Raw genomic sequence first — 143,486 nt, forward strand, 5'->3', positions numbered from 1 at the left:
TTTTAGTCTAGAAAAGATAAAGACCTTGCAATGGCAAAATGCAAAACTGTACCATGCATTCTTGGCGTGAAATCATGTTGAATGACATCAAAATGTATGTTCACATGCGGAGGGTTTTTAATATATCTGTTTTTCCATTGTTTAAAATACTGAGGCGTGGCATGAAAAACATTAGACACGTAAGCCATATGTTGATAAAACACGCGAAAATATTTGTAGTTTATAATTATGAGAAATTCGTTATTATAGAGCTTGTGGAATGTACTGGATTGACTGTCCTAGTAGTATGTAAACCCAGTGAACAGTTTTCCCTTACTATTCCCAGGTGTACACTTCAACCCTGCCTGAAGCGAAGGGACTATCTCGTGATGAACATAAGCAGGTTTCCATGGTGCATTTTGTCACATGAAATACTAAAAGTATTGCCAATGCCCTCTGTGTCAACAGCTCTGTGGTGAATGCATACAGCATGGGGAACTACATTTCATACAGGTGCTTAAATTATAAGAACACATCATCACTTCTTATCTGAGCAGGATTTAAACCAGCAGCCCAGAGATGAAGTTATTTTATTCCAACAGCAGTAACTTTTAGTATGGTTTCTACTACGTCACACAGAAGGATAGCCTCTGTCCGGAGGAATGTACGCTCAAAGTATAAGAAGAAAACCCAATAGATGGATACAATAGCGTGACCAAATTAGCCAATGTAAAAAGCACTGGGTACAATATATCAGCCTCCAAATAACGGTCACCTGCTACCTGTCCCCTAGGTCATTCAGGCTCCTCCCTAACACGTAAGCATATCTTTCAGTGATTTTCTCATGAAACAGATAAGCCATTTCCAGTTTTGAAATCTGTCTGAAGTATTTGGAGGGATCCTGTGTTACTTGTTAATGGTAAAGGTAGGGAAAGGGGATACTTCACATCATGATGGCAGATGAAGTTGTTGCTTTTAAGAAATTAACCACTTTGCATCCAGGCATCTCAGAGCCCCTTGATTCTACTACTCATGCTGAGCTGCAACTCTTTATCTCTAGCATCTCCTTTGTAAGCTCTGGGACACTGAAAATCAAAAAGCAAAGAAAAATACTAAGTCTTTTGACATGCCTTGATTTGCTGTCTAAAAGACTAAGTAGAACACTTAAGCATTTAGTTTGCTTAATTGGAATTTATATCTTAAGCCCACCAGTGCTCTCATTAAATTTTAGCCTGTCAAAATTGTAAAATCCAATGAAAGTTAATGGCAACATTCTTTTAACTGGGGATTATCAAAGTGGTTGTGGAATAAAATCTTATCAATAGACAGGAACAGGGAAAATACAGATTAATACCAACAACACGTTCCAAATAACAATGCAGTAATGGATTGGTGTTACATGGAATTTTAAATATACTTTTGTTAAGGTTGGCTTTACAGTAAAGATAAGATAAAGTGCTTTCCCCTTGATTGGATTCTAAAATAGTCTAACAGAGGTACAAGACACCTTTGTAATACAGAAATATTATTCAGAAATTGTTACCTCTGTATTCAAAGCAGGAAGGGGGTCCCACAGCCCTTCACCCTGTGTTGTTCACTGTTACAGGTGAACTATGTTTCTGTTATAAAGCTACCTCTTACTGAAAATATAACTTACCTCAAACTTAACAATTGTGGATTCAGAAAGGCAGGTGCAGTGTAAACACAGCACACAACCAGATGCCCAAGCCACTCAAACAAGGAGCACCTGAAAAGCAGATAGCATTATGTCTTAGTGTCACGATATAGTTCAGGTCTAGTACAGTCTTATCTACAACACCCCAAAGAGGTGCAGCAAATGCCAAGATTTGAATCCTAATTACATTCAGCGGCTCAAAAGACGACACCAGTCAGAATGGTCACTTCCAGTTTAACATACACAGCTCTGAAGAGAAGCATTTCATAGGGGTCGTACTCACTAGAGATAGAAATAATGAACAAGAAGCTCAAGAACTCAGGTGATCTTTACCCAGAAAACTCCTCCCTTTGGCATATCTACAGAGGGAACAGGTCACCCGCATGAGGGAGCTGGGCTGACAGCACCGCTCAGGTGCTTCTGGGAAGGTCTGCTCTAATTCCAGCAAGGGCATCATAGCAATTTAGTCCCCCTTACTCCTATTTTAGCACCTCAACATCCCTCTCTCTTCTTCAACAGCTTGTGTCTCGCTGGTGTCACTGGAAGCAACAATATTTGCTGTCTGATAGGGATAAGTTCTCAACGTTGGCTTGACTATGTATAAACTCTCACTCGTAAAACGTACATTAACAAACTTGCAAGCATAAATTGCCCAGAATAAACTGCAATTTGGAGAAGTAAAATGTTGAACCACTGAAGCATAGGTACTACTAGGCTTTAATTCCAAATAGGATGGGAACAGCAGGAAAAACTGTTCAAGGGGTCCTACAGTCTGGATAAAGACACTAATCCACCCCAGTGCTACCTCCTTTCCCACTGACAGCTCTGCAAACAAGGTTCTGCTGCAGATAAAGGCTGTGATCTAAAGGTCCAGAGATGGAGGGCCCTGCCTTAAATTTAGGCAAAGAATACGGGAAAGGAGAGGGAAAAGCTCACTGTTTCAGACTACATTTTACACAAGCTAGTGCTTAGCATAGTGTAATGCTACTAGTGGCATATAGCTGCTAATGCCATCTGACAACGTTATCTCTTGCTGTGGGTAAATCCAACAACATCCTTGCTGTTTGTCGGGATGGTCATGGTCAGGCATGTGATTTGAGGCATGAGTTAAAAAGTCGATTAGAAAATTCACTGTAACCCACCTTCAAAATACAGGTCTGATCCTGGTGGGTGTTGCAAGACTGCACACCCCACTGGTGTGTGTGTCCTTGCCCTCTAAGTAGGAGGAGGGAGGAGTGACTCTACTCACCACTTGGAGCTGGGGTTTGCACCGCCTGGGTAGTGCTTGCACTGTTTTGTGTCTCTGGGGTGCTTGTCCTCGCTCCGTCCAGCGCCAGGTGAAGGCTCTGGAGCTGCGAAGCATTCAGATGCTCACGCTGCAATCTGGTAACCATGGCGGCATTTTCAGGGCCCAGGTTTGCTATTTGTTCTGGGGACAATGTCTGGGAGGAATAAAAGCCAGAAAAATTGGTTTAGGCTGTCAATTATATAAGGCAAGTAAGGAATCAGAAGTCAGTACTGTCTTGCATTTGGAATGAGGGGAAGTAGCCTTTAACATTGTGTTGCTATAAAAGAGCTCAATAGAGCTTAAAAAAAAAATCCTCTGCATTCATTTACTTCGCTGACCGCTCATCTATCTTTCACCTTTCTCTTTGCTGCTAGGGTGTGACAGCTTGAGAACCTTTCTATGCTAACACTGTATTGGACACTTCTTCAGTATATTGCTGGAGTTTAATTTTCCAGCCGCTTCTTTTCTGATTTGTTCAAAGACTGATGACATTGTGCATCCTCTTGTGTTTTCATTTATTTCTTCTTACATCTGCTCCCAAGAAACCTCACTTGAACCTACATATGACCTTTGATTAGAGTTGGCAGTAGAGCAATGAGATGAAAAAACCCCATGCTTTAAACTCATTATTCATTTTTCTCTTTTAGCTTGAAAATCTTCCAAGTTTGGTCATATTAAAACTTGTGTTTAAAAATGAAACATGGTAATCATAATCTTACAGTAATTATCTTATATCACATAGCAATTAACTAGTTTGTAAAGCCTGCATGTATTGGGCATGCTGGATTGCTTTGATTCTAGTTAACATTCTGCAGTCACAAGAATTTTAGCCCTCCTACACAACAAGCCTTCTTTGCTGCAACAATCCTGCATCCAGGTTCTACTTTAGAAAGACTAATTCCCCTTCCAAGTAAGTCAGACAATGGAGCAAACCCTTCCTGATTTTTCTTTGTCTACCAAATGGCGTGCTCTTTTAAACCGAGTAAACTCATGTAAATACCTACAGGTTCAGAAATTTTGAATTGAGCCTCTTCTTAACTCAATTAAGTTCATAATACAATGTAATTTTTCATAAATCAAAATCTGAATAATGTATACAGCCATAAAATGAAGATATAAAAAACCTGTGTAAAAACAAAATCTGCTTTGAATCTTTCAAATACAGAAAACTCTTCCAAGAAGGTGCCTGTTATTTGTTAAGCACATTTTGTAGTATCATTACTATTATTGCTAACAAAAATGTATGCTATTTGAAAGAAATTCTACAAGATGCCATAGATCTTCCGTTTTGCCTGTTTTTCAAAGAAATAGTTTCACTAAGGACCTTTCAGGCTTATCTAAACTGTCAATGGTACTGTGCAGAACAGTTAGTGTTCAAGGAGTTTTTCTCTTTTATGGAAGCTGACACAGTTAACTATCTGTTTAGCTCATCTGTCCATAAGTACATTGCTTGCCTGAGCATCTGAAAGAGACCAGCCTAGGCAGAATATTAATCTTGTCACTAAGTCAAATAAAGTCCGGGGCAATGAGCTCAAGATCCATGTTCTAATTTCTGGTCCACGTTCAGAGCTGCTGTAATTAGATATAATTCCTTTCTGATCCATATTTGCCTGTACAATCTGTTTTTCAGAGCTAACTCAGGAGAATGCTGCCAGATTTTAGGATAATAAATAAGCCCTTACATAGTCAGCAGAGAAATTTTAGCTGTGATAGCATCCTTGCAAATGTTAATAAACAGAGAAGAAAACTCAGATCTGAATACAGTGTTGGAAGAAAGAGAGTCCATTCCCTGCTTTCTGACACTAGATCTTTGCTTTGTTCTTGGGACACATTCTGAAGAATAAATAAAGCTTGTCTAGTATATTTTATGGGCATCACAAATACAGATGATATAGCTGAAAGTTAATGTTTCAGACTCGTGAATGCCTCTCACTTAACACACCATAGAAAAATTCTTTCTGAAATGCAAAACTGAACTATAAATCAGTGCTGCAGTTTATTTATACTAGAGTAAAAACGATAGAAATTTGGTTACTTCTTCAGTAATTGAACTCTTACTTGGAAAATTTCAGGAGGCATATGTCTTATTGCTATTGGCTGGAAATATGGCATCAAGTTTTTATCAAAAGCTTTTAATTCATCCTCATTCAAACCACCTAAAAAAAAACAACAATAGGAACAGAACTCAGTTAATATTCTTTTTACTAGATTTGTTTTTAGGCTAATACAAATTTTAAGCATTTATACAAAATATCCAATAAATTATTTACTTAGTGCGTTATGGAGAGAGATACTGGTTCTTTTTTTGGTTTGTTTCTTTCATTATGTTCCAACATTACAAATCATCTGACCTTAACCATTGGTATGGAATGTACTCTACCTGAGTTACTTTAGCTTGGAAAAGAGACAAAAGAGACAATGATAGAAATCAATAAAATCAAAAGCAGCATTATTAGGGAATGCTTGTTCGCAGCCTCTTCTGATGCAAGATTAGGGAGCATAAGCATGCAATGGGAGTTACTTAGTTACTTCTTCACCCATTAGGTACTTACAGTGTGGAATCATTGCCGCAGGCATTGGGGATACTAAAATTTATGAGAGTTCAACGTGCAGTTAAACGATCACAGGGAAAAAAATCCATGAACAAGTTTGTGTGTGACCTCTGGCTCAGGAAGTCTCCGAGGCTGTGAGAGCACTCTGGAGAAGTACCACTCCAGGCTAACCCTGCTCTTTCGCTCTTTCCTGGGCAGCCCATTCTTTCCACTGTTGGAGGCAGGATGCTCAGTCAGCTAGAGCACTGCTCTGACCCAATACAGCCACTCTTGTAGCAGCACGGTTCACAAATAGCGACTGGGTCTGAAATCCTGGTTGGTTTTGCCCTCCTTGACTTACTCTTTCCAACTTACAGGACCCGAATGACTTCAGGCGGTGCTCCCCAAAGTTGGTTTGAGCAGATTCAGAGAAACTTATGGAGAATACCATGACTTTTCCTTAGTGCTAATGAAATTGCTGGATGTCCATTCCTGCAGGTGACTCCCCTCTGGAAGAAATGTCTTTTGCCAGTCTAGAAAAATGCACTGCTACATGAATCTGTCTCTTACTGCTTAATAACAATGCTTCAGAACCATCACCATCTGAAGTCTGAATTTTGTTACCTGCTATAGTACCAATCTCCTGTAAAATAGAGCCGTTCCAGCTGGTAGCAGTACTAAATACAGATTCTGTCATCTTCTTAAATTGTCTCAGAACAGGGGTGCTACAGAACAACAGCCCAATCCTTGCAACAGCAGCACTGCAAAAGACAATAAGGTTAACGTTACATGCTGCAATTACATGCAATACTAAAGATGCCTGGAATATACTTAGTCTGCTGTAAGAAGACTGTAAACCCATTTTCAAGTTAAAATCTATGCACACAAATTGCATACAAATGTTTAATGCTTTGAGCAAAAAACTGAGTTTCTCAATGCAATACCTAAATGGTGGAATATAAATGGCAGAGGAAATCTAAAGTAGAATATATTTTAAACAACTAGTGTATGCCTTCCATAACAGTTATTGCCTTTCTAAAAGCATTTAAAATGTAAAAAAGTGTCCTTTTGGCTCTGGAAATCTTGAAGGAAAACAAATTACACAATAAATTTTATCAATAGAGATACTAAGAAATATTTCATTAAGTATCAAATGCAGTACCTGAATTCAGCAGTCCTTATGGACATGATCTCTGTGGAGTTCAGAGCACAGAGAATAGCTCCTAATCCAACTAAATCAAAGCTTTTCAGTGTACTGATCGTCTGGCCAGAGTCTTCTAGAAAACCTTGCAAAATAGATCTTGCCTACAAAAGCAGTAAGATATCATGCATGAACAGAGTAAACATAACTGAAGGTTTTATTACTAGAAGCTCAAAATCTTACCAGAAGCTATGGACCATATATAATCCTGAGCCTCCCCAGTGTAATTAATTGGAGTTTTGCCATGGCCTTCAGGAGGAGCACTGTCACCACCTACATGTGACACTTAAACAAGGGCACTGTTACACAACCACTTCCCAAGTGCAAGTGAGTTGAAAGCACTCTGTACCTCTTCTGCTGGGTCACAAGGAAACACTTCACCAGAAGAAACGGGCGTTGAAGCGCTTAGCAGAACTGCCCAATTCAATTACTCAAGGGATCAATATGAAATTTTTAGTTTTCTAATACTCAGGTTGTCTTGTCTTATTTAAGTGTCATATATAGGTGGCAACCTGTGTTTAGGATTAATTTTCAGACATGAATTGGTACCAAAATGCCTTTGCAAGCCTAAGTCATTTAGGATGGTGCTCATTCTAAACTAACCACTTAAAAATTGCGTGTCTAGCTTAAGCCTGTCACCAAGGCATCTTCCAAAGTCAGTGAAAGAAACAAGCATCTTCCAAGATTTCCTAATCCATCCACAATGCTGAGCCTCAAATGACTAGCTTAAATTAGCTGTCTAACTTTTAGACAACTGAAGTTAGGCAGGATGAATCTCTTTTAACTAGCTATTCTTACTGACAGCAGGAAACCTCAAAAGCCTAGTATTGTATAAAATCCTCCCAAGTGCTTCCTTCTGGTAGTGCTCTTCAGAACAAGGATCTATTAACCAGATTTGTGATATTCTGCCAAAGCTGGCTGCAACCATGCCAGCATCTGTGCAATCAAGGAGCCCTGATGGTGTGGGTCACACAGTCAGAAGTATGCTGCCAATTGCATATACAAATAAAGGCTTTTAACTCTTATTATGAAAGTCCCACTGGCATAACTAGAAGTTATTCAAGGAAAGGAAGATGAGAGGAGCATATCTGCTAATAACTTAGGCTTCTAAGGCAATGGCTGCTGGGGTTGGTCAGGGCACACTACCTCTTCAGTGATTACTCTTAGTTAGGAAGGGCTAATATCTCCTAGCAGCGGTGTCTATTATGGGGTCAGTGTGAGAGGAGGGGCTGACCTCTTTCTACTACTTAGTGGGCAAGTGCTAAAGAATACACTCGTCATGACCACAACTAATATTGATTGATGTCCTCTTGGCCATCTCACCAGGGAAGCCAGCAGCCAGGCAGACATCAGTGCTGACCTACCTGACCACTTTCACTGGGGTCAGAGCTGCAGAAAAGCAGCAGGGAGTAGCGTGGATTGCTGTATCTGTTTCCTAGGCAATTCCAGGACTTCAGTCCCAAAGGGCATGAATCCAGAGCCTTTCACCAGGAGTACATTCAATAACATACCTACCTGGGTAAGAGTCCATTCTGTTTGCTGACTAAGTACAGAAATGGTGTCGATAGAATGCAAATCCAGCTCTTCAATTTCATGTTCGGTGAGTGCCAGAGCAATGCGGCCCAGGGAAACAATATGATAACTCTTCCAGTCTGGCAGCGATCCCCAAACCTTTAGAAGAGATTCATTAACATCTGTTAGATCATTATGAATCTTCCTCTGTATACACCATTCTCAAACCCCTTGGTTTTAGAAGTCCCAGTACCCAAAGTATGCCTCTTTGCACACAAAAGGCAGAGCTTAGGTATTGTGAAGGATTTCGAGGTTCTACACTCATAATGGTTAGTTTATCTAAAAATGCTGCAATTTGTACAGCTTGAGCTTGTTGATAAGTCAGTGCAGGGACTGCTGGAAGTGTTGCTGAAGGAGCAAGTACCACTAAAACCAATAAAAATGCAAGTCTGTGCTGAGATCCACACTGTTGCACCGCTACCGTGAAAGCAGCACCTGGACTACCCAGGGTTCTACACCAACTGCAATCGCTCCAGTGGAGTGACTTTAAATTGCTTTTGTGACCAGTCATTCTGGCTCAGTCATTGGCAAGGAAAGCAGAAATCAAAGTAGAGAATCGGGTAATACAGACAAATAGCCAATTCCTAAAGTTCTGATTTCTAGTTTGTGTGCATACGATATTAAAAAAAACCATTTAAATGTGTTTGTACAGGTACAGTTAAATCTGCAAAGCTCTGTAAAAACAAAGAAATAAGCAGGAGCTCTTCTAAACCAGTACCAATGTATTTAAACTGACAAATTCCACTGCTTTTAGCTTTACCTGTGATATAGTTACAGTGATTCAAAAGCTGTCACAGATCAGCCCTAAGAAAATTTTGATTTCAGGAAAAGGTCTGCCTGAATAAGGAATAATGAAAGTCTATCAAGAGCTGAATTTGCAGAGGCTAGAACTGTCAATTACAGTTACTTGGAAATGATAGAAGACAGTAGTCAGTCGTCAGTATCTCTCAGGATGTGGCCAACTGTCTTTACAGAAAAAAGACACTGGGTTTTGGCTGCAGGAGGTGACTTGAACAGGACAGGCATACATTAAAAAAAAAAAAAAAAGGTCCCTTTAAAGGTCTCATGTACTCCAGCAACTTTGCTTTATGTCAGCCAATACACGACAGTTTTCTAGGACATTCTAGTACGCTGTGCTGCTAACTCCACACAGAAAAATAAAACTAAAAGCCCAGTCCTGGGCTAAGTTGATCGTTCGTGCTGTCCTATTCATGGAAATATTCATTCCATTTTCAGGATAGCTACAATTTAACTTTTGTTCAAAAAATTAGAAAGGTCAAAACTAGTAAGGACTTGCTGAAGGAATATCTCTGCAGTTGCCTACTAAATAGTGTTTGCACCTTCAGATACACATGAAGCTGTACAACCTGCATAAAATAAAGAAAAAGGGCCAGATCTCTGGAATAAGATACTCCTTACACAGAGTTGCAGACTATCTGCTGTTCATACCAACGTGCATATCCAACACAGAACAGCCTCAGGACTGCCGAGGTGCTTTTCTCAACTATGACCCTCGGGTTAAGGATTTGTTTAAGAGATGCTTTGCTGGACCTGTACCTCCTGACTGAGTTTCCACCAGATCTTTTATGTTGGTTTTACGATGTCATAAAGAAACAGAAAAAGGGTCTAAGCCTGGGAAATTTTAATCTTTTCCAAAGTAAATAGATAGTAAAAAGCATTAGCCCAATTTTAAAGCTCTTAATTGTCTAGCTTAAGAGATACAGGAAACATATGCAGCTAAAAATGTCATGTGTCTATTTCCTGATCTAGGTCATGAACTACAGAATTTGAAGTACTTCATAAACAGTATTATCTGACAGTGCTGGATGAAATCTCAGACATAATGATATAAATAACACAACACGTGAAACTGAAACACTCCTTTGTCCTCATTCACCTAGAGACTACAGATCCATACATCTGTTACTATCGCAGAGCTTGGAGACCTTCCACTCACAAGTGAGCTAAGCTTCTTACTTTCATTAAGACACAATCTGATAACCAGACTTTCTGAATTAGTTTGGGACCATGAGTAGTATGCAGTTTCTTTTAGGGGAAATCAATCAATTTAGGAGAAATTAAAGCCGGCTTAATCAAACCTTTAATCAAAGATGCCCTTTAGTTAACAACATAACAGCATCTTATGCACATAATTTCAAAGAGCTTTGCCTGTACTGTCTGATTTCTCATGCTTCACGTTCAGTGCAACACCACGTTGCATTTTGCAAATTAATATATAGGAAGTCTGTCTTTGTCTAGCAGCAACCTGTCTTACAAACACTCACACAGACAGAATATACTTTCATTCAGTGCACTACAGATCTGTGTATCTTTGAATTGAATATAGCTGGGATATGAGTGTATTAACCTTGTTGGCAATTTCTCCACAACAGATATCACTCTGTAAGTATACCATTATGTTGCACTGCTGTAAAATATTTTAGTTCTCGCTATCTCAGATGAGCACTGTTTTTATTTTCTTCTAGGATTATATTTTTTTTTCCCTTTTCCTACCCACATGTCTCCGTGCTGACACAGGGAAGCTGTCTTGGGAAGAATGCATTTGATACAGTGGGCTGTTGTCCTACTGCAACAAGGCAGCAGAGACAGAATTGCAGAGTCACCATCTGCTTTCGGAAATCTGGTTAGTGCCACTTCTCTTCGAGTACCTGCAGTTCAGGAGTTTTAAAAGCTGAGCTTCACTGCTAAAAACTGCACTGTTGGCCTTATCTACCCAAAAGTCATGGTCAGCTCCACTACTCTGGCTGCAGCTGCTGGTTTAAGGAGATGCTGCCCAGGCCCACCTTGTCCCCTGCTCCTGCTTTCCTCCAGAGGTCACAGCCCTCTCATCTCCAAGCATCTGCACGCGTATTACTTGCAGCCAACTGCACTTGTAGCTGCTTCCTAACCTCATTCTGTCAGAATGATCTGATGGAGCCTAAAAAGGACTTTTAAAACGTTGGATCATTTTGACAGAAAGGGATTACAGAGTAGCTAGCCATGCAGAGATGGAAGCAGAGAGCAGATAACCTCCAGCAGATGCTGGTGCCGGGAAGCTGAAGATAGGCTGGGGATGGTAACCTCTTCACCTCTGAGTTTTCTGCAACCAAAACAACTTGTCTTACTGCACCCTAAGGCTTTTTCTTGCTGAAACAGAAGTATGTTTGGGACACTACCTGTTCCCTGGCAGTGCAGGCAACCACAAAGCAGCAAGAGGAGGTCACCCCCAGGGAGGAGTGCAACACCGACAACAGGGATGGAGCAAGGTCTGACTTCTCTCCCAGCCCACAGCTGGCCAAGGCAGTGCTGCTCAGAGCCCAGACACCCTGCTGATGCTCTGCCCCAGACACAGCGTGCTGAACTGCACCCAGCACAGCACTCTGCCCTGAGTACTCTAGCACAGATCCTGCGCTGCAGTGCTAGACGGGCAGAAGTTTTAGTCCTGGCCTCCCGTACTGCTGCTGCAGCATGGCATCACATATGGGCTGAGCCCAGGGCAGAGACCTCTCTGAGGAGCTGCATTGCTGCACTCTGAAAGCAAGAGGTGCCAGTGGTGCTGCAGGAGCGGTGATGAGAGCTGAGGTTAACAGCCCTGTTCCTCTCCATGAATCTACAGCCTAGCAAAGATAGAGGTCTTCTCTCTTCTGTGTTTCCGTAACTTGCACTCACCAGTAACATCCTAGTAAAGACAGACTAAATGCATGTGGGTTTTTTTCCTCCCTAAAATTTCCCACTGATGGGTTTTTCCCTGCCTGTGACAAGAAGGTGGGAGAACAAGCTTTGTTCAGCTAATAACAGTCTCTTCCAGCCAGTCTGGTTTTACACCACTGTAAACTATATTTAACATTGATGTAGACAGTTTAACACTCTGAGCTTAATTCTCAGCAGGCCAATCAACAGCCTGTAGTACTGTTTGCTGATTTTTCATTTATGAAAGAAAAGTGAGAAGGAAGCAACTGAAAAGCAATTCAAAAGTAAAAGCAATTAAGTTTTTCAGCTGCCAATAGCTCAGAACTACTTGCCTGTTGACTCTAAAGCAAGGGCAATAGTCTTCTATCACCATCTTACATTATTTTTCCAATAAACAATAGATATTCTTGCAGCAGTAGTGATATTGCCATAGCACAGTTATTTTAGAACTGCATAGGTCAATAAAAGCAAATCAAATTATGGATTTAATTTTCCTTCACAGACAGGATAGTTACCTGCTTGGCTTTTTCCTTCAAGGCAATAAGCTGGGAGTTGTTAAAACCTGAGACAGTCCCAAGAAGTTCCACATTTTTGTCAAAAGTCCCTGCATCCATGCATTTCAGTTCCTGAACTGACCAAAAGACATTTGCTTCTGCTAATTTAATAATTTCATCTGAAGAAGGAGCTCTGGTTCCCAGGCAGTCTGGAAAAAAAGTCAAATAGCAAGAGTTTTCTTCAAGGAGACTGAAAAAAAGAAATCAAAGCAATACAGAGATTTAAGAGGGTGACAGGCTATGAATTAACTGCAGCTTATGTGATATCAATAAATTAATTATCTTGCAATGAAATAATTTCTTTAAATATTTACATTGTTAACATCCTGGATATAAAACTAGAATTTGCCTAACTTGCAAGAAATGTTATATTCTTTGTCCTCCAATGGCAGTGCATGCTGGAAAAGAAAATAGGAGCAGACATATATTTCAGAACAGTTACAATATAGGATGCCACAATAAAACTAAAATCTGGATGTGTGCAATAAAAGTAACCAATATCTTGTAAGTTTCTTTCAAGACTAATTCCCTGAAGGCATCAAAACCCAGGCAAGGGCTTATTCTGAGGTAAAACCACCATTCGCTGGGAGCCTTGCTTGAGTAAGAATGAAACGCAAATCTTTGGGATGACCTCGGCGGAAGTCTCCATATAGCTATGTCATTGTTCACAAAAAAATGTTGCAGCTGAATAAACTTCTCCACGTTCAAACAGCACAGATGTGAATCCAGCTCAACAGGAAAGTAACAGACATGAGAGGTCCTTTTACTCTGAAATACCCTGACAAAGGCGTATGTCTTATAAGACTTGCCTGACATTTAAACAAGGTGAAGACAGAAGCTGGATGTGTCAGACAAGCACGGTGCTCGTTCTTTACATCAAGCATGTTGTTAAAATGTCAGGATCTAGAGAGGGCTGTTCACTTAGAACAGAACTGTTTGGACAGACAAACTCCATTTAAAAATGTGATTTACGGTGAGGCTCTGGCCCTATGCATGATCAAATGACACAGTTTCCATTGTGTGTTTTAACAAATCCTGGTCTTTGTTGGCATAATCTACCTCTAATATTGATGGAAAGCAAAAATTAGAATCCTAAGGTGGTTGCTTACTGTTCTCTCTCCTGTCACTAATTTAGGAAAACCTTATTAAATAATTACCTAAACCAAGTAATCCCTACATGTCTTCAGATACGGTCATTACCAGTAAAAAGCAAGAATTTCACAGATGCTGTGTCTGAGCTAAGCTCCCCCAGCTAAATAAATTAAAGCGAGGATGTACAAAGTAGATTTGTACTTTGAAAGGAGGCAGAGGAGGGATTTATTTGAATCAAAGGAAGCTGCAGTAGTGGGTAGAACACTGAAAAGATTGAATCTGTTGAGCAAACGAAAATGTTGTTCAGCTTCCACTGTACCAGCTGATGTTCTGCTCTCCCTTTACACCGCCCTCTTGTGAAGCTGCATTGTTTCACTTTCCCCTGCTGCAAAAGGTCAGCTTTTATCATGTAAATACTACCCATCCAGACACAATGCAGTTCCCTTCCCCAAGTCATGAAAACCTAATATTTTGTGTTCTTGGAAAAAAACATTGATTTTATTATTTGTAACACACCAGATACATTGGCACGATTACAGAGGGAAATCCTAATTAGACTCCTGGCTTTGCTTCCTGTATCTGATCCTACTTCACTCTTCCTTTTGCTATATAATCACATTTAGTTTGTTGAAGGACATATTATATATATAATACATTATAACATCTCAGTGCTTGAGGTAAGCAACTTGAATTCTTTTTCCAGCACTGCCACTGCTTGCTGGTAGCACCTCAGACACACGGTTCCTGAGTTTTGCCTCGTATGTTCCATCTTACCTTAAGCACCACCTTTGTTTTTATCTTGATGTAGACATAGATGCAAGAACTCTGTCCCTGGTAATTGTTACTGTTGTTAATATTAGCTCAGAACTGGACTGTGGGAAATGTAAAATAGCAGGTTGGTAGCATGAAGAGCATCAGTGTTATTCTAGAGCCATTTTCATAATACCCAATTTTCTAGTGATTTACAAATCAGTCATAAAACTTCATTCCTTATTGAAACCACCATGTGAGTTGTGTGCAGTTGATAAGATTATGTTTGGTAACAGAACTTCAATAGCACACTTGGACTGCAGAAGTATTTCTTAGACTAGCACAAACAATCCTTCAATTTTTCATCTCCCAGACTCCCCCCCAGGTGAACTCATGCACCCTGAGTGAAGAATGAAAAGCCTCCATAGCCTTAGAGCCAAGTGATCCTTTGACAAAGATCATTAGCTTCACTGGCAGGTTTATAATGGTCTTGCAATGAAGATGAGACAGCTCCGCAACTGCACTGGACATGAGTTAGTCTGATTAGAGAAGTCTTCGGGCTTCACGTTGTTGTGATCCAGAGGCCTAAAAAAGCACACATAAGGACACAAGCATACTGAAATACCTGATGCTGAACCTTTAGTCCTGTGGCCTGTGTCTAAAGAAATATGATTTATGATCTGATGGTTTACTTGTTCAAGGAAGAGTGAATTTCATGCATACAGATGGACTAATACTCTGCTATTCCACCAGCTCGATTCTGCTTTTTTAGAGCATGATAATTGTGTAATGACTCCTCTGATCAACAGAGGTCATGGTTTTTTTCAGGCTATGCAAAAATACAACTCTGTAGAACATCCTCTGTCTCTCTCTGTGTATGGATACAGCATTATCAGGAGCAAATTCATTCCCAGGGACACAGTCATCATTCAGAGTTGCTGTTATACAAGCAGACGGATTTCCATGGTGCCTCAGGGCTTGCTGAGAGCTTGGACCTGTATTCTGTTAGGCAGAGAACCAATGGGGAGGTTTTCAAAGACATAAAGGCAGACGGTACCAAACTCCTTGAAATTGTTGGGGTCTAAATTCCCATTAGTGCTTTTAAAAGCCTCCCCCACAGCAGGGTTGCTTTCCATGGCACAGGATGGCATAGCTTAAAAATTCTGCCTGGGTGAATTTCAAGTAAGAGAAAGGATACAGTTATTATAATAGTAGAATATAGTCAAAGTATGTACCTTATACAAAGAAAATGATCCATTTGTCACCAGAGATTCTAATAGATTAGTTTGGTTGCTAATTAAAATACCTCTTAGATTATTACAAACTTTGTCCGTTTGGACAGACAAAACACAGTGCCACCAATGTCAGATTTAAGAACAGCCGAGTCAACATATGCTCATGTCTGGCAAAGGATTAACTATGTGCAATCTTTTGGCACAACAGTAACTTGTCACCTTCACAGCTTTTTAATTCAAGGATTTTCACTTAGATTACAAAGGAAAGTAAAAGTAAAAATAAACAAAACCCTCTAATTAAAATAGTTCATCTTTTTTCTTTGCGCACTCAGGAACATTCCAGGAGATGTTTAATCATACAATCCTGTAATGAAATTAAGTGTTTCAGCAATTGGTCAATGCATGAGACAACTATGGGCAACAGAACGAAGACTCTCACTGTTTTTGCTAGAAGTCTGAACCTCTTCAAGTTACTCAATGCTTTACTTTTTATTTTCTGGCTTCTCAGAATGTATTTGATGACAAGGTGAAACAACAAGTCTGTTTGAACTGCACCATCACAGCCCAAAATGGTACCATTGTAAATCTGGCACTTCACACAGATACCAGGTGAAATACTGACCAGGTCTGCTGAGAGATGATTCAGTGTTGGCAGTGGCATTGGAGACAGATTCAAATACAGTTGATAGAAGCTCTTCAGCTGAAGAAATTGGTCCAATTGTCTTTGCTATTTGTAAAATGATATCGGGAAACTTCAAAGGGAAAGAAAGAATAAATAAGACTTCTTTCTCCCTTTTAAAACAAATCAATTTGCAGAGAAAGACTTGCGCAGACCTCAGCAAAGTAGGGGTTAGTAATAGCTCAGCCTCCTTCCTATTTGTGCAGATGTTTCAGAAGAGGAGAGTAAATTGGCTGCTACTGAAAGGTCAACAGAATATGTTCGAGGGGGAAAAAAAATTAGAAACAAAGCAAATTCTGAGTGATTCTCCCTCTTGTATGCCCTCTTAGCTTCTGGCAACACCTGAGCACTGCCTGATTGGAGTCTGTGTCCAGACCCTGCTGTAGCAATGAGTTCCACCATTTTAGTATGTGCAGTACGGAAAGTACTTTGTTTTGTTTGCCTTAAATTTGCCAGATAAGTGTAAGAATTGAGGATAGGGACCCAATTAAATTATGAGAAATAACTTTAACCTGTTCACCTTTTTTAGGCTTTTTTGACCTCTCTCCTCCACCTTGCTAGACACCTTCCTTTCAGTTGAAGAGTCCTATTCTATTTGGACAATTATAAGCATTATCTCCTGAGGAGAAGTTGCTGACTGTGCTCACATATTTCTGCTGAAGAATGAATTCCTCATTCCAGTATATTTTACTCCTACACATAAAAATTATAAGATTATAAGAACTAAAGAGGGCAAAGAAACTACAAAGTGCAATGCTGAGTCTATCAGTTATTGTTATGTGTGCTACACTGGCCCTAGGGCAAAGGGCCACATGAGTAAATGCTAATTTGATGTGTTCAGGCCCAGTCAGCATGGGTTTATGAAAGGCAGGTCCTGCTTGACTAACCTGGTCTCTTCCTATGACAAGGTGACCCACTTAGTGGATGAGGGAAAGGCTGTGGATGTCGTCTACCTAGACTTTAGTAAAGCCTTTGACACCGTTTCCCACAGCATTCTCCTGGAGAAACTGGCTGCTCATGGCTTGGATGGGCATACTCTTCACTGGGTAAAAAAACTGGCTGGATGGCCGGGCCCAAAGAGTTGTGGTGAATGGAGTTAAATCCAGTTGGCGGCTGGTCACAAGTGGTGTTTCCCAGGGCTCAGTATTGGGGCCAGTTCTGTTTAATATCTTTATCAATGATCTGGACGAGGGGATCGAGTGCACCCTCAGTAAGTTTGCAGACAACACCAAGTTGGGCGGGAGTGTTGATCTGCTCGAGGGTAGGAAGGCTCTGCAGAGGGACCTGGACAGGCTGGATCGATGGGCCGAGGCCAACTGTATGAGATTCAACAAGGCCAAGTGCCGGGTCCTGCACGTCGGCCACAACAACCCCATGCAGCGCTACAGGCTTGGGGAAGAGTGGCTGGAAAGCTGCCTGTTGGAAAAGGACCTGGGGGTGCTGGTCGACAGCCGGCTGAACATGAGCCGGCAGTGTGCCCAGGTGGCCAAGAAGGCCAATGGCATCCTGGCCTGTATCAGAAATAGTGTGGCCAGCAGCAGTAGGGAAGTGATCGTGCCCCTGTACTCGGCACTGGTGAGGCCGCACCTCGAATACTGTGTTCAGTTTTGGGCCCCTCACTACAAGAAGGACGTCGACATGCTGGAGCGTGTCCAGAGAAGGGCAACGAGGCTGGTGAGGGGTCTGGAGAACAAGTCTGCTGAGGAGCGGCTGAGGGAACTGGGGTTGTTTAGCCTGGAGAAAAGGAGGCTGAGGGGAGACCTCATCGCTCTCTACAACTACCTGAAAGGAGGTTGTAGCGAGGTGGGGGTCGGTCTCTTCTCCCAAGTAACAAGCAATAGGACAAGAGGAAATGGCCTCAAGTTGCGCCAGGGGAGGTTTAGTTTGGATATTAGGGAAACTTTCTTCACCTAAAGGGTTGTCAAGCATTGGAACAGGCTGCCCAGGGAAGTGGTTGAGTCACCGTCCCTGGAAGTATTTAAAAGACGTGAAGATGTGGTTGCTTAGGGACATGGTTTAGTGGTGGGCTTGGCAGCGCTAGGTTAACAGTTGGACTTGATGACCTTAAAGGTCTTTTCCAACTTAAATGATTCTATGATCCCATTATTAACAGGATAAGAAACATAACTTTTATGGTTGGAAGGCAGGGGAATGGAGGAAACAACACTGCAAGGTGTAAAGTACTAAAAATGTTTGAGTCTGCGTCACTATAAATGCACCATTTTTTTTCCCTACAGGACAATGTAGAATTATCATTGTATATGTGCAAATAATTGTTTATACTACCATTACTTTCAAGAATAGATCTCAGAAATTTTGATGGAGTCAAGAATGTGTGAAACATTAACACAGGGTTCCTTGCCAAGAGAATTATTTACCTAGTTTAGCATTCAGGTTACATAATTTAGACTTGATTATGATGACATTCACAAATCCAAATTCTAACATTATTTTTTACAAATTTAAAAATTATAATAAAAACATACCTTTTCAGCAAGAACGTTTAATTCCCCTTTTGACATCAGAGCTATGAATGGTCCAACATCTAATGTTGTTTCAGCTGTCCAGTTGTTTGGGGAGCTGAAGAAACATTTTGGAAAATTATATCAATGAAGAAAGTTTGCAATCAAAGTTATACTAAAACTTCAGAGTTTTTCTTATACTGTATCATATAAGAAACACAGACACTTCTATGCCAATGTGATGATTCATGCTTATTAACATCAGATTGCATTTTCTCATCTCTCTGTGATATATAGGGCATTAGTGGAATTCTCAATATATTTAGAGAAAGCCTTCAAATATTGTGGTAATGGAGCGCTCTCTCTCCCTCAATAGTCATAGTATTCTTAGCACTACAGTCTTCAAGCAAGGAGAAATAATTCTTTTTTTAAAAGAAAATTTACCATTTTCTATCAGGTTCATACTGCAATAGTAGTCTGCAAAATGGTATCAAAAGAGAAGCAGAAACCTCATAACCAAAATTGAAACCATCTTTTTTCCAAGAATCTTATCCTAAGGACCAATGTGGCTAATACTTCAAGCAAGCAACACTTGCCAGTACTTGCTTATAAATTAAAAAACCCCCTCCTCTATTCCAATATTTAACTGTTTGCAGGTGTACAGGGGCTGTTTTTCATTGGTGTTGGCCAACTGTAACATTCCCTGATGTCAGCAGGAGCTGCGGGTGCTCAACATTTCTGAAAAACAGGTCCATGCACACTTAGGAGAAGTGGACAGTTTCCCCCTCATTCTGAAAATATTGAGTTCACTAAACAACTCAGGAAAGTAACTCAGTGTGGCACCAGTCTGCTGCTAATGCTGCCTTTTTAAAACTAAGGGACAGAAACATGAAACATAGGTGATGGAACAGAAGATTTAAATCCATACCTTATTAGCTCTGTTTTTACTGTCTGCTATTTCATTCATCTGCAATATCAAGAGTTATGGAAGGCAGATCTAACACCTTGGAGAGCCACATCTAATGACACCTATGCCATTTCTGTATGAGAGATCAGTTCTGTGATAGGTACCATATCCCTTGACATAACATGCTAAATTATTTGTAGGAATTTCAGGTCTTAAACATTAAGTTCAGGTTCAGTTCTGAGTGGTGCTGTGTGTTTCAAAATGTATGTAGCTTAGCACTATGCAGGTTTGGCCTGTTTGTTTGACACAAATCTGACAAATGTTAACCAACCCAGTTGGTGGTTGACTTAAGAAAGCGCTTGGATAAATAATTTTCAGCCTGAAAAATCCTGAAGAAGATGGTAGTAACAAATCTGTTACTAGTGCATGTTCTCACAGAAAACATTATTTGGTTGGTTGCTCCACTATGAGGATGTTTGACTAGACAAATATTTTCTAAATAAAATAAAACAAAATAAATAAAATATTATTTAGCACAGTGTGTCATGATTCAATAAAATGGATCTGTATCAGGATTAATGCAGGGATGGGATCTGGTGGAAAATATAGCTATTCCATTACCAGAAAAATGCTGACGAGGAGGAAGCTGAATGAGCAACTAAAATGATTAGGTGGATAAAGTGACAGACTTTGGGGCTGAAGGGATGGTTAGAAACTATGCATTCAGTCTCCCTTTTCAAATGCAAGATACTTCTAAGAGACAATGCAAGAGAGAAACAGTATATTCTTGCCAGATAGAGGATGGCTTTGTTTTTTGCATGACTGATGCAGCAGTGTGGTTCCAATCAGCCTCCTAATCTGAGTCATTAATGACATCTAACATGCTGTCCGCTTTGTTGCTTCAGTTGGTTGAACTTTACATCCCTCTGCTTCTTTTCTAGCTCTCTCCCATTGCCACAGGTGCTTGCAGTCTTCTTTATTTCTCTTCTCACACCAGCACACTGAGTATCCCACTTCCATTTTCCCATTCTTTGCATTCCTGCGCCATTCTTTGCCTGTAACGCCCTTTCTCTTGCCATGCCAGAGAGTCTGTTTGCCTGCCCCTCCTCAAACATTACACTTTCTCCCTTTTCCTCTGGGACTTAAGTCATGCAGGGTGTCCCTGGGGTTGTATTTTGTTCCACAGTTACCGTGTTACACACAAGAAGAGAAATGTCATTCTAGTGAACAGAGACCCCAAGGTCAGCCAGTGATAGAAGTTGCTTTGTGTTGTTTTCATTGCAGCTCTATCTGGGCAAAGCAAACGGTTGGTATTTGCATGGCTTAACCATCAGCATAAGCAAGGCGGTGTATCTAATACCTTACCCATATAACTCGAGGAGTTTGTATTTAATTTCAGTCTTCTGCTCGTGGCTGAGCTGTTGGCAGAGTTTGAATTGATGAAGGGCTGTTGCCATTGCCTTCAGGGACATTCTGCCACGTAGAAAGGCTGGAGGTAAGTGGCAGATTAGATTTCCAAGTAGATCAACATCATATTCATCAGCAATGGAGCCGTTCTGAAACAAGAAGCATTTACCTTGTTGGCAGAGCTAATCTTGGCTCTTGCCCTGTATCACTCAACTGCATCACAACACATTTAAGCTCTGTGACCCTTTAAGGAACAAAGACACAACAGTTTGCACTGGTCACTTAATCTACAGTTTCTGCCGAGACTGCTATACTTTTTGCTTTTACCAATGCAACTGGTGATATTTAATAAGCACTTGTCAGAGCTTTCAGTGTATTCTTTATTCTATATTGAAGCACACACAAAAAAATAATTAAAACTAAATCTCCTGCCACAATCTCTATATCCAGGTGACCACCCAACACCTGCAGAGGTGGTGCAGTTCTGCCTGGCGGGAGGGCCCTCACGTGGCCCCTTGTGGCAAAGGGGCCACAAGCTCTTGCTGTCAGAAGGCTTAGCTCTGAGGGGTTTCTCAAGCAGCTGCCAAAACACGAGGGATTATAGGCCTAGTTAGTATGTACAAGGACATGAATATTCACAGCTACATCAAAGAACGTTTCCCCTAAAAACTGGTGACTGCTGCAGCTCTCAGACAGCAGAAGTCACATAATCCTCCTGGTACCACCACCTCTCCTGTGGAGCTACCTGTGCCACGCACAGCTCTACAGGACTAGCACTGCTTGGAGCAAGGGGGAACAGCTCCAGGTGCAAATGGGTCAGAACCCGGCCAGTTCACTGTGGTCAGCAATGACATCTCATGAGAATGCTTTGTAACATGCATGGAGTCAAGGAAAATTGTTAAGGAAGCTATAAAAAGGTTTCCTTAGGCAGGGAACAATAAAATTGAAACAGTACACGAAAAAACCATAAGAATACAGATGGGTAAGTCAAGAACTTACGTAGATGGTGACTGACATTACTGTATGAAATGCAGTACAGTAATATGTGCAAACAGAACCCCAGAATGGCTGAGTTTGGAAGGGACCTCTGGAGGTCACCAGGTGCAACTCCCCTGCTCAGATCAGGTCAGCTACAGCAGGTTGCTTGGGGCCTTGGCACTAAGAGCTTCTCTGAGCTAGGCGATAGTCTAAGCTGCTCTTGCTTGTGAGGATGAAGAAATTAGCATGCTGTGTTATTCCCTTTTGGGCGCTCAGAGCCCATCAGCTATGATTTCACCGCACAAACACAGAGCAGGAGAGCCTGTGCCTCAGGTTGCTGTCTGTATAGAAGAGACCATGGGTGTGCGCATGCGGACCGGAGAGTACAAGTAGGCAGGATAACTTTGTGATGCACCACATGACAATAAAGGGAGAGAAAACTAATCGACCACTCTCACTTAGCTTGGAATTATCAGTGGCTGATTACAGATTACTTTTTTTGCAGCTCCCCCTCCACTGCTGACCCCTCCTAGCCATACCTACCAAGCACTCCTGTACTTTTTGCAGGACAGCGTTCTTTTTGTGAAGGCTTGGATTCAAAAGGTCCATCTCAGTCTTCCCCAGGCTTTCAATGAAAGGAACACACAAAGGGCCTGAGACATACTCCAGGTATTCAATCCTGCAGAAAGAATTCAAATGGTCTCAGAATGTAAACCTGACCTTCATACACCCATAAGCACACCCATAAAATCTGTGATGACGTAAAAATTTAGAGACAAGGCTGGACTTGAAAAATTATAAACCAGCCAGGCCAGAAATGTTGCAATCACTCCACACCTTACTTTAACTTACATCTTGTCTTCCAGTTCATCAGCACGTCAACCTCACTTCAAAAAATGACTAAGGGTTATAAATAGCTGCAAGTGGATGAAAGTGCTCTGAGATGCTTTAACACCATATGAAACAAGACTGCCTACAGTTCAGAAACTTTTCCCCTTTCTCTTTTTTGTCAGGAATAATTCTCTGATGAATGAAGATGTGGTGGGTGGCTTAAGGACAGTAAGTAGTTTTAGAGTAGGCTTCCTTTTTATCAAAGTCTAAGAAGGCCTGCCAAATTAAACAAAATGATGCTGTTCTCCACCCAGAGTGGCAGACAGCCTTTGCAAATAAAGCCACATCCCAAAGCTGCTCAAGCCCAGCCTTACCAGGGTTTGTAGACAAGAGCACCAGCAACTTCTGATGGCCCTGAACAAGCAACATGCAATTGTTGGCCAAATAACTTGGTGCTGCAGTTTGTAGAAAGCCTTGTATTAAAGTCTTTCTATAATTATTCTTTTATTGTTTTTAAATAGTAATGCCTTTTCAAACAGAATCCTTTTCTTTTCTTACTTTTTTTTCAATTAAAAATATTCCAGGAAAAGAATAGTTCTCATTCCCTTTTATGCCTTTAAGCACGTAGGAAGAAAGAAATAAAGAAAAAGGGGGATTAACAAGTTGTACAATTCAGGAGGTTCCTATCCAGGTACAATTATTACTTTCTTTTCTAAGGAAAAAAGCTGTCACTGAATATTACTTGGCTATTTACATAATGCAACATTTTGCTAACTTACTTACAAAAATGTCTTTAAACACACTGAAATGTTTTTAACCATACAGAGCAATATGCTTGGGCAGTACCCAATGGCTTTGTCTTACATATCCACTCTCGGAAAAAAACCCTAAACAAATAAGCAAACCAAGTTTCACAACCTAGGGGAAAAAAAAAAAAAGAAAAAAAAATATCCAGCATAAACTACATTTAAGTTAGTTTTGTGACTCTAAACAATTATGCTCAAGAAAGCCCAACGAATTAATCCCTTTATTTTAGCAGACATCAGCAACAGTATAAGCAGCAACATTACAAGCTTTTTCATTGCTGTCACACCACTGCACGGTGATTCAGCCTGCGCACTGAGCGCTTCAAGGGGGACTGATTTCAAGGATGCAAAGGAATCCATAATTGTGACAAAAATGGGCTATACTAAAAGACATCGGGTATTATCAACTTTCACTTGACACAGAGTTTGGCTACAGTCAGTGACCACTTTTTATAAATTACCATTTGTTTGAATCATCAGTTTTCTTAGGAGTGAAGACGTTATTAAAAAAGTGCTTAGAAGGACTACTCTGAATGTACTGCTACGAATGCAGTAACTTAAGGTGTCATAAGATGTAACTTACGGAAGCACCGATAAGAGGAAGGGAGGAATAGATGCATTGGAGACTTTCCAAAACTTCCAAGCCAAACAATTAACCTAAAAGCAACAAAAATTTAAGATCTTAAACATTTGGAAATTTTGAGGAATAATGAAAATATGATTTGTTTATTACAGCTTATAAATTAGCATATATAAAACTGTGCATATTATCTTCAGGGAGCATTTTTCTTTGGATTTTTTAAAGTAGTTAAGAATTTTCTTTTTGTAGACATCAGAGATGAAATATCCTATATTCGGGTGCATGAGAGCATTTGTATGTTTTCGAAACGTATATATATTTCCAGATTACTCCTGAATTAGCAAGTTAGAAGAACTGTAGAAATTTCTTGCAATTTTTAAGTGACAAATGAAATTGTCAAAATGAAGTATGATAACAGACGAATTCACACATAAAAGATTTAAATGACATATGTTAACAGACAAGTTCACACACAAAAGATTCTGAAAAACACGAAAATAGAATTAACCAAATTCTAATTTACCTACAGTGTGGATATTGGGTAGTATGTTTATGCACACAAAGTCTTTTTTTTGTTTTACCTGATAGGGAGAAAGCAGATGAAGATTCTTTTCAAAGAATTTAAAAGTGTTTAAAAAAAAGTCCATTCCCATACTTTCAATGAGTTGACAAGTTACTCCTTTCACAAGCTGTCCTGTGCTGATAGGAAAAGCAAAGTTCAATCTGTTGAATATTTAAGCAGGATCTAGTCCTTACTCCCCACAACCATGTCCTAAGATACAGTTTCTTGACCACCTCTCTTTCCCCTTTCTTGTAATTGAAAGGCTATTGAAAGTAAAAATGTAATCAAATTGAAAAATATTGACTGAGCCTTAAAATACCAAAACCTCTGCAATGCTTCGATCCAGATTTTAGATTTGGAGACCCTTTTTAATGAGGAAGGTGAATTATCAAGGAATGAATAAACATAAGACAGTACAAAATAACCACACAGCGTTTACATTTACCTCAAAGTCGCTCTCATCACACAACTACACTATAACTCCATTTCAAGAGAGACTATCATCCATACCTTAGCAGGTCAACAGGATAGTTTTTCTTAGACAGTAATTCATACAGACACAAAGCCTGAAATAAAACCCACCATATTTAAAGTTAAACTTAGGTAATTCAGTTGTAAGAGGCAATACTTGCAACTACTGCAAGGTTCTTGTATGCTTAACTCTCTTACGTACTCTAAAGGCATTTCTATGGTCCAGTTTGGCCAACCAAAAGGTTTGGCAACCAGTGCTGAATTTCTTCTTCACAAGACAAGACATCACTGACCGGCACTATGGGATGATGTTAAACATGTTCATGGCACACAACCACAGAATAATTTAGGTTTGAAGGGACCTCTGGACATCGTCTGGTCCAACCTTGCATCTCTCTGGACAGAGCCAAAGGGCTGACTGTACATGCAAATGTCTAGTATACAGTACTGGAAAGAGAAAATTTATGTGGCAGAATCTTGAAGACTTTTAAACCCAACATATCAATGCTTCCCTTTCTGTAACATTGTCTCATAATGCTGCCTAGGCTCTAAGTGACCTCTGGTTGTTTATGTCAAGATATATTTGGGGCAGTTCCTTCCTTTTACCTATGTTCCTTGAACACATATGTATTACAACACTTTTCCTATTCTCCCATCATACTAAATTGCAGTGGAATGGGAACTGCACAATAGTTTTTACCTGGCTTCTTCTTAGTTCTTTTTCTTTCATCATTGAAGAATTATATCCAGTCTGCTTCCACAAATCAGAAAGAGATATTTCTTTAAAGAAAGCTCCTTGTATATCTTTGACTGATGAAGAAAAATCTCCAGATGCAGCTATCTAAAAAAAGGAACAGATAAATACATGGCATTTCAGAACCGACGCTTAGATTTACAGGATTTGCCCTTCTTTCTATTCTCTGTAATATTTCTCTTAAGAGGATAAAGGAAAAACATGTCAGTATTAAAAATGCCACAGCACTAAGCAAGAGACAGCCTTCAAAATATACTTGGTGTTCAGAAAAAAACACTGGAAATATTAACCATTGAGCTAAAACACGTATCTCGGTGACAACATTTTAAATCATGCTCTGCATATCTGGTTATTGTGCTCTTGTACAGAAAGAACCTGCTACACACGCAAGTTTATAATCACCTTCCTGAGGATCCCTTGCTGTTGTGCAGGCGATAAGTCAGATAAGTACTGGGGTGTTGTGCCTTGAATAATCTGAGAAAGGTCCTTTGGGTTCATGCTGTAGAATGACTGGGTGCTAATACCAGTTACCAGCGCGCCCATTTGACTAACAGTATAAAATGATAAAACCTGCAGAGGTAACAGCAGAAACAAACAGAAAGTTTTCTGGCTTGTGAACAGCAGATATATTTAAAAGCAAAAGTTAATAAATCAATCAAAAATATTATTGTTGAATGCTTAATAAATTTCTTGCCTGGGGATGCACTTTCATCAGATTTCATTCAGTTCAGACAAGACTGTTGAGGGAACAAATGCAACAATTTTCTCAGAGGCTCCTTTTTTTGAAACTTCAGAGAGGATCCTGATTCCTTCCATTACAGTATATTTGAATATATAGTCTGGGATCTCTGATCATGCAAATTCTGCCTAGGGCAGTGATACAGACAAAATAATATCTACAACTCCAAATGCAAATAGTCATTCTCTCTGTTACTAGAGAATTACTTTGGGAGGTACAGTCTTGGATGTTTTTATTTGATTTAAACAAAATTTTCAGACCACTAACAGTACTAAAAAGAAGTCTTGTACTAAACTTTTCAAAATCTACAGTTATCGTTGAGAAAAAGCCATTTCACTTTTAAAAATAGAAGGTAGGAAATCTGTTATAGAGGTACCTTTTCATAAGAGAGGTATTTACTGGATAAAATCATAACTTGGCTTTTTGCCCACCCAGAGACTTGGTTTAATGTTGCAATAGCATTATGCACCGCGTCAGGTGACAAAGATTCCAGCTGACTTGAAGTTAGCCCAACCACGGCATCTGACAGAGATCCAAGGATATCATTCAGTGTCTGGTTTTGCATGGCAATGTTCAGGAGTTGAGATTTCAGCTAATGTAAACAAAAAAAGCAGATGGGAAATAAAAATCTGCCAAGAACCAATTTTCATTATCACCCAAAACTTTAACTGGAGTTTCTGGAATAGGCATTGGCAACCATTTAGTGACCACACATTTCATAAAAGTTCAGAAATAGAACCACAGTTGTCAAAAGAGTATGGAATGGGAGGAAACAGAATGAGAAAAGAATGAGCGCTGTAAAAAAACAAAAATGGGCTTTTATTCTTTGCGTTGTATGATCGAGAACTATTTCCACTTATTTCTTAGATCCCAGTCATTTTTCACTCTTTCCTTTCCAAATTCAAGAAGAAAGTCACTTCTCTGCTGTTTCCAGGATTAGGTTAGGCAAGAATAACGAACATTGTACCCACCTTCTGAACCTCAGCCTGGAAACCTCTCAATTGACTGCATTTAATCATTTGATGAAGCAAAGCCCGGGCCACAGCAGCATCCATCTGTTCCATGTCATCATAAAAGCAAACCAATAAACCTAGCCTATATAGAAGAAAATACATTAGCTAACTTCTGACATAAAAGGTGTCATTTTTAGGAAACTGAAATATGGTATGGTATACCCTACTTGTGCTCAAAACTTGAGTTACTTCTGTCTGTCACCAGTGCCTTAAACTGCAATCTTTAAAACTCCACATGGCCTGAAATTTGGGTATGAGACATATGCACTGCTCTCTGTATTCAGCTGAACTCTACCCAGATTGCTTGTGCTGTCAAAAATTTAACTTTCCTGGTTCCATTTGTCCATGGCTGGATTTTCTCAGCTAACCTTGGATTTCACATGCAACGTAACTCATTCACGTGTCAGAGCAGCAGCTAGAGCATTACATAGCCTCTTTATCATTTCGGGTTTAAACAAAGCCTGCTGTATTTCGCATCAAACGTATGACTGGCCGATGGATGGAGACCTGACAATTCGACACTGGCTAGGAGAAAACGCGCTGAGGCTCACTGTCTTAGTTGTGCCAGCACAGCAGTTTGCAAGGCAGTGTTGTGAACCAGATGTGGAGCTCATTTGGCTCCACAGTACCCATGCTGTAATATTAAAGTCAGCGTTTCCATTAACCTCTGTAAAGCACAACCACAACCATAGTTGGTGGAGAGAAGTAGTCATACCACCAAGGGTAAGCACCTGCTGTAGGTGGCCTTCCGACTTAGGCCTTGTGCTTATTTACTGCCATTACCTGCAGCCCTGCAAAGGAGGTCTGAATTGTGCATCGCTTTCTCTGGACTTTAAACTTCATAGTGATGGTGATGAATTCGTTCGTAGGAAGCCTGAATCGATCCCCTGTCACTGTAAACAACTAGCCTTTGCTTTCATAATTTACACAGGACAAGAACCTACAAAGTCCAGCTTTCCTGCTACCATCTCTGTTTTTTGGCAATTCAATGATGCAGGCATAGGCAGAGCCTAGGCAATAATGTCCAGATGTGAACTAAATCAACAGCAGACAATGCTGCAGCACTATCACAAACTCAGTAAAATTCTGCAGTGCAGAAAGGCTTAGCTTTTAGTTCCTTTAGTTCCTCAACAACAACCTGCTTAGCGATATAACAAAATACTGCTTCAGCAGCTTGTCTGAATTCATGGGACATCATCAACCGAACATACAAACGAAAGAAACATCTATAACTGCATTTTTATAGCAAATAATTACCTTCTGATGCATTATTGCATAGCCACCAAGAGCTCTTCATCTCCTTTGGGATTAGCAGCAATGAATAGTACTACTTCTTAAAAGTGCATTTAAATCATCAGTATGGTTAAAATGAGTAATATAAAATATGTTGTAAAAATGGAATATATTAAGGATTATGGAGCATGACATTTCTCTCATCTGTGAGAATGTGGCACCTCTCATGAGTGGTAAAATAATTTTTAAGATTTCTGACATTGAAACTTAGAGTGTGGGCATAATTCTTCTCTCGCTTACATCTCCAACAATCAGCAATACTTCACGGAAGTCAGTGAGTTACATTGCAGTAATGACAGGAGCTCTGAAGCCATAATGCATATTCTCCGTTAGTTTAAAACTCCAAGGTATCCCCCAAGGAGACTACAAATAACTTCAGACAGTGGTGTCTTGGGACTAAATACATCCATTTATGCGACAGTGTAAATGTAAATGTGGAGTACAGTACTTTCTCGCAGGTAGCTCATGCTCACTGCATATTTATGAGTAAGAGCAGTTTATTTTGGTTTTTATTATTGTTAAAGTAAGTTCAGTGCTGATTTGACAGCCCTGAAAATGCAGTTTCCTGCTTACACACAACAGTCACATGCATTTAAACATGGCTCATCTCTACCCTGCAGGACGTAAAGAGGACAGCAGGACGGGCTTCACACCTCTTCACTGTGTGACCTTTCTGGTGACACCCATGCCAATTAACCACCTGCAGTCCCGGCTGGCATGAGCTAAGATTTCCTCCTTAAATCCTAACTGTAACATGATTTCCACAAACACCGCCATCTGTGATTCAAACAGCCAAGGCAACTCATGTCCCACCATCCCGATTTATTTTATTGCTGTACTGTACCATGTGATGGAGCTTTGATTGGGTCCCCCAGATACTGCTGTAGTCCTACTAATACTACAGACAACTCCTCACTGCATTAGCAAATTAGGCACACCTCCAAAAATTCATAAATTAGCAATTCTTCACTGTTGCTAGTCAGGGTTGGATTTCACCCTAGATTTTTCTGCTGGAAGGAAAAAGCTATGCCACATCAACAATTTCATCAGCTACTTATTGCTCCTCTCTTTTCTTCTTACTTATTCGTTCTCTCCATACACAGCCATAAAAGAAAAAGAAAAGGAGTCTTGCCTGTAGATTGTTGAAGTGTTTCTCATATCAAATCCTGATGAGTTGATTCTTTCCAGGAAAGCTTGCGCAAGCTCTGGTGTGATACCATACACTGTGTCCAACTGCTTTGTTGCATTGTCATAGCTAATGAATAGTCTTATCTGACCAGTACAAACAAAATCACGCATCAGGAGTATGAAACAATTACATCCAATAAAATATGTTTGACACTCTAAATTAATTGACTCCACTCATGTTACAGAGAAAGGAAGAAGATAGATTTGGATAATACCGTATTTTTTGAGGGCAAAGCCAAGTGAGCGATTCTCTGTCAAACTATCAAATAATTTGAGGGTCTTCTATCATTGGTCCCTATCTTTCTTACAGTACAAGCCACAGAAGTCTGATACAGATAATTAATTACATATTAATGATAGGCACTTTCAAATTCCAAAGAGAGAAGAATATTTGGTTGACAATGGATTTGGATTCACTTTATATTTAAGTAATTAAAATATATAAACTTCTTTTTCATGTTTAAATTTGCATTTGTGTTCATATTGTTTGTAGCTGACATCACTTGACAATGATATATTCAACCACATTTTGTTACTTACTTCACTGAGACTAATTTTCAGAATTTCTTCTAACGGGAGATGGACCATGTATCTTCCCAAAATCCATAAGTTTTCTGCACTGACCCAAGAAGTTGATTCATTGAACTCTGTTTTGTATAAATAAATACTCACTACAATGTTAAGAAAGTAGTTATTTTTCAAATATATTGTACCCAGTATATTGTTATTGGTAAATAAATCAAAAAAATACCTGCAAATCAGAAAAATCCTTAGCAGAGAGAGTCAGGTTCCCTCCATTAGCTAGATTTTAGCACCACATTTTTATGAGCCCATACATTTTTTAATGAAAATGAAATAGTAATTCAAATGTCTCAAATTTTCTCATATGAAAATGATTAATGTTTTATGTTGTTGAAATAGAAAATGGATAAAGTATGGGACAGAAAAAATTAAACCGATAGTATTAAATATGGAGCAGCACTTTTTAAATGCAGTTTTCCTAATCAAATATATTATTTAAGAACACCAGGAAGGCATGATACTTTGTAACACTTATACATCTTATATATTATTATTGATGATACCACTCATTTCAGCAATATGCAATAGCAATAATGGAGACAATGAAAAATCATTCATATACCTATATGGAAATAGGTTGGCAAAAAATACAAAATACTGCGTAACAGTTAAAAATGTCATTCATTTAGTAACATTATCCCAAGGATTGAAAATGAAATCAAGATCCAAATATCCCCGAGAAAAAAGTATTTATGGACTAGTTGGGTACTTTGAGCCACAAAGACAGTGTTTTCTCCAAAGTGTCATAATTTGGATGGCTCGACGTGCGATACCTCTGAACATATTCCTTAGCAGTGCTGATACTCACAACTCTGTTAAAATAAAATCATCAGTGCATTTTGCAGAGTTTTCAGTATCTGAAAAAAATAGCCTATAAATATCAGAAGCTGAAGAAGCCCATTTAGTAAGTGATTTTTTTGAAAACACAGATCTAAGCTCCTTAGCTGAGACAAGATGATGCTCCCAGCAGACCTGCCTGTCAAACCTCCGTTTTTTGAAATGATGTTACCTCCCGTTACCAGGAATATTAAGAGAGTTGAAAGATATGATAGAAGAGTTAAACAACAACTATCACAATTTAAGGATGTTGACTGTGGCCTTTACCAGAACAGACTTGCATTTACCAACCATGGTAGCCATGATCCCCCAAAGCGGTTTTGTTATTTTTAAATAATGTATAAAATTTGAAAGTTACAGCCTCCTGTTTTTGCAAGGGCTACCAGCATGCTTCATCTCTGAATACCCTGGCGTTTTTAATACGAAACATGCAAGAATTGGCTGAGTGGCAAAGAAATTTCTTGAAAGGTTTGACTCTTAAGACACAGAAGCTGCATGTCATCTCCTGCTCACCCAGTGATCCAGCTGCAGGGGCTGCCTGACACCACGGGGAGAAGCGGTATGATGGAAAAGCCCTCTGCATTTCTGCAGGCACAACAGAGACACGGCGATGAGCTCTCTGTCACCAAAACCAGCAGAAATTCTTGGGAGGTGGCCCCGTAAGCACCACAAATATAAGGCTTCTTTCAAGTTTCTTTTCTTCTGAGCTTCAGTGAGGAAAATACTGCTTCTACAAGAGGGCTGATCCCTTTCCCAGGTGGTCCCAGTGCTACCCACATATAAAGTTTAAGTGAATAAATCAGACTATTGCAAGACTCTTCTGTTGTCCCGCACACCGTGCTGTGACCCGTGGTGTGCAGATATACTTGAGTATATAAACTTTAGACTTGGATGTTGGTAGCAGTCCAACTGTGCCTGCTCAGGGCTGATGGGTTCTCCAGTTCATACTACCAGAACTAGCTGGTAATCAGTCCACACCCAATGCTTTCAGGAGTGGATTCACCCTATCTGCACTGCTTCGCATTTGAAGCAGCAACCAGGACGTAAGAGAGGCATGGTAATTTCTCAGCCCCTCCTGAGCTGGGTGATCTTTTACAAACTGAGGGTTCTCTAATGCTTCAGACAGAACCCATGATGTCTGATGCTGTGGGATTTTCCCAGGACTGCTGAGTATCATCAGGCAAGTTCTGCATCTTTGCTTCCCCAGCAATGCACTGGCAGTAATACCACCTCATAGCAGTGTCATGAACTTCCCCTCTACGACTTAATGAGTTACTCTGGTATTTGGAAATCGCAGAAGTCCCAGGAGCCAAATTTAGCTCCACCGAAGCAAGTGGGCATTTTGCCTTTGACTTCCATGGAAAGAGGAAGAACATACACATCTAATAGTCTAAAGTGCTCCCATGACAGCGCTGCTGGGATGTTCGGTGAAACCCAAGCACTGGCTCTGACGCGTCAGTGCCGCGGCCGCTTTACAGCCCCCTCGTGGAGCTGTCCTGCACTGTCCCAGCTGTGGCACATCTGTTTAAGACACATTAACAAGGCAAACAGATGTGGTAAAATGCATAAAATCAGAATGAATTAACTTTGTTTTTATCTTGTCCCTTTTCTGAACGAGTCAGTGCCATGTGCAGTAGAACTTTCACAACATCCTACATTTCTTTTGTATTTTTAAACAGTGCATTGGCTAACGTATTCTGAGACAGATCTATTTTTCTAGTCTGAATAGGAGGTCAGAAGCGAACAACACACCTGGGCAGAATACCTGACAATTGTATCCTATTTAAGTCTTAGAAAAAGGACTTGAGTACAGAGACTTTGCGAATAGCTCTGTGCAGAAGAGATGAAGAGCAAGCATCTTTGGAGAACCATTTGCTGTGAATAACAAACACATTATGTTTACTGTATTCTGGAGCAAAGGTATTCAAGACAGCTACTCTTGAACAGGCCTGTGTTAAATTTGGGAAACAACTCAATACAACAGAGAGGCCTTTTGCTGACTGTTTTTCTCTTATGATAAGCAAGAAGAAAATACTTTGTACATAACATACCACTCATGTTACAGGATTTTTGTAGAATCTGCTCCATCCAGCCATACAGAGCTCTCTGTGTTTTCGCTGAGGTTTTGTCATAGAGGTCCTTGAATACTGTTGATCTAAGTGATACAAGGGCATGTTAGCTCACTAATGAGTTAACTATTTGGTTTTTTTAAATGACACACATGGACAAATGTTTTTAGAAACAGCAACACATAAGCAGAAAGCTATATCTGGAAAATAGACTGAGACCATATAGTAACCTCTTTTTAAAAGTATATATAGTCAGCAAATGCTACACAGTATTAATCGTGTCTGGAAAATAAATGGCTTACAAGTTTCTGAAAGCATCCTCCTGCAGAACGTTTGGGAGGCTCCCAATGACATCAGGTTGGAGATAGTTCACTGCTGACACACGCAAAACTTGGCTTAGGATATCCACACAGTCCAAAGCACTCAGAGCCAGAAAGCACTTATCCAGTGTTACAAGGAACAAGGTCCTGTTTACTCCTGGGCTTTGAAAAATTCTCTCTCTAGTCTTGTCCCAATCAAGACTAATATTTCCCATTTCCTGCAAGCAACAAAGGGTTAAAAGAACGTCTCTCTGATTAATTCAATGTATTGTTCATTTTGAGGCCTGACAAGAAGCACTCTACAAAAAATATGGTGCTGTTCTTGTGAAAAATAGCTGCAAAATACTGTCTGGTTGCATTACTTCATATAATTCCTTTCTGGCATTGGCCAGAGACCAGCTTGAATCTTTTGACAAAATCAAAATGAAAAACAGAAAAATAATCCAAATGGCTGAAGTTATAGTGTGTGCTCTCATGAAAGAATTAGTTACTTTGAAAATGAAAGACTATTGGAATTGAATGGGTATTATTTAATACATAATTTAATATGTAGACATCTCTAGAATAGACCTTTCCCCATGCAGTATTTCTTGCAGCCGTTACTACAAACATGCTCTTCCAGAAGATAGGGCAACACCAAAGAACCAAGCCCAGGGAATAAAGTCACCCTGGTTGGGGACGGATTATTAGGTTGCTCTGTCTCACAAGTCGACGTGTCTAGGACAGCCTGTTCAGAGCTGATAGTCCCGGGCCTGGTGATTTGTTCATGCAATATTGTCAGTCCTGGAAGAACTGGGTATGCCGTTTGAGAAGACAAAATTTACAATTTATTGAAAGGGCTTATGCTCTACTGCTCTGACTCCCAGTGCATGCTGCACACCTATCCTGTGTGCTTTGGCAGCAGGAGCTGCACCACCATTGTTTGAATAGTGGATTATATAGTGTTTGTTCTGGGCAGTCACCTCATGCATCTCGGGCAACGCTCTCCCTTTCTCCCAGATTAATCTCCACCCCCTCAGCGATACGCTGGAAGCCCTTTGTCCCGGCAGGGAAGGTGCCAAGTGCTTTCATACATCAGGCTATGAGCCCACCCATGCACTGGAGATCCCCTCTGCAGGGGCGATCCTCCCTGGGTGGCACTCGCCGACTTTGAGCGAGACTTTTAAGATGGGTCACACAGGAAACACACCACAGAGGCAAGCAAATGATGTTATGCTGCCTCCCCTCCAAAGTGCCTAACAATTTGCTTGCCCACTCCCAGAACTAATTAACAAGGTAACTAATTTCACCTTCTTTAGTCATCTTGGCTCTCTTTCTAGCCACTAGAAGAGAAGCAGATATACCCTGAGAACAACTGGTCCTACCTACCTTAGGTACTTGCGTAGGAAGGTGAATCATTCTCTGGAGATGCGTTTCTCTCCAGTGATTACAGAGAAAATCCAGACGACTGACTTGGACTTGGCACCAAACTTTTAGACAACAAGAATTAAATGAAATAAGTCCAACCTAAGGAGAGGGGCTCCTGGAATCTAATATAAGCCAGCTAATAACTGCATGGCGTGCACTGCGAGACCCCCAGTCTGGCTCTTTCCCATTTATCTAAAACATAGACAGCAGCTTTTATTTTTCGCAAGTGCAAAGTGACTTACAAGACGGTGCTTTCTGCTGTTGAAAAGATGCTTCATTGCAGTTTGGAACTGCTGCTGATCAAGCTGTTGAAATTCGGATAGTAGTTGCCTAGGCTGATATAAAAGGTTCTTCAGGTAACTTTTTATGGACATCTGAAGTATAGAAAAGTATGGGTAATATACATAAAACTTGTACTATTGTACCAGGGGAGTCTTTTACTCCCTGAAAATCTCTGCTTAAGGAGAGAAAAGTGCTTAGCTCCTGTATTGTCTGTGTTGTCAATGACTAGAATAACTATACTCAACACAAACTGTAAACAAAAATAATCTAAATGCAATGCTGAAAGACAATAATTTTTAAATCCTATTCTTGGCTTCATGAGCGAGTCCTCTCCAATGAGCCATTTAACAAAAATGCCTCAGTTTCTCACTTCATAAAACAAAAGTAATAATGCTTTTCTGCTTCACACAGCAGAGCTGTGAAAATGAGCCTTTTAAAGAGCTCAGAAAAATCAGGTACCATGTGCATATTATTATTACTTAAAAAAAGGAAGGAAACATGCAATTAGATGGGAGGAAAAGCCTGTACCAGGTCATAAGGCAAAAATATTCCCTCTCACATCAAACTGTATTACCAGTTAACAATCTCGTGCCTGTTTTGAAAATCTAAGGGGAATTATAACATTGGAACAGAAAGCACTGTAAGGCTCATTAGCACTAGACTGGAGTGAAATCCCTCTAATTCCTGACAGAATTATTTCAGAATTGTTTTGGAATTTGAATTGAAACTGTTCTTTGTTGTCGTTGGTTAGCTTGCATTGCCACCAACAAATACTCGCATAGTTAGGTCCTTGTTGTCTAGGGGGTCCAGGCCTGCTTACAGCCTTAAACTGTTACTAAATCTAATCAAATGGGAAGAGGCAGTGTTAGTCTCCTGTAGATTTGGATGAGCTGTGACAGTGAAACGGAGCTTGGGAAAAGGTTTGAGCGCTGTGGAGCTGCATGGCTGTCAGCTCTTGGGAATGCCTGAGGCTCAGAGGCCGCACATTTGACATTTTCCTTTTTCAGAGTGTGTGTCTGCGTGTAGGGAGGAGGGAGGGGGTCAGGTTTTGATTAGCAGGCTACAGCTCCACTTAAACCAGCTCATAACTAATCATAATGACCAGGGATAAAGAATGACGACTTTTTCCTGTATCACTTCCACATTGACAATTTACAAAAACAGAGTTCAGAGGAGCCTTAAAAGGTAGATGCATTTTGTAGGATGCTCTGGAGCCTCTCATTCCATCAGAAGCAGTGCAAACTACAGCCACAGTCAAAATCTGGGAGAAACCTGCTATTTTGTGGAGAAACAGCATGTGTATACATGCGGTTCAGAAACAATTGCTGAGCCTGAAAACTCCTAATTTCTGCTTTCCATCAGAGGAAAAGCAAAAAGATCTTCTTACTATTTCTGCCTTGCATACTCCTGCAATCTTAGGGGAAAAAACCCAACCAAAAAACCCTATTCCTATTTCCTACTTATCTGCTACACTGTAGATCTGCTAGTTATCTCTATTATTGACAAGCTAGTTTTGGCTACAAAGATCGGTTGCTTTTTTAATTCCTTTTTAAATAAAAATTTTCATGCATTTTAAATGGCACAAACCTGTAGGCTGCTAAGAGTAAACGTAACTTCCTGGGCATGAAAATACGCCATGACTTTTGTAAGCATATCTGCTGTCCAGACATTAGAACTGTAACAGAAAACAGGACCAAAAATGCCAGTAAAATAATATAACATGTAAAATAGCAGATTACAAGACAAAACAAGAATAAGAAAAGCAAACACTGTTACTAACACCATAATGACATGAGTATTCAGCTTCCTGGCCTAACAAGACTAATTGCCGACCTATTTAATGCAATGAAAACACATGGTTCAATGAGGAACGGAATGAATTAGTTATGGGGTTTTTAATCTAACTCCACAACCACCCACAATAAACTCAATTTTCCAACGTGCTGCCATTAGTACCATCTCCAGGCATGAGACAAGCTGTGCTGTGGCTAGTCTGGAGCTATAGGTGTGCTTCCTGGCACCCCATTATGCCTGTTCTGATCTGCTTGTAGAAAGAAAGTATATTGACTAATGTCTGCTGCCTTTCCCTCAGCAGAGTCATTAATGCCAGTGTGTCTTCTTTACGCCATTGATTTTCTCAAAATATGTACGAGTGGAATTGCCTTTGAGGCTTATATCACTCTTTCAAATTTAGACAAAATTAGCAAATAATTCAAAAGTCGGCAGGAGCTGGAGGAAGTGGGATGGATGGGGGACGGAGCAGGACTGAAAGAGGAAGATGGACAGAAAGCTGGAACTGCACCTAGTTTCCTTAAGAAGCCATTCTGAAACATATGAACAAAGTTAATTATCAAAACTTTTGAAAACTGCAGCAGATATTTATTCTCAGACTCATTCTATGCATGTTTTTTGCTTTACCATGAAAAACAGCTTTTTCCTTGTTAAGAGGAAATGCTCTCACAGGAGATCTAAATCAAAGTAGTCGTATGTGCCAATTTCATTCTATCCATAATGTTCCAGTTTCTGTGGAAATGAAACAGATCATATCTGAAGTGCAAGATAGTACCAAAAAATCAAGATGGTGAGAGTAATACATTACCTCTGAAAATGAAGTATATCAAGGAGGGCTACATATGAAAAATGGAACAGAAAAAGTTATAGTGAGATACTGAGTTTCAATTCCTTTTAGAAGCATAAGTGGGAACAATTTTGTACGTTACCATTCAGATATTTCCCAGTTATTACTTCTTCCTAAGGAAAAAATGATAACTATATGTAATAAATGATTATTTTTAGATTATAATATAAAATGTTAGTAGAGAGATCAAATAAAAATACTAACCGCAGCTTTGTGTAATAATGGAGGCAAATCTGTAAAAGATTATCCTGTTATTAAAAGTTGATTTAATGTTTTACCATTCAACTGTCTTATACAAAAATACTTGTATTGTATGCAGTGATCAAAACTATATATACACATATAATTTATTTATAAGCATTTAATGCAGTTTTGATTAAATGTATTTACAGAAAAACAGTGAAAATAAAAGGCTATTAAATAATAAGCAATCGTGGTTAAATTCTTTGCTGGCATAGCTCCATGAAGTCAAGAGAGCACAGAGTATGGTCCTAGTTATGGAAGAGTACTGCATCTATTTTACTACACATAGCTTTTTCCATCCACACAAAATATATCCCTCATACAGGAGTTCTGGTCTTACCTTCAGAGGTCTGACTGTGTGTAATCTCAGCATGATTCATTGATATCAATAAGAAACATATCTTCAAAAGTCTGGACATTTCTTCTAGTGTTTATTAGAATGAGAAGATATTTCGATTGAAAAGGAAAACAAAAAGAACTGAGTCAAAAGGCAATCTTCACCCAAAACTTTCATAGCTATAAATCAGAGATAGCCTAAGCTATGGAGCACAGCTAGAGATCAGAATGATCTAAAAGTGCTTGCTCCCAAGCTTTTAATTTAGATTTTTTTCAAGGATAGAGATATATTTTATGCAAATACAAGTCCACCAAGTGTGTACATGCAGCTAGATTTATTCTCCTTTTAGCAAGTAGCTCTTTTAATTTTCTTCCTAGTAGCACCGTTTATTTACTAAGCCCCATTCCACCTAAATATGACTTAAATGCAGTTTAGTTAAAAAAAACCCAACCAACCAAACTCCTTTTAAACTCAGATAAAATAGAAAAGAAAGAGAGGGAGTGAAAACGGAAACAGTAAAGAAACTTCAAGCAAACCCTAGGCCTTTTCTAGCTTGTTAAGTTGCCTGCACTATTACTGCAGACCAGGTCTGGGACCCTCCATTTGCAGATCTCTGAACTCAAGCGGTGGGAGGGCCTGGCCCTCTCGCTTGCCCCATGTCAGTGCAGGGTGCTCCAGGCAGGGAGGGTGAAGGAGTGCTCCCCTCCCCTGCTGCCGTCACTCTGCAAAAAAGAGGGAAAATGTCCTTGTGCCCTTCTGTTTCAGAAGGAAAGAGACACATTTGGGAAACGGGGTTCAAGACCGTGCCACTTCATTCAGATGGATCAAAGCACTAGTCTTTGTACTCGTGAGAAGTACACCATCGATTTTTCACCATCAGCTAGGACACAGTTTCTATAGAAATACGTGTTTTACTGGCTTTTGCTATCCCTGCTGCCCTGTGCTATGCGGCATAAAGATCACTGAAAGATAAGTTAGCTGGAAGGGCAATAATGGGATACCCGGAGCTTTTCACCAGGGTGTCACTGATTCTTGTCAGAAAAGACTGACAGTCTCACAGTTGTCCTATATGAAATGAATTTGTTACTTTCGGTCTAGTTCCTGAAGGACAAGGGTACACATAGCAATAATGCCCAGCCTGAGAAGCAGCAGGGACGGAAAGGGAGCAGAGACTCAGCGGGTCTCACCCACACAGGTGTTTCTGCAGCCACGTCCCCTCCGCAGCGCCGGGGACCATTAGCTGCTTTAATCCACGTTGCACCAAGTTTACTGCAGAGAGGATTTTCTGCCTCTGCGCTCTCAGCCTGGCCCTCTGCCCAGCCGTGACAGTCACCATCCCCACAGGTAAAACAATTAATTAATCTGCGATATTAGATGATGCCCTGCTTTAAAGATTGCAGCTTCTTACATTGGGATTAGCCCATGATTTTAACAAATGACACAGAGGGCCCCGTTGGCCAACTTTGCTCTAACCCTGAGATGACTCTGTTAGGTTTTCTCTCCCTTTCCTTCATTTCAAGGGTTTATCTGCAGCAACACTTAATTTCTGCATTTCTTTTTGTTGCTGAATTTGCACACACACCCCCCTTTTTTTTTTTTTTTTTTTTTTTAAGTTCTCTGCCACGGCTTGAGTTACAGATCTGAACGTTTGATAAATATGAACACCTTTTTCAGGTTGTTTAATCTCACCTATCAGCAAGGTACTCTCTTATGAAAATGTCTTTCAACAGCCTCTAGCAACCTTCAGTCTATTGCAAATACTTAACTCCAGTCTTGTAACAGAAGTGACTCAAACTGACGGATGATGAAAAATTTAAACACTAGACTTTAAGAAGCTATCGCCTCTGTCCTGTTCTTGAAAACCCTTTTCAGCTATTCTTTTGGGAGCGCCACAGTACATGTCTCTCATTCAGACGTATCCGGTTTCCTAGACAATGAACTTTCTTGTGTTTGTTTCTGCCTTTGCCGTATTAATTTTGCAGTAAGGTTTGATTACTCTGCATAGCTTAAAACATGCTACCAATGTCAATCCTGATTTGTTTATTCCAACTCACTTCGATCGGGGAGTGTATTTAATTAAAGCATGCTAAATTAATATATAAGGAGATTAAATGCTAAGGAAAGCGCTGTTTTATCCTGACTAACTCCAACAGACAATTAGCAGGTGCAGAAAAAGTCTGTTGTGAAATAGCCCTGCTTGATAAGGCAATTTGCGGGACGAAATAGTTCCTTTTGTCAGTGAAACTAGTCCGTTTGCAGAAGTTCACTGCAGCTTTTGGACCACTCCAAATCACCCTGTGGGGATCTCTGCAGATCCCATCCAGCATTTCCCCAGAGATCGTTCCTTGCACCACGGCAGCATATGCTGTGATCAGATCTCTGAGATGTCACCTTTGCAGGACTCTCCGGCTACAAGGAGCTCCCAGATTGCCTTCTCCCCTTGCTCCCCAAACAGCCGCTCTTCCATGTAAAGAAATCCTAGACATTTTATCAGTCACTCCAATGCAGCTGCTGCCTTTCTGAAGCTTGATAACCAGAAAGCTAACTTCATAATCACAAGTCTTGCCTATAAGCCCATGCACCGCCAGCGCCCGTCCTCCCCCTTGCAGCCAGGCTCTCAGCACCTCTGCTAAAAAGCTCTGTATGCAGTGAGGGAACCCTCGAGGAGTTCAGGCTGGCAAGGGAGAGTGGGGAGTAAGGGGAGGGCAGAAGAGAAGAAAGAGATGTGGGCTTCTTGGGGCATCTATGGGGAAAGTCAGGACCCCACGGCACTTTACCTGTCTCTGCCGTGTGCGCCTCCTTCCCCGCACTCGCAGTGCAATGAGCTGGGCGGCTCCAGCCAGGGACCCCGAGAGCAGGGGGCAGGGACTGGGGCCAGCACCGCCTCGCAGCCTCAGGTGTCTGCCCAGCAGCACCCAGCCTTCAGCCAGAAGGGAGGGGAAAAGGCTCCTCTGCTGGGGAGCTCAGAGGGTGAGGGACTGCCATAGCAGGCAGAAGAGGATGCTTCCCCTCCCGAGATGAAGAGAGCTCAACAACTTGCGTGGGGACAACACACAGGGCCAGGCTGGTGCTGCCCAGCACCCTGCTCCCCCCACCTCCCCACCCCCAGCATGGGCAGGTGGCCCTGGGCTCCTCAGCGCAGCATACGAACCGACTGTACCTGGGATCACCCAGCAAAAGGGGGCTGTGGTTTCTGTGAGATGAAGTTGCTCCAACTTTGTGTTGAAAGTTTCCGACTAAATCATTCCCTTGCACAACATCTTTTTCCTGTGATGCAACACATCCAGTGCCACCTCGACAGAACAGATAGTTTAGTTACTCTCCAGGGCAAAACACTGCACATTAGTGAGACCACTGAGGTGCGACTTGCACACCGTCACCCGCAGCAGGATAGGGACAATGGAGGGACAAGGCAGGTTCCCCAAGTCCAGGAGTAATGAATTTGGACGTTGGACTTGCAACAAACACTTGTCATCCCCTTTGACGACATCTTAAAGTATTTCAGGCAATTTAATCAACTACTGGAGTCAAGAGTTTCTTTGCGCGGGATGCGTGAGAGACATTAACTACAACAAATGCACTCTCGAGGTCCGGAAAGGGAAAGAAGTCCTTCCCTGACACAATGAGCCACGCTGCACCCCTTCCTTCGCAAGGAACTCCCGATTTTAGAAGTACGGGTGTAGGTAGAGTCCCTCAGGGCTACTCTGTATGTTCAACAGGACTAAGCAGGTTTTTGACCCTGTTGAACATGGTCCCTTAGAATTTAAGCTTACTCTGTTCATAGCTTTTCCCTACTATTGCTCATGTTTTAATAAATGTTTTAATTCCCCATCTCAAGTGTAAGAATACTTGTTTAAATAGAAGGAACAAAATAGGAAATCATAAAACCCCCCCCCCAAACCTATGATCTATATTGCATCTTCGGTCTCAAAACCTCTCAAAGCTATTACAAACCAAAGTCCTAAGTGACAGGACTAAAAGATACAAGATATGAAACGCATAGTCTTTTGTGTGATTTTTAACCTGTGGGATTAAAACACTTAGTACCTTTGAAGAATTTTGTCTGAATACATATTTGCTACATGAAGCTAAATTCATTACACATTAAGAAACATATTTTCCCACTACTAGATGAGTACAAATAAAGGTAACAAAACAAAAATGAATGGATTCACTCCAAAGCATACATAGCTCATTTTTCCAACAGACAAATCTGATTGTACTCTGTGCCAAAATTCAACAGCACATGCTGAAACGAGAATAATACTGAGCCTGAACTACTGTTGAAAAAAACCCCCACCAGTCAAACCCCTTGCTCATACTACAGAATACTTACTATTTCACAAAGATGACTGAGAATAAAAGGCTATTAAATCAGCAAGAGAAATCACTAGCCATCAAAGGAAGTCCAAGGTAAATAAAAAGACATGCTGAAGCATCCTGCCTGGCATAAGATCACCAATGATTAAAAAAAAAAACCCAACAAAAACCACAATGCACAACTTTTTTATACTTCAAAAGCAAAAGATAAGTCAGTTCTTACTTTACTTACCAGCTGATACACAAGCTGAGGTTTCTCTGCTCTCTCACAACACTCACATCCCAAGCAACGTACAACATACGCCTGCCAGTTCTGTACCACTTATGATGCCGCTTGTTGTTTTAAAGGAAGGTTATATCCCAACTGCTAGAAACTACCCATTTTAAACAGAGTTTTTAAAACAAGACATGTTAAAATAAATAGCATTTATTTAGTGTTCCTGAAGAAAAGACAATGTCCCAAGCTAGCAAAACCTTCAAAATCAGGTCCCTATAGCTTGATCCTCAGAGGCAGTTTGACTCACAAAATTTGCAAGAAACTGCCTGCAAGTTTTTTTTAAGGTGAAAACTTTTCAGAACAACTTGCCTAGAAAGTTTGTTATTAAACCCATCAGTTTAAAGTGCAGGTTTGGCAAGTTCTACCATAACCCCTTTAGCTGGAAAATGGCATATGCAAAAGCAATGAGGATTTATGAGGCTTTGAGAGGAACATGAAGGAAACCCAACCAAAAGTGATACATTTTTTGTGGACTGTTATCCCTTTAAACAATACTTAATGCTGTTTAAATAAATGCAAGGTTGTGCTGCTACTGAGAGCTTGATTCTCAACACAAAGAGCAGTTGCTGCAGACAAGCGTGGCTATGGTTACAAAAATGAACACAAAAGTTAATGCAAAAAGTCATCTCAAAAAAAGTTTATTAGCATGATTAAAAACATGTGAAGAATGACAGTAAGAGAGAAAGTAACTTAGCATGGAAGAATATCCATTTCAACAGTTTATATTCAATACGGCTTGAACTGAATGGATAACTTTATTGCCAGGTTTCACTTGATTTCTTTAACAACAGTTCACATTGTATCAGCTTCACCATTATTAGGACTATTGCTTTTGTTTGGATCTGATCCCTGTTGCAGGTAAGTATAAAAAAATATCCCCCATTACTGCTGGACTGCAGAATGTATTGTTGGTTTAAGAGCTGGTAAAAAAGAAATTCGCAACTGAAGAGTCTGTTTAAAAAAACCACCTTTTTTTCCTAATCGCACTACAAAGAAATACATTAGTATTTTGGCCTTTAAATTTCTTACATGGTATTTATTTAGCATGGCAATCCCCGAATTCCCTCCCTTTAAGTAACCATAAATCAAACTCCTCTTTCAGAGGCTGCTTCTTGGGTTAGATTCTGGAGATTCACTTCATACACGCTTACACTGGCTTGAGGACGAAGACAGCATCATCTAGTACATAGTAGTCATTATACATATCACCTTCACATAGGTATGGCAGTCTGGTGAAAGCCTCTATGGCAAAACCAGCTTTACTGAAAACTTCTGGCAGGCTATTCACCTGTTCTTCCCAAGTGTGCCCTTTGATTTCCAACACTTCTGAGGGCTTTTCCCACTTGCCACCTACTGAGAAAACAAAACAGTTTGTTTAAATTATAAAGAAAACTTTATTGTGTTGTATTTTCTTACAGAAAGCATATTATACAGATTATATTCCATTCCGCTCCAAACAGGAGGTTGACAAGCCATTTGTAGAGCTGTTGCCAGATCAGTTCAAGTTTTTGCCTATTGTTCAGAAGCAGCTCCTTCTTAAGATTATCTTTTGTTACATTTTTAACTAGCAGTTCCAAGACTGGCTGAAAAGTTAACTTCCACTAGTGAGGCTGGTGTTCAGCAGACATGGACAGACAGACTATTTAATGAAGATCTTTTCCAGCATTATAAAATTCTTTCTTTATGCCCACTGTCTGGCCAAAGACGGCTTCAGGTAATTACAGTAAATAGAGCCAGCAAGTTGAAAATCATGATTTGCTGTGAAGCTTCCATCAGTAGACCACCACATTATAATGGATGGCTACAGAAGCTTTGAATCTCCGGTGGCCACCTGCTAGCTGATATGGTAAAGACTGCTTAGGGTCACATAAAATTAAGAAACTGAACACCTGTAGCGTGCTGGAAAACGTGTTGTCATTTGTTATATCCAATGAAATAATCTGAAGGATTATAGGTACAACTCTCAGAAGTTCAAAATTTAAAACTCTTCACTCATTTTCCAAGTAATGTCATCCACAAATAACAAACGGTTTCTGGTTTGGTCTGTACCTTTAACCAGTTTGCTAAATGCAGTAGTAAACACCCTTCTAACCAGGAAGTTCTAAATCTTGTGATTCAGAGAGTTCTTCAACTCCAAACATTTCCTAAGTTCCTCTTCCTTCAAGCAGAACCATTTGCAGAGAGACACAAGAAATGGCATCTATCCACAAATTAAAAGAAGTGCTAATGCTGGCATTTGACTGGATTCTGTACGGTGCTGGTAAGGCTTTTTTTTAAGCTTCTTATATTTTCCCATGTAATAGCTTCCCATGTAATAGCAGTTAAACAAGATTGAAAAGGTTGTGGTTATGATTTGCAGCATAGCTACAAAATTAGAGCAGTAAAAAGTTTTGCTGAGAATCAAGCTAGTTTCTGCTATCTTCATGCAACTTCCAAATTAAACAACTGTTAGCAAATGCTTTTTCTTCCGAAAGTCTGAAATGCTCCTGTAATCTACAATTTCTGGGTCAAATCCTACTGCACTTCTCTGCAAAGAATGCTCCAGCAGCAGCAGCATGGTTTCAGTGCAGCTGTGCTTGTTTGGGATGAGGGTTTGGGAAGTTTGGCAGACAGTATCTACATGAACTGAAGCCATGGAGTTCTGCTCTGCAAGGCCACCCAGAGCCCTAGAGTAAGGTAGAAAAGAGAAGTGGATCAACTGCAGAAGCACAAGCTACTGCCTTTCACCACACAGGGTGCGCAAGTACACCGACAACTTGTATTACTACAATCTTCAGACTGCTGTAGCTGCTATGGAACAGCTCTGATGTTGATCTGACACAGAAGTAGAGTTTCATTTTATTCCTGTAGAAGTCACAGACACTGAATCTGCTTGGATTTGGTCCATAAAATACTCAGCGAGAAAAATTATGAAGGGACAATGCTGATTGTCCACCGTGGACACGCTTATAAATTGTGTATCAGCAGTAGATTAAGAGACTTCAGTTTATTTTTCTTCTAATTTGTTATTTTCTAGGAAGTAGAAAAGGATGCTGTTAAGCTACTACCCTCATTTTCACTGCAATAATCCCAATTCCATTGTTCAAATAACTAAGCAGTTTATTTGAATATAATTAAATATATTAAAACAATATTTAAATTATGGATGTCAATAAGGCCTTAAAAAAAAATCTCCCACACCAGTCATATTAAACCATACATTTCAGTTCCTTAATTAGAATTCTCTTCTTTGATTAACCTTCCTGTTTTCTCTGCACACATTTTTAAATGTCAGAACTAACAAGCAGTATTATTATCCTTAGAAACCCAGAGTCAATATATGTGATGAAGTGGAAGAATGTCTAGGAACTACTACAAATTCTAATCAATGTTATGAAATTGCTAAACTACAAATGTCTCCATTTACAACATTTCCACTGCCTGCCATCAGGCTGCCTCACTTGACTCATCAGGAACAGTGGAGGAGAGAGAAACCCTTGCAGAACTACTCCACTGAGCATCTAGAGTTAAGTCACACGACACCCACCCCCCCACCGCCCCTTACCACCCCCCAAATCCCCAAAACACTCAGGACTAAATCCGAGGCAGGGGACTACATGAAGTATTCTTTTGGTCTTCTCCAGGACCAAAGGAGACATTCACATTATTTTAGACACATGAATCTTCTCCATACTTTTTCAGAAAAACAGAAAGCTAAGCACATCACCACATAGGTAAAACTGCTAAAGGAACACATGGGAAAGCTGTAGGAATTATCTAAAAGAAAAGGTTGCTTGAAACAACCTTAAAAATTTCAAGTTTGAAACATGGTTGGTTTTCCTCCTTTCCTCCCACCCTTTCTCAAATGAACCAGAAGTAGCTTATTTTCTTTTTAGATTGTGCCTTGCTTTTTAACTGTCCCTCACATTTCCAATTGTTTATTCTCAACAGGTGCTGCAGATACCTGCCAAGTCACTGTAACACAACCCAGATTTCAGGAAGCTGACTACTCCACGCACACTGTGTTCCTAACATGCACTTTCTCTGCCTCTGGATGCTCCTCCTCCTCACCTAACGTTCTATGGTTTCGCTTTTTAGCTAATGAACATGAGGATTTGTGTACTCCTGGATGCACAGATCATCAGAAGTACAAAGTACATTTATTATCAGAAAATAACATTTCACTTCAGATCAATGATCTGACTGTAGATGACAATGCTGTTTATATCTGTGGAATAGCATTTTCAAATTCACATTCACCCCGTTCTAAACAAACAGGAGATGGGACAGTACTAACGAAAACAGGTCAGTTGATCATTCCTTCTTAATGAAGCACCTTAAAAGAAATAAATTATCCTTCCTAAATACTCTCTTTATTTACACTTTCAAGAATGGCATTTAAGATAGAAATACCAACAAAACCGTTAGGAGTAGTATGACTATATTAAAATATTAATAGTAAAACCATGGAGGGATTCTACAAATAAGCATCTTAACCTCATTTGCTAATTAGACTGTTCTGTCATATGATGCAAATGACTCTAGAATTCTACAAAAGAAAGAAGTTTTGTACTCATGTTATCTAACCATACTCTACATCCTCTTACATAAAGACTTTAATGGCTATCAGAAAGGGAGTATCAACAGAAAAATGACAAGTAGAGAAACTGACATTTAGTGGAAGTACGTGCAGGAGAGTACAGGGTCTCAGAACTCGGGATTCACTGTGCCAACTTGAGAAAACAGTTTTGGTTCTGAACCTTTGTATCATTTGCCTTCTAGTTAAGAAAGTGATGAGACTTCATGAACTACATTTCAGTTTTACATGCCTAAAATAGAAAAAAACAACAGCTAGCTAGATTATTACTTTCCCTATACTCCTTCCTCTATCTAATTGCATTTCTGAACAAAAGCCTGTAAGGTTTATTCAGATATTCCTTTATGAAAGCAGAAAACTGGATGCTATTCTCTGTCTACCCCTAAAGGAAGGGTTCATAATAAAAAAACCCAAGTCTCCATTGCCCTTGCAAACATTCAGGGAAACAAAAGAAAAGTGATCTCACTAAGGAATTTAGACTGAAAATGAACCAGAAAATATTGATGGGTATAAGGTTTTTTAATTCCTCAGAGGAAGGGGGCTGAAATGCAAAATCTTAAGAAAATTATGTGAATCAGAAGAACCGTCCTTTATTCTAACACTCACTTTTAATAAAGGAGCAGAGAACCAGAACAGCAATGGAAAACTCATCTTCATGATCATCGCCTCATCCTTACTGTTTCTATACAGCACTACTGTATTCACATTCTTTGTAGTCTACAAGGTAGGCTCAAAGTGATTTTTCTGATTTTGTTCATTTTGTAAATCTAAGCAGTTTTAACATTTCCATAAGGAGAATAAAAAGACATTCCTAGATTCCATAACTTTTATGATTAAGTTTTAAAGAGGTGGTTGGTTGAAGTTCATATGCTGCACACATCTGCAAACTCTTGCGTGGCACATACCTGTACTCTCAATAGCAAACACATTTCCTTTTTTCAGTAAAGTTTCTAATAGAAAAAGTATCCTAAAGTTAAAATTATCCTGACAGTATTAATCAGCAAGTTGGAGATTATCTGTCAAGGCACACTCAAAAAGCAAAACTAGAAATTACCATCAGAAGTCATCAACTCTCTGGATTAGTTTCCAGTAAAAGTAAAATAATTTAAATTTAATGTCAAAGTATTTGTGAGCTGCAGTAAAGTTACTGCAGACTGACTTGACTTGTGTAATGAAATTCTATTCAGACATCATACATATACAGAAGAGAGGCCTTGGTAAACTTTAAAAGTGTCAGAGACTTGGAAGAAGTTTTATGCTTATAGGAAACAAACACATTAGAATGCACCTGGTTAAAAGTTACATAACTACTGGATTTTTTTTTTTTAAATCTAGAACAAAATTTGTGTTTAGTTAAAAACAAACGCCCAAAGCTGCAACTGGAATCTTTACATAATAATGAGACTTTGACATGAGAATGAGGACTTCACAGTCCTAAGTGGTATGATACGGTAAAATGGTTCCTTGCTGTAGTGATCACTGTCTAAGCATAAAGACAGGACAGTCTTTTTGATTTTTTTCTTTAAACTAGGTGAAGTAGTATAGTGGGAAAAATTAATCAAGCCTTCTTCAGGGGAAAAACTGATATCTGTGATGCCACTGGTTTATTTTTGAGAATTGGGTAGTGCTTCAGGCAGGTCCCACTGTACCCAAAGCAAAAATACTTGCAACATCTACTACCAGAAGCTGAAAAAGGCCTTATACGCTTGAAAACTTCCCTGATTTTTCCAATGGTATAAGCTGATCTAATGAAAGACTTTTATCTACAAATTGTTTGACGCTGTAAAAGGGCAACACTTTTAACTATTCTGTTACCTTAGCAGTTGGCTTCTCATCTTATGTTTTAATCGTTTTTTATTTTATTATCCCTCCCTCCAGTTAAAACCAAAGCTGCTAAAGAAAAGTGGGAATGAAGACCAAAGAACAGAGAACGGTGTATGTTACCACTTTGTTTGCTTTGTCTGTGATTCAGAGCTTTCTTTTTCTGTCTTTTTAAGTATATTGGGCATCAATGTTGTGATTAATTGATGATTCAGTTAAAGAGACATTCAGAGCTGTTAAGGCTTCACTTCAGATTTGTACAAAACTAGTTAATGATTTTACATTTAACTAATTTTAACTAATTAGTTAATTAATTTATTTTTAACGACTTGGATACAATCTATGTAAAAGCCATCTCTAATACACAGCTTCCTTTAGGTTTTAAGTAAATTTTGTTCAAACGTCTTCTGAAAATAACAGGTTTTGCTATTAATTTTTTGTTTGTTTAAATGATGCATTCAGGTAAGCCCTAATGTATTTAAAACAAGTCTATTAAGAATCTCTATCATTATGTATCCTTGAATAAAAATCAGAAGCCATACATTTAAATATCCATTAAAGAAGGTCTATATGTTAAAAGATGTAATATTAATGTAACTTAAAACCCTTCTGCCTGCCAAACTGTACATTCTTAAAGTATTTAGTAACATTCACAAAGACAAATACAGGGAAAAAAAATCAGAATTATAAAAGGTAGAAAAAGATGTTTCCCCCAACTTCAAATGTAGCACTGACCTAAAATATTTTAAATATTTTGCAGAAAATCAGTAGTGGACGAAGAATTTTTCAAGCAATTGCTCAAGAACTTCAAAAGCAGAGGTACGCTGATCACTGCCAACAGCCTGTAAGTATCTATCCACCAATACCTAAATTTATGGGGAAAAAGAGGAACTGACAATTTCTATTTCCTCTGGAAATAGACTTTTCTTTTTTAAAGTTGATAAAGGTCTAAAAAAAGTATTCTCACAACAGTCAAAGACGTTATAAAACGTTCTAAATGACCATACATATACAATTATATATATATGACAGTATATACCTTATAGAATGTATGTATATACATTTAAAAATGAAGCTTCCATAAATTTGTATTTTGCCAAGAAGAGGTCTCAACAAGTGGTTCTGGACTGTTTGGTAAAATGTATAGAGCTATTAAGAGTCCATTTTTGAAAAATATTTCTATTGTAGTTTCTCTTGCTCCCTTAGCCCAGGGCAGCTAGGGACAGAAATGTAACAAAACCGTTAGAAAAGCTCTACAACATTCTTACAGATATTTCCCCCTCCTTCAACTTACTAAGTATTTAAGTATAACTTAAACTAAGTATTCAACATCACTGGGTAAAGCCACACAACTTATTTCATCATTCCAAATTTATGCCAATAAGTCTTATATGACCATATGACAATAATTTTGCATATGCCATGTAAGTTACAAAAAAACCAACTTTAGAAGTTACATGTATTTGCAAGCAAAGAAAATGGCTTCAAAAATGTTGCTTCTCTTGAGAAACAGTGTAAATTCTTTCCTATTCTGAGCATGGACCGCACCACTTCAGAGATGCGAGGAGAAACCGAAAGAAACATAGAACAAAGTCAAACACTTCTCCTCTATACATTTTTACTTAATTTATTTCTATAGAGCCCCAATTGTTTTCCTCTGTAATTAACCCTTTAAAGACTTCAAGTCCTTGCTGACATGACCTGGTCCTTGGTTTGAGCATCAGATATGAACACAGTGAAAATAAGGGGTATGTTTTACTGCCTCTGTGCTCCCTGGAGATTAGGAAGAGTCAAGAGGAAAAGAAACATGTTTTGAATCCTGTAGATGCCACACGGTCAAAAGCAACTGGGTAAGTGGGGAGAAAGGAGTTTACTGAAACAGTAAAGGGAAGGAGTTTGCCTCAGAAAGGAAATTCTGCCTTTATAAACAAAAAGTTCACATCAGTAACAAAATATTTCTACATTTTTCCCCTAGGATGATTTGGAAGATGACACTGTTTATCAGAACAGATGAGCATGTGCGGCAGTTCAGATTTGTTCAATATTTCTCATGCAAGCAAAGGGGCAGATGAAGAAGCTAAAGCTTCTTCACAGACTTCCTTTGTTTTAAAGAGAGAGGAGGAAACCTTGCAGGGCAGTGTTCTTCAAGAGTATTTTCTAAACTGATCACCAAAACCACATGCATTGTACCTTACATCTGTGTTATATATTACTTCCATTTTCCATTCTGCAAGAATAAGAACCGTGGGAAAAGACTTCATCTTTCATAAGATAACTGCTAATGCTTCATAAAAGTTTCCTGTTTCAGTTTAGATTTAATTCTATGTCTTTTTTTTCTTTTTACCTGAATTTACATGTATTCCTTTTACATGAATTGAGCATTTGTGAAAGATGTATGATAATTGACAGCAACAGAAAATAAACTCGTTTCATAGGTGAAATTCTGGTTTTAGTCATGTTAACGTGATAGTTATTGATCTAACAGATATACAGATCAACAGTTACTGAGTCTTAACAACAGTGTAAACAGAGCAAAACCTATGTATTCTGTATACAGGCAAGCACAAAAACCAGACTATAAATGTATGTACTATCATGGTGAAGCTCAGCTGGGATGGGAGCCTCTTCCTAGCCTATTTAGGAAAGTAAAGTAGTGGTCACAGTGCGAAGGCTGCTCCTGCAATATTAAAATTCACTTGCTAGACAGACAACCCCCATCTTCCAGTCCTACCATCCAAAGTTAGGATTACCTGGAGCACCAAGTTTTGCCTTTACATGCCTGTTCAACATGGATTCAAGCATGAACACAGAAGTATACTACCTAGTCAAGGTAGTATACTTTTTATTTTTTAGAAGTACCTTTTTTTTTTTAGCAGTTACTACCTAATCAATTACAAAATCAGCACTTTTACAAGAGATCTGTTAGTATCAGGCATTCTCCCTACTAAAGAACAGCTGCATCTTTTATCATCATTTAAATAAAACAAGGCTTTGTTTAACAAATGAACTGGCATTTCTCACTTCAGTGAGATGAGAACTGACAACTGAGACAAAGCAAGGGCCCATCTAGCACAGTACTGTGTTTCCAGCTCAGTTTAGTACCAATTATTTCAGGAAGATGGAAAACACCTTTGTCTTCTTATCCCTGTCAATCAATCACAAGGACATTAACGTGTTCAACAAAAAAATTTCACAATCCCAGGCTACTAGTGTTTACTACTTCTGAAGTATGGTGTCTCTGACATTTTTATTTTAGAGAAACTTAAACCAGTCTAGTCATATATTATCTAATAATGCCTTTATATAAATATGATGTCTATATTAGGAAATACAAAGGATTTTTATATGACCCTATGGGATACCTATTAAAAATATAAAGTTATAATAATTGATGTTCTTATGTGACTAGTCTAATACCTTATGATTCTTCCGGCTTACTTGCCAAATTTAGACATGCGCAATAAGTGCATTACTTGTTGTTCTGTATGTTGAAAATAAAACTCTGAAAAGCCCCAGAAAGAATTTATGATTAAGCCACTTTGGACTCTAGGTGTCACTGTAATTCCAGAAACAGTAAGCACAGAAATGTATTTTACGTCCTCCTCCACCTTGCTTTGTTCTCTTAAAGCAAGCTTTATGTTATTCACATAGACAGTTTCCACAATTACCCTCCCATTACATTACATGTAATAACCCAAATATCTCATTTTGATTAAAATAATTTCTCCACTTCTGGAAACTGATCAAACACCTTACCTGCCTCATCGCTTCTCCAGTTGTTCCCCACTCTAAAATTCAAAAGTTTCTCTAGGTGGGTCCAAACTGGTTTTAATTAGCTGCTACAAGGAGTTACTTGAACCATGAAATGTTCTCCTCTTTGAACGTTCCAAGTATATTTTTTTTTGTTAAATGTAAAGCTTATGTACATATCTAACACTTTTTAAAATGCATCTTCTTGTAGAACAGCTGAATGAAAATACTGAAATTCTAAAGTCTTTTGTACATCATGAAGACAGCCTGGCAGTTCATTGTCTATTTCTTTAGACTACAGTTAAATAGATCTTAAGTGGGAAAGCTTCAGTGGAATGACAGTAACTTTTGTATGTGCTCACTTGCATTGTCTAAAGAAGTTTATATGGGCCCATATCCATGATAGTGGTAAACAGACAAACTGAAGATGTTTTTAAGTTTCAGAACATATTAAGGAAACAAAACTGCCTTAAGCAAAGTGACTAATCTGCTACAAGTCACCACAACAAACAAAAGTATGACTTTGGTTTACAAGACATCTTACAACAGATTTCAACTTTCAACAAGTAGGAATGACCAAGTTCAACAATCACAGAACAAGTTTCCAGTCCCTTGGGATTTATAAATTTAACACTCTCTTCTCCTCCCAGTATACTGTAGGAGATTAATGACGAAGGATATAAGTGGACTTAGAGTAGTTTCTTCCTTAATTTATCTACCTCCTGTTGAGCCAGGAAGTTGCATGTGGTCTGTCATGTGGTTACCCAACAACATGCAGAAACATAGACGCTGGGTGCAATAGCGATTGCAAAACACAATGGCACATAGTTTTGAAGGCACACAAACAAAAAAGGCACCCAAATAATTTCTCAATTTCTGCTTCTAATATGCCAACGAAAGACTAGAAAGACACTGCTGTTATTTGGAATTTTAAAGAATTTTTAAAAGAGGAAGCCATATTGTTCCACATTATAGGAACAATAAGTTGTAACCAAATATGCTTGAAATACTGTACAGATGCGTAAGTCAACCCCCCATCTCATTTAAGACACACTACTTCTCAGAATAGTTACAAAATTATATGCTCAAATACTGTATTTTAGCAATTCTTCATCTGATGGCTTTATTTTTTATACTTAAAACTTCCCCCTGCTCCCCCCCCTCCAGAAAAACACCACTAGCATATAAAAAGAGGAAAATAGATTCGATTAGATGCATTTGTGATTGCCAGAATGTTATGGTTATTAGTTCCGTATTTTCTGGGCATACGTGCCTTTCCACAGACAAGTCTTAATACTCAAGGAGAGCCAGTGTCCAAACGATGACTGATGAACACCAGTCTTCTGGAATTCAAACCACTTTTATGGGTGCTTCAACCTGAATCCACAATCATAGGCATGTAAAAAACACATTTCTAGTGTCTTTCGAAGTTTAGTCATAAGGACAGATTAATTTGAAAATCTCTCATGTATTTCTTTAAAATGCAACTAGGGGAAATAATGGAGTTTTGGCACTGAATTTTACTTTTTTATTCAAGTTACTAATACAATATAAATAGTGGTCGATACGTTGCATTAGTAGGGGTCTATATTTTACTTTGAGAGCTCATGCTGGAAAGTGAACGTTATCTCCCTATGAACTTTTAGGTGCGGTTCATCTGGAACACTTGAAACAGTTTGACCTGCACTGCTCTATTCAGCATTACAGACAGTTCTGATGGTTTTGCTCAATGGTCGCTAGAGACGACTGGGGTTACCTATATGACAGCAGCAGAGGGCCCTAATCAGAGATCAGTTTTCCCATGTTGCTCCAACACAGCTCAAATGTGGCAACCTGCAGAACAGGATATGTGATTTCAATATTTGAGCTTTTTGCTGGTGCCAACAACGTATGTTGGGGAATTAAGAAAACAGCTTACATCATGTGGCCTATTTACCTACGATTTCATACTTCTGAACATGTACCGTACAAGTTATTTGTAAAAATCAAATACATACACGCCAATTATTTATTAAACATTTAATTTGGGATACTATAACCTACAAACGTTTTCTTTACCTGCCTAAATAGCTATTAATCTGTGTACTTACCATTTTCCACATATGGGTGAAATGGCAGAACTAATGCTAGAATGACTCTGCCTCTAGTTGGCTCCAGTACACTTCTAATATCTTTTAATACAGTCAGTGGTTGATCACAGCGATCCAGCAAATTCAAACAGCTGATAACATCATACTGAAATCCTGTGTTTTGCCATTCATTTATACCAAGCACCCTACAAAGGGAAGGAGAAAGAGATACAGTCTGTTAAACAAACAGAAACCGAGTTCAGAGAGAACCACTGAAGACAAAAATTCCCTATAGATGTGTTGATAGTGCAGGTAAGGTCAGCCACCTAGGCAATGAGAAGAGACAGACATGATCCTTCTGGTCTTTTGGAAAAGAAAACTAAATCAACAATGGGCATGCTTATATACCCAGCCATACAAACCTTTATATTGCCTTATAATCATCAGGCAATAAAGGAGACAAAACCCAAACCCCTAGGTATTAAAAAAAATGTGTTGTCCTAGAATAAAACTGAAGATACTTCTCAAGGAACAACAAAGCTGAAATATGATTAATGGCCTGCTGCATTTTATCCACTCTGATTTACCAGTGTGCAAACCTGGATTGCAAAGTAGCTGTTACGTTTCCACTCAAAGACAGGTGAAGAAAAGAAATCCACAGTTCCTTCATTTTTTGGGTTGAAGTCTAGGGATATAGTGCCTGAAATACTAACCACTACTCAACAAGACTGGATCTGCTGCCTGCAAGAATCTCCAGGACCTGCAACAAGTGCATGAACAAAGTTCTGAAAGTGCTGAGGTTTTTGTTACTAAATATTATTCAATCTTAACAGCAGGAGCTAAGCATAGCAAGAGTAAAAGAATCTTTACACAGTCGTCTATACTGTGGGATTAGACAGACACAGATTATTGCAGTATCCCTATTACCAGGATTCAGTTTGCTTTCTCTGCAGTACCTGTGTCCTCCTCTTGCAATTTTGGACTGTTCATGTGAATTTCATCTTCCTGACTCTCTTGATTAAAGCAATCTATGCAAGCTATGAAGAAAGAGACTTCAAAATGGTTGTTGCCTATTTTGTCTTAACTGATAACAGGGAACATCTGCATAACAAAAGCACTAGTAACTGGGAACATCAGATGTGTTTGTTTTCCTGCTTTTGTACAGGTCAACCTTTTCCATAATGATCAAACAATAGAGGAATTGACTGAAAATACCGAACATTCATTAAGTATTACAAATAGATTACTTTTCTGTCTGATATAAAGGATGTAGGAAGTATTCAGTACAATACCTGTATTTCTTCTTCTGAAGCTGCCATATCATAGTTTCAGACAATTCAGTGGCATAGATTTCTTCAAAGTGAGGACTCATGACTTTAGTGACTTCTCCATCCCCAGCCCCTAAATCGAGAAGTCTGTGGGATTTCCATTCTGGATTTATTTTAAGCAGTCTTTGAAATTGTTCTGGGGAAAACACGAACATTGAGCCCCTTCCCAGCAGACTGAAATGTAAAAATGAGAAATGACCAATTTTGTACAAACTTTGACAGGAAGGACAATGAAGTAATTTAGAATGTGCTTTGGCAGCAACCAGTCACACATAATAGTAGACAAGGTCACTGCTTAGATAAATTTTAAATCCAGTTCAACTTCCCTTGCACTTGTCAGAGATCAAACACATAGCCACATGCAGTTACAGTGGTTAAGACTTCAGGAGGAATTTGATTAGGTAAGGAAGAGCTCATGGGGCGCAGCTCAAGAAAATGATCACATTAAAAAAAAAAAAAAAGGAGGGGGGAGAGAAAGAGAGGCAAAGATAAAGGCTGAACCTTATTTGTCACGTTTGCAGATTTGAATCTCTGCCACATACTTTAAAAAAAAGGATGAAATAGCAGAAGAAGTAAAATGGCTGCAGACACAGAAGTATGCACAATGAATGAGGAATAGGACGTGGAACTAGGAGGGAAGCCAGGGAACAGATTTAAAGAAAGGATGGGGGTAACACTGCTGGAGTGGCAAAAGAGATTTTTTTAACTGTATGTTACAATGGCTTGTGCTGCTATCTGCAGATCCTGCATTCAACATGAAGAACTGTGGAATAGAAAATAGGCAACTCATTAAGGAATTGGGTAGAGGTGACAGCTGGATTCCTTATGGATCAAGTCAATGCCATACCCGCCCGTAACTGTTTGAAGACTACATAGTGACAGATTTCAGCTGTCATAGCAGAATTCAGAAGATGAAAGAGTTTGGAAAACAAGCAGACGAAAAAGAACTGGTCAGTAATAGACTGAAGGTAGATAAATACTATTCTTTAAACTAATGTTGGATAGCAGGTTAAACTTAAAAGACAATGAACAGAAATCTTTTATGTTCAAGGGGGAAAAAAAGGTAAACAAAGATAAAAAGAATCAAAGAATAAAAAAAAGTGAAAAAGAGGTGGCCTAGGAAAGATTGACTGTACTAAAACCAACCAAACAAAAAGGATAGAGTATACAAAGTCATATAGAAGAAACTAAAGCAGGCTATTAAATGTATAAAAATAAACAGAATACAGCCAATTTAAGTATAGCCCCCTTGCAGCACACTTGTGTCAGTCCACACTGTATAATTGGCTCATAGCTATTATTCCCAACAGCACTATGAGGTGTTATTCAAAGCACTGGAGAGCCTTTGAAAAAAAATGGAAGTGAAAGGGAGAAGAGGAGACCAAAGGAACCTTTATATAAAGCTACAAGTAACTAAGAACACCACAGGGAAGCTCATAAAGTCATCTGGTTAGAAAATAAGGAAAAAGATTATTTTTCTAGCCTTAGTAGACAGCTACTATCCTCATACGAGACTGTGCAGAAGTATGTAGTAGGTGCAGAGGTGGGGTTGGTGGAAAAATCAGGTAAATGTAACAAAATGCACTCTTCATAAGGTCAAAACTGATAAGCTGTTGAACATATGTCTGAATGGGATGACATAAGCACAAAAAGGCACTGACTTTTTTTGAAAAAATACTAAAGCACCCATGAACAGCTAAATTCCCCTGCAGCCACAGAAGAGACTGATGCAATAAGATAAGGATAATACTGTTTTATAAACGTCTCTTTTCCTGCCTTCCTGATGTTTCATCAGTCAAACACACTACATCAGCAGTTACCTGTTGAAGTACAGCTTACACACAAATTGAGGTGAAATTAAGTTTTAAATAAGAGAAAGGACAGAATTTGTTTCTGTCAGAAACATTATTCAGGACAGAATAATGTTTGACATTAGCATTGCCAGACACAACACTCCACGAACTTCTGCACCGTTTAGAAATCAGCCTAGGTTTGCAGTGGGTATGCACACACCCTCTACTAGAAAAAGTTTTAGATGCAATACAGAACTGACTGGATACAGCTACCTGCAACAAGGACAATCACAACAGTAACTGATATAGATATAGCAGCAGGTAAAGTAACGGGCAAGGGGAGGGGGGGATGAAAGCAGAGGGAAGAGGGATACATTGTCTAACACAAAGAGAACACTCTCTTATTCAGAAGGCAATTAATACAAGTAATGGCTATAAAATACAATTAGAGTCCTCTGACTATCTCTTATTAATTGCTATTATCTCCCATGTCCCCCGCCCATACTGGAAATGGTGTTCTTCAATTAAGAGGGTTGGGTGTGAAGAGCGCAGTAGGGCATTTCAGATCTGTTAGACTGGCAAAAAGAAAACTAAAAATTTAAGAAAAGCTGACAGCTCAAGGGGTAGGACTGAACACTTGAAAACTCTAAATCCATACTGTGTTAGTTGACCTAAGATTGTTTTTTCACTTACCCATTGATAGATGTTCTAGACATAAAGAGGCTAAAAATTGAGGACACAAAAGAGTGATAGAGCTGGATAAACAGCCAGCCTGATTTCTCAATGCTGTTGTTTAAGAAGATCTGTGTTCCTTGGTCAAGGTAACTCTGGACAAAAATAGGCTGAAGGGATTCAGACAACTGTTCTGTGTTGCAGACATACCACTAGAGAAAGAGATAAAGGATCATTAAAAAGTTCAGCAATATAAAACCAGAAGTAGTTAAAAAAAATTGAATACACAGAAGGCTATTATCAATTTCTGTAAATATAAAAATTTAGTTTTTCCTACCGACTTTTCAACAAGCTTCAGGATTAATTTAACTTAGATTTGAATTGTAATCAAGTGAGGACCGATTACTTCCTAAGAAGTAATGCTTTTATTTTTTGTCTTAATCATTACCCTGTACTTTGAAGAATTTTACAAAGTAACTTCCCTAGAAAGCAAGTGTGTACCAGTACAAGCAGGTCCGCAAGTCTTTTGAAACAATTACATCCATGAAGCTGCCTCCCAACATCTTTACTAAACAAAGGAGCAGGTTCCCACATCTAGAAGTCATCACTATCAGCTGAAAGGCAGTTCTATACTTTTATATTACTAAAATAAAAAGCCCAAGCTAAAATGGGCCAATAATTCCTTTCGCCTTGTGTTACCTGGTAAAAGCCACTCCTGTACAAACTAAACTAACTCTGATATGCAAGCTATTGTTCAATTAATTGTGAAGAAAAAGGATGCTACTTTTTGATATCAAATCTAGCTGGAAAAGTAATAAACCATACAATATCCTAATATTTTACTATCCACGTGTAAGGCATATCTAAACTCCTTCTTTAACACCTGCTTTACATTATTTTAAATGCAAAACTTGTGCAAAACAAGGCAAACATATAGAAATTCTGAAATTTTAGGACCCTCATGGCCAGCTTCTGCACCTCCAGCAAATGCCTCTAATGCTGCAGCATTCTGGAATGTCAGCACTGATAATAAAATTCAAAAGGTTGTTCATTGCTAGGTTGCAACGCCAAGCTAAAAAGCCCCTCCACTCAATATGCAGAAGTTACAAAAAAAGTTTTAAATGGAGCATTAAGAACATCACTATTATTTTTCACTCTCCTACGCTTATGCAGTTATTGTCAGCCCTTCTCATAGAATCTCTAATGCCATTGTGTCTGTTTTCTAATATCAAGAATTATTCCCTACAGCTAACACTCTCTTATCTCCCCCTTAGATCTTGCAGTAATGTTCCATAATCTGGCTGCATGTGTTTATTGTGCAGATAGGGAGTTATAAGTATCTTAAAGAGAAACGGGGAGTTTTAACAGACTCTTGTAAAAATGCGTGTAGAAGGACAGCAAATGGTGAGCTGGGGTAACTCCCCAACGATTTAACACCTAAGATTGTGTCTACAGCCATACTATGCAAAATGTATGCTCATATCCTGATCCCTTCACATTGCTGTACCTTGTTGGGAGAGGAACAGTCACTTAACACTTGTTTACACAGTGTTCAGCACAATGGGACTTCCAGTCACTACTGTAATACAAATAATAACAGGACAGGATTCTTATTCCAGTGTCCTGCTGCTTCACAATAATAGTGCCAGCAAGCAGAGGGGAGTAGACAGCTGCACCAAGATCATTATGCCAGATTCATAAACAGGGGCTCCATCAAACACTGACCCAAAGTAGCAACGGATGTCAAGACCCTTCAGCCAAGGAGCGAACATATGCCTGCTCAGGTTTACTTTGAAAACCACTTCCATAATGGGGACATTTCTGGCAGAATCAGGCTCTCAACTGTACTTTCAAACACACTTGTAGGTAGCACAAATAAGTGATCCTTTCCTCTAAAAACCAGATTTTGAGCAAGTCTGTACCACATGATGGAGCCTGGCACAGGGATCCCCGAGACCGCTGATTTACCAGTTTAGGTCTTTTCTCACTGCAGCACAGTGCTACTTGAATGAATCAGCATAGACCAGTGATTCCCAAAAGGAATCCTTAGCAAGTTGTGAAAAACCACTAAAGCAGCAGCCTGTGTACTTTGTCCATCCATCTTCAGAAGCCAATTTCAAGAGCCTGGCAGAAGCAAACAATCCCCTGGAGCTGAGGAGCAGGCTGGGATATGCGTCAGGTACATTCACGAGGCTGCTGCCCAGCTACACTGGACAGGTTTGGAGTGGCTCAGGTGATCTGCCTTGTGTTGCCATTTTCAGTCCAGAAGAAAATGTATCCAACTATCAAAGCTTTGGGAAACACAGGTTTTGTTCCATAAGCGATATGACTACATATGTGCTGTACCTGAGCTCATAAACCTTGGTTCTGCACTGAACTCTGTCACTTGTAGTTCCAGGATCTGACCATGGAAACCAACAGACCCACAATTCTTGTCTTTAAGACTTCTAAATATTGATATATATTGACATCACCATTGGCAGGACGATGATGGTGACAACTGTGAAAAGAGAAGCTTGTTTCCAGAAATTAGGCGTTGTTTACAGATCTCCTCTAATTTCTTCTTCATGGTTAATCTTGCCAATAAGGTTATTGGCAACTACCTATATAACACTAGTGAATAATAGAAATGATAGCAAACTATAAGAAGAAAAAGAAGAAAAAGCAACACAGGAAAAAAACAATCCAAATTTCAAATAACAAAAGTGGTGAAAGACAGCTTAATTATGGAACTATTTCCTCAGAACAAACTGCTTTTGTTTTCCTCCTTGTACAATATATGAAGAGCCCTTTTCAGGCCACTAGTTTCATGACAGAAAGTGTATCAATCTCTTAGAGCACAGTAGTAGAAAAACTACAGCACAGAAATCTGAAAAGATATGTTAAGACCTTTGTTATAATAAAAATTATTATTATTGACAACTCTTGCCTAATATTAGTGAAAGGAAGAAAATGTTCTTTTAGCTAACTTATGTAAAACTAATGAAGTCAGTAAAACTGCAGAGAGTGAAAGCGCCCGGGGCCTCAACATGCAATCCTTACTTATGAGTAAACCCACAAACTCAGTAATCATAAATCTTACTAAACTTACTAAATAATCAATACTTTAGGTTTAAAATCTAGATCCAATAAATTAGAAATGGAGAGTATCCACTGCAGACCATCTACCTGTGAATGACAAAACACATTTCCTTGGTTGACTTGTCTTTCTAGTACAGTTTTTAACACCACAAAAGACTTTCAGATTTTCTTTGTTCACCAGAAGGAAATTATTTCTGTAAATCTAAATTCTGCTCCTCTTTGTCACCCTACTTATGTACTGAATGATCCAAACAGCAGACCATATTCATTAAACCCCAGTAATACATTCACTCAGTAGCAAGATTCTGGGCGTCAGCGCCCACCCAGAGCACTCCAGTAATGGATCAGTTTGAAGAATTATGATGCATAATTATGTTCTTCCTTTGTACAGCAGTCCTCAAGTATTTATGCCACGGCTTCTTCACTAGGTCAGCTCTGTATATTTTACTTAGAATAACTCAGTATCTTCCTTCAGCACTAAGAGTTTTTATTAGCCCTTCTGAACTCCTGTCAGATTTTCAGTAGCATTTTGGTGAAATGTAGTGCAGATCCAAACGTATTCCAAATGCAATCATATCACATAACCGCTGCATAGCAAGGGTATAGTCCCTAACTTCTCCACAAAGTACCGATCCACGTGCCTACACTGCCCAAATATAGCACTAACCTTTTATTGCAGTCATACCACATTGCAAACTCATTTCTAGTTTGCCATCTACTGCTGTTCCAAGGCCTCTGTGAGCTTCGCGGTTTCCCAGTTGCTCACTTTTTTTATTTTCCTCTAGATACACCAATATTAATTAAAACAACTCTGTGATTACACACCCACCCCATTCACCACCACCTGCAAACTTCATTCAAGCGGCGTTTACTCACAGCTCACCAGGAAAAACGCCAAGACGGAGGTTTAAATCTCTTAGGAGCGGCTCTGACACCCAGCCCGATGCATTATCGGTCTCGGGACATCGCGCTGGCTCCCTATCCCGGCGTTACCGCCGGACTCGCTCCGACGACTCTCCCGGGGCGAACACCCAAGCCCGCGGCACGCTTCGCCGGCACCCAGCCCCGACGACGTTCCCCCTGCGGCTCCTCAGCCCCAGTACCTCACCTTACGTCCCCAGCGGGCTCCCGGGCGCATTTCACACGGAGGGCACACGTCAACTTTCTCACCGGGAGGACCGAGATGCTCCCTCTCTTTGTCTGGCGGTGCCCGGCCCGGTGCCCCCCTCAGCCCGCACCAGGGTCCCCCGCTCCCCCCCCCCCCCCCGCGGCGGCCGGTACCTCAGGGTGCCCCGGCGGACGAGGATCCCCCCCCGTCCGCTGCCCCCGGCGGAGCTCCCCGGCTTCCCCGCGCGCCGGCTTCCCGGTGGGCGACGGGAGGCAGAGAAGGAGGCCCCTGTGCCTGCCGGCGCCGGGGAGCCCCCCGCCCAGCCCGGCCCCGCCGGGCACGGGGAGGGAAGGCGGGGTGGGGGAGGGGAGGGGCGGGAAGGGCGGCTGCCTCTGGGGCTGTACCTGGTGGTTCTCCCTGGCGCCCGGGGCTGGCTGGCTGTGGCTGCCCATCATGTTCACGTAGAGGGACCTGGATAAAGGGCTCCTCAGGTACCTGGCAGGGCCAGACCACATCCTCCTCCTCAGCACCCACAGAAACAGGGTGTAGCAGCCCAGCCAGCCCAGCCACAGTCTCATCGGGGGAAGGGGCGCGGAGTCACCCCCTCCCGCTGCCGCCGCCTCCCCTCTCCATGGCAGCGGCGGCGCCGGCAGCACGCAACTCGCCCGGCTCGGCTCGGCTCCCCTCCGGGGCCCGCACACACGCTCAGGGCGGAACGCGCGGCGCCGCGGCAGCGAGGGCCGGCCGGACGGCTTCGCTGTGACACGCCGGGGCCTGGCGCGCACCCGCTCCCTCCCTTTCTCTCGCCAATCACAGGGCGGGCGGGGCCGTGGCGCGGCACGGGCCGCCCCGCGGGGCGCTGCTTTCAAAGCGGAGCGGGGCAGGATGGCGGCGGCCCGTCCGTACCCCTCCTTCCTCCCCGCTCCGCTCCCCGGCGGCAGCAGCGGGCGGCCAGCTGCCCCCCCCCCCCCGGGGGGGCTCCCGCCGGCTCTCTCCTGCGCGCACGTGCTTGGCACCGCCTTGTCACCTGGGCTGCGCGTGCGCAGAGCGCCCTGGGCGGGAGGCGCGGCGGCGGGAGGCGACCGAGGGCGCGGGGCTGAGGAGAAGGGGCTCGGGTCTGCCCTCGCTGTCTTTGCCGCGCTCCTTGGCCCTTAATCCTCCCTGGCATCGCCCACACGCTGCCTTGGTAGCTCAGATTAACGTTGGTCCAGCGGACCTCCCTGGATAATTAGTACTTTTCTTTAATTAAGGTTCAAAACTTTGGGAGTAGTTCATCCATTTGAGAAATTCTTGGCTGCTACGTAGAGCTGTGTTTGGTTTCCATTATCTTCAGGTTTTTCCTGTACATAGGAATTTGAGGTCAATAGGCACGGAGGGGATGAGATTCCTAAAAAACCAAAACCACAAGCATTCAAAGATAAATTGGGTCGTTACACGGTTTGCTCTTCAAAAGGGTCTTCTGTCTGCAGATGAAAGACCTCAACTGTTTGAAATACAATACTTTGGCTTCGAGTCCTCAGACATTGCAACTTTTCTTGTAAATAACTATTTTGCAACGGCTCAGAGTAAACCTTACTACTCACGTGGAATTTCTGCAACCTTTTGTTTTATAAAGGCTTCTTTACAAAACTTAGAGCCTTGGCGCTGCAGCAGGAGCATGGGTCACTGCACGGGAGGATCTGAGGCCCTCGATCCAGGATTTTTTTTCCTGAAGCTGTGGGATGTGCACGTGGAGGAAGGAGAAGTCGTTGTCTAGGCAGGAAAACAAGAACTTCAGAGTCAGACTCCTGCATCCTATTTCTGTGCATGGGGATGCAGTGGGACGTAGTGGAGACTAGTGGATAAGAATGTACCCTTAATGCAAGTAATACCCTACAGAGGAAGGCTAGCCTGGAACAGACAATGCTTATCGGAACATTTTAATCTGGGACAGGTCAAGCCGGATAAAAATCTTTTGGCTTTTCATACAGCAGTGTTGTGGTTTAACCCGGCAGGCAGCTAAACACCACACAGCCGTTTGCTCACTCCCCCCCCGCCAGTGGGATCGGGGAGAGAATCAGGGAAAAAAAAGTAAAATTCGTGGGTTGAGATAAAGACAGTTTAATAGGACAGAAAAGGAAGGGAAAATAATAATAGTAATAATAATAATGATAAAAGAATATACAAAATAAGTGATGCACGATGCAATTGCTCACCACTCGCCAACTGATGCCCAGCCAGTCCCTGAGCAGCGGTCACCACCCCCTGGCCAACTCCCCCCAGTTTCTATACTGAGCATGACGTCCCATGGTATGGAATGTCCCTCTGGCCAGTTGGGGTCAGCTGTCCTGGCTGTGCCCCCTCCCGGCTTCTTGCGCACCTCCAGCCTTCTCAGTCGGTGGAGCATGGGAAGCTGAAAAGTCCTTGACTAGTGTAAGCACTGCTCAGCAATGACTAAAACATCGGTGTGTTACCAACATTATTCTTACACTAAATCCAAAACACAGCACTGTACCAGCTACCAGGAAGGAAATTAACTCTATCCCAGCCAAAACCAGGACAAGCAGTATGTGCCTTTGCTAGAACAAAAGCCATAGTTACTGTGGGTTTGGGTTAGGCACCACTGTTCTCACTTACGCTCTAATAAACACAGGTTATTTGTGGTAATGGCATCGGAAGTGAGGAATACTGTATCCAACTGAAACGGAAAGAAAATCTAGACAAAGCCTATCTCGTTAATCAAATTCCAGCTGAGTATGGCATCAGGGCTATCCTCTCTAATCTCAGAAAAATGTTTCTTAACAACCACAAGAAATGGGTATCTTTCCTTTTGATCAGATTTGAAAGGCTGGAGTCTAGCCCCTTAATTTCCTGGTAAGGATGACACTGGAAGTCAAACCGCTGTGGGATCCTGGCTTCTACCTGGAAGATCTTCTGATTAAGCACTAATCACATCCAACCTTGCTTATCCTGGGAAATCAGCAAAACCACAGCAACAACAAAATATTGCCAGAGGATTTTTCTGTTCAGTTCATTTTCACTGATGTTTAACCTCCTTGAGGAAAGTTTTTGACATGAGAGCTTTAGACAGTTTTCCACATGAAGATTTTTTTTTCTCTGATAGCTAGATGGGCTAAGATGCCTTTTTGGTCTATTTCTTTTTATTTGGTTTGGGATTAGGACTCTCCTTTCTATGTATGTTCTTGTTTGTAAAGACAGATTAGCTTATTTTTTCCCTCCAGGAATAAAACAAATTTATAATCAAAATCCAAAATGACAAAAGCTGAATTTGCTGCTTTTTAAACAGACATCTGCTCACAATGTGTAAACCAATAAATAAAATTGCTTCAGGTTAGTTACGTGTTGTTCACAGGGAAACATATCTTAATTTCATCACATGTAAAATACAGATAATGAATTGCATACCAAATAAATTAAGAAATAAGCTAGCTTTTGTCTTTGCATTGTTAGTATACAACCTGGGTATGTTTTAATGAGATTTTTCAAAGTTCCTAGCCAGGGTTACATTTGTCATTAATATTCTGCTGCAGTAGTTGTATACTAAGCATATTTTTCTCTTGACAGGCTATAAAGAACACACTATTCATGAATATTTAGGTAATAATTTTGATGTATTGTCATTTGCATATAGGCTGGTGGAATTGTAACCAATTGCTGGACAATCTCAGAAAACTATTTGTTGTATAAGTCTATGCATACATCATTCAAAGCAATTAGTGTGCTGGGAGAGGATTTCCAGAAAAAATTGAATCACTTTTTTTCTACTTTCTCCTCAACTATTTAGGTAGTGTTTCTTCTTTCTCTTAGCACAAAATTTCTATAATCAATTGAATCCCTAGGGTCCGAAAGGTCCAAAACATACCCAAAGGGTTTGAATAGCTACCTTGGAAGGAGTATTTTTAACACAGTCTGCATTTGCTTTGTGGTGATCACAAGGAGCCTGGTTTTGGAGCAGGACAGGGCTGGCTGCACAGCCTCACATATTCTAGGATGTAAATCTGCAATTTTCGCTATCAAGCACAGCGATAAAACAACTTTCCCTTCTGTTATTTAAAAAATAGTAAGAAAGTGATGACCAGACAGAGGTCTTTAAGATAAACGAACACAGATGTCTATCTAAAATCCTTTCTCCCGAAGGTAACCCAGGAAGCCCACTTGTGGGTTTGTCCAGCTCTCTAAGACAACTCCCCCCAGTCTCGGTTGTGTGTTCCTTTACAAAACCAGCTAGAATTCTTTTGACTGCGTGTGTTACTGAGCTTTTTCCCGAGCTGGCTTAATTCTGTAAGAAAGAGCTTGGAAGTATTTGTGGAGATGTGGCTTATCTTAACCGTTCCTTCCCCTTCCTGCTTGTCTTTCCTGACAGCGCCCATTAAGCTGCACAACCTATTCAAATGTAAACATCCTACTAGCCATGTCAACATAGTATATTCATGAATTACTGAGCAGTTCCAAAATCAGCACAGCAGGAGACTGGGAAGGTCATTTTGTACAAGATGAGAACAGAGGCAGGCCTGTAAGCGCCACAAAACATAAATCTAATTTTTTCCTACTTAAAATTAAATGTGCTTTGTTGTAATTTATTCAATGTTCTCACTCTATCACTAACCATATATTACTACTATATTAGGCTAACATTCTTTCACGTCTATTAGATAACATCCTTTTAAATCTAGTAGATGCTTTTACTTAGTGATTTTCAAGAAATAAAATTAATTCAGTGTATTAAGACCCAAATTCTCAGAATTTATAGAGAAACTCTAGTTCAAGCATCAAATTTCTCATTCCCTGAAGTTATCACAGCATTTCATATTTTATATTATACACACTTAAATCCTCTTTATCAGTTATGGGACTATTTTAGACACTCTTAAATTATCAAGATTAAATTGGGGCATTTTTCCAGCAGCAGGACTTCAAGCTCAGATACCATTAGCTAATAAGGAGAGAAAGCAGACAAACCAGCTGTTGCAAGACACTGAACTTTTGCCTTTGATCATCCTTTACTTGATTCATGGCCAAAAACAATCACGTAGGTTTAGCAGAGGGTAACAACGTTTAGTGGGTGACAGAGAAATGGAGAATAAGCGATGTCAATCATAACATACCGCCAACCTTCTATCAGTAATTCTTGTAATAAGACTACCACCTGAATTTAAAGCAGTTTTCCAGTCCTCTTTTGGATTGACTATTGGTGGGATGACAGATACTTTTTTCCTGCCCTTATAGCAAGAGAAACAGGGCAGACAAATGGGAGAATAAAAAATTCTTGTAATTTGCAAAATTATTAATATTTTACATATTAAATAATTTGTATTATATTTCTCAGATTTGTTTTCTAAACTAGTTTATTCTACAGAGTTAATCTCTCATATCTTAAGGCTGTCTTGCTTAGAAATCTTTGACTGTTTACTTTTCCTATCTTAATTCTAAAGATGCAGCAGTTTATAGAGGCTATTCAAACTGTGCCTTCAGTCATATCAGCCCTTACTCCTTTCTTATTTCAGCAAATAATATGGTATCTTTCCCAAACATTTTCCAGAAAAATTAGTTCTGATCATTTCGAATTCTTGGAATAATTTTGACTCTTAAACCCACTTATTAGTTTTCCTGTTGTATAGTGCAGTACTCTCCCAGTTGTACACTATGTTCTAATAACTTAATATTAGAACTAAGTAATAAACACAAGCATCTAAGAAACCCTATTTGTGGAACAGTAACATTTTCTCCTACCAAAATATATATTCTATGAGGATAGGATGAACATAGGAAATCTAGGAAATACAGAAACAGTAAAGAAAAATAGAACTATTTTAAGTTAGTTATTACCATTTTAAAGGAATTGTCAGGGAGAAAACAGTTTCATATAATGAATCAAAGATTACATTAACTTAAATTCCTTCAGATTTTTGTCCTTCGGCTTTTTCCCCCCCTCTGCCTTTCAGGCAGAAAATTCATACATACAATGCAGTAAATCTTTTAAAATTCAGAATCTAAACACACAGTCCATATCTGCTCTGGTATTTGTGTAAATATTCTTTGGATATGTAAATACAAGTGACACCAGTATGTGTACATAATGCTATTAGCATGTACAATGCAAATGAATAATGGTATCTCTGACAAGACAGAGATAAAAAACAGATAACGCAACTTAAAACTTCATCACACTTCTGGCTTCTTGCATTTTAACATAAATCTTCATATTCCTATCAAAAGGGTTCGTTTGGATTTCTAAATATTTAACAATGCTATCCCACTTTTTCACTCATCGCTTTGAAAGCACTTAGCACTTCAAAAAAGGCAAGGAAACGACATTGTTTCTACTCTGCAAATGTAAAAACTGAGGCACAAAAGACTTTTTTTTCAACACTGGTATTTCAAATCTCAAACCTCTTCATTGAATTATGCTAGTGTCCACCAAAATGCAGGGCAAATTCTTACACTCCTTTCTTTTCCAAGTTACCTATGACGATAAATGTAGAGCCTTAGAAATGAGCTGGCTCAGCACTTTAAAATCGGGATACATACAATGCATCTTCTTGTACTTTCAAGTGACTGGCACTCCGTAAGAAAGGTGCTTCTAAAATTATGTTTGCCCAGGCAAAACAAAGACCAAAAATGAAGTGATTATATTTAACTTAAGCTATCTATCATTACACAATTACACACTGGATATAATGGAGGAAAAAGAATATTTATTAAACAGGAGTATTGTAATCATGCTAATGTATCTTACCATTATAACGTGTAAAATAAAGACAGGATTCAATGTTTCTGAAATTTTGTCAAAAAAACTTTATTTTATAAAAATCACAGGATCCATTTAAAAGCTTAACTGAAAAGATTTGGTTAAGAATTAATCAGAAATTAACTAACTTCAGCTTGATTAATCAGAAATTACCTTCAACTGTCAGCACATCAAATGAGTTTGCCAATGTAACACTACTCAGCAGGGAGAGTTTGATTCAATATGCGTGTGCTTAGATTCGCCCAACTAACTGGACACTACTACATCCGTACGCTAATGTTTTTCTTACCACAATGACATTTTGTATGAAGTACTAACAATATGGTATCTTCAAAATAATTTTCCCATTTAGAGCCAGAAAACTGCATCTACCTACCACCAACTAGAGACATTCGGAAAGCCAGTGAGGAAGAATGGAGCTTTTTCCATATCCAGCAACACTTCATCGAACAGCATTTTAATCTTTTTCTTCTTTAGCCTTACACAGGCTTTTACAGGGTAGTTAACTACTCTTGGCTCTTCCTGTGGTAGCTGTCAGATTTGTCTTGATACTGGTCAGCTAGACACCATCTAAATTTTTCTCTTCATCTCCCTGCCATCCATGAGGGATGTCCAACAGGTCTTCCAGATTAACTTCAGTGATCTGCCATTTTATCAGTATGGCAGAATTAGTCCACCGTATTTCAGTAAGCGTAAGAAAATACAGTTCCCTTGAATTCCAGGTGCTGGGTTGGGATTCCTTTACCTGATCTGCCATATCCATTCTTCAAAGGAGTTCACAGTGACAAGTACATACCAGAAAGGACTTTATTTAGTAATTAAGGATAAAGCCCATTAAAGGCAAACAACCGAACTAGAAAAAACCCTGTGTAGGCTCAGGATTAAGGCTGAATGTGATCGGTGTTGTAGTCTATATAGACTGAAGAATGCGACTTTATTGAAATGGCTCAAACTGTATTTGGTCTAAGAGTCCATTTAATGCAATTTTGCTTTTTCACGTTTAAAACATACTAAGTCTTTTGTGGTACAGTTCAGCCGAAGATTTACTGACCAACTGTTATATATTTAGCGTACAGCTGTCATATGACTATTCTGGATTGAAAAGGGAGTCCACGTCAGGATCTGTATGACTGCAATGCAAAGTGGAACCAGACAGATCAAATAGAACATGGCATCATGAAGACCTAAAAACAAACTGGTGAAGAAGATGAAAACACAGCTTTTAAGATGGTGAAGATTAACTTTCATGGTCAACTCACAACAAATTATTTTAAAGCATTCACATTATATACGCATATACAGCATATACATGTTACTGTGTACAATCAATTCTAAATAAAAGAAATATAAATATCTCAGATATCAAATATACTTCAATTATATTTTCTAATTCTACATACAAATATGTATTTTATGTTTTTTGCTCCTTTCATAATAGCTGGGAGGAAATTAGATAATTAGCACACAAAGAGTTAATTTTAATACACTGTAGATAACCTAAGAAATCCTGTTCGCTACTTTAGTACACACCTGTATTAGGTAATATAGAACTCAATTTAAGCAATATAATCCAATTATAGAACAGAGCATCTGAAAAGGTTTAGTAAGACTGAAAAATCTGGAAGAGAAAGAAAAGCAGAAAATGGAAGCAAACATTTTAATATGAATTTATTTTATTTAAGTTAAAATCTGTGCTACTAGCTATCCACATAGTGTGTTGTTATAGTTGCTGAGTGTTAGATGGAAGTCACAATTAATGCACAACATTCAGTTATGGTGTAAAGGGCTGTTTGAAATATCAAGCCTTATTTAATTTTATTTTAAAATAAATGATTACAAGATAATATAAACCATAAAAAGAATACATGTGAAATTAACACTCATTCTCATTTATTCTAATGGATGCATGGTATTTCCTCATCTAAATCTTCTCTAAGGAATAAGAGATAAAAGCATCAGCAAATATGAATCAAAAAAGAAAATATAGGAGAATGAGTACCCTTTTATGAACAGTATGGTTTCTGACAGCTCAAAGCATACATTTAGGCATTCATCTAATAGCTAGAATCATTATCTACTGGCATTCTGTTAATTATTGGATTCTAATTACTTCAATATCAGGAAAGTCAACTCAAGCTGAGAAACAGCCCCTAAATGAACTTTCTCTCCATGAGGCAGTTTATGTTATTTTCTATTTTTTTTCCTTAGCATTCAGGGATGAGATAGGAGACTCACAGAACAGCTATGGACATGATCCAAAAACCCTGAAATCTGTGAAAAAACCTCTCATTAACTTGAGCAGGCTTTTGAATAAAACCTAAAAGTTTCTCTGAATCATAAAAGAATCAACTCATGTCTCACTGCATTTAACAGAAAAAATGCTTGTAACCTGCAACATAGCCCAGATTTATTCCTTAGCACATACACACACTCATACAATGATCATAATTTATCTCAAGTCATGTACATGCTAATGCTACATATGAAAACAAAACCCCACAGGCTTAAATAAAGTGAATTACTTAATCACTTGGGCAATTGCATTTAAGACTGGAAGCGCTCACTAGCAGGTCACTGGTCCATAGCCAATGTTTATTGGCAGTGACAATAATTTACCATTTGGACATTGTTTACTGGCCTGTATTCAATTGCATTTTCAGTCCACCTACAAGTAAACAAGGGCCCACATCATGCATACCACCGTCACAACTGCCAATAGTTAACTGTGTGAGCAGTGTCAGCAGGGAGGCCAGAGAGAAATTACTTACCTGTCTAAAGATGAAAACAGGACTAAGACACAGTTAACAGGATGCTGGGGCTCGGACTTTGCCTGTTCTGTACACTAAAGAGGATTGCAGTTTTCAGTACTAAAATTATTCTGTCTTTATACGTGGACTTCAGGAAGGACAGAAAAATAAAGAACATCTGCCAAATCACTCACACTGGTGCAATCCCAGTTTGGTTTCATTGGAACAATATTGGTTTAAGAAAATAGTATTACCTATTGCACTGTGAAACCTTAAGTTACTGCAGGAATTATGAAAAATATCTATAGTACACGAAACAAGGAATGGGAAAATATTTCATCAAGGGACTGGGATAAATCAAGAGCAGAACTCAGATTTCATCATAATAACAGCTGAACCAGTAACTTCAGAAATTTCCATGTCTACATTTTTTGCACACACAGGAATAAAACATACAATCTTTCACTAAACAGCCCTAATATCGCTCTGAATAGAATGTGATGTAGTCCAGTAATTCAATATGAAAGCATCAACAGTTTAAAGTGCCTCCAATAAATAATGAAGAGTTGCTGTCAAATAACTTCATTCCGAAGAACGAATTTGAAAAGCACACTTTCAAGAGAAGTTAGCTGTAGTTGCAGTGGCTCTCCAGAAGAGGGAGTTTTTAAACTAGGTATCTTTTCCATAGGAAAAAAAAAAAAAACCAAACAAAAAACCTAAAAAAACCCAGCCCAACCCAACGAAAACAAAAACCCCCAAGCCATATAAGGCAGGTAATGCTTTGCTGTGATGACAGACCAAAAGGGAAAAAAAAAAACCCAAACCAGGACCACTCCATTCTGCAAGCTATTGCTCAAATTTTAAGGATATTAAAAAATACTTCTTAAGCTAGCTTCCACCACAAAATGCTTAACTGATGTGTAGTGACCACACTGCCCAAGAATGCGGTATAATGTGTGTATTAATGTACACAGAATCATGTGTAACACATATGGAATTGCGTACAATATATAGGCCAACCTTGTGTTGGTTACACAAATAGGTTACACCAAAAAGCAATAACACTTCTGGAAGAGAGATCCACTATTCATAGCAGAAGTCACGCTTCAGAGTTATGATACCAGAGGCAAAACCAAGAGATACTGGATTGCTCCTAAGGAAGGAGACATAACTGTGACTAAGAAGATATTACCACTGAGGCAGAAGTAAATACTGGTACCGGTAAGTAAGAGGTTGGTGAAGTTAATGGTCAGTTCAAAGGCTTCAGTACAGAGGAAGACAGCCTAGGTCTTTGGAATGCCTGGTCTAATACAGTACTGGGATCACTGTTCAGTGATAAGCATTTTCTCATTTTTGATGAATCTTATGATACCTCACAGACGAAAGAAAAAGGGGACTGAATTTTCCTTCTTCTAGACTTTCACTCTCTGTATAAAACCTCTTCACTGTCTTACCGGCTTGGGTGCCCTGCAGAATACAACTGTAACAGAAGCCACCAAGACAATGATGAACTGTTGTCTCAAAAGGTCTCCTGGGATAAGAATTTCACTCATAACATGCCAGTTGTCCTAATAAGCTGCTTAGGAATGTGGTCTTTACTAAAGGCAGAGAACATACATGTGTGAATTGCTCAGCAGCACGATGGCAACAAAAGACAGGCAAAGCTTAAAACCCAGCAACTTATAGTTGATTGGTACTCTTAACAGAGTTTTGGTACTCTAATGAAGCAATAAAGAAATATCCTGATCATGAAGGATGTCAAGGAGTCATAATATCACAGAGCTGAAGAACCAAAATGTAATCACTGGGATGATGAGGAGGTGTAGGTGAGGTAGTGTCATCTTACAGACTTTTTGCTGGAGGCATAAGAATCAGAAGATACATGGTTTGTCCCAGCAGATAGCTTTTGGTGGATAGATTTTTTTGATACGGTGTAAGATGAGCACCAAAGACAGAATATTTACGAAGCCCACTTCTGAAGGCAGTATGCTATTAATAAAATGCTATCAAATGTATAAGTTAAATGAAGTAGGGGAGAAAAAGACACACCCTTCCCCTGTAAGCTATGACCTTTTTTTTTTTGTATGCAAGTTGAAGTCATCCAGGTGAGCTCCAGCATTCCATGTGGTCTTGAGTAAGCAATATATCAAGAAATGAGGAATGAGGAAATGAAATTACAATATTACACAAAAATCAGTATGAACAAGAAAAGCTTATTTCCATAATTTTCAGCTATAAACTCATTGCTGGAAAATGTGTTTTACTACAGCAAAAGCCTGGAAAGTTGCTGAGAATACAAAAAACAGTGTTCAAACTTTTGATGCTGGAGGAAGAGATAAGGGAGACACTGATGGTCTGCCAATACTTTTCTCCATTCACTCCACAGAACATTAACATCCAAAACATACAACCCCCCAAAAAAACTAAACACAGATAATAAGATACATCTTATTAAGATTCTTTTGCTTTGTTAGAGGATCTGTGAAATAACTGTGGAAGAAAACTAATGGGACGGTATCTGTATAAAAAAAGCAACTGCCTGTCTGTAACTGTAACATACCCATATTTTCACTATCATTAAATACTGGAACTTTGTTCACAGAATCAGAATCATGGAATGGTTGAGGCTGGAAGGGGCCTCTGGAGGTCATCTGCTCCAAACCCCTGCTCACGGAGGGCCACATAGAGCCAGCTGCCCAGGACTGCGGCTAGACAGCTTTCGAATATTTCTAAGGACGGAGGGTCCACAACCTCCCTGAGCAACCTGTTCCACTGCTGAGTCACCCTCACAGTAAAAAGGTGTTTCCTGATGTTCAGAGAGAACCTCCTGTGTTTCAGTTTATGCCCACTGCCTCTGGTCCGGTCACTGGGCACCACTGGAAGGAGCCTGAATCCATCCTCTTTGCACCCTTCCTTAAGGAATTTATATACCTTAAGAAGATCCCCCCGAGCCTTCTCTTCGCCAGGCTGAACAGTCCCAATTCTCTCAGCCTTTCCTCATAGGAGAGATGCTCCAGTCCCTTAATAACCTTTGTGGTCCTTTGTTGGGTTCTCTCCAGTATGTTCACGTTTCTCTTATACTGAGGAGCCCAGAACTGGACACAGTACTCCAGGTGTGGCCTCACCAGTGCTGAGCAGAGGGGATGGATCACCTCCTTTGCCCTGCTGGCAATACTTTGTCTAATGCAGCCCAAGATACCATTTGCCTTCTTTGCCACAAGAGCACATTGCTGGCTCATGTCCAGTTTGGTGTCCACCAGGACCCCCAGGTCCTTTTCTGCCAAGCTGCTTTCCAGCTGGGTGGCCTCCAGCATATACTGGTGCATGAGGCTGTTCCTCCCCAGGTGCAGGACTTTGCACTTTCCTTGTTGAACCATGAGGTTCCTGTCAGCTCTTTTTTCTAGTTTGTTGAGATCCCTCTGGATGGCAGCATGACCCTCTGATGCATCAGCCACACCTCCCAGTTTTGCATCATCACCAAACTTCCTGAGGGTACATCCTGCCCCATCATCCAGATCATTAATGAAGATGTTAAACAGGACTGGACCCAGTATAGACCCCTAGGGTACACTACTAGTTACTGGCCTCCAACTAGACTTCATGCCACTGATCACCACCCTCTGGGCCTGGTCATTCAGCCAGCTTTCAACCCATCTCACTGTCTACTTGTCCAGCCCATATATCAAAGGTTTGTCTATGAGGATCTTATGGGAGACATTGTCAAAGGCCTTACTGAAGTTGAGGTAGACGATACCCACTGCTCTTCCCTTGTCTATCAGGCTCGTCATTTCATTGTAGAAGTTTATCAAGTTGGTCAAGGATGACCCCCCCTTGGTGAAGCCATGCTGACTATGACTGATGATTTTATGTCCTTAATGTGCCTGGAAATGGTTTCCAGGATTAGCTGCTCCATCATTGTTGCTATGATTTAACTTTCAGTTCAAGAAAAAATAAATAATTCAGAATTCAGCAAATAGTTTATGGTTTTGGACTGCATCTTCTCTCTTCTCCCAGTAAACAACATTGCTGGAAACTCTTAAGACATATTTATTCAGGGCCCAAACATTTTGTTAATGCAGAGTAAGGGTCCTCTGTGCCATCTTCACAATTCACTACCACTACACCTAATGAAGCAAATGCGTTCCAGAACGCTTAATAGATATCGCCAGCTTTGGAGAAGGAGGAAGGACACAGCTGAGATTGTACTGGCATGGGTCATAACACTTCATTATATATAATTCACATGTGTGAAATTGTTGGGTTTTTTTCAAAACAGTTCGAGCATATTTTAAGCGATCTCCTGTATTGTTTCTGTTTGTCCCCAAACAACTTTGTCCTGAGGCAAGTGTATTTTAGCTGTCTGCCTATGGCTGAAATCTGAGATCAGCTGATAGGGTTTTAATATGTATAAGTAATTTTAGCTCAGTCAACGGTCTGAGTACATTGCCATGGGCAGACTGACTTCCTAGAAACAATCTTGAGTAGTCTGGTCTTTGTGGACTGTATGTCGACACTGTAGTCCATTTGCAAAGAGAAGGACATGCACATTCACACATACATATACAGAAAACACATGTAGACTGCTTCATATATAAGAAATCATTTCTGAAGGGATGGGTAAGAGAAATATAGAGTATATTTCAGGTGCTCTTTGATTAACTGATCTCAGCTTTGTACCTCTATGCTGTTCCTTGCCCTAGTTAAATAAATCAAATTTCAGCATGACTCAAGTGAAAATACAGGTTTTAGAGACTGAGCATTCAAAGTATTTCAACTCTATATACAATAAATTTATTGTTGCTATAGTCCAGAGGCTACTTACTGGGTGAAGAAAGATTTATAGCTACTGTGATTTAAAATCGATCCACAAAGGGATCATTTCTCTGATTGAAAGGGATCAGAACTGCAGTTTTTATGTTTCAAATCTGAATTTCTCTGAATCATCAAGATGAATATATTCAGCCCTCTCATATCCACACCCAGTTCAACCTACCACTCTCCTGCAAAAATCACTCATCTTATTTGACATTATAATGAGGTTCATGTCCTCTTCACATCACCTCAGTGGCTGGCTATCTACAGAATGCATTAAAATAAAATTAACTGTTCTCACACATAGCCTCAAACTGAAGCCTTCTTTGCTTGTGCCAGGATGCTTTTCTGAAGACCACCTGTTGCCCCTTTATGTCATGCTTTTCCTCGTGTATTTTTTTAGAAAACTCCTCAAATACGAAACATTCTCCAAGCCTTAGGTGACTCATAACCAGTCATTTCTCCTTCAAGACCTATCTCCACAAAAGTTCATATACAATTGTGTTCTACGTATTTTTTAAGGTTTCTACTCAAAATTTAGGAGAGCTATGTAGTTCCCAGGATATTCATGTTGTTCTTTCATGCAAACCCTAATAGGACTGATTTTTGCCTTTTAGTCTTGACTTCAGTTATTCCTTATGTTGCCACTTCCTCTTGTTGGTCATAAATAAACAGCTTATGACCCTTTCAGTGTACTGACTCCCTGTTAATTTGTTTTTATAAAAGCCCATGCATTTCCAATGTGCTAACTAGCAACCACAGCTTTATGCTGTGTATTAAGGTCTCCAGGGACTGCAATGAAATCATTAGCATTAGAATGGTAAGTAGTACTGAAGCCAAAATTATACTCCTACTTGAGGCAAATTCCCTCCCTCCAGTGATTATACTGCTTTCTCTCAAATAAAAATGTATCTTAAATGCAACCCTGTTAGATTATATATTTAAGGAAGTAGGTTTACGAGATAAACAAAACACAGAAGCCAGGACAATATGTATCGTAGTAAGAGGTATTAGGTGATCTCAAACATATTTTTTTTCTTTTTTGCAATAGAATGGGAGATGGTCAACTACTGAAATGTATCCTTTGTTTTTCAAAATTAGGTAGATATTCTCGTGTATTGCTTAATAAATGATTTATTCTTTAAAAAAATCTAGAAAACATTTCTATTTCTATACAGATAAAAAACAACTGGAAAATATTTTTAAAGCACCCATATTTTTGAAGTGCAGTTGATGCAAACTAATTGCAGATTAATTTGCTTTTTAGATGACAGGATTAACAAATTTCATGTTAATTTCTATGATTTAAAGTATCTCTTTTGAACTCACCTTGGATCAGGTTGAGCAACTTCATCATTCAGGTTCTCATATCCAAATTGATTTAGTATTGTAACCACAAGCATTGGAGCCAAAGATTGGGCAGGCTTCGTAAATAAAGCATTGGTACCAAAAACCATAGAGGAAAGTGGTGATCTAAAATATTTAAGGAAAAAAACAAACGAATGCACAACACAAACTTATTAGTATATTAATTACAATAGTGATTTTTAAAATCCTATTAATAGGCAAATGCTAAGTATCATCATACTTAGCTTTATAGTTTACACATTATAGCAAATAGATCAGCTATCATAATGAAATTTAATTTTCTTTGGAAATTAAAGGTAATAAACCTCTGGGATATATATACACCTTGGCCCCAATTCTGAAATGACTCGCACTCAAGTTCAACTTTGTGCACATTGAGTAATTATTGAAGTTAAGTTAGACTGAGCAGTGCATGGAGAATTAATTACAACTTAAGACTTTACATGCATGAGGCCAGAAAAGGAGGCTTTTTTTTTCTTCATGAAGGTAACAGCTTTCACATTTGAGGGGCAAGTCCTTTAATACAGTGACCAGGATATAAACATTGAGGGAACCAACTGGAAGTTATCTGCACTTTGATAAAAACCCAAAAGATCCATGAGTTGTAATATGCTACGTCACAGCAGGTTTTATCAATTTTATTTCAGAGAGATAACAGCAACCAGTTAGACTTTGAAATTTGCACTTTAAGTAGCACAGGCTAAACTTTCTAAATGCTTTTGCCATGTTAGAAAGACCTTATTCAGAAAATTCCTTAAGTGACAATAGATATATACGGTTACAAAATAATTGAACTGAAGCTAACAAAAATAAACACACAAAAAAACCAGAGGACTTGGCTTACACTATAGTATAATTAAAACTAGAAATGGCATAATAATCTGTTTAAATTGCTGAAGTAACTGCAGAAAACTTTATTCAAGTTCTTATCTTTACTTATGCTAAGTTGCTCTTACAAAAAGTACATCTGTGTCAGGGATCCAAGATCACTTACTGTCTTTACTTTGACATAATCTAACTTACGGAAGAGTAACATGGCAAATAGATAGCATATTTAAAGAGAAACAGTTACGACTGACATACCTCCGCTTGTGCTTTATTAGATCTGCATCAACAATATCTGCCAAAGGCAAATTGAACAAACTAAATGAAGCTTGTACAATTACCCTAAAGAAAGACAAAATATTTAAGATGTTCATAGTTCTTATAGACACTTTCATAATGAAATTGTAACTGGCATTCTAACATATACACCCCAACACTGACATTTCCACAAATACACAAAGCTGAGACGTTCTTTAAAACATGGTGATTTATCTGTTTAAACAGCAGCTCTGAAAGCATTATTAGATCTGTTTTTAATTGAGAATTAGAAATCGATATGCAAAACTAAAAGGTGGAGGTTTTTTGCCTTTTTTCCTGGACACTGGTGCAAAAGGTCATAAGTACTTGCTTGAGATTATCAATAAATGTCATTTAAAATGACATGGAGAAAAGAAACACCTTAGAAGAAAGAGAAACTGAAAATGTCCTCTTGAAATCTGAAAAGGACATGAGCATTCCTGGAAAGACTACATGGAAGACAAACTTGAAAGTGGGAGAATTAAAATAGCAAAAAGATTTTATATGCATTCTTATATATGTATTTATATTATATATAAATATGCATTTAAAACCACACACACACACACACACACAGAGCCAACTCTTAACAAACTGCTAACTGAAACCATAAACTCACATATCAGGATTTCTATGTCTTATTAAATTTTGGGTGTGATTAGCTTTTACTTACGAGAGGCTTTGAACAATTAGCACTTTAAACATACAGTCTTTAGGTACCTTAGAATGTTTTCCTTGGGAAATCAAAATATATCTTCATCATTTAAAGTATGCAGGTAATGAAATTCAATTTATTGTTCACACAATTCAGTGTTACAGTAGCCCATGACAGAAATACTGAAAATAAGAATGAAAAGGCAGGGGGGTGGGGGAGCGGAGAAGATGAAGAAAAGGAGGGTAGGAAAGAACATGTAGAAATAAAGCAATGAAATAGAAAATGAAGAAATAAAAAACAAACTGCTGTAACAACATTCTGATACAAACAGGTCTTTATTTTTAAATAAGGTTTTCTATGTATCATAATATACTTCTGTGAAAATACTTCTTGGCATCATACTTACCCAGTACCAGTGAGAATGTGACTTGGTATTGGTTACCTAACAGATACCTGACATACCAGTATTTGTTTTGCAATACAAAATGAGGTCTGAGCTTTCCTAGCAAACAGTCTCTGAAGAGTTCCTCTATTGAAATCTTCTGTGTCTATGTGGATGAGAAAAAGAAAAGGTTCTGCTTCCCTTGAATCTCATGTTAAAGCAGGTATGTGGGTGTTCATTTTTAAGGCTTTTTTGTTTTTTTTAAGCAGAAATTAAAAGCTGAAGCAGAATAAAATGAAAGCTGAAAAAAGCTGTAACTGGAATTTCAATTTTTCTGACAAGTGAAACAGAACAGGAAGAAAACCATAAAAGCAGTGGCAAAATCTTCATGCTATTAAAAGCAAGTGTCCACTCTGTTACAATTACTTTAGCCATATCTATGAATAGGGAAGTGTATTTACTTACATGTTTGTTGTGAGATAAAATGCCAACAGATAATAGTGCTCTGGCCCTAGAACAAACATGACAGCAGCAGCTACTACTTCAAAGTAAAAGGAAAACAAGATGATTCTGTAATAACCAAACTTCTTCAACGAAGTATGACTGAGAAGAACAAGGCACTGAAAAGATAATATATACACATATATGATGAAAAGATGTAGTACAGTATCTCAGTATTAGGAGAGCTATAAAGCACAGACCAGACATAAATTATTACTACCCATTAAAGAAAAAAAAAACCCAACCCTTTCTAAAAAGTTCAATCCAAGTAAAAAAATAGGAATTGAACAGAGAGAACTATACTGGCTCACTCTACGCTACCTCTATCAGATAAGAATGGTCTCCCTTCTCACTCAAAACTAGCCAGCTAAGAACTACTATATCCTGAGGAAAATACCATTTCCCAAACTATTATTGAATGCTCATGATCTTTATGTTTGATATCCCTTAAAGAATTAACTTTGCAGTATGTTAACTGTAAACCAAGCATCTTGCCATTTGAATTTTAACTTCTGAGCAAAAATATTTTCAATAATTGTATTTTCATTAATATTACTATTTTCACTGACATTTATAGAAATTAAGCATGACTTTTAAGTTGATAAAGCAAGCTCTCCAAGACAGCTGATCTAAGCAAGTTAGCGACTTTATTAGCAAGTAGAGAAAGGCAGGTGCCAGTGGACAACGTGTATGGCTGCATTTTCATACTGCCAATCTTAGCAAGCAGTAATCCACACGAAAAGCTAGTGACAGGAGAACTCGCAAAAATGGTATTAAGTGCTGATTATAGTATGAACAAAGCGTAAGCTCTTCTATGTTGTTCCTCACTTTCGACTTTAAATAGGACATTTTGTAATGCATTATGTTGTTTTTATTATATGAGCCTATGTCACTATCTACATGTATGTGGTCCTCATCACTGTCACAAAAAATACTCACAAACTCTATGAAGATACACATTTTCTCCTTCCTTTTGTGTTACAGAGATGAACAGTGTAATATTCAGATGAAGAACAGGAACGAATTCTCCTTGTACATTTGTTCCCACATTTACATTCTTTAACATAACCAGTAAAACCAGGATGCTACAGTCAGACAAAGATTACTGTGGCAAATGCTATTTTAAAGAAGCTCAAGTTTTCTACTTAGACCAATGATCAGGTAGGTAAAACAAATCCGGAAAGTTGGTATAAGAAAAAAATCTGGTTGTAAGAAACTTAAACATACTCCTCCCCCTGGCTGTTTTCAGGCATTTTTCAGAAAAGTGCTTACACTAGAAATGGTAAGGCATTATGTAATGCGTGTTATTGTAAAAACCACGACCTTGTCTCCCTATAATTGAGAAATAACCCTGCCTCAGGAAGCACTTATGATTTAGAAAATGCCTTATTACCTGCATGTTTCTAAGACTGCATGTTTCTAAGAAAAATACTAACTTAATTATGCAAATTTAAATTTGTATGCCTATGTTTCAGCAATAAGGTTTCCCTTGTAGGCAGGTTTTATTCTTCACACTCACTACTGAAAGGAACCTAAGACGGAAGCTGAATTCTAGTTTAGTACAGGCCACTGAAGCACAGTTCATAAGAAGGAGCTTTATTTTACATGGGTTGGGTGCTTTTCCGGTAAGTGAAGTTCAGGACATTGCCACCAGAGAATACTCTTATTATATTTTGAGCTCAAAGGGACAAAACCTGAGAAAAATAAGGTCACAGCAAACTCTCTACGGTTCAGTGACCTTCCAGACAAAGAGTCTCTGGGGAACAGAGAGAGATGCATTTTCTGAAAGATTGGTTGTTTCACACTGTCACGCTGATTTTATCAACAGTAGTGATTGCTATATATTGAGTGTAAAATTATTCAAGCTTTCCTGACTTCTGCAGTTTCTGATTTATTTCCAAAGTTCATCAGCTAACTGTTTGAGTTACAGAAAAAAACTATTAAACCTGTGGTAAGGATAAAAGTTGAAATTATAGATATTTAGGATTTATGGAACAGAGAAGGTATGTTTAAGATTTGTATGTTATATATGCAAAAGCCAAAATGGTAACTGAAATTGAACTGTGAATTCCAGTTGCACTTTCATGTATCTTCTTTTAGATTTTACTTACTGAAAACATTACAACTTAATGAACATAACAGCCTGATTTTCAGAAATTCTGAACATCATCAGCACCTATGATGAAAGTCAGGATACTCAGTTTTTGAGCAGTCCAACAAGTAAACATAGTGAAAGTTTTAAAAGATCCAGTGAAGAAGGGAGTGAAGAGGAGAATTTTTTTATTCACTGCAGACACGTATGTTTACATTCTGTGGGACATATTTTTGCTGCTTTTCTTGTTTGGGTTCTCTTTCTCTTTTCTTTTCCAGTTCATTACTCCTCCCCTCATCCCTGATAGGGGTCTCAAATTTCATCTCTCTCTCTCTACCCAGTAAATGTAGCTGACCAAGACAGTAAACAACAAAATAAATGGGAACGCATTATTCTCCAAAAGTAGATATTCAGAGTTTTGTTTGGTTCCCATGACTGAGATACCACGTATTTCAACAATGCTTTTAATACCTAATAATTTTTCTGGTGTTTTGTGCAGTTTATCTCAGAAACTGCCTGAAAAAGAGATTATTCTTTCATCATGTATTACCAATCAAAACCAAAGAGAATAGAATTCAGAATTCTATAGAACTTGCTTTTAGAAACTTTTTATCTTGACCTTGTTTTTCATTCCTTTATACTTAGGTATTATAAACCCTGTAGGATACAAAAAGTTAACTTCTTGCATACTCACATCTCACATTCTTGTAAGCAGATATTCCACCAGCCTGCCTGCTTATCATTTCTCCCTACCCTACTCTTACATTTGGTTGGCCTGTACATAGAGGTACTTTCTTCTTTTAGAGCATTGGTGAGCTAGGTTTGTTATATGCTTATATGGCTTATGCTGGATACAGCATTTTTTCAACAAACAGTGCAAATGGATACCTTAAACTAATGAAAACTAGTAAAACACCATGTTTTCACACTTTGAAATAAAAAAGCGTAACCGCCTACCTGAGGACAAATAAAGCCTGCTCCATACATGATACTTCTTATTGAGGAAGAAAGGACATCCTTAGGAATAAGATTATCCGCAAAGATCATCATAAAATTGTTGCAGAAGGCTAGGTGGAAGACTTGGAAGAAGTTCATAGTTACAAAAAATAAAAAGTTTTTCTCTGTCATAATCTGCTTGGTCAGTGAAATTACAGAGGACCAGGAGAGAGCTCCATCACTGTTTTCCAGATTAGCGTTCTCCATACAAACTTCTCTCTGCTCATACTGACTAGTACTGTATTTGCCTGTGTAACACATACAAGCTGTTGCTAATGCTGCAACCAAAACAGCAAAAGCCTGAAAATACGCAAAATTTTCCATATTATCTGATATAAGACCACAAAAGAGAATGCTTGTTGATCCGATTAATGTTGCCACTTGGTTATATTTAATAAGCTGAAGCCTGCTTTCATGTCTTGTTGAAATTTCTGCAAAGAGCGCACACTGCGCTAGAAGCACGAATGTAAGCAAACCATCAAAAGCACATAACGCAACAATGAGGTGAAGACCACTTAGCCAGTCACCTTCTTCATAATGTTTCCAAGGAAACCAAGGAAGCAAAAAGGCTAACGCATATAAAGGAGCTCCATATAAAATTGAAAACTGGCGTCTTGAGCAGCATGCGAATTTGGAGTTATCTTGAATATACCCAAAAAGAGGATCATTAATGGCATTCCATATCATAAATACAACCTGTGACAAACAAGTAAGAAACACAACAGAATTTATCATTAGCGTGATTTTTCTGCAGAGGTTATACAAACACAGAAGTAATACACACCATATTTATTTAAAATAAATCTCTATTCAAAGAATAAAGAAAGATGAAAGTTTCTCAGGTCAAAACAGACTCCAGACCAAATTCTTAAAGGTATTTAGAGGTTTACAGTAATTTTGAAAAACAAGATGAGTAAGTAGGCAGGTGCCCAACTACATGTGAAATAAAGCCCTGTCTGTAAGACTTCAGTTCTTCAAAAGCTTATGTATCTGGGCTTTCATCTTGCAAAGCCCAAATATTACTCCCACAGCAAGTAATTCAAAACATGAGCTGGCCCATTACTTTCAGGAGACCATTTATGACAAGAGTTGCTCATGTGGATAATGACTTGCAGAATAAAGGCAGTATTTAAGTACTTAAACAGTCCATAGGAAAGCACTAATGTCAAACATATCCGTGGAGCTGACGTGCAAGATTAGTTTAGAACATTACTTCAAGCTATCAAAGGTAAAAATCTTTCCAGCAATTAAAGTCTGGAGATTTTTAGTCTAAAGACTGTAAATGATGTGCTTTATGTGTACCATCAATTGCTTATGGACTAACTAAATTTAAAATGAATTTACTATATAACTATTTGCAATGCATCCAAAATTAACTCATAAGTAAAAAAAAAAACTTTGTTGTGATAACACAGACACATAGCACAACATGGTAATCAAAATACTCCACTGGACAATACCTGTGCTTGATGAAATGCTACTTCTGAAATTTTGTATCGGTTTAGGAAAAGCTTAACGTAGTAGAAATTAAAGATACTGTTCATCATTCCAGCACCTAACGTAGTCATGGAATATGCCAGCGCATTAGGATGAATTCCCAAAACAAACTTCATCTTCCACAAGTACAACTCTCTTCTTCCTTAAGTAACAAAAAAGAATTACAACAGTTGGTAGAATAATTTTCCAAATTAAAATGACATGGGAGATTTGCTTGTTTCAGAGGTGTAGAAATGGATTCTTAGAGAAAAATTTCCCATTCTTCCTTCCTTTTTTTTAAATGAGAAGCACATTTTACTGAGTTGTAAGACACTGAGCCCAAAACTGAATAGATGCAAAATATTAAGAAGTCAGTGACGATTCTAAATATAATCAGTGCTTAAAAATCAATGGAACAAGTAGACAAAAATTTAAAAGAATCCCTTCTAACTGGTGCACAGACTCAATATAAAAATCTGCTATTGCAAACACTAATCTTGGTGTAGAGTTCAAAGTAATTGCATACATTTTAGATCTTTCTTGCTAGCTATGTAGTTTTAAAATTATGGACTGTGTAGGAATGAAGTGACTCAATTCATATCCTTACGTATTCCATTGCTATGAATGTCAAATGCAGCATGCCCTTAGATGAATATTTCTTTCAAAACAAATACCAAGTTTTGTCCTTGTATTTTTAAATGTTAATTGTTAACAAGTCATGGAAGCAATACTTTCACCTAATAAACTAATGAGATATGAACAGAAACCATAAAACAATCAAAACACCTTTTAATAGTTTAAACATTTTCATAGTATAAAAGACTGCATGCAAATAAAATCTCGCAAGTAACACACGTACAGCATTTTAAGTATGTCCAAATAACAGACATTTAGCCCAAGAATAGAGAGTTCTTTAACATATCAAACAGATCTTCAGCCAACAATTTTTTAACATGCTGACTTTTTCCATCTATCTAGCAATTAACTGAAGCATGCTTGGTATAAGCTATCCCATGAAAATAGCTAGCTCCAGGGAACCTCTATCTTCTAAAGCAGAGCAACGTCTACCTTTATGGTCCTTGACCAGATTTGATTCTATAAGCCCAGTACAAAAATACTTCTCCCAGGTATCTCTTTTTAACTGAGGCTTTATTCATCTTTACATCTACTTGAAGGAAGCTGTCTGCCATTAATTTAGAGATACTTCAGGTTCAAATTTCAGCCTTACGATGCGCACTAACTCCAGAGCTTTACAACCTGCTTTTTGTCAATAGTCCACACTTTGCTCCTCTGCATATTAACAATTTTATCCTAAATGCAATTTTCAAATATCCATCAAAATACTTGGCTTGAATATCTGCTTGTTCAGCTTGATAAGCAGATCTATAAGCAGCTCCCTGAACTCCTCATAAAAATGACCATGAAAGAAACAGGAATGAAAACCAAGGCTGTGTCCAACCTTCCTGTGGTTTACAAAGTGGCTGAAGACAGGCTGCTGCAAGGGAAGATGGTAACTTCCTAATCACCAGGGGAGAGCCAGGCAAAAGCCACAGATCAGGTAGGGACTGGAGAAGTGTCTATTCTGGCTAAGGCAGATGATGGAACAGCAGTTTTTCCACCCCCCAACACAGAAAATGAACTCTTGAAGAGCAAATAAAAAGTGGATGCATTTTTGCATATATATTTAAGATGCTCTAATATGAAATGAGATGCAACGAGCAGATAACTTCACAGGTAAGAAAAAAAAAAATCAAGCTGACAAACAACTTGAACCAAGTTTTTTTTTCTAAAGCCAATTTATTTGTGAGAATATGACTGAATTTTTAGATACTTGAGGATGATTGTGACATACATTTTCAAGTTTATTTTTCACAGAGCTACAGCTGTAGAGGTGCTTCCATTTTCAGGTGATGAAATTTTGCATTTTTGTAACAAGTTTGGTTTCACAAACTTTTATTGAGAAACTTAAAGCGACGAATAAGGTTACTGAAAAGATGGCCATTTGAAATGTTTATTTTTTAAAATAAGTTTGATATTACTGTGAAAGTCATTACTATAAGTGCCTTTCAAGCCTTCACAAATATACTTAATGAAGTGATTTATGTAGTAGATATTAGAGCTTTTGGAAAGCTAGACATTTCATCTCTACTTCTCTCTGGAGCCCCATGCATGGGTCTTTGAATGGAGAATTGGAAGACTCTCCTTTTCCTCAAATTCCATGAGCACCAAGAATAAATGTGCTTCACACTAACATTACCAGCAAACTATCAGTCCTTTCTCAAATCATATTTGACTCAATTCCTTCCTACACACAAATAAAAAAAAAGTCCCCTCAGCTGCAGAAAATTTGAAAGAAAGAAGAAATTTGAAATTTTTTCAACAAAAACCTTCTAACAATGTGCAAACAGGCCTCTAGTGCCATGACTAATTATAATACACAGGATCTGACACAACTCTTTACAATAATTGGTACATCTGGTCCCGTACCTTGTTTATGAAATAGGTTCAATTAGAAGTTGAGGTACCACACTTCCTTTCCCAGAAGATGTGCTCTTTAATTGTACTACAATGAAATTATGCATGAGTATGCCCTCCCTCTTCTTAATAGTCAGCCTTTATATTGAATAAAGCACAAGTGTTGACATTTTGTGACTCACAGAAGGCACATCAGTTTCAGAAATTTCTTGTGGTTACAACTGTGTTAATACAGATGAGCCAAAAGAACAGACTGTTTAAAGCAGAGACGCAGTATGACATTACTTGCATTTCTCCCAGAGCTGGATGACAATCACTGAAAGAAACTAGAACGAGTCTAAAGAAGAAAAGTGGATTCCCAAGCGATAACAAATTTTGACTGAAGCACGCTAGCTGACATCATGCTCTGCTGCTGTACTGGGTCCCAAACCACAGCATAATGCTCACAGTCCTGGCAAACTGGTTGGACACAAGTATCTTCGTTATCTTTCTTCCATGACTTGAACCACGTTAAGACAGAACTAAGAATAAGCGCCTTCCTAGTCCCGAGGGGTAATACTAAGGGGAAATGCTGCTGAAGCAGGGGGGAGATGCAAACAGAAAGCACTTGGAGTAGGAGGGCAAGTGAAACTCGTTGAGTGCCGCCACTTTCAAGCCCGCGATGCTATGGCTGCCCAAGTGCTGTAAAGCTGTGACTCCGGGAAGGCAGGGGACTCCGGAAACTTTCAGGACTGGAAGTTTGGAGGTGCTCGTCTGTCAAAACTGGGCAAGTCAAGCTACTTTTTCCTCAGCAGCTCCCCAGATACGGAACACGGCTCTCTCTTCCTTGTAAGGAGAGGAGACGAGAGCGACCGGTGACCGCCCGACTGACATGCGAGGCGCGGGGATGGAGACGGCCGTCGTCAGACGTGACAGGAGCTGCCACGGCTACATGCTCCAGCGGGGCCACGCTCTCCCCTCCCCTTCCGCACTCCGGCGCCAAGGCTCCCCCGGGAGGCGGCGGGAACGCGGCCAACACCTGGGCGCGACGCCGGTGAGGAGCCGCAGCTCGAGGGCCGAGCTCCTCACAGACTCTTCCCTCAGCGCACCTCGGGGGGGTCCCAACACGGGACGACTAGGAGCCACAGCTTTCCCTACGCCTAGCCGCCGCTGCCCCACCCCGGGCTGTGCCAGCTCTGTTCCGCCACAGACCCACCAGAATACCCCCCAGCAACCGCTCCCCGCCATTAACCCTTCAGAGCCCCAGCAACCACCTCCCCCTTCCACAGGCACTAACCCACCTCCTCTGACTAGAGGCTGCGCAGCTGGCTGCTGGGGCGGGTGTAATCAGCCCGGCCCAACCGTCTCTTCGTTCTCATTGGCGGCTTGATATAAATTCGCTTTGTGATTGGTGTAGGCTCCTTTCGATCTGTCCGGCGGGCGGCTTCCCATTGGCTCCCCGCAGGGGAGGTGAGGGTGTTGTGTTTGAATCGCGGGGAGACGGTGGGCGGGTGGCTGTAGCTTGCCACGTTGCCGCCGGCAGCTTCGCGCAGCCCGACCAGAAGGGGGAGAGGTTCGGCAAAGTCCGGAAACGTTCGGCAATGGCCGGAGGCGGCTTTTAAGGAGAGGAGCGGCTGCCGGCTTGCCCTGCTTCGCCGTCACTCGGCGCCAGGGGACTCGTTCGCGTGAACGCTGCCGCCTCGTCCTCCCGCCGCACCGTGAGGGGAAGGGGCGCGATGCTGGCCGACAGCCTAGTGGAGGAGTTCGAGATCCGCGAGGATGAGCCCTGGTACGACCAGCAGGACCTGCAGCAAGGTGAGCCGGGGCGGGGGAGAGGGAGCGGCGGCGGACGGCGGGGAGCTGCCGCCGCGGGGGGCGTGTGAGGGAAGGGGCTGTGGCGAGGAGGGCGTGTGAGGGAAGGGGCTGTGGCGAGGAGGGCGTGTGAGGGAAGGGGCTGTGGCGAGGAGGGCGTGTGAGGGAAGGGGCCGCGGGGAGCCGCCGGGGGGTGTGTGTGTGTGAGGGCAGGGGCTGCGGCGAGGAGGGCGTGTGAGGGAAGGGGCCGCGGGGAGCCGCCGCGGGGCGGCGGCGAGGAGGGCGTGGAGGGAAGGGCGGCGGGCGGGCGCGGGGCAGCGCCACAACGGCGGTGCGGAGCGTGGAGACACGCCGGGCGCTCGGGCGGGGCGGCGGGAAGGGTTGTGAGGGGGCCGAAGCGGCCGGCGAGGGTCGCGGGGCGGTGGTGGCGGGTCTTGTGCCGCCCCGCGACTGTTGCAGCCGGGAGCCCGGGTTCCCCTCACGGCCGTGCTTCCCACCGCCTTGGGCGCGTAGGCAGAGGGATCGCTGTTACCGATAAAGATTGCAGCCGTCTTTGTTTGATGGAAGGGGTTGCTGTAGCCGAGTTGAATTGTGCCTGGGTCCCTCTCCGCCCTGGAGGGAGGGAGGAAGGGAAGCGGCTCTCCGAAAAGTTGCACCTTGACAGGACGTCAAGCAGCTATTCAGGGTAGGCGCCGGAAATAGCGGGCGCTGGAAGCATCGGGGTGGGTGGCTGTATTGCGCCCTGTTGAGCCTTTTTGTAAGGGCTTCCAGTCGATGAAGTTGTAAACGTAACTGTGCTCGATTAGTTGCAGGTCCATTATTAAAAGCGTTGTAAGTTTTCTTCTTAAAATATACGAATAACTCCACTATGCATCAGAATTGTACGTATCTAGCTCCTGTATTTCATTCTGTCAATAGGTCTTAAACACTACATGCAAGAGGTAAATGTTACTCTCATTTCACAGATGAGAAAGGAGTCACAGGAATATACAAAGTATAATTGGACTGAAAATCTTCTACAGACACGATATGGAAAGAATGTGCAATTTCCTTAAGAGCTTAGTGGCATTTATAACTGGTATTTACGTAGTTCTACTTTTTGTTGTTAATCCTGAGTTCATTTTAAAAGGCCAGCTCAAAGCTGTGAAGTGGCTTCTTGCAAACTTGCTCCAGCCTTATGCTTTTGGCTTTTACATTGAAGTACATTCATTCTTGGGATTGGTAGGTGCTACTGTACTATAAACCATAAAGAAAGATACTTTTGAAAGCTATTCCTAGCTAAGCAGTTCTCACTCTGAGATCAGGCATCTGACGGCAGAAACTTTTTTTGAGACAGGAATAGGTCTCTCTAATTGTATGCTTTGACTATAAAATAGCTAACTGCTTGGAAGCTGTATTTAGGTAATCTTTGCTTGAAATAGATGTTTTCATGGCTCTAGGATATAAACCAATCAATTTAAATAAGATCCTGAAACCGTAGTTTGCTGTCAAAGGGAAAAGAGTTGAAAGTTTGAAGACATGATTTAGCAACGTTTTTACTACTGTCAGTGTTTATGGGGCAGAAGACCTACAAAGAGACTTCACAATGTATAGCAACTGACTTCTTGCTTTATTGAGGTTTCTTTAATCTCATTTTTTTAATTAAAATGAGTGAAATAATCACCATTTGGCTCTCTGCTGTAAGCTTTTAAGAAACAGTATTCCATTCTAGAGGTTTGTGCATTTTGAGGGTTGGTTAATGCTCTTCCAACATTTGAACAATCTTTTTCTGGGGATTATCTCTGCAAGCCTAAATGGAATTGACTGATAGCCTTGCCAAAAGGGGAAGGAGGAAAATAAACTGATGGGCAAGTTGAAATGCAAAGAAGAAATGCCTTACAGGAATGTTTTTTAAATGTTCTGTTACACTTTATTCCTGGAGTCTGAAAGATACTCTTCCTTCTTCTAAGACTAAGCAATACCAGTGTATGTAAACAGAGTAGTAAGATTGCTTATCAAGGTCTCTTGAAACTTTTCACAACCCAAACAATCAGTGCACATTTAAAAACTGAGGAGTAGGTTTATGAAAAAACCTAGGTTGCAAAACGTTAGGAAGCACCCTGAAACAAGCTTGTAGTCCTCATCAGCCAGTCTTTGAAACTTAAAATTAGGGTAGGGTTTTGGAAAAACTTTGACAGTCTTTGTATCCACCTAAAGCTTTTGCCTTGACAATGGAGGTGGGCTTTTCTGGCATGCTGGTCATGAAAACAGAATGCTCATGGAATTCTTTTAAGGATGGGAACAGCCATCTTCCTTCTGCAACATCCATGTTGTGCTGCAGTATGCTGACCTTTGAAAAAGAATTCTTTTTGACTGGTCTTTTTACATCTTGCTGTTACTCACTTTAACAGAACAGAGGGTAATCTGAACATGGAGTAGGAAGTATGAAGCTAAGTAAAAAAATTAAGGGTTTAATTTTACAGTTAAGTAAAACTTAACCAGGCTTCCTTATATATCTTGCACTACTAATGCCTTTTGCTGTTGGAAAAAACAGGCTTACTTTTAGATTGAAAATTCTCTGAATCGTTTTGTTAGGTGGGTTATGAAAAAGTAGAAGAGAAGGATTTTGGTACTGTGTTTTTCTCAATTATAGTAACACTGTCAGAAGAGATTGTGGAGAAGTGCTGGTAAGTGAGGGCTGTTTAACATCACAGAAGACCTGTCACTGAAGTCTTGTTTTGGTTTAGAAGTTTCTGATGGAGCTGTTAAACACCAGTACAACTGATCAGATTTACTAAAACGAAGATCTTAAGATCTGCACGTATGCAGTTTGCATTATTAAAAACCTCTCTGCTTACATCTTCATGGTGAAAAGGAAAAATGCGTGTCTGTGGCAGAACTTAGCTGTTACTTTACATAAATTTACAACAGAAAATGCAGTGTGCTTCTAGTATTGTACAGTAACTCTAAGAAAAATTAACTTTTCCTTCTGTGTCTGGACAACACATATATTGCACATCTCACTCTTAAAATTTGCTCTTTATAGGGCTTATAGGTACTTAACAGTGGACAAAAATGGATGCAAAGCAAATTCTTAATTTTAGAAGAGGTGAAATTGTTTCAGTTCTTGCTTTCTAGGGGTAGGAGTTAGGGTTTTATTGCATGTTCCTGAGCTCTTCCACTTGTCTTCTCCCCCTCAGAAACAAATTGCCTTAATTACAAAATAGCATGCTTCTCCCATAGTAACTCATTTGTGCTTCTGCCATTCTAATGAACAGAATGAATGTGTAAGTATGACATGAATTCTATTACTCACATTGTATTCAAAGTACTGTGTGGTATGTGCTACTTGATTTAGTAGATGAGGGGACACTTAAGAATGAAACTATCAATTCCTAAAGGTACTTAAACATCAAAACAAACTTTCACTTTGGGAAGGGAAATGGCAGCAAGTAATTCCATTATGCATTATGTCTTTAACATAATCTTAAATCCTCTCTAAAGCTCTTATTCTACTCTATTAAAATAAAAGAATGGACTATTTCATCTTTACCTTGAATGATGCCAGTATTGTTGACTAGCTTTAAAGATTGTGACTCCTAGTAAAGATTTGTGTAGTATGAGAACTTGTGGATCAGGACTCTGTTTTATATAGGATGATAGATTCACTGGATTTGAAGACTACAGTATTCTGTAATGTGATAGAACAAACAGCTTGGTGTTTGACTGGGAGTTATTCTGTCCATGGGTAAACAATGTACAATCTCTGTTTAAAAATGGGAAAAACTTAAGCAGGACACCTTACAGTTTCCTTATCCAAATACTTTAAACCCCAGCTCTAGAATAGGCTGTGTTTCTTAACAAGTGGTGTTACAATGAAAAGGCTCTGTGAGGATAAACTCCTAAGTATAGATCAGTATGCCATGTGGCTCCTAGTCATACATCTTTTGAAACTGTGAAGAACTCGCATGCAGTGTGATTTGTTTTAAATAATTTTTGTGGCATTTGTTCTAAGAATCTGACCTTAAGATAGGAAACAATGCACTGTAGCTGTAAAGAATGTGTAAAGAACACCACAGGTGGTGTTTTGCCAGAATTGGACATCTACAACTTAATAGACAAATGCTCCTACTCACTTGTCCTTATAAGTCTGAATTTGGTCTTTGGCTTATGTATATAGATGGCGTAATCATTTTGGACAGGCTGCCAAACTGAAGGTTAGCACAAAACCATCTTGGAACAGTGTTCTATCTATTACAGTGACTAGCTGATAAGATAATTGGGAAAGGGCAGGAAAAAGGTAAGATAACATGTTAAAACAAGGGCATCTTAATCAAATGAAAACGGAATGCATTTTCTCATCTAGCTACAACTACCAATGATGCAATACATGTCTCTTATATTAATTTAAGTCTTCTTGAAGTGAATCTAAGTTTTTCCTGACTGTTCTGTCTCTTTCCCATTAGTGATGCTAGTTCTACATGAAAACTAACAAGATTGTATTGCACGCATGCTGGAGACAACCTGGTCATGGTCCAGGTGATGGGAAGGAGGTGGAAAATTAGAGATTTTTAGTAATCTGTTGGATTCTTAACATGTAATACCCTGCACAGAGTAATTACAAGTTTAGTAATAACACCAGTATTTATTTCTTTGTTGCGTTATGTTAGCTTTTAAATTACATGTGTCTTTAAACATAATAATATAGAATACCTAGCACTACTGATGCTGTTGAACAATATCAAGCTTCCCTCTAGAAAGGAACTGAGTGTTCAGATGACTTATTTCTTAATTTGAAACAACTACAGTCACTGCACCCTGGAGGTGACTGAAGATGACTGAAGTGAAATTGAGATTAAGTGCCTGAGAACAAATGACATTTAAAATTATGTTTTGGAGCACATAAAACAATTCTTGTCTCCTAGGTTTATGAGGTTGAAAAGCAGAATAGCTACATTTCTTTATCAGTTTTATGTCTTTTGATATTATTGTTTCACCATAAAAAGCATCTGAAACTTTTATTTAGCACTTTGATCCTGTATGACCTGAGCTCCTTGGTGAAGGGGTAATGGGGAAGAACAGCAAAGTAAGTAAGAGTGCAGTCAGCTTTGGCCTGGGTTTAGCCTGATGAACATTTACAGGGTGTTTTATGCTTGTTCCTCTAAAATATGAGTGCTGTAAACATGGTGAAGTGTAGCTAACAGACACCTTGGGTGGAGATGCTGGTGCGGTACTAGGCAGATGGTGGGAAGTGAAAATGGCTGGATGTGTCTGACCTGTGGCTGAAGGACCAAAGGAGGAACTAAGGAAGCTTCATGAAATAAGAGTATCTTCTAGGTTTCAGGACTGAATTAGACGTGCATTATAGATAGTGTATGAACGTTGTACTTAAGTACAAGCTAACTTTCTTTTTGGGGACTGGAAATAACTTAGAGCAGTTATAACTGCAATAAAACCACCTCAAGTGTTTGATTAAAATGCTTTAAAATTAGATTATATTATTGGCTCTAACTTACGTGCAAACATGATTTCTTTGTTTAGATCTTCACCTTGCTGCTGAGCTTGGGAAGACACTACTGGACCGTAACACTGAACTAGAAGAATCTTTACAGCAAATGTATGCAACAAATCAAGAGCAACTGCAGGAGATAGAGGTAAATATTGAAGGGATCCAAGTGTTAAAGCATCTAGACCTGTGACATAATAGCACATAAGTTGAGATCTGAATTTCTTGACATCTGATGGACACTTTAAAGAAAAATACTGAACAATCTTTAACCGCTTCTGCTGCTTTGAGAATTTGAGAACCTGTATAGGCTTGATCATAGTTAGAACTGTTTGTCTGACTACCGGAAGCTTTGTGCCGTTAAACTTCATGTTGGATTTGGCTTGTTTAATGACAAATGACTGGCGTCTTTCTTTTTGTACATAAAAGTTATTTCAGTTATTTTATTGCTAAACTTTGCAGATCTTGCCAGGTAAAATGACATGAAATTATATGATGAATGAATTTAATAATTTAAATTACTATATGAAAATGTTGTTACTGCACTGAAATTTAAACGCTGATAAGTGCAGGAGAGAGAGATTTAAGTAAAATCTGAGGATATGTCTTTCCACTAAGCTGAGCTGTGGTAAAGGGTGCTAAAGTCTATTTCAGTTTAAAAGAAAAAAAAATAATCCCAGCAAAAACAAACACTTAAATAGTATCTAAATACAGGATGTAGTGGATATATTGTTCTGTATTTTCCGGCAGGGGGGAGATCATAACCACCCTTTCAAAACCACTCATCTTTGTGTTCCTTGGTGGAAAAACCTGGCCGTTTTTGGCAATTTTTTTTTTAAATATTGCTTGTGTTCTTGCAGACCTAGCATTTGTCAGCATAATGATTTTTTTTTTTCAGCTATTAGAGGGCAATGTGTGGTCTCTAATAATTATTAAATATTCAGTACTTTGCTGACTGACAACATGTTGGAAACGTAGTCAGCATTTCAGTTTGGTTTTGGTACAAATCACAGGGAACAGGCTGTGACTGGTACACTAGATTTTTACAAAGTCTGAGTTCCTTTGTGCAAGCAGTACTTACGCAGTTACAGATAGTGTGTGGATTTTGTACAGCTGCAACTTAAGACTTAAAACATTATCATTGCAGTGATAACGGGTAACTTAATCCTAAGCTTAATACTTACAGATATATAGGTATCTTTAAAGTAGTCATGTTAACATAAATGCAGCATTTTTATTAGGTGATGCACAATTTCTGGGTGCAGGTTTTTTTTTAATAAGATACTTCTGTTTTACACATCATACTTTGGCTCTTTCCTCTATCATGTGCTAAACGTCATCTTTGTTATCCTCTTCATTCTGTAATACAATAGTTAGAATGGCTGATATTTACATTAGTGCCACAGCATTACAAAAAATGTATCTGCTTATGCAGAGACTTAAAATAACTCATTGCCATGAACAGTTTTGATAAAAAGATTAATTCTTAAGATCTAGAGATGACAAACACTTCAAGGTGCTATACAAATACTGTTCCACTTAAGGTTCAACACCTGTATGAACAACCATGTTTAAGGAAGTGTTTAACACAGTTACAACGCACCTTTTGAAATAACACAGCGTAACTTTCCAATAGATAACTAACCTGGCTCATTGAGTGTAGCTACTTAATAAGCAGATGTATTTTAATGCTATCTTGAAATATGGAAAATGTATTCTTGCTAAGCTGCATTCATTTATAGAAATAGTCTAGTGCCATTAAGGACGTAATATCCTGTTGGTTTAAGCCAGTTTATTTGCTTAAGCTTTTTGGTGGGTTAGTATTTATTGACGACAGAAGAAAGCTTCAGCACCAGGAAGTGGTCAGAAGTGTCCTTCCAGCAGTGATCTATAGTTGGGGTGTTGCAGGGTCAAGTACTTGTATGTTCAGACAACCTCAGACAATGGCAGACTAATTTATTCTCTCAATATCTTGCTTTGCTTAGCCAATCAAAAAAAACAAACCAAGACTTGTGCAATACTGCTTTTTGAAGGCTTTATCTGACACCTCTTTCTTCTCTTTCCTCCTCTCCCCCAGCATGGGTAGGACTGTATTGGGTTGTCCTGTTGGCTCCCTCCAAGAGGAGGGGGACGGAAGTGGGAGAATAGTATTTGTGATGTTTCTGACATATAAGTAGTGCCTGCACCTTTATTGGCCCAACTTACTGTGTTCAGTCAAAGACCCTGTAGACTGTATTCGTATCTGCTGTAATAACATGCTGTCTTCTCTGTTCCACCACCTGTCTTAATCTTCTGTCTTTTCCCTGTGCAGTTCAAAAGTGTATTAGCAACTCAAAACATTTCTTTCTCCAAAGAAGTCTCTCTTGCATCTGGATTTCTGGTAGAAAAGCGAAAATCAAATGAACCCATTCTTCAAATACCCAGAGGGAACCTCAAGATGGAGGAACTGAATATATTAGCTTACTGGCACAAGGGATTGTTACAGGAATTCACTGAAACAGAGGGGAATAAAGTTAGTACATGCAAGGTGCAATACTTTTTAGCTGGTAAAAGCAGTTCAGTCAGTTATTTTCATACCTGTATTTCTGTCTTTTGTGGGAATGCAGAATACCCCACTGCACAGGATACAGGTGAACGTGGCATATCCAGTCTCTATGCTTGATTTTTCTTTTTTCCTAATTTTCAGGTGCTTGTCTCTGTAATGTAAAGGTGATCTTTCAGCTGTTCCTGTAGCTACTCTGCTGCGTTTTTGACTAGCTTTTTCAGTGCAGTATATCAGTGTAAATCTTTGGGTTTTTTTCCTATTAATTCACATCTTACGGGTAGCAAAGTCTAGAACTGGCTAAGAAATCATTCTGAAATATGGTACTACCTTGTCTGCACTGATAAGGAAGGGTCAAAGGCTTTGGGATGCTTAAGATTACATCTAATATATTAAATGCTAATATACTAAGCATTTTACAGCCTTGGATCATTATATCTGACCTCTGTGCTGACACGTGTGCCACTAACTAATCATTGTAGATGTAATAGACGCTGGATTGAAAGGGCAACTTTATTCCTGTCTGAATCTGTTCTCAGCACTCAGACTTCAGAAATACTGACACTCCCCTTTTATCATGTGGTAGAACGCAAGAAGTCTCAACTGCTGCTTCATGTTAGGTGCTCAGTTGCAGGGGAGGTGGAATAAATGTGAACTTCTGAAGTATTTATTACCAGATCTATACTTTGTTTTGGTGGCCCAGTTATACTAGGCCGGGTTGACCCCAGCACTGAAGATATTGGAGGTGCAAGGTGGGGAAAATGGTGCTTCACCTCTCCCATTCATCTGAAACGTCTGCAAAAGCCCATTGTAATAAGTGGTAACATCTAATTCTGGCACCAAAGCCTTGGTTTCTGTGCTTAGCCATGCTTGTATTGCTGAAGAAAATCTGAAGATCTCCAGCTCCTTGGAGAATAACCAATAGGGAAAGTTAATCTGAAATGGGTCACATCAAGATTCTGTTGCTAATCCATGTACTATTTTTGTGTAAATCCTCTGTCATGTGCGCACAGGCTACAAAAGGATCTAGCCAGCTGCTATCACATTGATCTTCTAGAAGTCTGTATGTAGCAGTTACTAGTCCTAGATTAACTTATTATCTGTTCTTAAATTGCCTAAAATGTAAACCCATCAATCTTTTAATGAGGTAAAAGGTTAAGTAGAATGTTAGAAGTTTTGAGTATGTAACAGGCCTATGTAAAGAGAAGTAATTCTGCCTAGAAGTCTGCTGGATGTTCCTACTTGAAGTTTACTTTTCAGTAAGTATCATGTAGTAATACAGAATATATTGCAAGAAATAAATTCTATGTAAGAACAAAGTATTTCCAATTTAAAGGGTTAGGATTTTTTGTTCAAGTCTGTTTGATGCAAACTCTCGTGTGGATTTTTAGAATTGGATCAGTCCTATCCTGGGTGGGACAATATAAGACACTTGTATTAAGAGCCTTAGGTGATTGTTAACTGCTCTTAGACTGAGAATTCCAACCTTTATGACATTATTCAAGAAACTTAACAGTTTATGTTGTTAATTGTAAAACTAAAGAGGATTAAAATGAGAATACTTCCATGTGGAGTTTTATTTTATACAAAAGGCAGGAGACCTTTACTTGGTATTACAGTAACTGGAGTAGCTCCCTGTGGGTAATTAAAGATTGAATTCAGTAATTTGATTGATTATACTTCCTGACACGTAGTAGCCCACATACCGTCTTAAGTGTGACCACAACCTAAATTCTGTTCTGCTAAACCTAATGCTGCTTCAGACTGGAAAAACTTAGGTCAGCTGAAAAGAAATTTAATTATGGATGGTGCCACCCAATATTTCAGTTTTAATGCTAAGAAAATTGTTGGGTCAACACTGTTAGAAAACTTCTGTTGGAGCCCACTGCAACTTTTAGAAGGACTCAATAGATAGTTAAGGGCTATGTTGAAGTCTGGATTCATGGCTGTATTAGGGACAACCGCAGTACAGACAAACCCAATCCAGAAGACTTGTGTGCTGGCAAAAGCCTGGCTGCAGCAAGGATAGATGAACATAGCTTGCACAAGCAAACCCAATGCCTCTGGACAAAAGACTGGTTGATCAGCCTGGGTTGACCTCCATGACAAAGACAAGCTGCCTAGCTGAGTTACTGATAGCGCCTTTTCAACTGAATGCTTACCAAAGCAACCACCGGAATCCACATTTCTGGAACTTAGTAGTTTCTCTATGAATGTGAATAAAAATGCAGAATAGTAGTCCTGTCTTTGTGTTTCAAGTATAAATTAGTTAGAGCAATACTGTCTTGCAGTACCTCACAAAGCAAGTGGAGCTCTTGCGTCAGATGAATGATCAGCATGCAAAAGTTTATGAACAGCTGGATGTGACAGCAAGAGAACTCGAAGACACTAATCAAAAACTAGTTGCGGAGAGTAGAGCTTCACAACAAAAGATATTAAGGTAACAAACTTATACTAGATCCCCTTCCCCCCTACCCCAGTTGATAATATGAAAAAGAGCAGTCCAGGTGTATTTATGTAGTTCTTGGGTGGCTGTCTCTGTCTAGTGTTGTTCTACAATATTGTTAAATTGAAAGGATGGTTTTATTTAAAGGTCTTCTGGGGCCAAAGAGCAGCCTTTGGAGAAGAAATTACAATATGAGGGGATGGGAAATTCCCATGTCCTTGACTAAACGCTCAAATGTTTTAACACCAGTCCTTCACCTTTTAGCTTGACAGAGACTATTGAAAATCTGCAAACACACATAGATGACCTGCAACGACAAGTAGAAGAATTGAAAAAGTCTGGACGAGGCCGGATGAGCCACGAGAGATCTGACCAGCCAAGATCAATGCATAGTTTCTCATGTTTGAAGGAGCTGTATGACCTTCGCCAGTAAGACTTTTTACCTTGCACAGCAAAGAGAATACTGAAAGTATTTTAAGCAAAGCTTTAAAAACTAAGACACAAGCACAGATGTCAAACAAGGTAGCAGAAAAACATCTAATGTTCGCAACTAATAAAATGTCTGCACAGTCCTGCACTGTGTGGTGTTGCCACTGCTTCTGGCATGCTTCTAGACTGCACTAGTCCTTGTGCGAGAGGAACTGCAGGTTCCACTTTCTGTCTTGAAAGGTTCTCTGCCAAAGTCTCCAACCATATCAACTTGTAACCTCAAAAGCTTACGGCGACTTGCACCCCACTTTTTTCAGCCAGATAAAAGCACACACACAGATAATCTGAAAAGCAAGCATCCTAAATGCAAAATATTTTCTGTAACTTACCCTTTCCTTGGATGTCTGTGGATATCTTCTTTTCAAGGAAGGCAGGATTCCTGCAATAGCTTTCCTAAACTTAAGCTGGTAAAATGGTGCCTGGAGCTCTGGGCTGCTTTTTAAATTTAGAGCAGTTTTACCCAGCTGAACTGCATTAGTATGCCCATCAGGACAATCGCCTGGGGTAAAAGCTGAGACTAGCTTCAGTCTCATAAGTGAATCTCATAAGTGAAGCACCTCCACAGACAGGCAGAACAGGCTTTTGAGTCTGGGCTGCAGCACTACATGGAGGTAGGACTGTAGAATAAATCTGTACATCCAAAAAGAAGTTATTTCTTGACAATTCAAAAGATAAGTGGATTCCTTCAAACTGCCAAAGGCTTGTGGAAATACCAGCCTACAGAATTGCCTTGTCAATTCTGAAGCTTGTTTCCACAACCAATAGTGACAAAAGTTACAGGAGTGGAGTGCTGCGGAAAAAAATCTGAGCGTTGGAAAGTCTTGCATGATATGTGGAGGCAATGTTTATTTAAACTTAAATTGTAGGTCTGGTTGTTCAATAAGCTTGTCTGTAACTTGAAACTGTTAATGAGCTGCCATTCTGCTTAAGCTAGGAGGCTTGATTTGATGGCATCTAAGAATTTACAAATTCCGTTCTGATTATTAAATGGACTGATAGGCTAGTAAAATGACCGCTATGTATACTTTGAGGTGTGTTAGCACACAGTTTAAATCTGTCTTTAGTTACCCAGGACAGGAAAGCTTTAGGAGGTGTGGTCAGCTGTACTTCCTACATTTGATAATACTTACTTCTGTTTCTGCAGGTATTTTGTTTATGATCACGTGTTTGCAGAAAAGATTACTTCGATGGATAGTCAGCTAAGTCCCCTAGAAGAAGAAAATGAGAACTTAAAAAAGGCAGTTACAGTTCTGCAAGCCCAACTTAACCTAGAAAAAGAGAAGAGGGTAACAATGGAAGAGGAATATAGTCTTATGGTAAAAGAAAACTGTGACCTTGAACAGAGGCTTGTTGATACAGATTTATATCGGGCTCGTGCAGAGGAGTTGGAAGTGGAAGTAGCTGAAATGCGACAAATACTTCAGTCTGAAAACACATTCCATAATGCAGAGAAATTGGTGCCAGAATCCTTTTTCATTTCATTCAAGGAATCTTTGGAAAGGGAGCTTGGTCAGAGCCCGGCAGATGATGGACTTCTGACTGTATCAGAGCTTGAGAAGAAGGCACTGAAACGGAGCAGCAGTGAAACTTTCCTAAGCAGTGCTGCAGGGGGAGACATTCTAAGGGGCCATGAAGAAACATGTATTAGGAGAGCTGAAGCTGTGAAGCAGCGAGGAATCTCTGTACTTAATGAAGTTGATGCTCAGTATAATGCTCTGAAAGTGAAGTATGAGGAACTTTTGAAGAAGTGTCAAATGGATGAAGATTCTTTGAAACACAAGGCTGTACAAACGCTGAAGCAGTATTCCAAAGACCTACATGTGGGGAATACCCAGTATGATCTTTCAGCTAGCAATCAAGAATGCACAAATGTGGAGCTAAGTGACTCTCCCACAAATGCTCTTCCTGAATATAAAGCACTCTTCAAGGAAATTTTTAGCTGTATCAGAAAAACAAAGGAAGAAATAGATGAACACAGAGCTAAGTACAAGTCCCTCTCCTCTCAGCCATAACATTGGACATGCTGATGATCCATCTTCTATTGGTGACTAATCTGTTAGTCAAGAAGGGGAAAAGCTTTATACGAGTGTCAGAAGACCCCTTGTACTGATGTATTTCTTGAGCACTCAAAATGAATGTTTTGAATTGGCTTGTAGACCTGTAGTTAACAAGCTAGTTAGTTAACAGCTAGTCTCCCTGTACCTATGTAGCAATAGATTTAATGTTGTTTAACACTGTCACACAAACCAGTTGTTGTAAAGCAAGCAGATGTCATAGCTTAATACTGCACTACTACTTCATACTACACTTAATCTCTGGCCAGAGCAGTAACTGACACTAGTTTCCTTAGTCCACTTCAAAAATAAGAGCTGAGAAATCTGTACTGTATTTCTCACAAGGAATCAGACTCAAGCTTTCCTTTGGTTCGCAGGTGATGATCTAGCCCTGTAACTACATCTGTGTAGAAAATTAATGAAAACAAAGCCCCTGACCAGTATCATGGGCAGCCTCTCCTTGATTCTTGAGAATGAAGTTAGCAGTCTAGCTGAACTTGCTTTGGCAGGGAAGTGGAGAGCTGGCATGGCAGCCTGCACTGTGCTTGGTTTAAGCTAATAAATACCATGTTTTCACATGCACTGAGCTCTCCCATAGATCAGTATAAATGTCTTCATACTAAGAAAGGATTTGATGTAAAGTTTGCGTGGCTTTTTAGGTATGGTTTCTTATGTAGGGCACTTTGTCTTAAGGCAAGATACTGTGAATTGATTATATATGTTATTTGGGACCTGCTGTTCTTTGGAATGTCTGCAAAGTACATTTTTATGTGTATTTGGGAAGATGATAGAAAGTTGCAATTTAGCTAGTTAACTTTAGCAGTAGCATTGACATAGTGGAATAGCTTTTAATCTTGCATACCACAAACTCCAAGTGCTTGAAGGAGACAGGCCAGGTAAAAAACCTTATCCCATTGTTTTGTCTATTGCTTCCAGTGTCAGCTTCTGTGGATCTATTCCATGCTGCCTGGGGGGTGGGAGGATGGACACAGCATTGCCAGAACATATCCTACTGAAAACAGGGGACCATGTTCTTGTTCTTCCTCTCCTCCATTCCCTAATAATAATTCATATGTATTCAAATTCTGAAAAACAAGGGACATGGAGAAGTACATTCCTTAAAACTGCTTCAATGTGTGAAGAAAACAAAGGCTTAGAGATTAAGCGGGGGGAAAGGCACAATGAAGGGTGACATCCTTCTCCTTATAAAGGGTCTCATAGCTTAATTTGGTCAGCCGTTCTTGGGAATCAACTTACTGCCTGTCTGAGTTGCTGCGATACACCAAACAGTTGACACAGAATGTTGACAATTTCTCAGCTTTAGTTCAACTGCTGCTGTTGCAGTTCTGTCTGCCTCATGTTGTACCCTGTTAAGCTTGTGTATAGCTGTCCTTCAGTTGCAGTATTAAGACTTCATATTGTGGGAGTTTCTCTAAAATATGTATTGCATTCTGAAAATTATTTAAAAATGGGAATCTGAATCTTGTGAATATTTTTCTAAGCAAATAAATAATCCAGTCAAGCTGCATGTGTAACTAGTAATTATGCCCATCTGTGCCAATCAGGAAACAGTAAACTTGGTGCAGATGGCACCTGCATTATCTAGTCTTGCCATCTTTTCCTATGTAGCTCAGATGGAGTTCCCATTAAATTTGTATTTTAAAAAGGTTACACTAAGTGGAGAAGAATAGGCCTGTCTGGGAAAGAAATCCAGAGGGAACTAAGTACTTTCTCCTCCTTGTTGTGGTGTTTGTCAGTGCTGTTCAAAAAGGGGGGGGGGGGAAGGCAGAAAAGCCACTGTTCTGCCATCAGGTTAACTGTACTGTCACTGTTTCACTAACACTTGGATCCTCATCACATGGAGGTCTGCCCCATTCAGATACTGGAAAGCAGTAACCTGAAATGAGAAAGGCACGACTGTTAGTCACAAATGATTTACTACTAATATTCCTCACCACTTTAGGGGAAGGGGGATCCACACCTGCTGGACCAGAAGACATGTAAAAAGCAATTCAGACTTTTTGGTTAAATAGGTGATCTTCAGTGGTTTATTACTGTTGGCTAATTTAGAGCACTTTTTCATATATACAATTCTTATGCTTTAAAAGGATCATAAATGTTCTCAGATTTCCACAGAGCTACTTGATTCTTCTGTAATGTAACTTCCCCTTGGCTACCTGTGCCATTGCTAAGCTCTGGCCATACTGTACTTTAACATGTGACTGTACATATTGTGCAATAAAAACCTCGAAGGCTGGGTTCTTCTTTCCTAACTCCTCTCAGACTGTGGCCTTCCCAGAGAGCAGCTTTAGAGAAGCAGCCATAGGTAATGCTGTGGCAACAGGGCCGTACTAGGGCCGCGTCAGCCGTGGGTGCATGCAACAGACCAAGACAAAGGCTGCAAAAGCTGCCTGAACTTAAAACACCTCCCTGTTATGTTGATGTAGTTAATAAACTACACTGGAGTATTAATTAAGATAGAGTTTTAGCAGTTTAAAAATAGGTATTTTCCACAGAAATGTGAAATGCTATTAAGTATGGTAACAATATTCTTAGCCAATCTTACCTGGATAACTACATTAATCTGCTTATTTTAATCAACAACACAACTCAGCCTTTTCTTAGGGTAAGTAGATGAAATGAATAGAATCTCCTTGAGCTTCTCATGTGATGGAAGTTACAGCAAAGAACATGAACAGCAAAGTAACTGTGTTCTACAATGCTTACAGTAGGGCATTCCTTATCTTACTGCAGTTAGGCTTCAGTGATAAACCTGTAACAAAAAGATCAGTTACTGTACCTTGTGCAACAGGCCCTTAGCTTGACAGCCACCTCTTGCTCTCCCTTATAGAACATGATGCGAGCAGAATGATGTAAAGCAGTTTACTATCTACCTGTAACCTCTACTAAAACAGTCCTGACCTTTCCTTCCGCCATAAGCCTTCAGGCTATAAAAGGAGAGGGTGCAGCTTCCATTTCTTCTTGAACAAATACAAGGCGGGGTAGAATTGACCTTCGAGATAAAATTTTATTAAAAAAAATACACAAAATAGAGGTTTTACATTGTTGCCATGTGATAACTACAGCTGGATGCCTTCCAGAGCGTGCACTCAGTTACTTACCTCGCTGTGTTTGCATACAGTAATGCAAAAAAATCCCTCAAACAAAACCCACACCAATAAAAGAAATCCAGTAGTTGTTCCACATCTGTTTCAAAGGTAGGTACTTTTCCAAATAACTCATTTCACAGACAACAGGTGAGAACACTTGCTATGTAGGACAGAGTTCAAAGACAGTGATTTTGTTTCCCCCTCCCTGGCCTGACGTTTCCATGGACATGACTATCTTCTCTTTCTGCAAGGGCTATTAGAATGCTTGGACTAAAGTATGAGCATCTAGGTATTTAACAAAAACTGGGATGTTTGTAAACAAATTTAATTTATTGGCATTACTTACAAAATAAAGTATCAGACCATGATTTTCCATCATGTCTGTGTCAGTATATGGTTTTATTTTTTTATAATGAAACAGAACGAGAATTGAAATACGTCAGAAATCCCAGATTAATCAAGCTGCAGACAGGGTCCCATTTTGTCTTCCTAGTTGCTCATGCACCTAGGCGGCCATGCAAACACGCGTGTGAGTGTGTCGGGATGTCAATGACTGTTTGTCTGCAATGCCCACGTGCCCCAAAGTAGGTCAGATCCTGCCCCACACTCCCGAGGCCACAGCATTACTCTCTGCCGCCTGCTGCAGGTTTCCTCTTTCGTCCTGGAGATCACTTGAAGTAAAGAAACCGCTACCACCGCTGTCAAGACTGCACTGTCCCTTTAAGATACCACATTCCGCCGTAGCTCACACAGCAGTCCTGAGAAGAAAGGGAAAGTCTTGGGTAAGGTCTTGGAACCATTGTCTGGCTTTGGGACAATAAATGTGATCAATAAAAGTCGTCTCTCCAGTGCACGAGAGAGAGCGCGAATCCAGAGCCACGGGTTATCTCCACCCTGAAGACCATATAGCTTAAATGAAGATGACAAACACAAGAAGGGGAAGGTTGAGAGGCCGCAAGGAGGATAACAATGCGATGGCAGCGAGAAACTGGGCTTTTTGGGGGAGAAGATGGGGATCGTGCAGAAGCCAGCTTAGGAAAGGTTGCGGGGAGGGGTGATGACAATGGGAACTGAGGGATAAACACAGGCTGAAGCTCGGGTGGAGACACTGAAGGGAGCAGCAGGAATGGGCTGGAGTGTGAAAGCGGTCGCCAGATCTGAAGCCTTTTAATAAACAACATTTTATGATAATGAACTGTCAAACCTCAGAACCGTGCTTTGGTATTCTGACCACACGTCTGCTCAGCTTACAGCAGGTAAGCACCACAGCAAAGGAGTTCAGTAAGTGGGTTTTCTTGTGGCTCATTTTCTTATTTCTATTAGGTGAGCACCAAGTCCCTCGAGTTCTAAGCTAAGGGCTTCTCTTTCTTTCACTCCCACCCTCCCATTTAGGTAATTCAATACAGGCTTAAGTACTGCTACAGAACTGATGCTGTGGAGCTTAAAGGGAAGAAAGTATCTTTTCTTCTGAAGTCTTGGGACTCGCACATCGCAAAAACAAATAAGAAATTAAGCATGGAGGCTAGAAAGAGGGTTTGCAGACTTGACCTGCAGATGCAAAAATACAAACCCTGTCAGTCTGTTCCTCTGTGTATAAAAAAGGAGCACACGCAGATGGGGAAATAGGAGTCAGCAAATCCAATTTCATTCAAAGAGGAATCCAATCTCTTGTGGCTTAAAGAAGCCAGAGAATCTGCCCATTTCATTAAGTCATACTTCTAAATTTTATTTCAGAAACAAAGATAATTTCACATACTTCAGTGATAAATGTATCAAAGGGAAAGAAGCCTGACACAACACAAGGCTGGTCACACAATGACTTAGTGACTTACATAAAAACAGTACCCAGTTATTTAGGGGAAGGTATTTTTTCTAGAAATAGGTTATCTATTAAATAGCAACAGCATCATGAAAAACTAATGCCAGTACATTGTCTAGATGTTCCAGGAGAGCCGATATTTGAGCTCATCTAGTCGCTTGACAGATCTCCCAGCACTGGCAAGCCACATGAAATACTGTCTAGCAGGCAGAAATGTCTAAGCTTATTTTAATGCTAAGAAGACCAGGTTCTTTCAAGCAAGACCAGTTTGCTTATTATCACAGCAACATTTTCAAATACACTATTATTCCGTTTGCAGATCCCAGTGTAATAAAGTACTTAAGCACTTGTGTTATTGAAGTGGGTGACAGTGAGCAAAGGCCCAGCAACAATGATTAAAGTATTACATTAGTTGGCAACTTTCTACTTAGCCATCCTGCATCACTTTTAAAGCTTGTCAATCATGGCCTGTGTGGTCCGTACTTTATACCTTAAACTTCTTTAGCAAGTAAATGGTGCACCTTCAAAGACAGGGATGAAAGGATTCAAATAAACATTCACAATGAAATGTGTTAACTACTACTTTGCCTGCTTGTTTTGGCTAGGGTTTTGCTCCGTACACTGCTGCACGTCCTACTATAGAATGAAATGCATTTTCTTCTGAATATGCAGCACTTGTGCTCTTCAGCATTAGCCAACAGCAGTCAGCTGGTAAACTCAGCACACTGTGCAGAACCCTCCCACCTCCTTAATGTTTAACTTCACATTATTTAAAAATAACTCATTTACTACACTCTATTCCCTGCTGGTCCAAGATGACAAAGATTTGTTGCAATAATACAAAATAACGCATGAGTCAAAATCAGCACTCCTTGGAGGGAAAGAAGGTAGAATGAGACAAGTGTATTTTTAAGAAAACAAGCTGAAAAACAGGCTTTGTCCACATTCCAACAACAATTGTTCTAGCATCCTTCTCATTTGTCAATTCAAGGTAAAATACGATCCTTTGCTCAAACCAAGCATTAAAAATTCATGTATTAATTGGATCAAACCCACAATGGAACAGAAACTTACCTTTAACACTCTATCCACCTCCTGCTTGTTCAGATCTTCTCCACATTCTTGACTCAACTGATTCTGGATGACATTCCTGCGCACTCGATAATTTTTCGAAAAGATTTCAAGCAAAACTTGGCGATGCTTTAAAAGAAAAAGTATCATAAATACAAAAAGAAGAACAATCCTATCTTTCTATATATCAAAACTGCTTGTGCCTTAGTCTGTACAAAACATTCACTGAACTACATTAGAGGATTCTGCTTCGTAATCCTGAAACCATCCCATATAGACTGTTCTCTAGCACTGCCCTAGCCTCTGAGGGCTCTACAGGGATCTTTCCGTGCCCCGTGGCTCGACCTGCGCCTGTCCTGTGACCTGGGACACCTCCACAGGAAGAACATGCTGAAGACGAGGCTGCAACATATTCCTCTCAAATGCTTCCACAGGAGTTCCCATGGTCCACTCCAGCCAGGAGGCTGGATACTGCTTGAGTCTTTCCTATAAAAATTTATTTAGATCATGGACACAGAGCTTACATTGTCCATCCACATTTTGTTAGGTGCCTTCCCTTTCACTTCATTTACTCTGATAACAATTAAAACTCAGGAGATGCTCACATATGCTGTAAACATTTCCTATTCTAAGTATAAACACATATATCAGGTAACAACATCATTTCACCTCTGGTTAATGTTGCATCACCATCAAAAGAAAAAAAAAAAAACTGGACTGGATCCTGGTGTGAGGCCTGCATTGGAGAACCCTTTCTCCTCATAGGTTCAAAATTATCTGTATTCCACTGCACTAGCTACTGACGTGTATTACCAACATATTAAGTTGTTTCTGTCCACACCGCCTTGTCTTGACACAGCAATGACCACCCTGTGACCTAAGAGCTTCCTCTCAGCTGGAAATAGGTTGGTACTGAAAACTGGACACTTCAATAGGGAAAGAAGAAAACTACCTACCGTACCAGTTCCAGAAACACAATGCCAAATGCTCAATAAACATATATTTGGGAATCTCACTTATTTTTATCTTTACCTGATCATAAGTGTCACCAGCTTCCCAAAGTGCATAGACCTTTAGTTCATCTGGTGAAGCAGCAGTCTGTGGAGGAAACTGAGAACGAGAGGCTGTTAAAAATAACCATCTATTTAATGAGTTCTGCTTAATGATTCTATGATACAGTATCCCTGGACACCTATTACTGAATCGAAAACATCGTTGCCATGTAATGAGAACTACTGAAACAACATAAGCTCCTTTCCCATTCCAAACTCGAAGGGGTACCTTTGCTCCGGCAGCCCCTGTGCCTGCTCAGGCATGGCCCATCCTGCAGCCATGGGCACCTTCTCGCAGGCCCCAATGACTTCAACAGAAACAGGATCTGTATCAAACCTGTCCTGCTGGGTGATCCTGCGGCACACAGACCCCAAATTAACGAGGGGCTAACTATGGCCTAGGGAATGGGATGAGCACCATGGCATCCATGTGTGCCTTGATATGCCCAAGCCATGTTTGACTGATGCTTCTGGTCACGGTGGGGTAATCCACACCAGTGCCACGGGCCCCACCTGGCACACCACCAACCATTTCAGAGCTTTAAAAGGGAACTGCTGGGCATACTGGAATCCCGTGAATTTTGCATGGGGACAGTTTCCCACTGGTGGAGGGTCAACCACCACGTACCAGAACAATCCCAGGGCTTGGATCTTAGCCGGTATTTCATGGCAAGGTGTCTAGATTTTTCTAGTGTTTGCTTCCAGACCATCCAAAGCAGTATTCAACCGAGCACCAAATGCGTTGCAGGGTCTTTCTGGAGGTTTTTACATTTACAGTGGCAGGTTTTAGAGATTCAGACTCTATCCTGTATGTATCCAACCTTAATGATTCTATGATTCTATCTGCTTCACTAATCCCAAGTCAGCATTACTGACAGGCGCTGTGCTTCTGCTGCCTGTCATCTCTGTTTTGGTGCAGACTACAGGACTCCAGAAGACTGAACGCTGATGGACAGTGAACCAGACACTTGCTCATTTCAGGCTCCAAAAATGAAGTGGTTTTGTTTGTTTGGGTTTTTTTCTTCCATGTGCCAAGCTAGAGAAATAAATTTATTTTTTCTGAGGCAGAGACCTCACACCCCTGCACACAGGAAGGAAGACAACTGCCTTCCCTCCATGCCCCAAACTCCTAAAAAAATAAAATACCATCCATTTGCCTTAACGTTTCCCCTTGGAGCAGTGACTAATGAGCAATGCTGGAGTATGCCTTCATTCCTGACATGTCTCTTCCTGTCTGTCACTAACAATTTATTCCTTGCTAGCCGCCCAGGCGACCTAAATCAATCATCTATGAAAAGCTAACAGGCCAGTCCTGATTGTCCCGGTATCCCTCAATCCTGGCTACTGGTACAAACCAAACCTTTCATCCCAGCCTCCCTCACACCACACCAAAAGACTTGTGCATCGCAGAGTGAAAGATCAGACTTTCCTTTCACGCTTTGCCTCTGATCTTATTGCAAAGGGCAAGAATTTTGTCCAGTGGGAGCTGCCTGGTGGGATTAGCAGCTGTGGCTCTCACGTTGGTCCAAATGGCTGGAATATAACAAGGTTTTACACTTGGTTTAGAGCCAGGATTCAGGCTTATTAGGCTCGCAACACCTGACACTGTTCTCTTCTCATAAGGACACACCTCCAGCTTTTGAGGAATAATCTCTCTTGTATGCTTTCAGCACAGGTAAAAACAAATACTTCAGCTTCCCTCCAGAAAAAAGCTGCAGCAGGAAAGGCAAAACACAGGGCACCGGGAACACCCAGCCACAAGCTGCCTTGCTCTGAGAAAGTCAACACAGACCCAGAGTGCAAACTCCTCTCGCCTCAGCCACGCATCTGAAATGCAGCTGTGTTTATCTGGCCATTCTGTGAGGAAACAGCTTCCAAACCAACACAATACTTATTTGGGAAGAAAAACCCACAGAATCTCCTCCTCTCATCCAGCCTTACTCTGCAAACTGTTGCAAACACTGCTGCCAACAGCACCCTGCTCGCTTGCTGCTGTCATACAGCCTGTCCACAGGAGCGGGAAATGCCATCAGTGACTCTTCAGAGAGACATGCTGCTCTGTCCAAACAGCTTTACTGTCTTGCCACCCTCTATCCCTTTGCCATTTTGTGTTCGTTATCTTAATCTCTCCAGCCTCACCTTCAAACAGCTCTCCACTGCCTTAAAATCCTTCTTTAAAATATTTGCCCTGTGTCCCTTCCTGCCCTAAGCCCCCAGAGGTAGTGCAGGACTTGTAGGAGATGAACTGCTGCCCCGGGTCCCAGGGCTGCCACGTTAAAACGGAAGCTCTCAGGGAGGAGCCCTTGGCTTTGGGATGTGTCTCACTCAAGCATTGAGCATGCCCTAACAATAGCCACTGCCAGGCAGCCTTGCATTATAGCTAAACTAGACTGAAAGGGGCTAAGTCTACCAGAAAAGACTTATCAGCTGGAATAATCCTAGAGGTAAACTGTTGAGCTTACCTCTCCAGGAGCCTGGCATCGGCACTAGCTCAAAAAGCTCACTGTAAGCGCAAGGCTGCATTCCTCTCCTGTTACCCTAGCCAGGCAGGACGCAGGCAATGGTTACATCATTTCCTGATGCCTCAAAAATATCCTCAAGGTTTGGGCAGAACCTTGCCACTCCACGGACCACGGGAAGGGAGCCGGCAGGAGTCAGCCACCCCCATGCACCCCCACCAGCCTGCAGGAAATGGGTACAGATACTCAGGAGCCAGATTCCTGTGCAAACGCTTCCCGTGGGGCTGGACACAGGCTCAGCCTGAGCAAGCTCCGGACACACGCACAGCACCAATGTCTGCCAAGGACGCCTCTACTCACCCTCTCTCCAATGGCAGCAGCAGCCCACTGCACTTGGGTGCATCTGCCCAGGATTCGCTATTTCTTTGCGTGTGCTTTTCCTTCCCACTTGAGGATGCTACAAAGCACAGGCAAGCACAGCACCCTGCAAGCGTCCCCACGGCCTCATTTGCAGCTGGAGTGGCATCTCTTCTGGCTCCGCACAAATACTGTTTATCTCATACCCTGGGTGCAGTCGGTCAGTTTTAGAATAAATCCTGCGTTCCCCTGGTAAGGTTTCAATTACCGTTTTCAGCAACATGTTTTCTATAATAGGGCAGCATGCAAGCCAAGAGTGTCTTCACCCCCCACAGAACATCATTTTAATTACCTCAGATCATTGATTTTTATCAGCAAAGTACTTTCAATTACAGAAAACTAATGAGCAACTATGAAAACCCATGCTAAACAACCCTCCAGGCTTTCCCTGAGCTCAGGCACCCTCGTCGGGTTCTGACAAAATCGTCCAGGGGAACAATCAAGAAATACCAAAGTGTATGAGCCCATGCAAAGAATAAAACCAGCCCCGGCACCTTTGCCATCTGCACAGAGCATCAGGGGGAGGCTTGGGGGTAATGAATTACATTGCTGATAACAGTACAGGTTTATACAGGCTCCTGTACAAGATCTCAAGTTTTGCAGTAAATTCTGGGTCAGCAGAACTAAAACTTACAGCAGATCTCCAGCAAGAGACATTCCAGTGACCACTTCTACATCTCTGCAGGTCTCCTGTGACAGGGTTTTCCAGACAGAAGGAAGTTCCCAACCACCTCTCTTCAGGAGGATTTTATTGAGGTTGTTTTTTGAAAAAAGAAACTATCCCACTTTCACTCCTCATAGTCTTTAAGCAAAGAGTGGATGGAATAATTTCCAAAATCCCCAAATTTCCAAAGCAAGTAAGTCCCAGTGCCAAGTAATAGAGCAGCAATGACCTCAGCTATTTACCATCAGCATGGCAAATGCATACATTACACCACGTACAAAGGAGAGCCTAGCCAGAACTAAGAGGTAGTTCCAGGCAAACATTACCCCAGGACTTGGAAACTGTCAAGAGAAAGCAGAAAGTACCGAAATTGGTGGTCTCCCTAGTGGCATTTCAAATCTGTTACTTGATTCTCAGGTGCCACAACACGTACTTTGCACACGACTGAACATGTTATTTCTGCCCCCCCTTAGCAACCCTTATTCCTTAGCTGGGTTTCAACTCCCATGCTCCAGGCTCTCTCTCGTCAGCCTGCCTGCTTCCTCCTCTTTCTGCCTTGCCTGCTCTTTCGAGCAGTTCACACGTCTCTCTTCCTCTCTCCCCACAGGCAGCTGACTCCCAAGCTCTTTCTGGTTGCAACCCAATCAGCACTGCCAGATGTCTTGTAAAATTAATTTCCTTTTAGGCTCTTTCCCATGATGCCAAATTCCTTTTCCTTTCCTAAGCAATCTACTGTCACACAAACCTGGCTCTGTCTCACACAATCACACATGTCATTTCCATAAAGACAAAGAAACAAAGACACCTCTGCACAGTCTAGGAGGAAAAGGACTGACCAAAGAAACCTGCTGCAGATACGGTTTTTCGCTTCCCAGAGGGCTCTGTTGGGTATGCCTTGCCGCTCCCAGGCAGCCAATGCCACCTTTCCTCCCCCAGCCGTATCCCTGTCCCTGAGAGAAGGAACTTGTGCAACTCCAGGAGAGCTGATGGGAATCTGGGACTGTCTTAGATCATGTTAACAGGAGCAAGTTGGGACAGTGAGTCACTGCAGCCCAACAGCTTGGACGTGGAAACAGAGCCCCAAAGACAACTAAGCTATGCAGCATACCACCGAGCAAAGCAAGCAGAGTGCAGGGCCTGCCAGAAGCAGGACGCCAGACAAACCTCCAGCAGCTTCAACATATCCAATATTGGACAGTTACTCAGAGCACATCTGTTCTTCTGGTCCACCAGCACAGGACACAAACATTTCACAGCTCAGACATTTAACTGCCCCCCCAAGTCCCTCCTCCCCAAAGTACACCAAGGGAAAAACATACTTACAGGCACCAAAATCTGTTTGCAGCCAGTGTCCAACACCATGTCCTGTAACATTTTGTCCGAAATGCCACTGAACAACGTATGTCCTGGAGGCAGGCTGGCTAAGTGAAGGTTAAATAACCGTTTAAGCTCACTCAGGGTGAGTACAAATTGTTTCTTAAATGTTGATGACACAAATGCCTTCAGTTCTTGGGCTACCCGGTCAATGCAGCCTCCAGGCAAGTGGCCATTTAAAGAGTCCGTGGAGTTCTCCTCCGCATGGAGGCCATTGACAATGCCGTTGTTCATGCCCTCATAAGCCGAGGTATCCATCGGCTCCTCATCACTCACAGGCTCCTCTTTAATGCAGATACTGGAAACATCCATCTTGGCTGAGGTGTCATTTGATTTCATCTCCGCCTTTTGCTTCTGGAACTCCTTCTCCAGCTGCCCATAGTTCTGCTTGACTTTTGCTTTAGCCATGTTGACCCTTTGCTCCCCAGAAACCAGCAATGGATGAGCTAGCAAGAAACAAAAGATACTATAAATCTCACCATAACCAGGGCTCCAGTCTTGCAAAATGTTTCTTGAAGGGCTCATAGTGAAATAAAACCAGAAAACATCATCTGCTTGTGAAATCTAAGGCATAAACCCAGTTTGTTGATTAGATTTTACTTTAGTTTAGGGGGGGTTCGATGTTTTGGGGGGTGTGGGGGGGTGTTGTTTGTTTTTTTAAAAAGATAAACATGTTGACAGTTGTAAGCCAGATGCTTGGGGAAGGCTGTTCCAGTCAAGGAACCTGAAGCAAAGACAAAGTGCACTTGTTCAATCACTAGGGCCTTTTCCACAAATCAGGAAACCAGGATACAGACTGCTTACACATCTCTACTTGTCACCCAAATGCTTCTTTGCCCAACAACTTTTTTTTTTTTAGTTACAGTATCTAGTGGCTGGTGGGGCCTGCTGCAGCAACTGCCAGAGCCAGCACAAGGATGTCCTATAGGTACAGCGAGGAGATTGAAGGGGTTAACAGTGAACCTGAACACCATGAGGTGCACAGGATGAGAGTCTGAGACCCTCTTCTTAGTATTATTACCCAGTGATGGGGAGAAAGGGACAGAAGGGAGTCCTTTCCCATGCAATCCTACGCCTCTTCCTGTGTCCTCTCCACACCCAGCTATCCAAAGGTCAAAGGAAGGGGCATGTTGGCAGCAGAGGAATCCAGTCTCAATGCCAAAGGAAGGAGTGCTGTGTTTAAGGCAAAAGCATGCACAGCACACATGCTGTTATCTTCTCTGCTGTTAGGCTTGCTAATCCTCTCCAAATAACCCAACACCTAATCCTTCCAAGCAGATCAGACACAGGGTATTGAAATGGATTCATATGCTTGTTTGACAGTTCTGCTTACACTCTTCATTGGCTTCAGTGTCTGGCAATGAGCCAAATGCCTAGTTAAAACTCTCTGGAAACTCAAGTTTTCACAATCTTTTAGGATTATGGAGCAGCCACTTTAATATTCTCAATGGCATCCATGGTAGAGAAGGATGTCAAAAAGAGACAGCTTCACACCTCCTTACAGCCCCCTGCCAAACACATTCTTCATTAATTGCTCAGCCCTCAACCACACCACAGAGAGCCCAGTGCAAATCAGGGGAAATAAAAAAAATCACCTCGTGCACATTAGCTTGCAAACTGAGAGGTGAGAATTACTTGTGCGCTGGCCCTGTCCTCTCTTCAGAAGCTGCCTACACCCTTACACCACACAAGCTGCCTTAAATGAAGAAGTGGATAACAGAACCAGCTGATTTTATGCTATCAAATAGCGAGTCCCCAGTGCCAAGGAATCCTCCCTGCTCTGCTACAAGGATGCTACAGTAAGCTTGTGTCACCCCAACATCAGTGATGTTCATAAAGACCAAGATCTGTCTCAAATAATCCAGAGGAAATTGCAAGAAAGGAAAAATATCAAACAAAACAAGATCAGTCCCCACCACATTCAAAACCAGAGAGGAACTCTAAAACATCACCCAGGAATATGGAGGGATGCATGTGCTTCAAGATGATCCAAGCACAATTCCATTTACCTGATTGTGCCTCTTGTTTCTTTGGTGTCAAGTGCTCCTTTAAGAGATTATAGACCTTTTCTAATCTGAAAGACAAAGATAAAATATACCAGGACAGTTTCAGTTGTTACACCAGCTTTAGCCATTAGCTAGAACACTCAATTTCTCCAGGGAGCCAAGGAACAGGAATGACTTGAATGATGCAGTGACATCCCACACCACACCACTGCCTGGTGACTCTGAGGGGGAAACCTTCGAGGCATTACAGATCACGTTATCTATCAATGTCTACAGAAACTTTGTACTAGATAGTTCTCTGTTTTTAGCTTATTCCCCAAAATAAAACAAGTCATTTACTTGGCCTGAATGCCCATCCACAGCATATGTTGCCTCTGAACTATATCTGGATGCTTCTTAACAAAGTCTTCATCATAAGGGAGCATGAACTCCCAGCCTTTGTTTATTCTTGCCACAGACATGTGCTCTAGGAAGTCTTTCACATCTTCCGGGCAAAGCTAAAAGAAAAAGAAAAAGCATAAATAATATGGAAGTCAATCTACATAGGACATATGCAGCCATGCAGCAATGGGCATTGTTCCATAAGACAGGAGTTGGGCTGATTTGGTATGTATGGGGCACCGCCATGGATACACACCCAGCTAAGTCAGAGATACTCATCCTTCTCTGCAGCACCAACACTTTCACACAATGTTAAAAGCACAGGACTTCAGAGAGCAATGGTGATTAATCATCTGAGTGTCAAATAGCTCATGGCATGTTTTGTGAAGAAAAGGGAGTTTCCAAACTGAGATGAAAAGACTCTATTGTGAAGAGAAGCATATTGTACAATGTTAATCTTATTTTAGAGCTGCAGGCCAGACATGCTGCACCTACACATGCGCAGCTTTTAAGCAGCACTGGATCTTACATTCCAAAAATAGATGGTCTGTGCATAAATTGACTCGTGTTTTATCATTTTACTGCATTTTAAGGAAATGATTTTTTGTCCTCTTTACTTAATGCTTCTCATTCATTTGCCAGTTTTAACAGAATATTCAGGTGCCTGAGTTGCTTTAAAGCTTTTATTCAATATTGACAACTGGCAAATGCCCACAGAAGAGTTGCTCTTTTGTAACACACCCAAAGCAGAGTAGCTAGTGCGGACTGCACAAGCACTCATCTGCTTTGGTGCACGATCAGTCAGCTTAATTCAAACTGTGTCCGGCTCTCCACTGAAACAGGTGAGAGAACAAGATGCATTCCAGTAGCTCAGCTACAAGGACAGTCATATCCTGTGGAGTCGTGGTAACTGTGGGAGCTGCTCGAAACGTTTCTACAAAGAGTATGTATCTATACCTGTTCCAAAGTGAAGGCATGCCTGGTGAGCAACACTGCAAGTCAGCAGTAATGCAGATGCTGTGAACCTGAGAAAAGGCTTGCAGCAGCACCCACTACCGACCTACAGACAATGCCCAACACGTATCACCAACTTCTGATTTAGGAAGAAAAAAAATCACTCACTTTCGTAACTGCTGCCACTTCCTTTCTCACAACCCAGCGGTCCTGTGTGAACTTCCACATCTATAAAGGGAACAATAGAGAAAAAGCTAGTAACTGTATTTAGTAGTTGCTTTACTGAAGTTGTAGTAATGACCTTGTTCAATGATGTTGCCAGAAAAATGGAAACCCCGTTCCTTTCAAGAATGCGGAAGTAGGTGATTCTCAACCAGGTAGTGGGAAAACACTTTCTGGCCTCTTCTGGCCTCAAATGGCCATGAACACAGTATCAAAAGCTTTGAGAGTCCATGGTTTGCCTTGGTGAACCTGTGACCACAAAAGCTATGAAGAATCTCTTGAACTCAAACTCCATTTAGCTTCAAAAAAAAAAAGATCCACTGCAGTGATGCTGGGACTCCAGAAGTTACACCTGAGGCTCAACTTCTCATATACCTAATCATCAACCTAAAGAAACACTTCTGTTAATGTAGGGGCCTGTAGAGGCTGATGACTGTTGCCTTTCTGCAGCACAGAGCCTCCTAGAAAGTGCCTGTTCCCTTCTTCAATGCACATCACAGTCATTTACAGCTACGCTGAGATGGCCTGTCACTTGCATACTTGTCCCCAGTTAATGGAAAAGCTAGGTGCTCTGCAGAGCAGCTCCTAAGGTCTAACATCCTGAGAGGCAGCTGCTGAGAGCCGGCTAACAGGATACATGAGGACTTGGGCAGAACACTGTCTGAACGTGACCTTTGATTTCTTCCTGTCTCCGTTTAAATAGACTACAACCTCTTTTAGTCTGTGTGTATTAATGATGTTGTGAAGAATTCAAAATCTCATTACTGCCAATTTCTACCTGCCCTACAATGTCATCTATGCATCCTTCTCTCTGATTCAGCTTCTCTCTGCCCACAAACACACAAAACCATCACGCTCACTTTAGGGCACAGGGCATTTCTGTTTTAAAGCACAAGAAGCTGCCGTCCAGAGGAATTAGAGCTATCAGATCTCCTCGCACACAACTCTGAGGCAGCCATTTCTCATTAGGCACTTTACCCTCAACTAGAGCCAATTGTACTCACGTCCTCTGAATTTATTATGTGAGAATCCGGGGAAAAAAACAGAAGCTTTCAGAAAAGACACAAATTACTTTTCCTCCTCCCCAAAGTACAGCATGGAACAGGTGGACACTAAAAGTCATTATTGGCCATAAATATTTTTTAACCTTATTGATTACTTTACACAAATATGCACAGGGAAATAAAGTTCCCTTTTTAAGCTAGAACACATTTTCTCCACAGATGCAATACAGCATTGCATACTGTTTCTAAGCCTTATGACCAGACATTTCACTTTGTCTGAAAGCCAGAAATATCGATGCTTTCTATTTGCTAACATTTCAACTTTTTCCCTGTTGTAAAGCTAATCAGGAAATTACTTGCCTTTAAGATCCACAAAAATCCATTTCTGCAAGGTATATTTGAGATAATTCAAATGTATATAATTTATCTTTACATTTTAATCGCTAAAATACTACCGCTTACTTAACTGAGCATAATTTCTAGTCCCTTGAACTTTACGCACGACGTGTCACCTAATTGCTGTGTCCTAAAGACTTATGCCACTGGGTCACACCTGAATCCAGGTCTCCATATGGCAGTGTCTTGGGCAGTCATCAAGACACAGTAAAAAGTCAGTTTCAATCACCATCAGTTTTATCTTACACTAGTACTATAATATCCTTAAAGTCTCTTGCACAGCTTGCTCCTATTCAGAGCTAAATCTCATAAACAAACTTTGCAAACAAGGGGAACAGTCAGGTCTAACTGAAAAAAATGAGAGCAATGCACTCGTCAGCTTCTCTTTGATGGGGCAGAAGCCATCAACTGAATATGAACTTAGGAACCACTTAGGAACTTAATTCTTTCCGTGGTTAGTGAAAATAAACACAATGCAGAGGTTGTTCCTTTTTGCTGTAGTTACGTGTGTGTTTACAAGACCTGTATTCATTTCAACTTCCATGTGCAGCTACCGCTCACAAAAGGTGCCTGGGAACAAAGTCCCTTCACTGATTAGCAGCTCTGGGGAATAAAGTCCTTTTCAAAGATCAACAGTGCATGCTCAGGGAGCACAAGGCTTACACACACTGCCCTCCTGAGACCTCACAGTCCTGAGCCCATGAAAATATATGTGGAGAAACAAGCACTTTATTATCCAGTCCTGGCTTTTCTGTTAGCCCCGCATTGTGGCTCTACAGCATGTATTGGACAGTGATGAATACTGTTAATGACAGATGATCTGAACCTGCCAGCCAGCCACAATGTCAATCTACACCAATGCTCCCATGACAGACTTGTAACAACACTTTCAGGATTGAAGTACAAATAATTTTTTTGGAGGAAACACCTTACTGCAGTAGAGCAGCAGTTTTGCAATGCCGTGGCCTCTCAGGCAAACTTCACCTGCATTTTCCTTTAAAAACAACAAACACTTTTATACTTACAACAAAGTCTCTCCCTCTACAGAGCACTTCTGCAGGGACTCCACTATGTGGACTAGAAGTATCTTTTGGGTAGAGGACATCACTGTTAATTAAAAAGGAAGATGGATTAGTTACTAGGTACTCCAGAAAAATGGCATTGGTGAAGATTAACATAACAAACGTGTCCTCCCTGTTCTGCAGTTAAATTATACCTTTATCCAAAGCATGGTTTTCATTAAAAGAATTAATATTGGTGTAATTACATCACTGCAATTACACTAGTGCAAAAAGGCTTACACCAGCAAAGCATAGCCTTGTGGCTAGCAGATGTGCAACACAGGTACAGGCTCTGCTTTGTTCTTGCAAAGCCTATCCTCCCTTGGATTGGTGTAAACAAGACCAGAATGATCCTAAGAAATGCTTAGGCTAACATGGTACGCAGCCTTGAAGGCCGCATTTAGCCAAATGCCAAAATGGGCATAAGGGGTTTTTATTTCCCTCCCAGCAATCAAGGGCTTAAGGGGACAATGCTACAAAACGCCATGCCCGAACCAAACAGCCCTGAGACCAACACCACCCTGTGTCTTTGTCTGCTTGCAAGATCAACTGGATGACATTCATTATCATGGTCTCCAAAGCCTCAAGGCAACCCAGGTTCATGGTCTTGATCCTGCCCAGACCAAAGAAATGGGTCCCCTCTCCATTTAAAGCTCTGATGTGTGCATGTGCTGCTCTGTGCCCAACCATCCCAAACATGCCACATCTACCAGAGATACACACATCCTCCCCAGACTAGTAGCAAAGAATCAGCTACAACACAAAAACAATCTGAATGCTAATATACTGTCTTTTAACATGCTTCCAGCTTCCTTCTGGAATGGCTGGAGGGACAGCAAGGGTTACTGTAAAAACTGTTCACATTGTTAATACACGCCTGTATCACAATAGCTGAAACACATCCTGCTAACAGACTTGGACTGGTAGCTGATGCCACTCATCTTAACACAGAGAGCTATTCCAGAGACTATAAATTCTCTGCATGCAGTGCTCCACCCAGGTAAAAAAAAAATCATACTGCACTTTAGACTTCAATTCCCAGTAGCATGCTTTATTCTAATAAACAGGAGGATGATACAGAATCCATTTCATGGGGTACGCTCAGTACCCCACGCTTGATTTATTAAGCAGGTAATGCCTTCCAGAGGGTAGCTTTCAGCTGACAACAGCAGCACCCGCTGATGAACAGCAAGGTTCAGCAAGCACAAAGATCTTTCTTTGACTGAATTTAGCTAAGAAATACTATAGCTGAGATTGGTTTAATTTTCTGTATTTATATTTGACACTAATCTCCGGAAGAATTTGGGACAGTCCTCTCACAAAAGAACATGAGTGAAGACAACATCAAAAACCAGACATAACTCAAATGCAAATACAGATTACATCACTGCTCAGCTATAATTTTAGCTGGGGTAGGTACTAAAGTATTGTCCTTTAACATTAACCCTTTGAATTTTGACTGCACTAATCTGACTGCAGTAAAAAGCACCAAACATTAAATCAAGATTTTTACAGTACTGTGAGTTAAGAACATGGCTACTTTGGGACACAAGGAAGATGAGTATGTGAAATCCATTGTTGTGATCCTCTCCTTAAAGCAGAAAACCATGTCCTAACAAAGACGAGCCATACCTCTTCACCACCCAGTTTCCCTGGACCAGCATTGCCACCTGCTGTATACAGCGGAGAACTGCCGTAGAGTCAGTCCCAGAGCCTAGCAAACTCATCAGATTTGCAAATGGCATGACCTTCACTGAAAGGCAAAATACACACCAGATTAAGGGTTTCTGCAGTGCACGATACAGACATAGATTTATAAATCTAGGATACTATGATTTATGTTGAAGTTCATGGTCAAAGCTATATCTTAGAAAAAACCCAAACCCTAAGTTCTACTAAGTCCCCCCCTGCACTATAGTCATCATCTGTTCTGAAAATATCTGCTAGTGTTGCATCAAAGTTGATTAGCTTAACTGGTCCCAAATTAATGCATCAACAAAATAAAAAAGATCTATGCTTTTGGCAATATTTGGAAACAGAGATACCTGACAAGACAGAAAGCTCCTGAGGCAAAGTCCTCAGGATTTGCTCTCGTCAGATATTAACTCTGGAGACAAAATAAAATTCCTAGATAACACTCATGAAGTGCGTATTACTGAAAACTTCCCAGAAAATGCCAAAGTGCAGCTTGTTGCATTAACCTTCAACTTATGATTCATGCTCAGGTCCCACATTCCAGGAGACACCTGCTAAAATAGATGCATCCAGAAAGCTATCATCAGATTAAGAATTATTCTAAGAGTAAGTTGACTGCAAACATACAGATCAGCAGTCAGATCTGCTGTTACCGCTCTTCTCTGCACAGCCTTAAGGAAAGGCTCGGGATTTGGATTCTTCACAGAATGAGAGAGACAGACAGACTCTGTCTGGTGGGGTGACAGAACTGGTACTACTAGGAAAGGTACCTTATCTGAGGCAATTAGAAGTCACAAAGTAAAGTGCAAATGTATTACAAAAGCTACAAACCATTCTTCATCAGGATCTTAATCTGATCAGCAAGGGGTAAAGTTCTCAGCTGGGCCATAGAAAGCACATTGCTTGGAGCCATTGGTTTGTCACTGCAGATAAACAAGCAGATTTGCAGCCCATGAAAAAGAGCATCCAGCCAATATGAACTTTGAACATTCTGTACAAACACTTACTTCTCTTCCTCTACACTTGGAGGCATCAGCATCATTAAATATTCACTAGAAGAAAAGAAAACACATCCTTAAAATGCCTGTCTTGGGACCTCCCAGATTTAAGTACAGTTATTTCTTGCTTAGAGCAATCCTACTTGTGTGAATCTACAAAAACATTAGCCTGAAAAAAAAACCTGAAAAAACATTAGCCTCTCCCCTTTCCTCTCCCATCTTCCTCTGTAAATTCAGTATTAGTAAAAGCTATTGACATTCATCTGCCCAAAGAGAAGGTATGAAATAAATGGGAGTCAGAATCCCAGCTCTTCTGTACAGAAGAGGTGTCCAAACAGAGGAACTGCAAGAGTAAACATGTTAAACACAGGTGCTCTGACACAGCAGTAAGAGGGGTCATGTGAAGTCCTGTAGATAGAGAGAATCAGGCCAGCAACAAGCAAAAAGTCTTTTCCACCCATGTAATTACCAGTGTCTGCGACGAAAGAATCGGATCCAAAAGACTTCTCAGAACACCTAGCACTGTTCCACTGAGATGTTAAATGTTAAGAAAAACACACCCACACCATTAAACGGAGAGAGAGTCTGCCACTTTCCTATTACTTGGGCGACAGTTGTATCAGATTACAGCGAAGCATTAGTATTGACTGCATCACGGGAAGATTCCTGTATAGCTGCAGTCACCAAGAAACAAAACTGAACAAGTTTCAAGTAGTTTCAGATGTCTCTCACAAATCACAAAACAAAGTTTTATAAGATTTGCTAACAATGGAAGTCATTGACTTCAGAGTTTTAATTTGTTTTAACCAGAAGGAGCTTTTGTTTTACCTTTCCTTTACAGTATTTGCAGTCCCAGTAATGCAGGGTTGTGATAACGTACAAGACACTACAATCCCAAATGAAAACAACTAGTTTTAATCTCAGAGTACAGGGAAACAAAGAAAGCAACCTGAATAAGTTGAAGGCTAGTTTGTGTCTGTATTTTTTAAACAATTCCATTTTTATCATGGATAGAATTATCAAAGGTCAGACTTTTAAAGAATATACCTGCTTATTACTCTGAAAACAATCCCAACAAATTACTGCAATTTCTGCAGGAAACCATCAAACCATTACCTGGGAGATTTAATTAACTCCGTGTTTTCAGCAAGGCCATGACCTTGACTAAATAAATACTGGCGCTCGTGTTCAGAACGGCTATCCTGGAGATACGGGAAAAAAACAAGAGTCACTACCACATACTGAAAACATACAAAATGCCTGAGAGCTGGATTCCTCATTCCAAGCTGTGACCACCCTCTGTCATTACTGCATCATTAAAGCGTTCCACCTCACTAACTGATGTTCTGCTTCCACTTTCTTGAACGATGTTCACGTGATGTGGGAACGTTTCTGTTGCTATGACTTCAAAATCTCCTGACAGATATGCATGTGGGTCAGACAAACAGGATTTCTGACACTCAGCTGACTGGGTTCCCCAAGTCTTTCACAAAGTCCAGTTCATAATCCGAGACCTGAGTGATTCTTGTACTCAGGCCCCTCTTTATGCTTGTCCAGCTCTCAGTTTTAAACCTTTTCCAGTGCGGAGACCCCAAAGCATTATCCAGCGGAGGAGGTAGAGAGCACTGCAGGGTCTGTTCAAGCCTACAGACCTACTTCTCTTCATTATCTTTTGATGATTGCCTGATTCCCATGGGCCCAGATTTAAAAACAGTTCTAGACTTGGCTGAACCTTCAGGCCCAGGCAGCCTCCTCAGCAGCCAGCACACACCTACCTTCAAGCCATAATAATGTAGATGAACCCAGTGCTCTTCTGCTTGTCTCTTCTGCAGGAACTCATAGGACTGAACACGTCGTTGACGAGCTTGTTCGGTCTCAGGGCGGGAGAATCGTACCTGGAAGATTTGGGCATCATTCAATACAGCCCCCAAATCCTTGAAACAAAACACCTGCATTATTTATTTGGTACACACGTAACAGAAGCTCGGGGCCCTAGCTCAAATGAATCACCCCTTGCTGTCAGTGCCAACTTTATCCTTGTGCAACAAGTGAAAGTCTGTCTTGCTTCCCCCCTCTCAAGCCCGGCGTCACCAGGACTAGCTGAGGTTTCCTGTCCTTTTATTTGGGTGTGAATTGTCATGCTTTCTTGTGAACTGTTGCCTGAACTATCATAAAAAGGAAATTTGGACATACAGTAATTTGCTTAACATCATCTTCAGCTTCATCCTGGGATGAATCACCACCTGCCAAAAAACACAACAGAATAAACATACCACAGGAGTAAAAGAGCCAAAGCCAACCTGTAACTGTGTGGGGGCCCAGGCAGGAAGAAAGCAGTACTAGGAACTACAAAACCACAGGTTCAATCCCAGCTTGCCAAATGTATGACAGCACCACACTGCTCCTATGATAGGAGATACTGCTCCCATGAGCTTTGCAGTGCACCTTTTCAGTGGCAGTAGTGACACACTCCTTACTGCTGCCCTCTGACACTACCCACCACTTCCCATCCCTCTGCCAATCCCCCACACTGTGCCAAAAAAAGCATTTATGCAGCTACACTGAAAATAAGATCAGCGAAACAATCTGAGAAATGGCCTTATAATCAGTATGTTGCTATAATAAACACCTTCAGAATATTAACGACTCTTATCAGCAAAATTAGAGAGAACTTGTATCTCACCTCCCAAAAGAAAACACAACTCTTGGAGCATTTACCTTCATTAGCAGCTTCTCTTTCTCGGTGTTTTGCATCAGCCTTGTCCAAGTAGGTGAAGCTTGGCCTCAGCTGAAGAATTCCATGTAGTGGAGTCAGGTGAAGTTCACCTGAAAAAGAGAATTAACGTTGGTTAAAATTGTTTTTTTCCACTGCACAAGGACAGGACTTTTCATTATCTCCCTATCTCTGTAAAGGCACAGCTTCAATTTAACATAAATATTTAATACAGTAAAATGTAAAAAGGGATTGAAGTGAAAAATTCATCCAGTGCTCAGGATTTCAGAGGAGTATGAAAGACCAAGACCTATCTGTTACTTTCCTTTTTGTGTTGAAACCAGATCTTGTAGAGAGCCACATTCTGGCTCTGATAGGTCTCCTGACCTATAGTTCAGGAGACTCATAGTAAAATAGTCATCACTGAAGACAATATACATGTTTTCATCTCAGATGATCCTCAGATCAAAACTCTGTTTTGTGATGACATTAGAAGACAAGAGAGGGGCAAAAAGTGTTGAACAGGAAAATGAGAAAGACACAATTAGATGGAGATAGCAATATAAAAATGATAAATTTATGCTACAAATGTGTATTATTTCAGGTCATCACGTACTGTTAAGATCCTAAAGGCATCTACAAACCCACAGTGTTCTGATATAATATTGACGATTTTGCTAGACGTTCTCAAGGACTCTGGGGGCATTGATAAGGAAAAATCTTCCGTTCTATAAGACGCATCAGTCAACTAAAACCTAGGCTAAAAAAAAACCCAAACAGGTCTTATTTTAACCCTGAAATGAGCATGTTTCACTGATGTGAGGGGTAAGCAAAAGAAACTTACCTTTTTTATAAACAGCAGCTGCATAGCGGGAAACGTTACTCGCAGCTTGTGAAGAGCAGAAAGTTTGCTTGTCCATCAGCTTCCTGCAGACAGATGAATGCTGTGAGATTGTACTCTACAGGCAATGTGGCATACAGATGTTAAAGGTCTGAAATCACCAATTCTCAAAATGGAATATCAACAACTGCAGCAACTATATATATATTCATCTTTCTGTTTGCAATTCAGAATTCATGAAGGACGCCAAAAACTGTAGATTACTTCCAAGAATTCTTGCTATATAACAGTGTCCAAAGCACCCCCTGAAACTGTACAGCCACTAGTTCTCACCTTTCCCTGAAGCCCTGATGGACATACATATATCTATGCTCACCACAAAAAGGAAATGAAGGCAAAGAGGACACCTACGAGGAATAGGTACTTGTTTCATCTGTACATGTGCCATCTACATTGAGAGCAATCTGTTCTCCTTTGCTGCGACAGTAGTTAGGATTCAAAGTATCAATGGCCATTTCAAGTTCAACCTAAATTATGTGAAAGGAAAGACAGCTAATTACCATGACAGAACCCCAAACACATCAATTAAAATTCAATCCCACACTTGTTAACATTTCCATAGTTTTACAGCAAATTTAAATACGTAAGCATCATCATTCAAATCCACGGGGCAAACCTCATGCATAAAGTTGAGCATATATATGGGTTTTTGTAGGATGGGGACATTTTAACAACAGGCTAGAGATATATAAACTCCCATGTAAATGAATGGGAGCAGAGAAATGAGAGCTCTTTAGGCAGCCCTGAAAAACACCTTCACTTTGCTGGATACCTTCCACTACATTATCAGTCTAGTTTACTTATCAGTACAGATCAAGTGCACAAGCAATATCCTTCAAGACTCCCCATCACTGAGGATCCATTCAGAATCTCTCAAACTTAACGTATGTTTCCTTCTAGTTTGGGTACCAAGCAGTATAAAGTAACTACGCCCTCTTCAGAGGCAAAGGCCTCGATGCTGGTAAGTTTGAGACTACAGCACTTACCACTGACTTCATAGTTTTTCGTGATTTACACTGGTCGAAGTACAGAAACAAGCTCCAAGCTTTTAGTTACAAGAACTATTCCCCCCCTTCAAACTTTAAACTTCAGACAAATGTTCAAAAATAAGCGTTTTCCTGCATAGCATTTCTCTTTATATAACAATACAGCATATATTCTTCCTCAGGGTGTGCCAAAGCCCTTACAAATTTGTATATCACAGCTATAACCTCATTTTTTCTTCCCCTTTACGTTACTTGTGAACTGACCTAGTTACAAGTCCCTGGATGAGACAGCAGATTTACAAGTCTGCACAGGGCTTACAATGCAAATGTTTGCTAATTTTAATAGAAGATTTCCTGAACATAACATGTATCCTAACTCCGAAGTTCACACAAGCAGTCTCCTTAACCATTTCCCAGAACAAAATCCTAATATCACAGACATCTGTTTCTGCGGTTTTTACATATGGTATTTTGAAATCATAGCCACAATTTTGGGCTACATTTGCAAGCAAGTGCAATCATTCTGGCTTTGGCTATACTTTCACCACCTATACAACCCCACTGATTTCAAAAGGACTGCTGATGATTCACAGCCAGGCAAGAGAGAAATCAAGACCCGCGCTGACAATGAAAGACAGAGCTTGCCTCCAAAGCCGAACCCTTTTCTGAATATTGTAAAGGCCTTCTAAATCAAGCTGTATTAGCACAAGCACCTACAGACTGTATTACATTAGTAACTATGTTTCCTTGAGTAACTATTTTATATTAAAAGAGTGGCTTTTCCATCATGACTTCAATTCCTCTCTTTATAAAATACTCTTATTCTAAACTCTACTGTACAGACACAATGAAAGACTCCCCCATACCTCCAAGCACAGAGATCTGGTCCCGCAAGTCGCTGCACAGTTATAACAGCTTAATAGCACAATGTGCTCTTCTTAAGTACATTCTGCACAACATAAAACAACTTTTATAGACTGGACTCAAACGATGACCAACCTTTTGCTGTTTTGGTTTTATCTTCGCTGATAAATGTGTAACATCATCATATGTCATGGAAGCTGGACGAATAGGATACTGGAAAACAAAACCATAAAACCCTCTTCATTTAAAGATCAAAGAACTTCACAGAAATTAACTCAATCTTCCCTGTCCCCTCACATGTAGATCCATTTGCCAGATGAATACAAGACATCAAGAAAAGAAATTACTTGACTGATTCATGAGTCATCAGGGGATTTGGGAGTATGACCTAGAAAGCCTGTTGCTTTCCCCTCAGTCCTCTGCTTTCGTCACTACGCAACCCTCTTTCTGCCCCTCACGCCACAATAAACTATAACACAAGAAAATGGTACTACACATTAGTCCAGCAGAAAAAGGAAGGGTTAGAAGCAATTAAAACCCCATCCCTCAGCATTAACTCCCTGGAGAGTTATTACCTAAAAGTAAAATATTTGTGGGTTTACACAAGTAGTGTTAGCTTACAGGACACGGGCCACACGTAGCTAGTCAGGACACCAGACCCAGATTTAGCCACATGGGTCTCTGTTCCGAACCGTTTGGGAATGCTGAGAGGACAGTGTGGTATCAAAATGAAATCTTCCAGCCATAGCAGCATCCTGCTCAGAGCTGCCGTTTCTCCAGAACACCCACAGGCCCCGTCACTAACCAATGCTCACTCCTGACATGGAGCAACTGTGGGTATCCCAGAGGCAAGGCTGCACGGCCTGGTCCAGCGTGTCTGGCTGTCTCCAGCCATGCTCTGCCGGCACATGCCACGCAGATGATCTGTACAGGAGGCAGTGGGTGTGCCAGTGGGCATCACTGGTTTATAATGAACATTTAATCCAACAGCCTCAAAAGACTTCCCATTTTCCAGATGGGAAAAGTGAATCACAAGGATAAAATGATTAGAGAAATTCAGTGGCAGAATGGAAAATAGACCTCTACCTTCCTAATATATTTCCATCTTCAATCACTAGCTAGTTTTATCTCCACAACATAAGGGGGCTCTTCTGATGACTCGCACTGATTTATGAATACTGATGACGTTTTAAATAGGGCCAGTCCTAAAGAAATGTTTGTTCAGTAAAAATGGCAGAAATCAGTGATGACAGAAGATGGCTAAGAGACTGCAGATTTATCAAAACCACAATAAAAAGACATCATCTACTAAAAGCACTCCCTTAGGGTAGTTAAAGGGAGTGATTCAATGACAAGCCTGTGCCATAAATGACCACTCCTCTCTTGGCAATGATTTAATACTAAATATTTCAACTGACTGAGACCCAAACAGGTTTGCCTATATCCAAGATCTTGGCAGGCTGAAGCAGTAAGGAAAGTTACTGCTCTTTGAATCTATTTTAAACAAACTATCACTGCATAAAAGTTAACTGAAATACCTGAAACAGATACAGCTTCTCCAGTAGACTTCTGGCCAGGAACACATCAATCTAAAAAGCAAAACAAGTAGCTTTCATCAGATGCCAGCTGTAATTGATGGAGCCTCAGATAAAAGTACAATCCCTAGAGCTCAAATACTGACAATTTTAGCTTTTCATTACAAACTCTAACATAAAACACATTCATGACTCTCTTCTCAAAGGTCTCCTCTCTGCTGATTTTGACATTAAATTCTTCAGTTGGTCTTTTTAAAAAAACAAACAAAAAACCCCACTATGATGAGGCAGCAGCCAGTGGCTCTAGCTGTGTTTTTTCTCTCTAAGGAAACTTGGCAAACAAATCTGAAATGAAAGAGGAAAATTTTTTTCGAATGGCTGAAGTTAATCTGTTATCACAGTTATAGAAAGAGGAGGAAGTTCTCTCTTTGGCAGTATGACTGAAAGGTAACTTCATTACTAGTATTTTGTCACAAAATCTTTCTAAATTAGACAAGAGATACTCACATCCCAAATCTGATTCAATATTAGCATTTTGCCACCAGCACCAAAAATCCACAGATGTTTCATGAATATCACATATGGAAGCTGCCATTTTAGATACCTTTAGATATATTCCTGACAATTCCCACTCCTTTTCTCGTGGCTTTTCTCCTTAGGAGCTTGCCCTTCCTTGTACTTCTAGTGTGTAAATTCAGACATAAAGTGAACAGGGCACTGTGGCTACTCTTTGGGACATAGCAGTCCTTTAAAGAACTCCAGAATCAGAACACAACTGCTTGTTTTAGCAGAAGGCATGAAACATTTTAGCTTCATATTTAATAGATATTAACTTATCAAAGTCATTCCGATTTTTTACAGCTCTCGGAGACATGCAATAGAGTCACTGGGAACACACAGTGGTAGAAGCAAGTTCCCCACCTGTGTTCCTCCTCTGACATGGAAAGATTACAAAGGGTGAAAAACCTCAGCTGAATCTGCCAACATGGACCCTACTATTTTGGCAAAACAGATACCATGAGCCATATACTTGGCCCACACAACGTATTTCCTTGCACAGAGCAAGCCATTGGTTATCAGACAACCACTGATGTTGACAACACATTCTTTCAGCAACATAAGAATGCTGGGAACTAGAATAATAATAAAAAAAAGCCTCATGTACAATCACTGCTGCCACAATGCACTTTTACCTCTTGTATAATTGGATCATCTTCTTCATTTGCCATGCTAGGATACAAAAAGCTTTTTCTTGGCTTATTCCTTGGCACAACCTGAAAGAAAACAGAAATGTCATATGAGTCATTACATCTGTGCCACGTACCACATGTAGCCTAGAGTATTTGTTCAAGTTAACTTGGTTCCTTTCAGTGGCAATCTGTTTAGTCTGTTTTTCAAAGGAATGTATGTGTTTGCACAAGCAGGTCCCTAATACTCCACAATCTTGACCAACTGCCACCAAATTTAAGAGACAAGCAAATGTCTCAAAAATAGGTAAGTTCTTGTAACTTTTCTGAAAGCCAGCAGTTATGTAAGAAAGAGAGCACTAAATCAGTGCTCTACGGAGAGAAAGACAGGCCTTCTGTACTTGCATGAAGTATATCTTTTATATACCATGTAACTATAACACACAGGTAGTGGCTGGTTTTCCAGCCAGCACATCTACAGTGCACTGGCTGGTCAGTCAGCATGTGCAGGCTCTGAAACTGACACTGCAATCGTCACTGTCACTAGGGACAGTGCCATACGGTTCACTAGTGTCCCTTCTCAGAAAAATTCCTTGAAAGCAGGTAATGGAGAAAGCTTCCAGCTAAAGAGCTGCGAGAAGAAAAAAGCCTTTGTAAACCCTGTGCTCGGGACCAGACAATATTCCCACCTGCAAATGTGCTGACCTTGATTTCATCTACCTGACGTGTTGCAACCTTGTCTCCTGACTTACCTCTCTTCAGACCATATTGCTAAATGAGAGCTCCAAAATACACTTATTGTCCTCTCTTGGAGTCCTTTGAAATCATCAGAACAACAGATTTTACTTCATAACTACACCAACTCCAAAGAAAATAAGACTCTGATATTAACTGGGGACTGGGTGCCCTAGAACAAAGAGTCATCACGTTCAATCCAGTGCTGGAGTCAGCGTCATGCCTGGTTCAGACCTTTGAATAAAAAATGATCCCTCAGCTAAAGCAACAATAGTTTTTTCCTGCTGAAATAAAACAAAAGGATTTACAAATTATTTGGGATGCCATTGCAACAATGTTAGTTAGTCCAGATCATTTAAGACACCGTTAATCAGCCAGTACTGGTCAAGATAGGCATAAAAAAATCAGACCTCCCACAAACTGACCAAGGAAAGTTTTAACACCAAAGATCATCACGCAAAGAAGTAAGATCTATGTTCAGGAACTCTCCCTCACTGTCTTCTACTCCTTGATGCCAGCTTGCTTCTTTGCTGGACCTCCTATGGAGGAAGAGAAAGAGGCAGCATCCAGGATCAGCTGGCAATAGAGAGACTGCAAGAGAAGGAAGCCACAATCCATGTTACATCTAGGACGGTGGCATTTTTTTTCAAATACACAAGCCACCACACAATTTAACCAGCTCAGTATATTTCAACAGACATGCAGGCTTCTCAAAACATCACGTTTATATGCACATAGTTATCTAAGAAACCCTTCAGGGAAGCTGGATAGGCATTCTGGATATGCGCGTTATTAACATCATTACATGGGCAAATTTCCATTCAGACAACACCTCTGGTTTATTCACACTGTTTCTGTCATTCCACCTAGAAATATGATTCCCTATTTTTCACTTACAGGTTCTCCGCTACCAAAAAAGTGCCCCTCCCAGTACTGAACTGGAATTTTCCATTTCTTTATGCACCAGCACATTCCTGACTCTTCCCACCATACATCTGTGTTTGAAAATTTACCACTTAATAATATTTCAGATTCACATGTGAAATAATTTTGTAGAAATGCAAAACCTTCATAGCAAAAAGCCAGCCTCTTCAGTCAACTGCAGGCTGGGGCTGTTACTGCCAACCACAAGTATGTGATAACAGATTAGTATCAGTGTTTTCTGTGACCAGGCACTCAGCTCTTCCCAAAATACATGCACAAATATGTTGTTTTAAAGAAATGGGATTTGTCAGTTCCGATTTTGCTTTCCCCGCTCATGTGTCCTGGGTGGCCTGATACAGCAGGCTCACGTAAAGCCAGCCCGATAGCTCTCCATGAAATGGAACAACTGCAATTTTCAATCAGAACAGAGCTGATGATGAAGGATGCCCAAGATGTGAGAGAACATGTGATAACACCCAGAAGGTGGGAGACTTGGGTCCAAACCCTCCTTCCTCGCCCCCCTGAGAGGACTGGGAACCACCCTTCCCTTCTTGACAGCCTGAGTACGAAGTACGTGCTAGCTTGTTCTTTCTCTTCCGAGAAAGTTATCCCACTTTCCAGAAAAGAAATTAAGATTCCCTGGGCTAAGGAGAGAAACAGCCTGAAGGACCTGGTCTCTGGTCCCTCATCTAACACTGCTTACGCAATTATACACGAAATCTCTTTGTGAATCCAGCTGTCATTACTCAAGGAAAACGTCGTATTACAGAGATTACATTTTTTCTTATTCATTTCAGGATAAAGAATGGCTACAGTTCCTTTTATTGGAGTATCAGAATGACAGGTCTATAAATAGGAAGCAGTGTATCCCAGCACAATTTATAATACTCATGCAACTTGAAGGTATCTTCTAAATTAGAATGAAGCTTTCACTGAAGGCATGCAGACGCAATTCTACGTCTACAGTATATATATATGGTGGTGTTCATTTCTACATTTGTCATACACATATATATGACACCACAAGAGTTACAGAAAGGAATTAAACACTAGGAGATAGCAAACGTGGTCAGCGGAGTTTCAAATTTCCTTTTGGCAGAATTGTTTTATTTTAAAAGGGACCTTCCTTTAAGGTGCAAATCAATATTAATGCAAGTTATTAGTATGAATCATTAAACTTTAGAACAGCTTGCAGGAGGGCAAGAGATATAAATCTTCTCATTTCTCCTGCAATGTGGCCAACGCTAGGACCAATTAAACCGCTCATTAGCTGCCCGTAATGTCATCAATTTCGAACCGATGAAGAAAAATATTGTGGTTAAAGAACTGTAAAAATCAGTAATGAAGCAACTGAATCCTACCTCTAAGTTTGAGCTTAGAAGGGCATTTGGGTACTAGAGCTATCTTTTTTTATTACCAAAGACTTTAATATGCCTGTAAGAAGGAGAATTGCAAATCTGCATGTCATCTGACACACAGAGACTTTTAGCCAGGCTTGCAAGAAATGCTCTGGCATTTCATTGATACCTAAATTTGTCAGTAATCATGGACCCCCAAAGTGCCAACACTGAAACTTGAAATATTCTTCATATATAATTATGCAGTGCAGGAAAGGCCAGGAACTCCTGCCACATCAGTGCCTTAAAGTATACATAATGAACCAGGAAAGTGGGAAAAGTGCCCATCTCCTGAATCACTACCATAATTTTCTCTGGCACCTGGACTTTCTTCTGTAGGGGGGTCTCTCAGTCCAGCCCTAGCAGCGATCCTCTAGCTCAGGGTGGCCCACGGCATAGAGTAAAATCAAAGTTGCAAAAAAAGCTGAAGCACCTCCCAAAGAGTTATGATAATTACAATTTTAACCCAGTTATTTGCTCAATTTTCTCCTTGCTTTGCTCATCTGCAAGCAGCTTTGCAGAGTCATCTTCTGGTAGGGAACCCAAAGAGGGTTCTTCTGCACCAGGACCTCTCTTTGGAGGTGATGTCACTGAAGCACATCTCCAGGATTTAAGAGTTATGCATAAAGCACGAACCTTTCTTTAACACCTCAACATTTATGGAGTGAAGTGCTAGGCCTGCTCTGCCAGGTGCAGGGATTAAGCTGCTCGCTGCTGTGTGATAACTCTCACAGGGGCAGCCCCGGACCACGGCAGGTCACGGTGCCAAGCCCCATCCTTCCACACAGGCAGCACTCCACCTCGCAGAGGCTCAGTCGCCGGCCCTGCGCGCCCCAACGCTCCCCGCTGACGACGGCTTCTTCATTTCTGGCAACTTGCGACCCTACTTTCTCCTGACACAGCAGCCTGGCAGCAGGGGGGGAGCGCAGGGAAATGGGACCTAAAGAGGGAGGCCACGGCCAACCGCCCAAACCCGCATGTAACGCAGGGATGAAGCAAACCCACCCCGGAGCAGGAGGGACCGGGCGCCTCGTCCCCCGGCGCGGCAGGGCTCTGCTACAGTCCCTGCAGAGCCGATGCTCGGGCAGGGGCTGCCGGCTGCATTTTTTGGCGTGTGACCTGCGCCCTTCCAGGTCCAGGGCGGGAGGCGCAGAGCTGCCAGCCATAGGGTGAAGGGTCCCGGGCCGGTCGGTGCCGCCGCTTTACAGCCCCGGGAGGACCGGCCGGCATCCTCCGGCCCGCTGGTGAGGGGAGCCGAGGTGCCGCGGCCTGGGACCGGACCCCCGCCTGCTCTCTTCAAGGGCCCCGCCACGGCGGCCCCGTCCCGCGCCGGTTCCTATCAGAGCCCCGCCCGGGCGGCTGCGGCCCCGTGCCCCCGGTACTCGCCGCGGCGTCAAGTCCTCAGAGAGTCTCGTCTCCACCGCCCTCCCCGCACAGGCAGAGCCCACCTACAGCCCAGGCCGCGCTCCTTCCCCTCCAACGCTCGCAGGGTCCCCGCCGCCCACGCGGCCCCGGGAGGAGCAAAAGCGGCGCCCCCGCCGCCTACCTGGCGAAGGGCCGCGCGGCACGGGCAGCGGGGCCGCCGGCTCTCCGGTGGCGGTGCGCGGCGCGGCGGGCGGCGCTCAGGCAGCGGCCATGTTGGTGTCACTCCGGCCGGCACGTGGGGACGCGGCCCTCCTCCTACCCACAATGCTCTCCCAGGCGGCTGGCGTCGCGGCCGCCAGGGGGCGCTGCAGCGGCGGCAGTCCGCAACAGAAAAATCTCAGCTGGCAGCGGTGGGATTCGAACCCACGCCCCCGAAGAGACTGGAGCCTTAATCCAGCGCCTTAGACCGCTCGGCCACGCTACCGCCCTACTAGGGCTTTCTTCGCCGCCAGTTTTACTCCAGATCATCCCCCTCTTCAGCAGCTCCCCCCCCCCCGCCCCCCAATCTCCAAGGCCCGGTCCCAGCAACTGCTCTCACTACACACCCCCTCCACCTTAAAAATAAAATACTGGGGGGGGGGTTTATTCCTTGTCTCCAAGCAGGTGCAATTGCTGCGGTGCAATTGCGGCCAGGGAGGGAGCAGCGCCCTGCGCGTCCCCACGCCGCGGGGGACCCGCGGGGACAGCGCGGCAGAGGCAGGGCTGGGCGGGGGCTGTGGCCGAGCCCTCCGCGCCGCCCCGCTGCCACGTGGATGCCACGGCGCAGCACACCCGCCCTTGCGGTACGTGGGGGCATCGCCTATGCAACCCCTCTGAAAACCTAAAAAAAATCTAAAAACTATGCATTTTAATTTTCTGCTGCAAAGCTACAAGTCACTGAATTTGCTAAAAGCCAGCAGAGTTTATGGTTGGGGGTTGGTTTTTTGCTTGCAGCACAGGGACCAGCATGGCAGTCTATAGTAGCAGCAATAATCAGTACAACTCTTGTGAAAAGGGGTAGCACACCTTAGTTGGCTGGTGCCCCATGAAGGTGCCCTTGGGAGTCCCTGTCCACATTTTGCCTGAAATTCTGGTAAGTTTTCTTGGAGAATTAATGTTATTCTCACCCCTTAATTAGAGCTGAATGGTTGTGTTTGAGAAAAATTCCAGCTTCTCTAGAGTAAAGCCACAAAGTCTTAATGCAGCTTGATTTAATTCTGTAGTTGTGGAAGTCCACTTAAACAGGATAGAGAAAACAAAACGTGCTGGAGCCCCGCTGACAGCCTCGGTTAACCCACCTCCCCCGGCGCCTCCCGCAGCCTGCCTGTCCCTGCAGCACCCTGCAGCGCCAGCTCTCTTCCTGGGGAGCTGCTGGACGGGATTCTGCCAAGAGGCTGCAGCTTTGCACAGTCTCGCTAAAAATTTCATCCACTGCCTACAAGTACTGAGGAATAACAGCACACGTGTAAGCATGAATGGGATCCTTCTCCTTCATCACTGCTGCAGTTTCACACCCTCAGTTCAGTGCCTTTTCAGAAGGATGCGGGGTTTTTTGAGAACAGAGGGAGCTGACGCTCCTCCCACGGCCCTAGCTTTGCAGAAAAGCAGGAGTGGTTCAGGGAGGAGAAAAGGTAGGCAGACCTGAATTGGCTTCACACAGCAAATAACCTGTAATCTGTTCAGGCAGAAAAGTTTAGGGGGAGTCTGGTTTCTCAGTCTCCAAGCACTTGTCCATGCAGCAGTGGACTCAGGGTACCATCCACAGCATTGCACGTTCAGTGTGTGTGTGTGTGTGTGGGGGGGAAGATGTGGTGCGTGAGGGGCTGCACGGAGCACATCTTACAAGCAGTTTTCTCATTGCAAGGGCTGCTCGGCACCACAGGTCCTTTTACCCAGGCAGTGAGAGGTACCAACACCCTCCCAGAGAAGTACTTTTCTGCCCTGCTGTGAGCGAGCTCAGCCTCTGTCCCCGAAATGTCTGTGTGCCTGGCCACAGAGACACTTCTCCTGAACACGGAAAGAAGCCCCTGTACCCAAGATTATTCACGTAAACCATGTGTGACACTTACAGAGGTAAGAGCACCCCTCAGGGCTGGCAGTTGGGTCACCAGGTTTCTCATTTTACCAGTGCGAGGTAAGATGATGACTATGGGACTTTTTCCAAACTAAAAGAATGAACTTACAGGAGAACTCAAAATATAACCAAGCTACCAGCCTCATTATATGGCTTTCCTGGTACAGGAGTTAGCCAGAGAAGAGCAAGGACCCAACACTTGTATTGATTATGTCCAGACTAAGGACCAGGCCGGATGGCTACAAACCCGTGAGCTGTCCCCATGAAGTGTTCAGGTTCCCAGCAGCGGGAGGCACATGAGAGATGCTCCTGAACTTAAACCTGAAAAGAACCTGACTCACCACCAGAAGCACTGGCCCTGAATCCAACCTGAGGTCCAAGCGAAATCCTCCCTTTCAAAATTCAGATGAGAAGTCTGGATTTGGCCCACCTAAACTACACCAATGTCTGTCAGCAGTCATTCTCCTCTCAAAAGTGAAATTATACCTGTGGGGAAGAGAGTGAGATTCAAATCAGTCCCACAGACCAGTAATTAAGAAACAGGCAATATTCTTATTTATACTTTATAAGTGTTGACTGTCTCCGTGCTTTCTGATGGGTGCTATCCCCACTCCATTACGCTTGCCAAACACTCCAGCTCTCAGCGACAGCAGCTATAGCTAAAGACAAGACTTGCAGTGCCAAATTTCACCATTTTTCATCTTAGTGACACTACAGTGAAGAGGCTCTGCTGGGGCTTTTTTGTTAGAAGATTCTGCTATTTCAAAGTGCCTTTGCTATAGAACGATTTCATATTGTTTAAACTATACAGGTATAATAAATTATACCTGTCTGAACACAATAAAAAAGCAACAGTAAGAGCTCCATTTCTAACAGTTTAAAAGGGCTAGTATTAGACAGTTTATTCTTGAACAGAAAGGGGAATAAATCATAGTGAAGATGACTGTATCATTAGATATTGCAGCTGTTACAAAAAAACTCTCCCACCTCAAATCACAGAGGCCAAGTATTCCCATCCTTTTCTCAGGACTAAGCAAGGACTGAAGGCATAAGGATGCCTCTGTAGCAGTCCTGCAAATGAGCACTTCAGTCCAAATTGCATTTGCACTCTATTACACAGACACTGCATGTGTAATTGAATGCAAATAAAACAGCACATCAACCATTTAATTTTCTTGAGGAAAACAGATTTTGCTGGTACACATCTAGTTATTTCCTCCCAGTTAGTTACTTCTGACTGTTGAAAGTGAATGAAATCAGGGATGGAATAATAAAGACAACACAGAGGATTTCCGGAAGTTTGCAATAGTAGGATTGAACTTTGGCAAATTATAAAGAAAAAAACAAAAGCAAACCCCCACATGCAATGACTAAAACTCTACTGAGAAAAAGTGACAAAAAGAACAGCTTTATTGACCAACCAGAATGAAACCAGACAAAGTGAATGAGAGGACTAAGTGATGCAGGCAATCAGTATTTGCATGTCTGCCATACAAACAAAGGCTTCCGTCTCACTGTCCTCACCCAAGCAATATTCCCACTGGCATCTGGAAACACTGAACCCGGGTAAGTTCTGGCAGGCTGAGCCTCAGATTTATTTTCACATTTTTTAAAAATACACATTTTTATTTATTCATTGTGAATAGATTAAAAATACAGCATATAGCAATATAATTCCAAAAGTCTGTCAAATATATAGTTTTTCTCTTCAAAAGAATGTCATAGAATAAGTTGTGCATATTTCTGTAAACAATTTCCATTTTCAAATTATTGACAGTCCTATTTATTGTATAGCTAAATATGATACCACCTGAGGACAGAAGGTAGGCTACATCACTAAAAAGAGTAGTATTTGCAAACAAAGGATTAATCATCATAACTTCTTCACTGAGCTGTGTGCACATTTACATACCAGATCTACAGAGAACTGTCAGCAACTTTAGCAACTACTGAATTTAGCAAATTAAACTACACCAAAAAGTGTCACTAATTACACTCTACATCCTTTACGTACACATTTTGGACGGGTACATTCAATCTCCTCTCCTCCCTACGTGGTTGGTGGTGCTGTTACACATGCTTCCTTCTCAAGGAAAAATCTCAAAGACCTGGCATCAACACCTCATCAGGAAAACAAATCGTTTTGTCTGAATTTGTTACAGTGCCTACACTGTATCGGTTCTGCACAAAACACTCCGACTATTCAGCTGTCTTCAGAGGTGAATGGCACATTCACTTTTCATTGAGAGCTGATATTTTAATGCTATGAACTGAAAGAACAAAAAGGCCACATCCAAAAGAGGCTTTAGGCACCTAAAGCAGAACTTTGGATAGGCGCTTAAAACATCCATCTGATTTGCGATCCTACAAACTCTGGATCTATTTCAGCATATTGGGTCCAAAAATTTGGTTATTTTAGTACCTAGCTTAATATCTACCTAAGCCCAACTGAGATCTAGAAATTAGACATTCCTCCATTAATGGATTGAAGAGCTTCACCTTCACTTCAAAACAAAACACAAAATAAAAAGGCAGCCATGAGCACTACTTTCCCAAACCCCCTGAATTATACAGCAAGAAGATGCGGCCATGTGTTGCAAGGCTACTCGCAGCTACAACTGCCTGGTGGTTACAGCACCCACCCAGAAGTATGACATCCGAGGATAACTTTTCCTTCTCTCCTAGAAAGGATTCAAACCTTCCCATCTCACTTCCTTAACCACCAGGATATCACCTCTTTCAGACAGTGGCAGTTGTTACTAACATCATGCTTGGATACTGTTTAAACAACAATTCAAGATCCACTTGCCAGAAAGAGAGTAAATGAGGAGCACAACTGTGGAGCCCAGTGATGGGCACTCGCACAGGAAAGGAAGAACTGATTTCTGTTCCTTGAACGGGTTCTGCATTTTACAAGAAAGTAATATTACTTGGCTATGCATGCAAGAAGTCCCAATGAAATCAACTGCATCATCTAGTAGACTGCGTAGTTTTAAGCATGCTTTTAAAAGCTTGGCTAAAGTGAGGCTGGTGAGCATCATAGGTCATTCAGCACTTCACAGGGACTGCCCCTTATTCACATCAATTTACACCCTCAGGACACTGTAAGGCCAAGAAGGCAAAAGCTTCCGTCTTAATCTCCTGTGAAACGACTGTTAACCACGACCAAGAAATAGGAACAGCTTCTGTACTATCCGTATAGATGGCACAGCAGCTTCAGAATAAAATACTGGATTTGGAAGAAACTTACTTCTATGCAATGATAATTCAACCACCACCATAATTTTATCCTCCCATTACTGGTTAGGATTATGCAAACAGGACACAGAAATTCAAGTGTTTGGGGATAATATTGTTTTCTCTTTTTAACCAGCAATTTTCTCTAACCGTCGTTTGAAACCATTTGCAGATAAAACACTATTTTAAAAGCTATCTAAACCGGATAAATTATTTTCTATACATAGAAACAGGTGAATCAACATCCTCTAACCTTTTCAAACATCGCTCTGGAAATGGTGGAAAGTGTATTCTCATTTTAAATGAGATGATCTAGCTTCACTGAGAAATGAGATGTCACTGTAAAAATAACTTCAAGTTACCCATATATTACAGATCTTGCTACTGTACATCATTGGACAAATATCATAAGATCAGTAGAATTTTATACAACTAGTTTATTATATGGTGCAAAATGTGAAAATGAGAGAGGTAGCTAGATGCCTCACCTCATCAGGAACATCAGTGATTTTCTGATGGTAAATATGCAATGTTGGTAATGAATAAAACATATTCCACCCTGAATATCCTCACTGCCAATCTGAAGCATCTTCCCCGTCCCTCCCCAAAGTGTAAGGATTCTATCTGGAATTTGTTTGGGAAGAGTAACAGAAGCCCCCAACAACACCAGTGTAATAGAATGGGACTACTTATTAAAATGAGTAGCTGCACGCTTAAATTGAAAAAATATACATTCACATGAAAATTTGGTGAGATACACCAAAAATTATGAAGAAATGCTGAGAATTTAGGAAAATGTTTTTCTGTATGTGGGGAGGAAAAGAAAAATGTAAACACACTGATCATTTGCTGCGTAAAAAACAGGACATGTGAAACCTAAACAAACATCAGCTTCATTTTTCATCAAAAAAACTAGGA

At 40.5% G+C, this 143,486-nt stretch overlaps 7 protein-coding genes and 1 non-coding gene across 15 annotated transcripts in view; 2 read left to right on the forward strand and 6 right to left on the reverse strand.

Moving 5' to 3' along the window:
- Nucleotides 1–637: 637 nt before the first annotated feature.
- Nucleotides 638–42,141, reverse strand: OTOA (otoancorin). Its single transcript, XM_076350852.1, has 30 exons — nt 42,113–42,141; nt 38,956–39,039; nt 38,577–38,605; nt 38,455–38,485; nt 38,334–38,361; nt 37,322–37,409; nt 35,695–35,826; nt 34,028–34,263; nt 33,708–33,811; nt 30,778–30,884; nt 30,182–30,321; nt 27,715–27,838; nt 27,120–27,335; nt 26,407–26,574; nt 25,951–26,091; nt 25,290–25,345; nt 24,799–24,916; nt 24,221–24,294; nt 22,544–22,679; nt 20,981–21,171; nt 18,733–18,826; nt 16,190–16,319; nt 12,452–12,639; nt 8,190–8,345; nt 6,636–6,778; nt 6,098–6,234; nt 5,001–5,098; nt 2,904–3,096; nt 1,637–1,726; nt 638–1,064 (listed from the first exon to the last, which is right to left on the reverse strand). The coding sequence occupies exons 2-29, from the start codon at nt 39,032–39,034 to the stop codon at nt 1,659–1,661; spliced, it is 3,405 nt and encodes a 1,134-aa protein (XP_076206967.1). The 5' UTR covers nt 39,035–39,039; nt 42,113–42,141; the 3' UTR covers nt 638–1,064; nt 1,637–1,658.
- A 2,030-nt stretch (nt 42,142–44,171) lies between these two features.
- Nucleotides 44,172–64,429, reverse strand: METTL9 (methyltransferase 9, His-X-His N1(pi)-histidine). The gene is made up of 5 exons (XM_076351116.1): nt 64,152–64,429; nt 59,580–59,770; nt 57,058–57,267; nt 55,787–55,971; nt 44,172–44,902 (listed from the first exon to the last, which is right to left on the reverse strand). Exons 1-5 carry the CDS (start codon nt 64,323–64,325, stop codon nt 44,697–44,699), a joined length of 966 nt encoding a protein of 321 aa, XP_076207231.1. The 5' UTR covers nt 64,326–64,429; the 3' UTR covers nt 44,172–44,696.
- IGSF6 (immunoglobulin superfamily member 6) lies at nt 45,743–52,511 on the forward strand. Its single transcript, XM_076351117.1, has 6 exons — nt 45,743–45,809; nt 47,480–47,833; nt 48,743–48,849; nt 50,004–50,060; nt 50,707–50,790; nt 51,922–52,511. Exons 1-6 carry the CDS (start codon nt 45,743–45,745, stop codon nt 51,958–51,960), a joined length of 708 nt encoding a protein of 235 aa, XP_076207232.1. The 3' UTR covers nt 51,961–52,511.
- Nucleotides 64,430–70,527: 6,098 nt separating the features above from the next.
- Nucleotides 70,528–90,443, reverse strand: LOC143166422 (transmembrane protein 180-like). The gene is made up of 7 exons (XM_076350768.1): nt 90,402–90,443; nt 86,631–86,809; nt 85,132–85,866; nt 82,047–82,201; nt 80,506–80,589; nt 79,384–79,527; nt 70,528–71,690 (listed from the first exon to the last, which is right to left on the reverse strand). The coding sequence occupies exons 2-7, from the start codon at nt 86,781–86,783 to the stop codon at nt 71,561–71,563; spliced, it is 1,401 nt and encodes a 466-aa protein (XP_076206883.1). The 5' UTR covers nt 86,784–86,809; nt 90,402–90,443; the 3' UTR covers nt 70,528–71,560.
- A 272-nt stretch (nt 90,444–90,715) lies between these two features.
- On the forward strand, nt 90,716–104,463 carry CDR2 (cerebellar degeneration related protein 2). 2 transcript variants are annotated; one of them, XM_076350775.1, is made up of 5 exons: nt 90,716–90,915; nt 96,433–96,545; nt 101,231–101,379; nt 101,650–101,814; nt 103,019–104,463. In XM_076350775.1, the coding sequence occupies exons 1-5, from the start codon at nt 90,837–90,839 to the stop codon at nt 103,884–103,886; spliced, it is 1,374 nt and encodes a 457-aa protein (XP_076206890.1). In that variant the 5' UTR covers nt 90,716–90,836; the 3' UTR covers nt 103,887–104,463. The 2 variants fall into 2 exon arrangements, with proteins under 2 accessions (XP_076206890.1, XP_076206891.1); XM_076350776.1 differs by lacking the exons at nt 90,716–90,915; nt 96,433–96,545 and adding an exon at nt 100,115–100,198.
- Nucleotides 104,464–106,921: 2,458 nt separating this feature from the next.
- On the reverse strand, nt 106,922–137,479 carry POLR3E (RNA polymerase III subunit E). Of its 2 annotated transcripts, none has more exons than XM_076350961.1 (21): nt 137,400–137,479; nt 132,804–132,884; nt 131,614–131,664; nt 130,211–130,288; nt 128,577–128,692; nt 128,169–128,251; nt 127,330–127,437; nt 126,805–126,854; nt 126,387–126,506; nt 125,728–125,813; nt 124,621–124,665; nt 124,445–124,536; nt 123,551–123,671; nt 121,883–121,964; nt 119,404–119,463; nt 118,240–118,397; nt 117,904–117,968; nt 115,844–116,340; nt 110,961–111,038; nt 109,932–110,057; nt 106,922–107,796 (listed from the first exon to the last, which is right to left on the reverse strand). In XM_076350961.1, the coding sequence occupies exons 2-21, from the start codon at nt 132,837–132,839 to the stop codon at nt 107,740–107,742; spliced, it is 2,109 nt and encodes a 702-aa protein (XP_076207076.1). In that variant the 5' UTR covers nt 132,840–132,884; nt 137,400–137,479; the 3' UTR covers nt 106,922–107,739. The 2 variants fall into 2 exon arrangements, with proteins under 2 accessions (XP_076207076.1, XP_076207077.1); XM_076350962.1 differs by lacking the exon at nt 137,400–137,479 and adding an exon at nt 133,958–134,016.
- A 141-nt stretch (nt 137,480–137,620) lies between these two features.
- Nucleotides 137,621–137,702, reverse strand: TRNAL-AAG (transfer RNA leucine (anticodon AAG)). Its single transcript has one exon. It is a non-coding gene; the product is annotated as a tRNA-Leu (tRNA).
- A 3,021-nt stretch (nt 137,703–140,723) lies between these two features.
- EEF2K (eukaryotic elongation factor 2 kinase) overlaps nt 140,724–143,486 on the reverse strand; it is a 36,081-nt gene continuing 33,318 nt past the window's right edge. For all 6 annotated transcript variants that reach the window (XM_076350530.1, XM_076350531.1, XM_076350527.1 and 3 more), the window contains one exon: nt 140,724–143,486. This exon is cut by the window's right edge and continues 360 nt beyond it. The gene's annotated coding sequence lies outside the window, so the exon portion shown is untranslated.

Source organism: Aptenodytes patagonicus, chromosome 13, assembly GCF_965638725.1.
Source record: "Aptenodytes patagonicus chromosome 13, bAptPat1.pri.cur, whole genome shotgun sequence".
In the NCBI taxonomy this organism is placed as follows: domain Eukaryota; kingdom Metazoa; phylum Chordata; class Aves; order Sphenisciformes; family Spheniscidae; genus Aptenodytes; species Aptenodytes patagonicus.

Coding starts and splice junctions, on each gene's coding strand:
- OTOA (XM_076350852.1), bottom strand. CDS start 39,034: ATGTCCAGACTTTTGAAGATATGTTTCTTATTGATATCAATGAATCAT. Junction 38,486..38,576: donor CATTATTACACAAAGCTGCG/GTTAGTATTTTT, acceptor TTTTTTCCTTAG/GAAGAAGTAATAACTGGGAA. Junction 1,727..2,903: donor GCAAACCCCAGCTCCAAGTG/GTGAGTAGAGTC, acceptor TCTGCTTTTCAG/GTGCTCCTTGTTTGAGTGGC.
- IGSF6 (XM_076351117.1), top strand. CDS start 45,743: ATGGCATCTATCCACAAATTAAAAGAAGTGCTAATGCTGGCATTTGAC. Junction 47,834..48,742: donor GACAGTACTAACGAAAACAG/GTCAGTTGATCA, acceptor CTTTTAATAAAG/GAGCAGAGAACCAGAACAGC. Junction 50,061..50,706: donor ACCAAAGAACAGAGAACGGT/GTATGTTACCAC, acceptor AATATTTTGCAG/AAAATCAGTAGTGGACGAAG.
- METTL9 (XM_076351116.1), bottom strand. CDS start 64,325: ATGAGACTGTGGCTGGGCTGGCTGGGCTGCTACACCCTGTTTCTGTGG. Junction 59,771..64,151: donor GCGCCAGGGAGAACCACCAG/GTACAGCCCCAG, acceptor CTCTTTCTCTAG/TGGTATGTCTGCAACACAGA. Junction 44,903..55,786: donor TCACCCATATGTGGAAAATG/GTAAGTACACAG, acceptor TTGTTTTCTCAG/TAGGTGGCAAGTGGGAAAAG.
- LOC143166422 (XM_076350768.1), bottom strand. CDS start 86,783: ATGAAGTTTGTTTTGGGAATTCATCCTAATGCGCTGGCATATTCCATG. Junction 82,202..85,131: donor CAGGCTTTATTTGTCCTCAG/GTAGGCGGTTAC, acceptor TTATCTTTTCAG/TGCCTTGTTCTTCTCAGTCA. Junction 80,590..82,046: donor TTTTATCTCACAACAAACAT/GTAAGTAAATAC, acceptor GTCTTTCTTTAG/GGTAATTGTACAAGCTTCAT.
- CDR2 (XM_076350775.1), top strand. CDS start 90,837: ATGCTGGCCGACAGCCTAGTGGAGGAGTTCGAGATCCGCGAGGATGAG. Junction 90,916..96,432: donor CCAGCAGGACCTGCAGCAAG/GTGAGCCGGGGC, acceptor TTCTTTGTTTAG/ATCTTCACCTTGCTGCTGAG. Junction 101,815..103,018: donor GAGCTGTATGACCTTCGCCA/GTAAGACTTTTT, acceptor CTGTTTCTGCAG/GTATTTTGTTTATGATCACG.
- POLR3E (XM_076350961.1), bottom strand. CDS start 132,839: ATGGCAAATGAAGAAGATGATCCAATTATACAAGAG. Junction 131,665..132,803: donor ATGATCCAATTATACAAGAG/GTAAAAGTGCAT, acceptor TTTGCTTTTTAG/ATTGATGTGTTCCTGGCCAG. Junction 121,965..123,550: donor GGAAACTGGGTGGTGAAGAG/GTATGGCTCGTC, acceptor TTTAATTAACAG/TGATGTCCTCTACCCAAAAG.